Here is a 144,179-nt window from a genome sequence, read left to right as displayed (position 1 = left end):
AACACTTGATATACAATCAGTGGTGTTCACAATACAATACAATACAGACTCTAGACTTTGAATTTCTAAGATGTATCAAATCAGTGCAGAAATTCAGTGTGCTTTGTAGAATCAAATTGACAGAGTTTTGGCGCTTTTTAACTTATGTATCTCTTTCTTTAATCTTCAAGTCTTCACACCTTTATATAGAGGCGTGAAAGAGACGTTGAGATAATCAGCACGTCTAAAGAGTCGTTTGAAATCCTTTGATCATCCACCAGTAATCCTTTGCCTGATTTGGGTGTAGTCCTTTGAAGAATAAGCTTCAAATTCATTCACATCTTGAACGTACAACTTCTGCAGGCATGGCTGTTGTTTTGTCTTGTAGCGTAGACAGAAAACAGAGTAGTGGAGGTAGTGGTTGTACACTTGTACTTTGTCAACTCTATTAACGAGAGACAAGTGCTCAGTGCTATCCATATATCCGTTGATACCTCCCTTTCAATTCTTCGTTCTTCTTGAATAAGACTGAATTGAGAATCAGCTACTTTGAATCTTCAGTTTGATTAAAGGATCAAACGTAGCTTCTGGTGAAGATATTGCTTCTGATGAAAACTTTTGCTTCTGATGACCTTCTGCTTCTGATGACGTCATCACTTCAGAAGCACTTCAGCTTCAGGAGCAGTTTTCTTCAGATGCTCAGAATTTCTTTTTCTTTCCATTGTTCTTCCAAGACCTATTGAAATAACTTGAGTAGCCTTTGGTCCTGTACACTTGAACAATTATTAGTTATAACCAATTGACAATTTTTAATACCTTGTTATCATCAAAACTTAATAAGGTTCATTTTGAAACACATTTTGTTCCAACACTCTCATCCAAAATCTGCACAAGAACACTTAAATACTAGTCTTCCACTGATAAAATCGTGTCACGATTTCCAAGTCGTGTCACGATTGGTACGTACGTCACAAGGTACGACCTGTCCTTATCCTGGAAACTTAACGAGCAAGTTTGAGAATCGTGTCACGATTTGGCACCCTGCAAACCAGCTCACGGCACCACGAAATCGTGTCACGATGCCAAATTCGTGTCACGATTTCTCTATTCTTCCAGACCACAAATTTGAAGTCAAATCTCAACAGATGTGTTCTAGCAAACCCCTATATATATATATATATATATATATATATATATATATATATATATATATGGTGAGAATTGATAGAATATGTTAAGACACATGTGAGTCTTTTTAATCTGAACCATTTAGTATTCTCACCATTCTCATATAACTAAGTCATTCTCACTAGATATGTCCTCTATATATATATATATATATATATATATATATATATCAAATCGGAAAAATGGAAGTCTCTAAAATTTTCCAAAGCTTAATAACCCAAAAGAAATTATATATCAAATTTAAATAAAACTATTTTTTCTAAAATTGTGATTAAAGTTATTCATGTTTTCCTTCTTCTTAACTTGGTACACGACTTCTCTATATGAACTTCATTTAATTAATCCAAGTAATATTTTTTAAGGGAAGTAGATAAATATGATTATGGGATGCCATTGTTGTACTGTGTATCTTCTAAAAGCAAATAAAGGTGAGAACCCTTCCAATATATAATCATGTGTAGTTTGTTATGTGCTTTGTGCTCATTTGCAAATGAGTGAATTACCGTTTGAATTTTGTAGCCAATATTGTTTAAACTTTAAACTAATGTCTTCTTTGACTGGTCTGATTTCTTCTCCGAAAATGACAGTACCTAGAAAGAAAAAAAATTCAAACAAACCACCAAATCTTGAGCAATCATAAACTAACCTTTTGTCTAGTGGTGGAAAATGTCTCAAATGCGATAGATTTAAGCAATTTGACTTTAAAAATGGTAAAATGTAGCAAAATTCAGATTTTAGGGCAAATTTCATAATTGACGAAATGGGGGAAGGAGGATTGGCATGGTTCGGATTTTATAAATCGTTGCGTGTTTTGATGTTTCAAATATAGAATCCAAACTCGGGTAATATGAGGAAATTGGAGGAGGCGCATGTGGGGGTAAAAAAAAGCTATAATAACATTGTTTGCAACAAAATCTTGCTTGAACTCCCTTATCTTATTGTGTTGAAGATTGATTTCGACACGCATTTTCGACTCAAATGTTATTTATTTTTCACACCACAATGGTAGGAGAAATGACGGATAGGGTGCTACTTCTAGACGGTACAAAATGTCCGAAAATTATTATTTTTTCTCTTCGAGAATGTGTATATTTGAAGATATTTGTACTCATGATGAGGGTGAAGAAAGTAACGCGCATAAAAGTTATTAATACTAAAAAAGGAAAACATCAGTTTTTTTTTTTTTTTTTTTAACAAAAGTCAAATGGTTTGTTAAAATTTCCATCTTTTGCGTTTGTTCATATTAGAAACTGTATAGAAAGTTCTAAAAAAATAGATAGTTGTTCTATCGTCCAATTTTATTTTTTAACTTTGGGTTAAGAAAGTATATTTTGATTGGTGTTTTTATAAACAAATGTTACTAGTTAATCTGATTGGTGTTTTAATAGTAATGGTACCATTTCAATTTGGATAATGTCAAAACCCAAATTTTTCATTTCATGTATTGTAATAGTTTTAATGGACTGTCTTAGTATTCAAAGTTAATGAATAAACAAAAGAAAATAATTCAATGTCACTTATTATTATATTAGTAATTTATGACATATGTGACACAAATGATAAGATAAGACATAGTCCAATCTCCTATAAAAACTAAAAAAATAAAACCTAGTGTAATCAAATATATGTTAGTTTAGATTAAGGTTTCTTCCTCGTATATTCATACCTTGTGTAAGAGGAAGGCATATATATTCCTTTGACCTTTAATTAAATGAAATAAACTAGTACGTAGCAAAAATGATTGATACACATGGATACCAAATTCAATTCCTACTAAAAAAAAATCAAATAAAACATGACGTGTGAAACAAGAAATGTTCCTGTGGATGCTTATTTAAGAGCTATGAATATGCTCCATATATAATCTAATAAAATTACAACTTCAAACATGAACACAATGAATGATATTGATTACAAATTGAAGGTTGCAGCTCAAGAAGGTGATATAAACCTTCTCTATACACTAATTGAGGAGGATCCATATGTTTTGGAATATATAGATTTAATTCCATTTGTTGAAACTCCTCTGCATATAGCTGCATCTATGGGACATGTTCAATTTGCCACTGAAATTATGAGATTGAAACCTTCATTTGCATGGAAGCTAAATCAACAAGGGTTCAGTCCAATCCACCTTGCCTTGCAAAACAACCAAAAGAGTATGGTGCTTCGTTTCGTAGACATGAATAAGGAACTTGTTAGAATCAAAGGAAAGGAAGGTTTAACTCCTCTTCATCTTGCTTGCCAAAGTGGAGAAATTGACCTTTTAGCCAACTTTTTGTTTGTTTGTCCAAATTCGATCGAAGATGTTACTGTGAGGGGTGAGACTGCACTTCATATTGCTGTGAAAAATGAACATTATGAGTCTCTTCATGTCTTGGTTGGTTGGTTGAAGACGACTCGCCAGAGAGGTGCTAGGGAGTTTGAGAAATTAGTACTTAACTATAAGGATGAGAAAGGAAACACTGTTTTGCACATATCAGCACTGAACAATGACTTAAAGGTAAACTTCTATTTAGTACCTTTTAATTTTGTTTTTGATAAATAACAATGTAATGATTGAACCAAGATGGTGAAACGGGCCTATCCGCCATGTCTCATTTTTTTTTTTGTTGTTGAGGGAAACTATGTCTCGTTTGTTTAGCGGTTTAGGTGGGGAGAGCCTATCTGACAGATCAAATTCTCAACTCGCCCCGTCAAAAAACTAGGACTATATGCGTTGCCCATCAGGCTCAACCCATTTTGCCTAAGAAGATCCATTTTTCTAACATGTCCTCTTTATTTGTCCTATAATTTTTGTTGTTCATATGTCATAGTCTTTATTGGAAGCACATGGAAGAAAAGATATAACAGATATGTTAGTTCTAAATTGAGGCTGAGATGCTGTTACAGTCTTTTAAAACTATTACTTTCTTGCAAAGATTTAGTTATCGGTTAATGAAATGATCGATAAAAACTATTTTATCACAGGCGCTTCGACTGTTGGTAAAGACCAAGATAAATTTGAATGCGAAGAATTCAGAGAACTCAACAGCATTAGACATAGCAGCAAGTTCCGAGATCAAGGGTATATTACTAAGTGCTGGAGCAAAACCAAGCTCAAAAGTCAAAGATGTCTCTAAACTTGAAGATAAATTAAGATCAAATGTCACAATTTTGGATAAAATGTTAATTTACATACTGCGTATTAGAAAAGATATATCGGAGGAACAACGCAACGCTTTTCTAATAGTTGCTACTCTTATTGCAACTGCGACGTATCAATCAGCACTTAGTCCCCCTGGTGGAGTTTATCAAGGTAATGCAGGAGATTACAATAATAATGTGAAAAACAACACTTCTTTGAATTCTAAGGAAGTTGGTAAATCAGTTATTTCTGAAGGTGATTTTTTTACCTTATCAATTTTGAATACACTTTCACTTTTGTTATCAACCATGACAATATATCTTTTGACACCAAGTGGATTAATAGGTGGTTTATTGTTCACACCAATCTTTTGGTTTGCTTATTGTTATGTCTATAATATGAGGTTGATATCTCCTACCTCTACCACTTCAACTTTCAACTTAGTTATGGTGCATGTATTCAACTTCTTGCACTCTAGTGTGTATTGGTCAATTTTTATTGTGTACAAGAGACTTAAGGTTAATGGAAAGGATAGAGAAATCAAAATTAGGAATAGATTAGGAGGAAATAAATGGTAGCTATAGCAATGTTGCAAGGTGACTTATATAGGGTGGAAAAATGTCTCGTATGGTCTATGGTGGATCGTTGCTTTAAAATAGTTTGAAGAACAACCGATGTCGGTTCCTTGTAAGTAACAATTCATAATATTACTTGTCCTCGGAACCGAGAGAGTGACTCAATCACAACTAGTTCGGCAGAATCAACGGTCACAACCATAAGGACGTGGAGGATCTTAAACTTCTACTTAATTAAATGTGACGATGATCATTTGTTGTCGAAATTTTAAACGAGTTTCAAATGTCGGTCAACTTTAGACTTTGTGGAACACTTTTCCCACTCAAGCTGTTGCCTTGCTGCAAATTTACCAGTTTGTCGTGTAGATCATTGCTGCTACGAGACTGCAACTCACCCGCTGGCTGAGTTCAAGGGAAGCTTTTACTTTCATTGTATGATATTTTGCGAGTTTAAATCTTAGCAAATTATGATTTGGTTATTACATTATTTGTATTTTATTCAATTACAGATATTTTCTAGCGTATTTATTTTAATGTAGTGAGAATGATTTGTCTATGTTTTTTGTTTGCTTGATGAGAAATTTACAAATTTACATGCATCAATGATAAAACATCATGTTTAATTCATTCATGCTTCTTAAAAGAGATTGAGTTCATGTTTGGTTACATGTAAAGTGATTTAACTTAATTAGAAACGTTTCAGACATATACATTGATAATTAGTACAAATTTCTACCAAAGGAGAAGTACACAAATCATAACAATCTTCATCTTCAATACAGTACACAGGTGGTGCTGAAATGTATAACAAGAAGTAATCAATATTAGCAAAGGGGAAAGCAAAAAGTTTAAAACAATGTGAGAAATGGCATACCAGCGCTTACGTCCCTTACAGCAAAAAATAGAGAAATCAAAATGATCATACCATAAACAAACTTAAGAAACTTAATCATATTCTCTCTCTCTCTCTCTCTTAAATGTAAAAAAGATATCGAAAAAAATCATTTATCAGTTTATTTATATTGTCTTTTATTTAGACTTTATGGATAGCAATAAATCATTTGGTCTTTTACATATATTCATGTGTCATGTTTGTCCTTTTATATGGCTCAATAAACAGTCTAACATAAATCGTTTTATCAACCATTTATCATCTTTTTATTTCTTTTATAACTTTTTTTTTTTGGTACAATGTCTTTTATAAAATTTTCATGATAGATTGAGGAAACCCAAACACAACAATATAACAGTATTAGCCAATAAGATTAATGAAATCCACCCATTGAAGAGCAGACAACATATATGGATCCAAACAGGGTGTTTATGATTTTAGCGCAATTATTAATGATTGTACCTACTCTATATCATGTTAGTTTCAACATTTTATTAAAATTCCATCTTGTATCTCTACTATTATTTTGAATGAAATGCAGTAACTTTACTTCTGTCAACAAAAAAAAAAAGATAATGAACCTGTGTTTTTTAAACAAAAATTAGAAATACAATTTGCTGTTACCTAAAACAATATCAATTTGCAGCATCCTGATAAATATTTTTAAAATGGTAATAAGTACAAAGAGATGAGTGGGTACATACACCAAAACCCTCACTAAGATATTATTATTTGTAGAAACATAATACAAAAGAAATAGAAGCTAGTTTACTCAACAATGAAGAAGATGAGCACCATGTTCCTTAGTTACTTGTGCTACAAGTAATTGAAGCTTAGGCAGTTTTAGGGTTAGTTATTAGTAGTAACTAACTTAGCAGAATTGTACAAGTTTGTTATGATAGAGTGAAGTAGAGATAACAATAGCATATCATGATCCTTCACTAACAAACTATATACATGTAATAGCTTCAGTTACAAGTCAATGTGAAATTCTCTCATTCTTTCTCATGCTTTCTCTTATTTTCTCTCATTTTCTATTATGTTTTTGTTTACTCAATATGGTATCATGATCCTTTTGATCTGAAAGTGCTTCTTCTGCAAGCTTTCATCCATGGTGCCTCGTAACAACAATGCTTCTTCAACCTATGGAGCGGAGGTTCTCCTTGATCAATTAAGTCCCTATTTTGTTCATCCCAGTGATGGTCCTTCATCTATAACTGTTTCTCCGGTTCTCGATGGATCCTATTATCATTCTTGGGCTCGTTCTATGCGTAGAACCTTAGGGGGCAAAATGAAGTATGAATTTGTTGATGGAACAATTCATCCAGTTATTGACACCTTTGATCCTACCTTTCATGCGTGGAATCGCTGTGATATGTTAGTTTACTCTTGGATTGTGAATTCAGCCTCTCCTTCAATTACACAATCAATTGTTTTCATGGAAAATGCATGTGATGTTTGGAATGATTTGAAGGAGCGTTTTGCACAAGGTAATTTGGTACGAATTTCTGAATAAATGCTAGAAATTTACTCTTCGTAACAAGATTCTAAGTCTGTTACTTCTTTCTACCATGAGTTGAAGATTTTGTGGGAGGAACTTGAGATTTACATGCATTTACCTAACTGCACTTATAGGGTAGGTTGGTCTTGTGATTTTATGAGAAATGCTAGTCACAGTCACACTTTGATTTATGCAATCAGGTTTCTTGCTGGTTTGAATGAAAACTTTGCTATGGTAAAGTCTCGGATTTTGTTAATGGATCCTCTCCCACCTACAAAAGGCAGGGAAATTTTACTTCTGCTAGTGAAGATTTTGTTTTAATCAACTATGTTGATTCTAGAAAGTTCAAAAGCAATAACTCTGGAAAATCATACTCTCGAGGATCAAATTCCAAGAATGGTGTTTGTGTATGCACTTTTTTTGGTAGGAACAATCACACTGTTGAAACATGTTGGAAGAAACATGGAGTTCCACCACACCTTCAGAGGAATTATAACTCAGCATCTTCTAATCATATTGCAAAGGAGGATGCTAATCCTGTAGTAAACTCTCCAGCATGTGTTGATCATAAAGTTAGTGTACCGTCAATCACACATGAGCAATACTAGAAGCTAATGTCTTTGATTTAAGGTAATCAAAGTTCAGCCAATGTGCATGCTTCTAATCAGGTTTCTTCTTCCATGTCTGCTGGTCTTTCACCATCTGACAGACAAGGTACTAGTTCATATCTTCTTTAACTTGTCACAATTTTACTCTTAGTTCTTGGATCATAGATTAAGGATCTAGTGATCATAGATGTGGAAATCTAAGGTGGTTTCATTCATACAATGAAATTACTCCCATTTACATAAAATTATCTACATGTCATTTTACAATAGCTAAACAATCTAGAACCATTAAGTTTTCATCTGATTTTATCATTCACAATGTTCTTTTAGTTTCAATTTATTTTTTTCGTGAAAATTGAGTAATTCATTGAATTCCACAATAATTTTTAATGGTTTCCAATGTTTAATTCAGGACAGAAAAACTCTGAAGATGATTGGCTCTGGTCATAAGAGAGAAGAATTATACTACTTGAATCTTTCAAATAAGTTAGCTTGTTCTGCAGTAGCCATAAAGATTTCGGAGGAAGATCATGTTGCGAGTGTTGTGAATTCGTTAAAAATCACACCAATAAAATACTTGATGTGTGGAGGAAATTAGTCAAGCAACCAATATCAACGTGGGAACAATTAAAAACACAAGCAAAACTAGAAAACAGCGAGAGAAAGAAAGAGAGAACACACGAAATTTGTTTACCCAGTTCGGTCCAATACTGACCTATAGTCTGGGGGAGAGAGCAGCCCTCCGTTCCACTATAATGATGAGTAACTTTACAAAGAGATATCAAAGGGTTACAAGAATAAGTCTTCAAACCTAATTCTACCTAAAGTCTCAATCTCTTCCTGTGACCAAGAGACTCAATCATAACGGTGTTTCCCAAGGTGAATCAACCCCAACCATAGTGTTACTCAATCCTAATGGTGTTTCCCAAGGTGAATCAATCCCAACCCTAGTGTTTGTTGCCAAGAGCAAACTCTATACAAACCCTAGTTTTCTTGTTGACTTCTAAACCATTGTTTTCAGACTCTCTACCTCTCAAAGTTTACATCTGATACAAGGTCTATATTTATAGTAAAAATATCCTAAAAAATTGGAACAAATCTGAGCCCAAAAATACGATTCTGATTTATTTTCTGCTGGCAAAATCGGGCCCTAATTTTACCCCTTCGGCCCCCGATTTTGGCAGTTTCAGAAACCAATTTTGAGTCACTTTCCCAACAGCGAGTATCCATAGTTGCGAAAATTTCCTCCGTGGAAGAATTATATTAACGAAATGGGAATGATCTTCTCCAACAAATGGTTCCCTGCACACAAAGTTAAACGCTCTTTGAAATGTTCTTGGCAAATAGTCTCTTACACCTAATGGCAAGGGTTTCTTTGTTTTTTCATTTTCATCCATTGTAGCCCTTAGAAGGGTTTTGGTGGTAGGATCATTGAGTCTTTCTCTAGGTATTCTTTGCTTATCTTCTAGGACACAAGACTTCAATCCGGATTCGGTTAAAAATAATAATATTCAATGTTGGGTTATAATATGGTCTTCATATTATTATAGGTTACACATTCTTTTTGAAATCGCAAGAGGTATTGGGATCCCTCTCGCCCTAGATGAAGCAAAGCAACTAATACAAAAAATTTGAATATTTTTCTACAATCTTAGCAGATCTTGATATGTTAGAGTTCTTGCATGAATTCCCTTTTGTTGAAAGAGATGGCTTTGATTTTAATGTGGTCATGTGGATTATGAAATACTCCCATCCTTTTGTTCATTTTGTGATGCTATTGATCACTCAAGGGATAACTGTCGTGCACAAAAGAATACAAAGGCACCAAGGAAAGAAAATATGACAAAATATATCTTCATGTCCCTAGAATTTTTTTTAAGACTTACAGGATAAAAATGTAGTAGATGCACCACTGAATAAGGATCCAACAATGGAGAAAGACGCTGGGGTGAACGATGTCATGCAACAACTAGTACCAGAGGTTTCTATATATTCAGAGGTTGCGGGAACGAGTAGAAACTATGAAGATAGTTCTTTGGTTCCTTTACCAAGTCAAGAAAGTTATCAAGATGATCAAGAAGCATACTTCCATGATGTAGAAGATCGAGAGTTTGGTGATTCCAATATTAATCCTGCGAATAAAGACTCTGGAATGACCACTCTTGTTCATGACACAAGTATGATTTGCACAAGTTAAACCTTTTGGAATGCAAGTAATTCCTAATGATATCTTTGCACTTCTAATTTTTGCTTAAAAAATTCATCAGTTCATCATTAGTATAACTCTTTCTTGTTCAATACTATTATAGAACCATAGAACTACCCTTCAACCAATCTATCACATCCATATTAGAGTAGAAATTTGCATCATGCAAGCCAACATGTTGCCAAATGATTCAAGAGAAGTTACAATCATGAACACAATGGAGGAAAGTCTCATCATCAAGACCACAACGTGCAATATTTCTATGGTTGAGCAAAAAGAGAGTAGGGACAGAGTCGTGGTAGGCTAACCAAAAAAGAAACTTGAGTTTTTTCGGAAGCTTTAATTTCCAAATCCAAGACCAAGAGGAATTAGAATTAAAATGAGATATTGTGTCTGTGTGGGGCAGCAAACAAGTGTAGCCAGCCACTCTTGATAGTGTAGGTACCATTTTTGCTAGGAGTCCAAATGAAAGCATCTTCTACGGAGGGGTTAAACTTGATATGAATATTATTGATGAAATTGGCTACCAAATGAGGGAGGTGAGAGTACAAAACAGTGTAAGGACCATTGGTGGAAAGCACATCTTTAACTGTCAAGTTCAAGTCATGGATGTCTATGTAAGGAGGAAAAGACACTAAGAAACCAAAGGAGCTCCAAGGACAAAACCAAAAGGAAGAACTACCTGATCCCAAATGCCAAGAGAATCCGTCTTTGAGAGCATTTATTGAGTGATCTAAAGGGGTAAACATGACTCATGTATGTACATAAAAGACAAAATCATTTTTTGCATCTCCATTAGTTCTGAAAAAAATCATTATATATAAATTAATACACAAATTTATCTTTTTTACATCAAAAGAAGAAAAAATATGAGTAAGTTTCTCAAGTTTGTTTATTTTCTGATGAGCTTGATTTCCACATTTTTTGTTGTAAGGCACGGTAACTCAGGTATGACCTTTCTCTCATCCTTTTCAAATTTTTGCTTTACATTATACATGCATTTTTACCCCATATGTTAATATTGATTACTTCTTTGTTATACATTACAGCATCACCTAAATATTGTATGCACGGCGATGATTGTAATATTTTGTGTCCTAATCCTTTGATGGGAATTTGTACTGATTATCAATGTATATGTATATAACTGTTAAAGATAAGTTGAAAATTAATTATATTTACATGTTATAATTCAAAGGTGTTTCTACATTTCAATCTCTTTAATCGCTTTTTTGGTTTCATTTGGTCTTGGTCTAGTTCCTAAAAAAAAAAAATGAGAGATGATAAATGATATTTTCTTAGTTTTATTCAACGATATATATTTTCTTCGTTAACTCTATGAAATTCATCGATCTATTTCTATAAGGAACAATGTATTAGAAGATTTAAAAGTTAACCATGCCAATTGAGAATCAAAGTCAAGATATAGGTGATGCGAACTTTTCTAAAAGCACTTTCAGTATAAACAAACCATTGCGAGAAAGAGCTCTAAATGAGGACTAAGTCGAACCTAATTTATTTTCATTGGAAGTTGTTTTTCCAGATGATATAGATGGTGGATGATCATTTCCATCGTAGAATTTCTGAATCTTGGACCGATCCAGGATATAGTTGCTTCTAAGTTATCGTTTTGTAGTTCTGAGTGATTGTATTAAGATAGTTGGAAGTTATGTGGAGTTAGTTAAGGTAGTTAGACTTGAGTTAGTAATCAACTATAGTTAGTTGATAAGTAAACTAGGGTTAGTAGCTTGGTTAGAAGTTAGAGTTAGTTACTCAAACTAATCTCTATATATAGGAACATTACTACACTCATTCATGATCTTTTATCAATCTATTCATTCTATAATGAGTTTCTATGAGTATCTCCCACATGAGTACTCTTATGCTTGCTTTCTTGCTGATCACTATGATCTTTGTCCTTGGGATTCCTTTATTTCTGATAGATTGCTCTGTATTATATCGACACAAGGGGATGTGCCGAATAATTTATACTAAATTATGTGTTGAACATTCGTTAGGATTATTTATATTCGACGGTGAGTGTCGAAGATAGATTATATCCATATGGTTTTTTCACCGATGAGATGTATATCAAAGAGTATATCTTTGGACAACCTTGCCAGGAGACAAAACTCGTTGAGGCTGTTTTTACAGTTTTACATTCTGGGTAGTTTATCCCAATATATGTTCGGAGTTATTTTGCGAGCAGTTCGACGGTTCACATTCAAGTGAATGAGACAATTATATTGTAACCACTGAATTATAGTAATAACAACGGTTATGAGTTGTATAACCGAGATATACATTTTCGGTTCTTGTTGGCATATGGAGGTGAAAACGTTTACTCACCAACTACTTGTTTCACGCATCACAAGATATAAAATTTTCCATGCTTAAAATAAGACGACAAAAAAAAAACACTAAGAATTTGGACCGACGATGGCAGAGACGTCTGGTCTGTGCGACATGGCCCTTGTTGATAGCTTGTGTTTAAGTGGATTTTAATATACTTGGTTCAACGACGAGCAGAACTATTGATCACGTTAGAGAGGCTTGGTCATTGCGATGGAATGTCGTATAATAACAATGTTGGAACACTAGTTAAATCTAATGAGAAAATTGGATAAGAAAAACACATTATAAGAACTAGTGTGAGTGTGTGACTTAAAAATGTCTCACATTGGTGAGCCACACCAACTAGAAAGTATATATAAGGGTAGAGTGACCTCCAAGGATGTGCCCTTGGGGTACCCACTTTTGTGAACGTGAACGCTTACAAAAACATATATATCACACGTGCGACGACGCCGCCGACCGGTCGTGGGTGGAAAATAATATATTTTTTTTTTGTCACTTGAAAATGATAAATTAATTATTTAATTAATCTAATCATTATCCGAAAGCGCTACGCGTAACACGTGAGGTTGTTACGATCCAAAACGAGTATCCAGAAGTTTCCGGATATATCAAATTAAGAAACAAAAACGCGTTTGCTTAAGGATTAAGCAGACTTAATCCCTAAGTAACTCGTTTTTTGTTACGAACTCCTCCTATAAAAGGAGAGCTCGCCCCCCTCATTCTTTACACCGAATTCCATAGTCGATGATTCCTGTGCAATTCCTCTCTTCTCCCTTCGACTTGTGTTAACGAGTCATTCTTCTGCTTCTACTCCTTTCTGTCCCTTTCGGTTTCGAATAGAGCGGCTACGTACCGTATTGAATAGTTTCAATCGAACGATTAAACTATATTTCGAGGTGTATATCTACGAGCGATTGTATACTGTGCAGTATATAATCGTAACAGTGATCTGGGCTGTTTTATCCTGGAGACGGCGTGGTTGTTAGTCTACCTTGCATAATTTGGGTAGTGTCGCGAAACGTCTTAAAGAGAGCGACCTGGTCGTGACTCAACCCGATAATTCCTTTGACAGTATTAATTTAAAAAACAACAAACAATGAGGAAGTTATACCTTGTACCCCTACATATATACCCTCACCCCAACATTTGACATAAAAGTACCAAATTTACCTTTTATATAAAATAAAACTCAATCACTCTTTCATTTGTTCACCTCCTTGTGGAAACATTCCCAACGGTGAGCATTTCCATTACCATTACCGGAACTCTTCTTTCCTAAAATCCATTTGATTTGATTTTTTTCTTTTACCGGCATCGACTCTTGCAACTAGATTTTGATTTTACCATAATCGTTTCTCCATATGGTTGAGAACATAAATAAAAATCCATTTGATTTAGTTCCTCCTATCCTATGTTTTGTGTTTTAGACAAACCAAGACTTGCATGCATTTATTCTTGAAATGTGTTTTCACTAAGATTAGCTGGTGGAAATATTTTCAATGGACAAGGATTGATGCTTTGTGTGATGATGCGGATCTTCTCACTTCCTCTAGTTCAATAATCTGATTTTTGAAAAAGTAAAAGAAAAAGATTAAGGGCCTATTTGAATGTGTTTTGATCTTTAGTTTTCAAAATCTATTTTACAAAACAATTTTAAAAACTGTTTTTAAGAAGAAAATGAAAAATAAAAGTTGTTTGACAATCTTAATTTTGAAAACAGTTTTAAATACGAGAGAATGATAAAATTTGTTTGGTACTATTACATTTAAAATATCTTTTTTTTTTTAAAATTATCTTTCAAAATATATTTTGAAAACTATAAAATATTGTTGAATACATATTTCAGTTTTTGTATCTCATTTTAGTTCCTTAAATTGAATAACTCACTCAATTGAATTCCACGACTAGAAATAAAGGACCAAACTTTAATTATGTTTTTTTAGACGTGTAATTGAGTTATTATATTCTCAAAATATGAGATATTAATTAGTTTTTTTGTTAATTAAATAAATGGTTGCTGTAAACATCCTGAATTTCCTTTTTAATCCTTAAAAAATATCGTATTTTTTATTTCTTGTAACATTTTCTGTCAATTTCGTCAGCATTTTTGTTCCATAGAAATTTTAAAGAAAAATGTTACAGTGATTAAAAAATGCAATTTTTTGTGTGTAGTGATTGAAAATTAAATCATAGATATTTATAAGAATATTTTACTTAATTAATATAATTTTTTATTAGAAAGTTTAGATAAGTTAAACTACAGAGGCTCGCTAGAGATAATATAGGCCTCAGGACTCAAAAAAAATATTTACAGATCATCCATCAAAGAGGTCTTCACATAAACAGCGGAATTAAACCCACAATTTTACGGATGAGTCAAATATTTATCAACTAAGTCGCTCTTTGACGGTTTAAATTTTTAACCAAGAATGGAAAGTTATTTTTTTTAATGTAAATAAAAAAGTACAAGTTAGAAATAAATGTAAATAAAAAAGTTCAATCTAGAAATAGAAGAAGGAAAAAAAATTGCGTAAAAAAAAAAAGCAAAAATGGTTTGTAGTTGACTCATTGTACATAGCACGAGGGAGCTAGAACACAAATTACATAAATCAGTTTTTTCATTCATAGAGCAAATAAGCTTTTTCATCTTATGTTTTCAGGTTATACAATACTACACCGTTCCTTTTTAACGGTTACTTTTTGACATTTTATACAAACCAAGATAATCAATATATGTTATTATTTTAATACAATTGTTTTTACTTTTACTATAATGACCTTATTAATTTAATGTTTCATTTCATATGTTTCTCTCTCCGCAATAAACATCTAAGGGTAATATTGGTAAAACAACATTTAATGTTGCATTGAACTTTTAAAGTGACAGTTAAATAAAAACAAAAATTTTCCCTAAAAGTGACAATTATAAAGAAACGGAGAGAGTATTACAGAAATGCCATTAATAAAAATTGGATGCTTCTCTGTGTTTTTGCTTTTCAAAAACTGGAAAATTGAGAAGCAAAACACCTTTAACCTGTTTTGCTTTTTTAGTTTTAAAAACCAATAAATAAAAAACAGTTTCCAAAAACACTCTTCTAAAATTGGATTGCCAAACAAGCTTTTAAATTTTTTATTTTAAAAAACTAAAAAACTGTTTTTAAGAATGGAGTCAAACATGCCCTAAGAATTTCAACATCCTCTTTTGGTAGCTATTGTGTGTGTCTTATGGTCTATAAAAAATAAGAGGATCTTCTAGGTTTCTATCAAGAAGGTTAAATCAATTTTATTTAGTATATATATTTAAGTAATCATACGAGAGACAACATTATAATGTATATATTTAATTGAATCGTTAGATAACATAAGAATCATCACCGTATCAAACAAATACATTGATAATCAGTACAAATTCCTACAAAAGGAGGAAGACACAAACTATAACAAACGTTGTCCTCAACACAATACATAGGTAATGTTGTAATGTATAACAAAATGTTATCAGTATAAACATGGAGGATAAAAATGTACGTATAAGATAAAGCAAAAAAGGATTAGTGAAAGGTCATACCAGAGCTTTCATCCCTTACAACAAAAAATATGGAAATCAAGATGATCGTAGCATAAAAAAATTTGAGAAACTTAATCATATTTTTTTTTCTCCTTTTGATGTTAAAAAGATAAATGTTTATATCAATTTATTTATAATGGATTTTTTTAGAGCCAATCGAGATGCAAGAAATGATTTTGTCTTTTACATACATTCATTTGTCATGTTTGTCCCTTAATATCACTCAATAAAAAATCTAACATAAATATATTTTATCAACTTTTCATTACCTTTAATCTCTTTTATAACCTTTCATGATAGACAACAAATATCCAAAATCAACAACATCATAGTATTGCAAGATAACAAGTCATGAGAATAATGAACGTATGAAATTTTTTCTGTATATTTAGCATTTCACTTATATTCAAACTATGTTTGTCCTTGTAAAACAATAAACATCTACAACACTCCAATACAAATTATTAAAATGTAAAATGTAGAAATAATTCTCATATCATTAGCTTCATGCCATAATCTATGACAAGGTTGGATAGAACGTGACCTTTTCATGGATTTGTGTTTGAAAGTCTAAGCAACAGATTAGAGACAAACAATTAATTGTTCCAAAAATAATGTTAACGTAACATTTAATAATTTTTTGTAAAAGTAATCATAGGAGCGACATTATTATGATTTGTAAATAAAATCATACACTTGGTAAACAAATATAATTAACTTTCAACTTCAGTTGAAATGGTTATACATATACATTGACCACGAAGAGTACAATGATCTATCATAGGAGGAAGACACAAACCAAAACAAAAATAATCGTCATCAACGCAATAAAAAGGAGATGCTGTAATATATAACAAAAATTAGTTACTATTAAGGATAGAGAACAAAAATGTATGTATAAGTTAAAGAACAAATTTGAAAAGGATGAGAAGAAGAACATACCGGAGCTTACACCTCTTTCAACATAAAATAGGAAACTCAAAATGATAATAACATAAATAAACTTGAGAAATTTACTCATATTTTTTTCTCTCTTTGATGTCAAAAGATAAGTTTTTGTATAAATTTGTTTATAATGAATTAGTTTAGAATTTATGGAGATGGAATCAATGGTATTGTTTTTAAGTACATTCATGTGTTGTGTTTGTCCCATTTGATCATTCAATAGACAATATAACAAATAATTTTTATCAACCTTTTATTATCTTATAACCTTTCATGATAGACCAGGAAAACCTAAAAATAACAATATAATAGTATTACATAAATGATAATAATTCAAAAGAATAATGAATGAACCCATGAATTTTATAAGCAAAATTTAGAAAGGCAAAGACATGCACCAAGCCCCACAACTACCAATTTCTAAAGCGCCAAGAAACAATATATTACAAGACTTAAAAGTCTAGGGGAATGAGCACCACTAACAAAGTTGGTAAGCTCTAAGACGACTTACATAACCATAGAGAATGAACTCTATGAATCTCATTAAATAAAAATTGATTTATGAATCTCATTAAATACTAATGATAATACAAATAAAAACTGATTTATGAATCTTATCTTTAATAAATTAAATAAATGGCATTTTAGTTTTTAATTAAGTATTTATCCTAATATGAAGAAAAAAAAATACAAAAACGTAATCATGTTTACGGGGTGCATGGTCACAATATTTTCTATAAATGTGTATTCTGCATAAGTTTTTGTGTGGAAAATATGGGAATTTCAGTGTTACAAAAGTGATAACTATTACGGTTAAAATCTAGGAGCTTATAGTGCAATTTTAGGGTTGCTGGGAAACACTTTTATACACCTTGGGAATAAATCATTGAGTATCTTGACCACAATAAGAGATTTGGGAAAATGGTAGAAATCAGGGTTTACTTGTTGAAAGCTAATTTCTTGTAACTCTTATATATCTTTGTAGGAAACTCTTTGATAGTGAATTAGATAGATCACTCTCCTCCCAGACGTAAGTAAATTTGAACTAAACTGGCCAAAAATATATCGTTGTATCTTTTCTTATTCTTCTCATTTTAAATTACTTTCATTGTCTATGCTCACTTTAAATTTAGTTAATGTTATTTTGCTCACCACATTATAGTATGGTGGTAGTTTTTTTTTTTATCTGAATTCACAACATTTGATTCTCATTGTGGAGTGATCATAATGAATCATTAAGTGAGCATCATGGGTACCAAATGAGAAACAGACAAATTTATGGGAGACAACAGTTTTTAGTTATGTAAGATAAAGATGCAAGTCGTCTTGTTTCAACAAAGGTGTACAAAGGCACTGAAGAGTGAGGCTATGTTGTCGGCCTCCATGTCACAAGCAGACAAGGCTGTGATGGTGGACATAGCCAAAAGTGTCAATGTCTTGTGCCTCAGAGATAAAGGTTTGAGAGAAGTCTTGAACGAGACAATCACGACGAAGATGTTGTCAAAGTTGGATTCATTGTATATGAACAAATCCTGGCCTCATAGAAAAATCATGAAACAACAACCATGCTCATTTAGGATAATGGAGTCTAAAACTATCACGAATAATTGACGGAGTTCAACATAGTCCTGGATAATTTGTTAAACATTGACGATGAAGACAAGGCTCTACTCTGACTGTGTGTGTTACCTAAATCCTTTAATCACTTCAAGGATACCATATTTTATGCTAAAGAAGGCATTGCCTCCTTAGAAGAAGTACAAACGGCACTTCGATCAAGGAGTTAACCGAGTCCAAGGACTTAAAGTTTTATGATAGTGGTGAAGACTTGAATATATCACGAGGAATAGGTTGAAGTAGAGGGAATAGAGGAAAAAGGTGGTGCCAAGTCTAAGTACAAGTTCTTCAAGTGTCACAAGGTCGATCACTTCAACAAGGATTGTACGGAGTTAGGGAATAATGATCTCTGCGCAATTTGTAGTTGCCTTATAGTGGATTATTTTGGAAATGACGACACAGGCAAGTTGACCTTCATGTAGAAGGGGTGATCGTTTGGAGAGACGTTAATCACACAACATCATCTTGGAGAGGCGGTACTAGTGGAAACGAACCATGCTTTGAGTATAGACACCTAGTGGAAAAATGGGAGTCCCTAAAATTTCCAAAGGCTTAATAACCAAAAATAAATTATATATCATATTTAAATAAATATATTCTTAACTTGGTACATGTCTTCACTATATAAACTTCATTTAATTAATCCAAGTAAATAAATATATTTTTAGGGGGTGTAGATAAATATGATTATGGGATGTCATTTACATATCATAGTAGTTAATTCAATAAAAAAATGTAAATCTTATTGAATTTGGCCAAACCAAAAAAATAAAACCACAATCAAAAGTCAATAATGTTGAAGAGGGGACTTAGAGGGAAGGTTGCTTATTCCAACATCCACTTTTTCCGCACTAGATTAATTTTTGGTCTAGCTTAATTGGTAGTTAAATGGAGAATTGTAGACTTATAGTTCATGTTGCAAGTTTGATCCCAAAAATAGTTATTTTATTGGTTAGATCTATCTTAAATTCTTTCTTTCTTCATATTTCTATTGAAATTCTAGAAACACTCTTTTTTTTTTTTTTTTTTGGTCTGGTAGCCTAGTGGCTGGAGCTCACACATTTTAAATGTGGAGAAGTGGGGTGTCCGGGGTTCGAACCCCAGCCCCTGCGTATAAAATGAATTTGTCCCTACCAACTGAGCAAAGCTCACGGGGACCTAGGAACACTCTCTTTATATAACCCTCTCCAACACTCACTCATGTTGCCATGTTGGGTGGAAATTGAAACTCATGTGGGTCTCACCACTTTATGTGGGATTCATTTATAATGTGGGATTTTTAGGATGTAGAAAGTTGATTTTTTGGGTAGCAGAAGCCGGTAAATCTTAGTAATTAATGAATGTTTATTGATTAAAAATAATTAAACTTTATTTGACGTAATTAGAGATGATGTTGACATTTGATGATAGGTGTTTATGATGATGTGTTTGTTGTAAAATCATAATATGTCCATTTTCTGATGATAATGTGTTCATGTATGTCATGTCTTGTTGATGATAAAGTTAAATTGTTATCATTAAATAGTCCTAGCATGTATGAGAATGGTATGATCTACATGACAATTAAACTCTATCTTCTTTTAATATTGTTATTAAATATAGTGATCAAATTAACAATTCTCAAATTAAATCTAATAGGAATAAGCATCGGTGGATAAACCACCAGAAGTACTCACATTAGCATTAAAAAATATTCATTTCTCTTAGCTTTGAGACCTCATGGAGGAGGAAAACAAAAAGACTTGCCTTGGATGAATGTCATATACACACAAATTTCTGTCATATATCTATGGATGAACAAAAATTCTTTGCTAATTTACATATCATAGTAGTTAATCCAATAAAAAAATGTAAATCTTATTGAATTTAGCCAAACCAACGAAATAAAACCACAATCAAAAGTCAATAATGTTGAAGAGGGGACTTAGAGAGTGATTCTCAAATTTCTATCTCCCCTTCACTTTCCCACCTTGATTTTAAGGTTGCTTATTCCAACATCCACTTTTTCCACACTAGATTCATTTCTCATTTCATCAGGAACAGAGTCCTTTTCCATGAGCCAAGGGTGTTGCAGGCACTGTTCCGCAGTTGGTCGCTTCTCGGGTGCAAAATCAAGAAGAGGTAAGAGAAACTCTGAAAATTCATGAGCATCACTCTCTGATAATTTGTATCTTTCAATCAATAGTTTGTTAAGAGGCCAAAATTTTAGCCTCCGAATCCTTTTGAGATCCCCGTGTCTGTCGAAGAAATCCTTGGATTTCATTCCTGCAGTAGCAACCTGCAACATGCAAGTATTAAATTTGCCACAGTTAGTTTCGGTGTTGTCAATCATGGATTGCAGAAAATATCAATTTGTTAAATTTTGCTACGCTGCAAAGCTATGGCGCTGCTAAAGCTACTATTTGAGAACACTTCGTATTAAATAGTGTAACATGGAACAATAACATTTGGTTCAACTGCCGCTACATTAAGCGTAATAGTGCCGCGGTAGCCGCTATTTGGCAACACTACTTAGTTGTATAAAAATAACATGCGGAGATGGTGAGAGTACACTACCTTCCGGGGCATCTTTCCAAGGAGTTCCATCATCAGGGCAAGGTGATCCTGCAAACGACAAAATGCAAAGATTGGTTATCCTGACATGCTATCTGAGGTGTAGAGCCTTGTGGTTCACAAAGAATCACAAACAAGCAAAAGAAGAAACATATAATGGTTTTGAGACTATATTATGTAAAGTCCAATCAAAGATTCAAAACTATATTCTGAAGTCAAATGAAAAGAACTTTAGTGTTAGATAGAATTCATAGATATATGTCAGCTTGACATTAAATGGCCGGTAACACAGGTATCTTCAATGAATTCCATTATTGAGTGCCTCCTTGAATTTTTTGAAAAAAGAGTGCCTCGTTGAATTGATTTCTCATTAACATCATTCACATATTCCTCAATAAAGTACCAAACAACTATTGTAAATGCATCTGCGATAGTTTTTTTTTTTTTTTTAGCAATCATCTATGATAGTTAAAAATATTAAAGTTCATATTTGACAGCTCAGCTTTTTTGTTGACAGAAATGTGATCTAATAAAATCTATTATATCATGTATAGTTAGGAATTCTTAGATGACAGTTTCCAACTGTTCCAGATGCTTTCCTTTCATATAAACATATGACCCTACAATATCCGAACACTCATTTTGGACGTTAAATGTGTTAGGTAGTGTCACTAATGTTCTTAAACATATTGAAATTACAAAAACATCTTTGTGTATATCTTCTGTTAGTAATTCGATGGACCAAACTAACAGACAGATGACACATTCGATGACCAAACTATCTCATGAAAAACATATTTGAGGACCAAACTAACGAGACATTGGAGGATGTTTTTTGTAATTTTGGCTAATTCGAGGACTATAACGTTAGCACCTAAGTCCTAACACATTCAAGGACCAAAATGATTGTTTATTCAATAACATTTAAATAGCAATAGCATACAAACTAACAATCATACCTCGTCCTCGCTAAAACCTTGTCCGACTTTGGGAGTAAATAACATATCCCCAGTGGCAAGCTCGAAAGCAATACAAGCAAAAGACCACATATCGACGGAGAAGGAATAACCAGCCTGCAGTATAACTTCAGGAGCTCTATACTGTCGTGTCTGAATTTCTTCCGCAAATGGCTTATCAGCCCAACATGCATTTCCAAAATCAACCACTTTGCATCTAACATCAATCCCATCAATATTTCTATCAGAATTTGGAGCTTCTCCCATAGAACCTCTTTGTCCAGAAATTTTAGCTACCGCCCTCCTTGCTCTCCTTTTCAACTTTTTCTCAATAAGACTAGTAACCGCGCCGTTTATGTTTCCCTCGGGCCTCTCTAAAATCGGGGAGACTCCCGATCTAACAGGGTCTTTCGCCGGATCGATAGTAGAAACCAAAAGAACATTTTCAAGTTTTAGGTCTGTGTGTATAATACCATGTTCCCTATGCAAGTAATCCAAACCAATCAAAATGCATTGACAAATCTCCCTGACTTTATTCATCGGAAGACCTTTGTAACGGTTGTATCTGACTAGACGTAGCAAGCTATCTCCAAGAAACTCGAGTACCATGCATTGGTGCTGGCCATTAGGACCTGTGTGCTTAAAGTGGTCGATCAATTGGACAACAAATTTTGAATTTGAAGGGGCGCCATCAGCAATGGATGAAAGAACATCTATCTCGTGAAGAGCAGCCTGAACAAACTGTGCTGCACTTTTCTGGATTTTGAGAGCAACATATGTCTGATAATCACAAACATAAAATCAGAAAGATATTTGACAAGAATTAAAAGGAAAACAAAAATTCCACACAAGACCACTAAATGTTAACATTTAACTATGCCAAATTAAAATCAAAACTCAGAACCATGGTGTTTCCATATGCAGCTCACTATAAACTGTCCAACAAAATTAACACCTATTTATAGATGCACAATTGCACACACAAACCGCACCAAGTGTTACCATTAAAAAGGAGCATAACACACGAGATTACCCAATCAACATCAACCTATAATAACAGAGAGGCGCAAAAACAAATTTATTACTCCTCAAGTCTTCTGCAAAGAGACAAATCTATGCAATCAAGAAATTCAAATTCCACACATATTCTAAATTCTCCACCATTATACATCTCAGACCATCCAATCAAGATCAGACAACTCACATTTTCAAATCGATAAATACGGTACAAAGTACTGAATTAAAACATAGATCCAACAACTCGAGATGCAAAACGATATGAAATGTAGGATTTTTTCCAAATGCAGGAAATCCAAATCCACATTCACATTTCTAGTGACCATTCACCAATTTCACCATTCCAACATCACATATATCAAATTCAAATCATACCAATCCGATCCATTCAAAATTACATAAAAAATACATCGTGCAATCACTATTATAAACAAAAAAATTAATTTTTTTTAGTTTACTGTATAATTGATGTATCTGATCTATAATATTGACAAAATACATACGTTAATAAGTTATAACCTAAAAAGTGGTTTTTTGCGACCACATGGTGCATTTAAAGCATACAAAACAAACCAAGATTCAAAACAGATTGCAATAACACAAAAAGGGTATTCAAAACAAATCTTTATCTTTAGGATTGAGAACATACATCGTTGGTAGTATCAAAAGCAAGCCAAACGGTGGAAAACTGACCCCAGCCCAATTTCCTCTGAGCTATATATCTTCCACCGGCGAACTGATCACCGACCCGGACGGCGTGATATCCACCTTTCCGGTAGGAATCAAAGCCTTCATCATCATCTTCAGACCCAGATGAAGAAGAACAAGACATGTATGAAGAATTGAATAAAAACTGAAACTTTAAGGAAACAAAACAGAACAAGAACAGAGTAAGTTTGTGTTTGAGAAATGAAATGAAATTGTGAGATTATTAAGGTTAAAAGAGATTGTTGTTGTTCTATTTGTGGTGTGGTCTTTTTTATCACAAGCCTCTCTCTTCAACAATGCTCCACTTTTTTCTCTCTTTCTCTTTCTCTTTTCCTTTCAATGCTTTTTCAACTGTTTCTGTTTTTTTTTTCCTCACATTTTCATAATGTTTTTTTTTTTTGTAATATTAGTTAATTTTTATTAAAGACTGTTCTTTGTTTGTTTACGGTTATACCCTTGTGCCAAGCACGGGTAATTATTGTTATTTGCAATTCTTATTGTTTTCTAAAATTAATTAAAATTAACTATTGTAATAAAATGTTAAAATAAAAATACAATGTATTTTGTGAAGTATTTAAACAATGGAAAATATTTCAGGGTTATCTGAGCTATATTGATAGCGAAATTGTGTGTGAAATCAATGAAACTCAAATATTATTTCAACAACAAAACATGGTCGTATATCCGACCCAAATATAATTTAATGATGACAACAAAGTTTGTGTTAATTGTTTAAAATTGAAGGTATGGATATGTAACAAAGTAATAATTTGGATTGTTTTCTGATATTAGGTAACTTGAGAGTTGTGGGTAAATACATGCAAGTATGTTGCATAATTGTATATCATGTATGAAATTGATAGAATACACATTTGAGTGCATGTTGTAGAATTTACATTTGGACGTATAATAAAATGTTGTAGAACTTGCATCTGGACGTTCAATAAAATATCTAATAAAGTTCTTGGATCAAATCATTGACTATTGCCCTTGTATAACATAATTGTCTGATCAATATTTTTCATCAACATTGCAAGTCATCATTTTTCAGCCTCAACTTGTGGTTTGGAATACCCGGGCCATTTATGTCATTTAAAAAATCATTAGGATAGACATCTTTTTCTAAACCTCAACTTGTGGTTTGGAATACTAGACACTTTATCCCATTCAAAAACTAATTATTATAAAGCATCCTTTTTTAAGCGTTTCATTATCACCATGCCAAGACAAAACAATAGCGGAATTACATTAGAATTTGGAGATTTAAGAAAATGATCATAGGTGGTCAAAAGTACAACATTGAAACATCCATAATGGTAGTAAACTAAAGAGTCTTACATATACACATCATTTATTTATACTCTTTTTTTGAAAATACCGAATAAGGAATCAATGACTCGAATGATAATAAACTAAAAAGAGTCCTTAAATTGGTCCCACTAACATGTATTTTAATGCCTATTCCCACGCATTAATACTTTTTTTGTATTTTAATGTATGCGTTTAGAAAATAAATTGTAAGAAATTGAAAAGAGTCAAAATAACATGAAATTGAGATGGTGGAACCGACCCTTAAAATATTTTTAATCCCATATAACATCACATAACACCGGCCCTTAAATTGTGATAGGGTATACATACATGGGCGGAGGGTATTGTCACGTTTGGGTGGCCTTGGCTACTCAATTCTCTTTAGTTTATTTACTTTTTTTTTTTTATAAGTTAGTGTATTTTTATATTTAGCTACACGATGCAACTTTAGTTACCCAAATAGTTTGTTTGTGAAAAGTAGTAGTAGATATATGAAAGACAAAATTAATTAAATTTATTTTGATTGTTTTGACACTTTTAATCTCTGCAGTAACTACACACATATTTTGATACATTGAAAAATGTAAAGAGAAAATTTGCAAAAATAGTTTTTTTATTTCTATATATTTGTTCCCCTCGTAAAATTTTGGTTAGATTTATCATTGACAGAATAACGAATAACATATGATAGCCATTTTTGCAAAGATTAAAAACAGAGTACAAAGTAAATATTAATAATCAAAAATAGAAAAATACATAAAAAAGAAATAGAGGCCGTCATACCTAATAATTAAAGATTCTAGAAAGCAATACAATTTAGAACGTAAAAAGGGTTCGAATTGACATGTATATCCTTAAAAAAAGACCATGGTTTTAAGAAAAATAATTTGAGAAATTTTGCCATGAAACCCTCAAAAACCACTATTGTTGACGGCAGATTGTAGGCCAAAAGAATCGCGCCTGAACCCTGCCAGAACTACGTTATTCTATTGAAGTGACGCTAATGACGACATTGCTCCCATGAACCTTCACTTACTTTGACATGTAGTTCATTTAGCAGTGCGAATATATTGGTACACTAACATAGTAACGTGTATGTCAGTCCAATATTTGAACTAACTCGTCGATTAAGTTCAAAATAATCACTTATTTTAATTAAGCACTTATGCATAGAATTAGGGTAGAAGTTACAACTAAGAGTTCGAGAAATCATCGATTAAATGATAAGACCGACTCTTGAATCATTCAATAGTTTGAGACATCGACGATTGAATGATACAATTGAACTCACAATATTTTTTGGACACGAATGGTGTTGTCGAGGGATACGTGATAATATCAAAGAAAAATTAGAATCCATGTATATGGTCATTAGGTTACATGTGACGCTTGATTAAAGAACTCTAATCCTAACTAGTTTCACGCCTTATTATTCGCAACTTTGTTACTAAAACAAACAACAAATTATCTTTTAACTTAAAATGATATTTGGTGTCGAACGGTCTATGATATCGCACTAGTCCATAAAGAGACGATATAAATACTTACTATTGTTTGATACAAAAATACTACATCAAAACATTAAATTGATTTGTATAGTGTGCTCCTTGCTTATGCATGAGGTGTAGCATTTGTTAGGGAGTAGCCCCCTTTTGTTTTTGTTTTTTTTTTTCTCTATTGTAACAAAAAAAACATTCCAAATCAAAGAGATTGCCAAAATCAAAGTCAATTAGAATAGATGAGGCTGAAATGGAGGAACATGTTTAATACTTTATTGTTAATATACATTTTAAAATTTTGAAAATGTATATTCATAAGTAGATAAGAATGAATGTCACATGTACAACAACTGAAATAGAAACTTGTTATTAATATTTAATTATGCATTGATTAAATTTCATTTTCATTTTATGGTACCATTAATGCATCATACCAGAATAAAAGCATGTAGAAGTCAAAATGCTAAATGTGCGATTACATGACTAAATTGTATATTTTGTTTTAAAACAACATTAATTGATAAATGCACCACAATCATTCATAATTATTAGTAAAACACAGTTATAATTAAATTAAATATAAATTAAATAATTGAAGATAATCATAAAAAAAAAAAAAAATCTTTTTTTTTGTTTTGTTTTGCTTTTAGCCTAGTGGGTTAACATCACGTAATTAACCGGGAAGAGAAATAAGTGTACGCACTCACACTAATGTTCCAAAAATGTTGTTAAATATTGGAAATTCAAATTAATTTCAATACCATTTGAGTGGATTAAATTTCATAATAAAAAATAAAATAACAAATAGTAATTCATTAATTAATCACTTGCACATTTTGATTTAGCAATATTTATGTCAAGGAAGTCATTTTAAATTATTTAATTTCCATGTGATAAATTAAAAAAACAATGCAAAATTCTCTAAGTTAAATTATTTTTTAGGTATACTTTAATTGACATTGACAAATAATTTTTTAAAATTGATTTCTTTTAACACTTAATCTTCTTTCCTAAAAAAATTAAAACTTTTAACAATTAATTTGTTTATTCCTCCTTCTCGATTGTTTCTTTTTATTGTTCTTAAATGTAATTCATAAAACAAAGTCATAAGTGAATTTAAATAGTGTCAAGTGTATTTTTATGTCTTAGTATAAAAAAAAAAGTGCATGTTCACCAAAATAAAGTATGAGAAGTTCTTGACTCTTTTTGATACAATCTTCAACTTATTGGATGAAAATGTGTCTAGTATAAAATGGTGGGACTCATTCAACAAAATTAGCATTTCTCTGTCCTGTAATATGTGTCACTATATTGAAATTAGATAGATATAAATGTTTGATGAAAATATTTTTGAAGCATAAATCTTAACATGTGTCGAACTAAAAATTCAGATTATACTCATGCCTAGTGATCCAGTATGAACCATTATTTGAAGAAATCACATAGTTAGATATTGAGTACACATTACTCTCTTTAGTGTTTCTCTCCAAAAAAATAAAAAATACTCTCTTTTGTGTCTTTATCAAAACTTATATATGAAAGTACAACGCACAATAATGTGAAATTTGTTGCCCTGGAAAATGTGACAAACACTTAAAGGGTTCAATCCAAAAATCAATACATGTTGTCCTATAATATATATCACTAACATTCACCTAAAAATTAATACATATATGGTTCAATCCATGGTGATTATATCCAAAGAAAAAGGGTGGTTGTCGGAAAGCACAACTCGGACAAATCACACAAATAATGAAAACAAAAACATCATGTAAAAAAAATATCAACAATATGTGTACAAAAAATATGAAACAACAACATCCCTTGTTAGTTTGGTTAATTTCATAGATGAATTCGATTTGAGGAGGTATTTTTAGTTGATTTAGAAAAAAAGATAAAAAAAAATATGCAGAAAAAAATAAAAGATTAAAGGGTCTGTGAAACGACATTAAAATTGTGCACAAAACTATCAACGATACATGCTTTATATAGCCGAAAATTTTGTATGTTTAAAATGCATTTGGGGTTGAAAATTATGGTCTTGAAGGGGAACGAGCAATTTCACATTGAGTAATTTGAAATTGTCAACTCTTGCATGTTTTTAGGCTCGAATTCAAAACACTTTCCTTCATTATTCATGGGCATCCAGGGAAAAACAACATTTTGTTGTATTCTGGCAGCGGGTTTGGAGAAAAAGTCCAATTTTTAAGTCCAAACGCACGGGGAAATCAGCCTATAAATAAAACTTTTATTGTTCACAATTATTCTTCTCATTCAAAATTATTCATTCAGAACGAAGCGGTTCAAGAGGAAGGCAAACGCTAGGAGCATCAAATGAGGAGTCTCTTCTAAACCTTAGTCTCTAGAGTATGTTTTATTTTATTGCAATTTTATCTTTAGTTACAATGAGTAACTAAACCCTAATTAGGTAGGATTCTATATGACCATTTATTTGTTTGTTGTATCTTTTTAATTCAGGTCTTCTATTCAGTTATTTTATGAGATCTATTTAGTTTTCATATGCAAAGGTTTTAATGCTTGTGTTGTCCCTAGAGAGTGTGACATAACTAGGAATCCACCCTAACTTAGAAACATGAGGCTTTAGAAGATACGTCTAGTCATACGTTTTTTAACGTTGCATATTGAATTGTATTCTTTTTTCTTCGTAAGGTAAACGAGATAGGGTTGTTTGTACATAGAACTATTAATGTAAGAAAAGGTATGTGATGAACTTCTAAGAATGAAGTTTGAGCCTTTAGATGACAATTTAGAAATTTCAATTCTTTTATGTTTCAATTACGTCTGAGAGGGTAAGGCCCCACTCTAATACTTTGTACGTAGACATATTGACCATTGTAGGATTGACAACCTTCCACTCCTTAGAGCGCGTATAACCTTCTAGCGATCAACAGGTGGAGGGACATAATGTCCTACGAACTCATCACTTAAATAGAACTCATGTCTACACACACACATACGCGCACACACCCCCCCACCACCCCCCCCCCCCCCCCCCCACACACACACACACACACACACACCAAATTACTCGCATGCATTTATTTATTTGTTTTTATTTTCTGTTTTAATAAGTAACGTTAGTTGTCGAGTTGAAACAACATCTTTGTTGAGACAATCTTACTTATCACTTTATTACTTGAAAACAGTTTGATGTTGTTGCCAAATTTAGTCATCATGGTGCCAATATATATTTTTGAAATATTTAATTGATACTCTTTATGTATTTTTATGTGTGCACGCATTCAAATAATTTATATTTGGAGTTGTGATCAAACAAGTGTTGTTCATAATTGATTTTGAATGAATTCATTCAGCTTAAAGTTTAAAAGTGAGCAGAATGTAAAAATAGTTTGTGTTTGGGTAAATAATGTAAAATTAAGTTGAACAATAAATTTGAGTTTTAAATCAATTCTAGAGTCGCACTTCATAGTCGGCCCTAGTTTTCTAGTGAGAGAAACTCCAACTTCTCTCTAAACTTTCTTTCTCCTTCGTTCATCGAGGAGGGGTGGTTTTAGGTCATTTTTTGACCTAGAATCACCCCTCTACATCTTTTTCCCCCTTTTCTTTCAATCTAAATAAGTGGTTTTCACATCTATCTAGTTTTTTTTTTGTGATTTCGTCGTCTAAGTGCGGCGTTTGATTTCGCATCTTGTCGCGGTGTTTGTTCAGTTCCTATTGAAATATCTACATCAGTCAATTAAAAATTCAATCAATGATTTGGACGTCAACGTTGCAGATTCGGAAGCATGTGTATTTCAGTGACTTAAGTTTTATCATATTATTTGTAGGCATTTTGCCGTTGTATGCTATTAACTTGGGTGTTGTGAGTTTGTTCGCAGATTCACCCTTTACGTTTTTAGCAATGTTTGTATCTGATGTACTTTATCGATATGAATGAATGACTATCGTTTTGTTTTTGTCAAAAAAAAAATCAATTCTATAGTCAAAAGTAAAAATCACAACTTCAAATATAATAAATTCTAGAGACAAAAAGATTATACTGAAAAGCAACTAAACATCTCAAAATCAATTTTACCTTTAGAACCAATGTTCGATCCTCCGTGTTCGAATTATATTAACCATCAACACAAATTTTATATCAAAATTTGATGGTTAATATAATTGAAACATGAGAAGCGACCATTGATTCTTTTCTCCTTAAAAAAAAAACACAATTCTTTTCAAAAAGGGAAGGAAATGATTTTCTAGATTGTTTTGGTCCAAATAACTTATCCCACAAATAACTACTCTTTTAGTCATTAATTTTCATTTTTACATAAACAGGATATTTATTTATGTTAAAATTTTAAACTTTTATACTTATTGCGTCTCTCAGCCTTCACGAGACCATCTTTTAGCAAATTCTTTAAGATATTTTAATTTGACAAATTAGTTCTTCAAGATAAAAAATAATGCAATACTATATTTATATTATTTCTACTTTTAATATTATTACATTTAGTAAAAAGAGTAGCTATAAAAAACATATTACTAAATTATTTTTTTATAAACTCCATAAACATTAAATTAGTAAAAATATATAACCAAAACTGGCATTGTACAATAGTCATCAAAATAACCACAATAGACGGGGTAAAGATTCTCTCCATTTTATAAAAAAAAATTGAAGTTGTAATTTGAAAAGAGATAGACATAAAAAATAAGTGGTATGTCCTATCATTAAGTAGGTACTATCGTTATTAATTATTTTTTTTATTTTTTTATGTATCTTTTTCTCTCTAAATGAAACGAATGAAAAATGTTATAAATGGAGAGGATCTTATCCCCAATAGACATGACGTGACCACAAACTATAACTATGATTAACTTCTCCTTGTTGATGTTCCGCCTCCTCTATATTATATGTGGTAAATAATAGTAGAAGTTATGATTTCTATGACTCAAAAAATTATAATTTTCTAAAAAATAATGAATGACATAATTAGTTTTGTGAGTTTAGCTTATGCAGTAAGATATTGAATTATACATGTAGGAGTTGGGTTTGAACGGTTGAGGGTTAATTTGAAGATGTGAATTTCTATCCATTAAACTATTTGGAGGAAAAAAAAAAGACAAAATTATAAATAAAATAGCCTTATTGAATGATACATTTGAAAGAAAGAAAAAAACGACAAAATTTGATATCTCATTTATTTGTAGGTATATACTATAATCTTAAAATTGTATGAAACTCAACTTAGTTATTAAAATTAATAAATTTCACATCAATGTCTAATTTTTTTAAAAATAATTGCATTAATCGCTATCTAATAAGATTAATTGGGTAATTAATTAAATCGAGAATACGACTTTCAATTTTTTTTTTTTTGACAGGGTATAATTTCCAATTTTAACATATTTTTTAAATATTGATAATTTTATAGACTAAATTATTATTAATAATATACTACAATTTTAAGGAGTACTTTTATTTTCTTTCACAAGAAGAGTAATTTGATAATCCACTCCATTATTTTGCATGTTAAATGGGCATTTTGGGAAATGATTTGTGTTAAATTAGGTGAGGAGATGTAGTCAGGATTTTGAAAAAAAAGGTAGGGAGTTGCTACCCTTTCCTGTGTCACCCCACCTGCTTCCTATCTTTATTATACTTTTTGCTTGCTTTTCCTTCTTCCTTCTCACTCTCTCTTCTCACTTTTACCACGTTGGGCCAAGGTTATATGGTTCTTATCGAAATAATAATAACTTGTTTTTTGAAGTGGACATTTTAGATTAAAAAGATCTCAAATTGTCATTATTAGAATATAATGACATGCCTCTTCCCTCAACTTTCATGTCTAAAAGATCCATGACAAAAGTGAGTTGCGGTAATTGTCTTAACTTGTCAAACAACTTGTAGAAATGAATGAAGGATTATAAGATTAATGAAACAAATATTTAGAAATATTATGTTCTCTTAAAAAAAATTATGTTGAAAGGTGGTGAGTTTGTCTTTTTAGAAGTTTAAAAATTGTCGTTTCTTATACAAAGCTTTTTTACTTCTTTAAGAAAGTGTTTAAATGCATTTGTTAACATGATCCTAATCATAATCAATTGTAAGAGTTTTTTCTTTTTTTTCTTAGTGTTTTAAGTGCAATTGTAAGAGTTTGAGTCTTGATGGACTGAGAAGTTTCTTTTTCATTTTAGTGTTTCTCCGACTTTGAAATTGCTACATTTAGAACTCTAAAAATTCTCCCACCATCATGCATTGTTTTTTCTGTTATTGATATCTATATTGTTGACAAAGGTGAGAATTCCAAAGAAGCTTGAAAAAAGGGACCAAAAAATAGTTTATTTTGTTGTTTGGTTATATTATAGAGTCAGCAAAATGTGTCACTATCACATGGTGCAATAAGAAAAGGTAGTAACTAAAGCAATAATAAAGTTCAAACAGATCAACCATCTTTTTCTTTTAACATTTTCTCATCACAAATACTAAAAATATTTTGCACCTGTTACAAAAACAACATAATGCAACAAAAGAAACTATAGGTTGGTTTGTTGTTGTGGACCATCTTAGATTCTAACACCGACACTTCAGATTGATGACATGTCTGATGTACATGTTACAATCAAATTTCTTAAATTTGTATTTCAGCAACATGTCTGGTGAAATCTAATCAATAACCCAAGTAATAAATCCTTCTCGGCAAGAGCTTCGGGCAAGATCTACCTCAAAGGATGATCAAGTTATTATGGTAACATAACAATCAACCCAAATAAATACCTCAACTAATAGCTCCATCAAAAAATCCTCAACCTTATAACCAGACCATGGTTTTAAATTACGGTTTCGATAAACATTGCAGTTGTGATGTCATTGTAGAGACCTCAATATCCTTTATATTGCGGCCGCAAACAATTTAAAACCATGATTAAGAGATTTTATTGTTTAATCAAGCCTGAGGGTAAAAAATATCCATTAGGCAAGACCAAGTTCCCAACACTGCAATAACAATCCCAAACACCATAATTGCTCCATCAAAAACCAAACATTTCCAACCCAATTCATCTCTAAAAACCAAGAAGTGAAACAAAGCAGGAAACACAAAGCTAAGAATAACACAAACACTGCTCCCAACTAGTGACAAAAAATCAGCAAAGTTAGGTACCAAAAATGCGACTAAACTTACCACCAAAACCAACAACCACCTAAGCCACAAACAATACTTAGATTTACAAAATCTTCTCTCAACAATTTCATAAACAGGATTCATCATCAAAGGAAAGGTGAAAAAGAGATTGACACAAAGACCTAATTGTACCAAAGCAGTAATCATTCCTTGCCCTAGATTTGTAGTAATAATCCCTTGAGTTGCTTCACCAAAAGCAAAGTAACCTAAAGTAGCAAAACCTCCATACAATAGAAAAATTAGGAACATTCCCAAACCCAAAACTCCACCAAATTTATCTTTATCTTTTGCTTCTGATTCCAAAGGCAAAACCATTCCTATTCCTTCAAAAGAATAAACAGCCACACCTAAACCATATAGAAAAACAGATAAACCACCAAAAGTCTTCAAAGGTGGCCTATTTTCCAAAAAGACAAAAACATCCTCAACCATTACAACTCCCATAGCTCCAAGATCAACAACATCAGCAAATATACTCAAAGGAGCCAAATGTGTCAAACTTGGAATTGCATTCAAACCCAATTGAAAAGGGAAACAAGCCCAAATAAAAAAAACCTTTGGTGAAAAACCCAATAAAGATGATGAGTTTGTATTGTGACTAAGATGTATCAAAGTAGTGGAAATAAAAATAAGGTAGCTAACACAAAAACCACATTGCATAAGAAAAACCATGATATCAACGCACAATCTTCCAAAATGGCCACTTGTTGCATAGCCTAAATCACCAAAAGAATTTATTTTGGGGAACCCTACGACGGATTCAAGCCTACGACGAGTGTATATAAGGAGCATCATGCAGTGGTAAATGAGAAATGAAACAGAGAAAAGCATAAGCAACCCCATGATCCAACCTGTTTTCGTGAAAGTATAAGGGAGACCAAGAACACCTGCACCTACAATTGCAATGAAGAGGTTTGCAAAGGTTTTGGATTTTGAGGACAGAGGGGGTTGGTCAGAAAGAAGAGGGGTGTGTAGTTGTGATGAGGTTGTTTCTACATACCCCATTTTTGTGTTGTGTGCTTCTTCTGCAGATGTAGATTGATTGTTGATTGCAGAAGAAGCAACAACAAAATTCAGATGGAGCCAAATTGAGGTAAATATTTGTATGTTATGTTTTGTTTGTGGCAATTATAAGAGGATGTGGTGTGACCTAAGTTAAGGTTTTGAAAATGCTAATATAGTAAGTAAATAATAAAGGGTTATTATATTCCCCTCAAAAACAACAAAGGGCTATTATAAGCAATAAGATTAATCATTGTCTTAAAATTAGAAATGAGTAATTTTTCATTATAGAATAGATTAAAAAATACTCTATAGAGTAGTGGTAAAATAAGATTAAACTGTTTACATATGAAGTTGAAAGTACTTACTGCCATTAAAAAAAGCATGCCTCCTGTATATAAGAATAGGAATAAAATATAATAGGAATAATTGTATATAACAATAAGATAAACTTTTGAAGCCAACAACATGCATTTAACTTCCATGAAATTAAAAATACATAAAATATGAACTAATAAAATATTGACAAACATAAAGATACAACCATAGTTTTAAAATTCGGTTCGGTCATCGACTCGGCGGGGGTACTGAGTCAATGGGTCAATGGTCGAACCAGTGAGTCATTGGTCGAACCGCATGATTGAATCGGAACCACTCGGATGACTCGGTTAGATAACTCAGTCCTTAGATTAAATTTATATAGTTATTTAACCGGATTAACTCGTGTTGAATCGGTGACTCGGTCACTTTAGAAACTAAAATAATTAATGAGTGTTGTAATTTAAAAAAGGTTTACATTTAAGGACAAAAATAAAATCAAATGGGTGTTTAAATATATGGACGAAGAGAGTAATACATATTCAAATAAATATAGTAAAATAAAACTATTCTTTCAAAAAAAAATATTGTAAAAAAAATATTTATTAAAATATTTGAGATGTCGGACAATAATATTTAAATGATAAGAGTGAGCTTGATTCCTTAAAATAAAAAAGAGTGCTTGGTTTCCTTTAAAAAAATAGAAACATTTACTTGTATAATATATTATGAAGATAGAATAAAAAATAAAAAGAGAATACATGTTTTTTTTTTTTTTTAAGAAAGACAAAATACAAGTTATTCAAAAAAAAAATGACGAAAATACAAATTATGCAAAAAAAAAAAAAAAAGACAATACAGGTTCAAATGTGAATGGAAAATCAATATGGTATTTTAAATTAATATATAATCAATATGAATCAATATTTTATCACAACAAACAAAAGTGGTGCAGTGGTTCTTAGTGAATGCATGCGCGCCTGTTCGATTCCCAATTGCATAGCAATGTTGATTTGTAAAAATGATCCCTTATTTGAAGGGTCAAGATCCTCTCCATTTATAACCTTTTCCATTTGGCAAGTCAGAGCATAACAGACAAGTTGGAACGTAAAGGTGGCCCAAGTTAAATTAGTTACCGAGTCAATTTGGATCACATATGGCATATCTTTGGCCCAAGATTATTATACCGGTCCACGACCTAATAATAATTTATATAAAAATTCCTTCAAAAGAATAATAATTTATTTAAATAATTATTAACCTAATTATGAAATATAAAAATATATATAGTTCTAAAATTTAATTAAATATTTTTTTTAAGCTCAACCATTTATTGATTACATCATTTTCCTTAGTAGCTAGTACTAGTTTCCATATTTTTATTTTCCTTTTTTTTTTTTGGTACAAAAAAAAAGGAAAATAATTTTATTTTTTTTGTAAGCAATTGGAATTAGAAAGAAAAAAAAAACATGGGTTGCAGCTTGACTGAGTTTGCAGTAGCTTTAGGGATTTGTTTCATCCCCAGTAAAAGACGATGAGGGAAAAAAAGAAAATAATTCACCATGTTCCTCTCTATTAAAATTTTAGAAGATCACAAACCATTGAATTAGTTAGATTGAATGGTTAAAATTTAGTATAAATTTTTTGATCTACACACGGATTCTAACTCTAAACAGATATTATTTTCAAATTACCAACAATAACAATCAACTTTTTTCTCTCATTAATGACAATGATTAAATTGATCTTTTGTGATTCCAATTTTAATCAAACCATTTACTTTTAAATATTTGATTTATTGCTTTTGTTGGTTGTTTTGTCAATCTAAAATACCTTTCATGTCCTGCAATGGGTCAACCCTAATAAACTACTTATGTTTTTTATACATGTGCAAGCTAATTAAGACTAGACTTGTTCGTCTTTTTAACAAGTATTTTAAAGACAATTGTTGAGAAATTAATAAGTAGAAAATTTGCATTGATATCAACAATTTTTAAACATTAAAAAAAGTTGAATATACATTTCCTGACACTTTCCAAAGACAATATTTCTATTTTAACTTTCTTAACTATTTTCCTAAGGACACTCTTTAACCTTTATCTTCTAAGAATCATCTCAACTTTTTCTCTAATAATTACATTTAAAACTACCACTTATTTCACACAAATAATAAATAATAAGTTCATAGAGCTTCGTCCTTTTCTTCTCCTTCTTCCTCTACTTTGGTGGGAATTTTCACTTTCTCTTTACCTAGAGATAAGTTTTGAGAACAAGTTAGCAGGCGGTAGACTAAAATCAAAGAAGTATGAATTTGAAAATTTTCTTTTTTGTTGACAAATGGTTGCACCACCTTAGCAGGAGGGATGGCAAAAAAATCCGCACCCATGGATATCTGTGGATAAAATCCGCCACGGACATGGAGCGGATATCTTAATGGATATCCATGGATAAAATAAACGGATATTTTAACTATCCGCTAATTAATGGACACGAACACGGATTTAACGGTATCTGCACCCACAAATATCCATATCAGCTATTAAACCGAGTGAATTATATAAATAACTTTAATACCATTCAAATTCCTAAGCAAAAAATATCGGTACTCTGAGTTGTTATTATTTATTACATGACTGTTCAATTATGTATTATGTTCCTTTAAAAGAAAGTGAAAGTGGCCGGAATTGTTGAAGCAAGAAACTTTGTTTTTGTTGAATATGATAATCTTTATTTATGCTTTTATCAAATCAAATAACTTTATTTTTAGTAAACGGAAGGAACTTTACTTATATTTTTGTTGAGTCAATGATTATTTTTTTGTTATCGTAATGTGTGAATATTATGTTTTGCTAAAAAGAATAGAAAATGCATGTAATGAACTTTTGTTTTTAAATTTCAGCTAAAAAAATTAGCAATTTTTTTTAATAAATGTTATCCATAGAGATCTTTATAAATCCGCAGATACCTCAAAATCCGTGGATTATCCGCTAAACGGATATCCGCGCGAATATGGATAGGGCACGGATTTCATATTTGTCCAACGGAGCGGACACGGATATCACACTATCTGCATCCATGGATATACATTTACATCCCTACTTGGCAGGTTTGATTTTATGGGCATAGAAGATCTGACCGGCTTTTTCTGTAGTAGAATGCTTCAATGATGTGATGCTTCCAAGTTCAATAATCAACTTATCTTTAACAAAAGCCACCAGTTGGTGCAGACAGTCGTTAGTGCATGTTGTTTTCCAAATAATGCCATCTTGAGAACCTGTGTTATCTCTCAGTCAAGGCGAGCTAATCGCCCCACGTTCTGGCTGTCTAAGGCACTCTGCGACAAAGACGAAACCATGGATTCATAGCCGTCAGTAATGTGTTGGAGGAGCCCAAATTGCATTGCTACACAATGAAGGTTGTATGATTAAACTGAGGTCTCGTTCCTAAATACCAGATTTAAGCCACAAAACAAATCTCTGGTCATCAAAACGCTAGAGGTTAGGTAGCCTAGGAATAGAGGTCAGCACCCGTCGTCTAAAGAGTCCAAATTGGGACAAAATTCTTGGACAATATTGGAGCCCATTCGATTGGGGTTAGACGAATATAGCCGCTAGGATACTTCAAAGGCGTTGGTCAAGTTAATTGGGTAGCCATCTAGAGATTCATATAAAACTTGATTGGTCTCAACTTTGAGTGGTCTGAAGTTCTTGTGAAGGAACTCAAGGAAGTAAATTTTGATCCATAACTGCAGGAACCAAATGAGACCACTCATAGTTTGAACAATATCTTTCTTGTGTAGCTGATCCAAAATAGTAAAGAGGGGACGTTAAAGAAAAGAAAGGAAGAGAGAACCCCACGACATTATGGTTCTCTTCGAATTTGTTAGCAGTTAAACATATAGCTGCAATTCTTGGACCATGTATATAGAATCGGTGCTTACAAAGAAGTTGTTAAACCAATAATGCATGAACGAGTTATGTTTTGAAATTTTGTGACCTACTTCCTGACTCGCATTGCAGGCTATAAGCCCCGCATCGCGAGAATGCGATGGAATTCATTATGATTGCTACTGTATATCTCAGATCATGGGCTTTGAGCCCTGCATCATGAGGTAGAGCGATTCGGTCAAAAGGATAAGCTCACTTCATACCTCGCATCGTGAGGTATATGCACGCATCACGAACCAATTTCGATAAAACTTTGGGAAATCGACGACTATAGATATTGAACCCCTAGATCGGTAGAAAAACACCTTTTGACGAGCACATGGAGGGAGAAACACGATTTCTAGAGGATTAGAGTGAATGGAGCCATTCAGAAGTCAAGTAATCATCAATCGTTGATCATTTTATCATGTTCTTTTATTCATGCTCGCTTCATACCTCACATCGTGAGGTATATGCACGCATCACGAACCAATTTCGATAAAACTTTGGGAAATCGACGACTATAGATATTGAACCCCTAGATCGGTAGAAAAACACCTTTTGACGAGCACATGGAGGGAGAAACACGATTTCTAGAGGATTAGAGTGAATGGAGCCATTCAGAAGTCAAGTAATCATCAATCGTTGATCATTTTATCATGTTCTTTTATTCATGTACAATTATATGTGTTTAGGAATCATGAGTAGCTAATTTCTCTCTAGGTTAGGTCATGAAAGAGGAACTTCCCTGTAACTATTAAATAATTCTATGAAAGAGGAACATGTAATACTTTCTATGTGTTCAATGAGTATTAACCCTAGCTTTGGTCCATAAATCGAATAATAAGTCACAATGATTACTAACCCTAACTTTGTAGGCTTGATCTAGTTTAATCATTCAATTATTGATTAGATTTAGACATAAAAATAATAATTGTTACTTACTTGGGTGTTCTTAAACCTTCAAATTGGTTAAGGCTCACCTAAGTCAGTAGGGAGTGTGACCAATTGAAGAGTGTTAGTGAGAAAGACATTGAACTAACTATTTTGATCAAATGTATTGAAAACAAGTAATAAGTAGCATTGTATTCATAGTTTGTTGTTACTCAATTAATTCAGGGAAGGAAATCTAAAATGACATAGTCGCTTTCTCTCTTTTTCGCTTAAGGAAATTAAAACCAATCATTTGCCATGTGCAAAAACGCCCATTACTATTAACCTAATCATAATTGCATAATTACATTCAAGTTAGGCAATCCCTATGGAAACAAACTCTTTCATAGAAATATTACTACTTGACGACACACTAATACATTTGCTAGTTTTTGTTCATCAGATGGACTTGTATAAAATCTAGAAGAAATAAATAGTAAGGTAAAGAGGTGTGAATTTTGACTGAGGCTATTTATAAAGAAGTTTAACATAATGAGTAGGAGAGAATATCTCTTAGTTAGCTGAGAAAAACAAGATTACCATTAGGGCAAGTGAATTGGCAAGGATTATTAACTTCAGACCAATCCCAAGCTGAATAAAAGGTTCATAACATATAGTTCAGTGTTTTTACGGTGCAATGATGACATTGTTCATGTGCAATCGGTTCAATGTATGCCATATCATCTCATCACTCAAGACAATCAATAATGTAACGTATGTAGTATTTGTTTACACATAAAAATAACTATCAAGTTAGCCAAAATCGGCATATATGGGATTAAAGATTAGTCGATGTCATACCCCAATTTTGGACCGTTTAAAATCTCTTGTCCGTATTTTAAAGTTGTTCACGTTCCCATTTTTTCGTTGTTTTTACCATTTAAAGTTCGTGTTTCTTGTCTTTAGTCATTCAAAAAAAGTTTTATTTTTACGTTAAATAAACGTTCGCATTTCACGACGATTAAATCCGTCTCACTTTCATTTTTATGTCGCATAGTCTTTTTTTTAAATCGTAACGATCACGTCAAAAAGAGAAGGACTAATCGCATTTTAAAAGGCGTTTTTTTTAAAATCATTTCAACCGAAATTCCGGCAGGGAGGATACTTTGAAGTACCTCATGTCGGATTCCGAAGGGACTTTTTATTTTTTTTTCTTTCTTTTTTTTTTTTTTAAGCTAGTTTTGTTTTTTATTATTTATTTTTATAAAAGTCACTCACGTGACTTCTTTTTCTTTCCTTCTCTTTTCTTTCCTTTTTATTTTTTTATTTTATTTTACTCATTTTGTTTTTTATTTATTTATTTATCCTTTTTTGTCAAATCTTTTTCTCCAAGTCTCAGCTGCAGGGGCATTTTGGTCTTTGTTTTGTACCAGAGCCAACCCTAGTTTGTCACTATAAAATACACTGTCAATCATTGGGAAATGGGTCAGGAAAAATCACTGTACAGACAGTCCCCCAATCAGTTCTGCAGTCACCAATCACCATCAGAAACACCTTTCATTTTCTCTTTTTTTCCTTTTTCAAATCAAATACACAAAATTCACAAAGTTCATCATGAACATCATATGAACATGAAGAACAGATAAATTCCAGAAGCTCAAATTCGAAGCTGTTCATCACTAACAGCAACAAATCCAAACCTCACATAACCTCAAACAACAATCACGAAATCAGTTCCAAGCAAACCGAATCAAAACCAAACAGAACCGGAGCAACAACACGAACCGGATCTGTGAAGAACAACACGAACCGGAGCTGTGAAGGACAAAACGAACCGGACCAGAGGGAGAGAGCGCCGAACCGGACCGGAAAAGAGGTAAAAATTTCGCATTTTTCATTTGTAGATCTAGGATTTTTGGTGCATGTTTTCGAAATTTTAAGCTTGGATTCGAGTAGAGGAAGGGAAGAGGAGTATTTTGATGTAAAAAAATTTCAAAAAAAAGCAAAAAAAAAAACTCCGGCGCGGCGGCGCTCCGGCCGACCACCGCGCCGGAGCAGCTCCGGCCGCCCCTCTTCATCTTCTCCGGTCGCGTGTTCTTGAGGGAGGAGAGAGCTTCTCTCTCTAAGTTTAACTTAGAGAGAGAAGTGTTTTGGTTTTTGTTGTGTTTTTTTGTTAAAATTGCTTTTATAGTGCTTTTTCTTTTTGCTGGATCACACGTGCGCGTATTCATAATCTTATGATGTTCCATCGCGTTGGTAGCCATCAGATCTGGATCGTTCCTTGATCTGACGGCTACCGTATGATCTGTTTTTAAATCAATTGTGTGTTTTTTCTGCGTGAGTGTGGTGTGGTTTCTGTTTGGACCGTCAGATCGTTGATCTGACGGTCACTGTGTCTTCATTTTAATCCCTTTGTTTCTATGTTGTTTTTGTGACCCTTGGATCGTTGGATCCAATGGCTGTGATGAATCCAGTGAATGAATCTGGACTATTGATTTGATCCAATGGTCCAGAATTAATCCTGCTGAGCCAATGTTTTATTATTTCTTATTTTTGTTTATCTTTATTTTTAAATACTGTTTTTTACACTTTTTGACATTTTTGTGTTTAGAAAAATTCTAAAAAAATACTTTTCTCACTATTTTAATTTTCTCTAATTTTAAAAGTCCATCCTATTTATTTTTATTTTTTTTCTTAATTTTCTTTGTTTATTTCTTATATGATGATCTTAATTATTATTTGTCTTAATTCTTGCTTATCATTTCTTATGTCTTATTCATCATGATATTTCTTGTGATTACTAACCATTTAATTTTTGTCTTGAATCATAGCATGCACATTTAATTTTCTCATCATTTTATCTTGTCATTGATTTAGTATGTATAAATAGGGAATTGATGTAATTTTATTTCTCGCATTTTATTTTGGCATAAAGGCCTTAGGGTTGTATTTCGGAATTGATGTAATAATGTAGGTAACACAAGCACCGACACATGCACCGACACTACCACATTTTATTTACCGCTTTCCGTTATTTTTTTTACGACGTTACGTTAGTTTCCACCGTTAGTTTAGAAAAAAACCTTTTTATCAAAAAAATCAAATATGTCAAATTCAAAAAAATCATTTTCTTAATAACTTTTTTCTTTTATTTTCTTAATCAAATTCTCAATCAATTTTAATTCAACTTCAATCATTTTCAAAATTTAAAATCAATCAACCTCACTTGTTTTCTTTATCTCATGCCTTGAGGCCTCTTTCTCTTCTTAAAACCCATTTTCGAAAAATCTTAAAATCAACCTAACCCACCAAATAAATTCTTGAGTGGAACTACGTCAGTTTTGATCCCTTTCCCAAAAAGGGTACGTAGGCAGAGGACTCGTCCTTCCAAATCAAATAAAAATAACCAAAAACATACTTCTTCTCCCTCCATTCTTTCACTTAGATTTTAGGTAATAATTTTTCAAGTAAGCCAAATGAATTTAGCACAAGATAATTTAGGTAAGCGGTTCCTTCGGAGTACCGAAGTCGTTTAGGGTGCTTAACACCTTCCCTATTCGAAACCAACCCCCGAATCCAAAGTCTCGAAAAGGGTTTTTACTCATTTTTTCCCTTCCCAAGAATAAAAATCGAGAGTTCAAAGATTGACGATTCAAATCAATTAATGGTTTGATATCCAAAAATCGCGAGCACAGAAATGGCGACTTCACTGGGGACACTTAGGTCCTATGCGGGTTAAACCCACCTTACTTTCTTTATTTTGTGCTTTATTATTTGTTTATATCTTGTAAATATTTGCTTACATGTTTACCTTATTACGTGAGGGGTGAGAAAATAAGCTCTACACCCGAGCTTGAGGGAAACTTAAGATAGGACGGCGGTATAATCATAGTTCCATGCCAAGAGTACTCTTCGGTATTGGCACATGTGATAACCCCACTCAACGGAGGGATCTTGGAAGTACATGTCGTCAACGTGAGTACTCATGTTTGGCATGCTATTTTCAAGTGACCTTTGAAGTTGAGGACCTTTAGTCACCTTTAACCCCTCTTGGCCTTTTAGGACGTAGTGCGGTGGCTAATCGAGAGTACTCTTGAATTAGTTGATACGCGATACTACACCCAAATGAGACTTTCCGACGAATATAATTGGAATGGGAGTACTCCTGTCACCCGATAAATATTCGGAAGTGGTTAAAGACTTTGGGAACTTGGTAGAACCCGTGATACAGGTACATTTGAAACCATAGTCCTTACCAAATGGCGTTGTTACCATTGACTCCAACGTTGTGGAACTTACCCTCACCATGTATTCTATCCACTTAGCATAACCATGCATACATGCATTCATTCATAAACAACCTTTTTCATCAAAAAAAAATTTTTTTGAAGGACTTAGACAAGTTTTTGTAAACATCACGGATATGGACCTTGTAAGAATGAACACCGAGAAATACAACTTCCAAAATCTTAACTAAGCTTTTAGCTTATGTTAAAGAACTTCTTCCTTGGTTTCGTTCTTACCTTTGGAAAAAGAAACCTATTGTAAATATCTTAACAATTTTCAAATGAAACCATGTTCCTCTGCCATGTTTACATTTCACTTTAACAAGTCCTTCAAAAAAAAAAAATAAAAAAAAAAAAAAAAAATCTATTTTTGCATAAGCATATCATGCATCATTTTGCATTCATAGTTTCTAGTCTGTATCTCACACTGTGTCTTCTCCATAAAAGGGTCAATTCATTAGTAAAGTGGTCAGATGTCTTCATCCAAGTTCGGCTCACATATGCAGACACTCGTGCAAACACAAAAGATGGATCAACTTGAGCAAGAGGTCCACGAGCTTCGTGGAGAAATAACAACACTTCGGGCTGAGGTAGAGAAGTTAACTAGCCTTGTATCTTCATTGATGGCTACAAAGGATCCACCGCTTGTCCAACAAAGGCCTCAGGCACTATGTCAGCCAATATGCATGAAACGGTCTCGACAACAGGGTTCTCAGCGGTTTATCCCTCAAAATCAGTCTCCTCAACCGCTTATACCTCAAAATCAGGCCCAAAAAGCATCGCAGTGCGACCCGTTTCCTGTTAAATATGCAAAGTTGCTTCCCTATTTGCTTGAGAGGAACCTTGTCCAAACCAGGCCACCTCCTCCGATACCGAAAATATTGCCGGCTCGATGGAGACCTGATCTCTTTTGTGTTTTCCATCAAGGGGCACAAGGTCATGATGTCGAGCGCTGTTTTTCTTTGAAGATTGCGGTCCAGAAACTGATTGAAGACGATCTCATACCTTTCGAAGAGTTTGGATCTGAATGTGCAAGTTAATCCTCTATCGGATCTTTGGACCTTGTGGTGGCATGTGGAGTGTTTAGTTGCAATTTGGTATTTGTTGATGTTTATTTCTACTACTCTTTTGTTCAATTAATATGTTTGTTTGTTGCTTTATGTTTTTCCAAAAAAATCCTTTCGTCCCACCCGAGGCGAGAGTGAATTTGTTTAGGGATTTTTGCTTTATGTATTTTCATCATTAGTGAAAGGTCGTCTTGATCCCGACTTTGTTTTATTTTGTGCTTTTTCTGGAAAAATGGTAATACAAAAAACCAAAAAAAAACTGTTTCTTTAATCATTTCCACATATCTGCATAATCATAATGTTTATATCAATAATCAAATCATGCATTAATAAACCCGTTGAACACTTAAACCATGTACTCTCTCTCGACTTTGAGTTCCTTGTATCCGAGATTGAAGAAGAGGATGATGAAGAAGCTTCCACTGATATTTCTCGCCTACTGGGGCATCTTGGCCGTCGAAGCTGCAAATATCAAGAGAGATTGTCCAGAAGAGGACTTTCATGTACAAAGACCGGCACGAGATGCCACCATTTTCCTTGCAAGGATATTGTACTTCAAGTAAACACTTCAGCAGGGGCAACCCCCCTCCATCCCTCAGTATACAACATAAAGGCAATGCCTCACATGAAGGTCAAAGTCCCATCAACGGGAGTTCCAATGAAAGCTAAGCTTGATTGAATTTAAAAGTGTTATTGCCGTATGGCGTGAACAATTGTATCAAAAGCATGTTTTCAACAAGAGAAGGCTCGTCCCCATGAATGTCAAGAGAGTGGCATTGTGCTCAAAAGTTATGCTATCTGATTTAAACAAACTCCAGGAGCAATGAATGCCTAATACAAAGCATGAGGTTAAACTTGTATGTCCTGTGTATACCGATGCAGTCAAGAAATACTTTGTTAAAATGAAAAAGCTCGATAAGTCGCAAACCGGAAAAGGCGGCTTAGGCAAAAAAAGAGCGTCTCGATGGACTGAAAACCCGAAAGGGCGGTCCATGCAAAAGTTAGAGACATATAAAAAAAAAAAAAAAATGAAAAATGATTATCCTGATAGGTTGAAACCCGCAAGGGCGATCTATGCAAAAGTTAAGAATCATGACAAAGTAACTGCATCTGGTCGGACATGACTCATATGGGGCATTTCAGCCGTCAAAAGACCTCCGACTCATGGCAAGGTAATTGCATCAAATCAGATATGATTCATCTGGGGCATCTTAGCCGTTAAAGGGCTTCCGATCTGAAGCGTCTGCAAATCAAAGACTCAGGACAGTGAGATTCAAAGTTGGTAGAGGAAACAATGGTTATTGTGTTCAATGTACCTTTTCCATATAATTACCATTTTTCTAAACTTTTAAAATCTGTGGAACCACGCCTTTGGCAGGCCACCATTCCATTTACTTTAACTTGAGCTTGTGCCCATTTATTTGAAATTCTCATTTATTCTGCTTGCAAATTTTTCTTCTATTTTTGATGTTAATACCTAAAGCAAAAAAAATTCAAAAAAATCTTTTTAAACAAAAAAAAAAAAAAAAAACTGTTATCATGTCTTCTGAAAAGCATAAACAACAAGTACATTTTCTTTGAATTTATGAGTGGGTGAAACATACATCAACATCCGTCTCAAGGACAATTAAACTCTGCAAGGTTGGCATGACCAAAGGCCGAGAGATGACCTCTGTCCAAAAAAAAAAAAAAAAAAAGAAACTCATTAAGTCGAAAACCCGAAAGGGCGGCTTAAGCCAAAAATGAGCGTCCCGTTGGACTGAAAACCCGAAAGGGCGGTCCAGGCAAAAATTAGGGGCATACAAGCAAAAAGAGTATATTCCCGGTGGATTGAAAACCCGAAAGGGCGGTCCAGGCAAAAGTTAGGGATGCAAACAAATGAAAAAAAAACAAAGACAGAGACATCACAGTGCAAGAGGGTCAAATGGAAGAATGCACTCGGTATTGGTTTACAAATGGCAACTTCTGCCTATGGTTTGATGTATGGCGACTTCTACCAAAACATGGGTTGGTACCTCTCTAGTGGTTTGATTAAAGGCGATTTCTGCATGTGGGTTGATTAATGGCAACTTCTGCTTGTGGTTTGATTAATGGGTCATTATCCCTTCAAGTGGTTTGATTATGGGGCATTCTCCCTTCAGTGGTCTGATTAATGGTTTGTTTCCCCTGCCAGTGGTTTGATATCGTGCTTTACCCCAACATTAATTTGATTCATCGCCAGTGATTTTATTTCCAATGAAGATTGCTGAGTGTTTGTACTGCGATGTCATTCAACCTCCTATCTTACCTATCCAGTCTTGTTTGTCAGTTTCACCTGTTAGATACAGTCATACGGTCCTACAAGTTTCATGCGTATATTCATACATTCATTCATATACATATACATGCATATAACTTTCATGCACATTTAACATGCATACAAATATCATTTATACATAAATTGCATTACCATCCAGTGTCTTATTCCAATTGTATCTCATTCAAAGCGTCATCACTAGTGTGGCTGATCCAGAGATGTCACCAATCCACAATATTTCAGATGGCACGTTCTTCTTTGAACAGTTTGGAAATCCATTTTACCTCGCTTCCTCAGTATTTCAAACGACATGTTCTCCATCGAACAGTTTGAAAATACAGAAGTATGTGTCAACAGTTGGTCCGAAACTAACAGGTTCAACGAAGAAGCAGTAGTCATTGCAAAAAAAAAAAAAAAAAAAAAAAAACAAAAAAAATGAGCGCCCTGGTGGATCAAAAACCCGAAAGGGCGGTCCAGGCAAAAAATTAGGGGCACACGAAAAAATACCTCCCCGGTGGATCCAAAATCCGAAAGGACGATCCAGGCAAAAGTTAGGGATTTCAAAATATATACAAAAAGCAATGACTATTCAGACAAGACAGTACGACATTGTGTTTGTGGAATGGCGACTTCTACCCCAGCTTTTGACCATTGGGTCTTACCCCAGCAGTGGCTTGATTGCATCTCCAGTGACTTTATCCCCAATGAAAGTTTCGAGCGTTCGCACAGTGATGCCGGACTATTCTCCTTGTGGACATGCCCAATCTGGTCTCAACCAATCTTACCATTGCATTGTTATACAAATCTCATACATACTCATTCATTCATGCATACATAGCACGCATATAAAGATCATTCATACATAGTTGCATTTTTACCCAATGACTTATTTCAATATCCTTAGATATCACCCCCAGTGTGTCTAACTCCAAAATGTCATCAAATCAAACATGTTCCAAAGGGGCAGGTCTCACCAGTAATCAGTCTATACAATTCCCGTTGTCTTCAGACAAATTCCTTGTTCCCCTCAACTTTATCTTTATCAAGTCACTCCCCTGATACCAAGCTTTACATTGTCTTTACTTTCACCGGAGGCTTTGCTTTTAGCAAATGCCAATGGTCTGTCTTGCCTTTATTTTTTACCGTGTGTGCGCTATCCCACAATGTTAGCAAACCCTGTCGGTCCATCATGTCTTTACTTTCGCCACTCGTCGGCTAAATCATGTCTTTACTTTCGCCACTCGTCGGCTAAATCATGTCTTTACTTTCGCCACTCGTCGGCCAATCATGTCTTTACCTTCGCCACTTGTCGGCTAAATCATGTCTTTACTTTCGCCACTCGTCGGCTAAATCATGTCTTTACTTTCGCCACTCGTCGGCTAAATCATGTCTTTACTTTCGCCACTCGTCGGCCAATCATGTCTTTACTTTCGCCACTTGTCGGCTAAATCATGTCTTTACTTTCGCCACTTGTCGGCTAAATCATGTCTTTACTTTCGCCACTCGTCGGCTAAATCATGTCTTTACTTTCGCCACTCGTCGGCTAAATCATGTCTTTACTTTCGCCACTCGTCGGCTAAATCATGTCTTTACTTTCGCCACTTGTCGGCTAATCATGTCTTTACTTTCGCCACTCGTCGGCTAAATCATGTCTTTACTTTCGCCACTCGTCGGCTAAATCATGTCTTTACTTTCGCCACTGGTCGGCTAATCACGCCTTTACTTTCGCCACTCGTCGGCAAATCATGTCTTTACATTCGCCACTCGTCGGCAAATCACGCCTTTACTTTCGCCACTCGTCGGCCAATCATGTCTTTACTTTCGCCTTGAAACAATGTCATTTATACTTACCTATCATTTCCTTCCCCAGTGATACCTATCCATTTGTCTCCCAGTCAGTCTCTGCATCATCTTTTACCTTCATACTTACATCATATTTAGTCGTATTGTCACACTCATCAGCATCACACCTCTGGCATTTCAAATGGTCCAAAATTGGCGTTTTTATATATTTAAGTCTCTCCGACCCTTTGGTTTAAAAAGTTCTCTTTTAAAACCTTTGTGACGAAGAAACTTAAATAGGGGCATCTGTCATACCCCAATTTTGGACCGTTTAAAATCTCTTGTCCGTATTTTAAAGTTGTTCACGTTCCCATTTTTTCGTTGTTTTTACCATTTAAAGTTCGTGTTTCTTGTCTTTAGTCATTCAAAAAAAGTTTTATTTTTACGTTAAATAAACGTTCGCATTTCACGACGATTAAATCCGTCTCACTTTCATTTTTATGTCGCATAGTCTTTTTTTTAAATCGTAACGATCACGTCAAAAAGAGAAGGACTAATCGCATTTTAAAAGGCGTTTTTTTTAAAATCATTTCAACCGAAATTCCGACAGGGAGGATACTTTGAAGTACCTCATGTCGGATTCCGAAGGGACTTTTTATTTTTTTTTCTATCTTTTTTTTTTTTTTAAGCTAGTTTTGTTTTTTATTATTTATTTTTATAAAAGTCACTCACGTGACTTCTTTTTCTTTCCTTCTCTTTTCTTTCCTTTTTATTTTTTATTTTATTTTACTCATTTTGTTTTTTATTTATTTATTTATCCTTTTTTGTCAAATCTTTTTCTCCAAGTCTCAGCTGCAGGGGCATTTTGGTCTTTGTTTTGTACCAGAGCCAACCCTAGTTTGTCACTATAAAATACACTGTCAATCATTGGGAAATGGGTCAGGAAAAATCACTGTACAGACAGTCCCCCAATCAGTTCTGCAGTCACCAATCACCATCAGAAACACCTTTCATTTTCTCTTTTTTTCCTTTTTCAAATCAAATACACAAAATTCACAAAGTTCATCATGAACATCATATGAACATGAAGAACAGATAAATTCCAGAAGCTCAAATTCGAAGCTGTTCATCACTAACAGCAACAAATCCAAACCTCACATAACCTCAAACAACAATCACGAAATCAGTTCCAAGCAAACCGAATCAAAACCAAACAGAACCGGAGCAACAACACGAACCGGATCTGTGAAGAACAACACGAACCGGAGCTGTGAAGGACAAAACGAACCGGACCAGAGGGAGAGAGCGCCGAACCGGACCGGAAAAGAGGTAAAAATTTCGCATTTTTCATTTGTAGATCTAGGATTTTTGGTGCATGTTTTCGAAATTTTAAGCTTGGATTCGAGTAGAGGAAGGGAAGAGGAGTATTTTGATGTAAAAAAATTTCAAAAAAAAGCAAAAAAAAAAACTCCGGCGCGGCGGCGCTCCGGCCGACCACCGCGCCGGAGCAGCTCCGGCCGCCCCTCTTCATCTTCTCCGGTCGCGTGTTCTTGAGGGAGGAGAGAGCTTCTCTCTCTAAGTTTAACTTAGAGAGAGAAGTGTTTTGGTTTTTGTTGTGTTTTTTTGTTAAAATTGCTTTTATAGTGCTTTTTCTTTTTGCTGGATCACACGTGCGCGTATTCATAATCTTATGATGTTCCATCGCGTTGGTAGCCATCAGATCTGGATCGTTCCTTGATCTGACGGCTACCGTATGATCTGTTTTTAAATCAATTGTGTGTTTTTTCTGCGTGAGTGTGGTGTGGTTTCTGTTTGGACCGTCAGATCGTTGATCTGACGGTCACTGTGTCTTCATTTTAATCCCTTTGTTTCTATGTTGTTTTTGTGACCCTTGGATCGTTGGATCCAATGGCTGTGATGAATCCAGTGAATGAATCTGGACTATTGATTTGATCCAATGGTCCAGAATTAATCCTGCTGAGCCAATGTTTTATTATTTCTTATTTTTGTTTATCTTTATTTTTAAATACTGTTTTTTACACTTTTTGACATTTTTGTGTTTAGAAAAATTCTAAAAAAATACTTTTCTCACTATTTTAATTTTCTCTAATTTTAAAAGTCCATCCTATTTATTTTTATTTTTTTTCTTAATTTTCTTTGTTTATTTCTTATATGATGATCTTAATTATTATTTGTCTTAATTCTTGCTTATCATTTCTTATGTCTTATTCATCATGATATTTCTTGTGATTACTAACCATTTAATTTTTGTCTTGAATCATAGCATGCACATTTAATTTTCTCATCATTTTATCTTGTCATTGATTTAGTATGTATAAATAGGGAATTGATGTAATTTTATTTCTCGCATTTTATTTTGGCATAAAGGCCTTAGGGTTGTATTTCGGAATTGATGTAATAATGTAGGTAACACAAGCACCGACACATGCACCGACACTACCACATTTTATTTACCGCTTTCCGTTATTTTTTTTACGACGTTACGTTAGTTTCCACCGTTAGTTTAGAAAAAAACCTTTTTATCAAAAAAATCAAATATGTCAAATTCAAAAAAATCATTTTCTTAATAACTTTTTTCTTTTATTTTCTTAATCAAATTCTCAATCAATTTTAATTCAACTTCAATCATTTTCAAAATTTAAAATCAATCAACCTCACTTGTTTTCTTTATCTCATGCCTTGAGGCCTCTTTCTCTTCTTAAAACCCATTTTCGAAAAATCTTAAAATCAACCTAACCCACCAAATAAATTCTTGAGTGGAACTACGTCAGTTTTGATCCCTTTCCCAAAAAGGGTACGTAGGCAGAGGACTCGTCCTTCCAAATCAAATAAAAATAACCAAAAACATACTTCTTCTCCCTCCATTCTTTCACTTAGATTTTAGGTAATAATTTTTCAAGTAAGCCAAATGAATTTAGCACAAGATAATTTAGGTAAGCGGTTCCTTCGGAGTACCGAAGTCGTTTAGGGTGCTTAACACCTTCCCTATTCGAAACCAACCCCCGAATCCAAAGTCTCGAAAAGGGTTTTTACTCATTTTTTCCCTTCCCAAGAATAAAAATCGAGAGTTCAAAGATTGACGATTCAAATCAATTAATGGTTTGATATCCAAAAATCGCGAGCACAGTCGAGTATCCCCCATCCGATGGGAAGTTATGCGAATGTTATTTTAGATGAACACGGGTTAGTTGATTCTTTCTCAAGTTTGCTGACTAGCACGTGGGTCTTGAAGACTTCGGACATAGTCAAAGCTGAGTAGAACTTAACAATGAGACATTAAACTCACGCTCCCTATTTATAGCACCATCATTAACCACATCGAGTGATGAGTAATTAAGGAGGCATGTTTTGAAGAAGGTTGTGCACGGTAAAGTGGTAAGTTGTTCGTATAATGGAAAGTTGTTAGTTGAACGTGGGACACCACAAACTCCTCAACGAGAGAAAACTAACGCACTACTTGCATAAGTATTCGATCAAGGCTAAACACTAGTCAATTTCGGAGGACTATAGTGATGAAAAATCCATATGCTCTTGTGCCATACCTATTCATTATAGTACTACTATAATGATTATGCCATTAAAATCCGAGGACGTGTACTCGTAGTTGTGATCATTTGGATTATGTACTCATGCCTGCCAAAAATGATATATGTGGGAGCCCTATTTGGGAATAATATTTCAGAGAGAGAACTTTCACAAACTGGTTTCATAATTATTTGACATTCCTAAGAAATTTAGAGGATTTTCTCATTGAATGGTTTAATATTTCTTTTGCAAATGAAACAACAAATTTTTGGGAACTATGGACATCTTGTCACAACATTCTTTATAGTCATATTGTCGTTGTGAACTTTTCCAAAAGAAATTACAACTCCATTGTTATAATAATCAAACAGTTCATGTGAAGAAAAAAAAAATCAAACAGGAAAACATACTCGATCCGTTTCAAAATACATGTCAATTTTGGAGAAATTGCACTAACCAAGAAACCAAATAAATTTTGTTATTTTTGATGAAAATATGTGTGTTTTCTATAATACCCTTAATCATTTATTATTTCATTTTATTTTTTCTCTCTCTACAATAAATATGCAAGGGTATTATTGACAAGACAATAATTAATGTTGCATTGAAACTTGAAAGTAACAAGTATTGTGAAACAAAATTATTCTCTAAAATGGACAAGTATTATGAAACGGAGGGAGTATTTAGCAAACAAAATTATTTTAAAAATGTCAGCAAAAACAATCAATTTTTTCTCATTAATGAGAGTATGATTACACTGATCTTTCAGCATTCCAATTTTAAACAAACAATTTATTTTTAAATATTTGACTTATAATTTTTGTTGGGTTTTTTTGTCTATCTTAAGTACCTTTCATCTCCTCCAATGGGTCAATTCTCATAACTAATGTTTTTTCGTACATGCAAGTCAATTAAAGTGTAGACTTGATCGTCATCTCTAATAATTACATTTCTAATTCTAACTTTTTCACATAAATCCTCTCAAAAGAATTTCGTATAAATAATAAGTCCATATAATAACAATATAATATTTCTGAGGAAATAATATTTCAGGTATAGTGTATTTTAACAAATATTGTTTTAAAGTCTAATATTTCTCAGAGGTGGTTTTGCCATTTACATGCTTCCAAAAAATACAATGTTACAAGTGCTTATAACTACACAATATCGTCACTTAACGTCTTGACAGCGGAGCACTCTAATGCAATTTGGAAGTTCCTATTAAGATCAGTCTCTTAACCTGGCGCCTGTTGCGTAACCGTTTGCCTACAAGAGAAAACTTAATTTGGGGAAATATTATCCAACCTAATATTTAGCTTTGTGCGGATGGTTGTGGCAAGATGGAGGATATTGATCATCTATTCCTTTCCTACGACTTTTTTAGGAATCTTTGGCATGGTATCTCTAATTGGCTTGATTTCATCACGGTGCCTCCCGAACATGTCTCATATCATTTTCTTTGGTTTGAAAATTTAGACGGTTTTTCTAAAAATATTCGTTTCAATCTCATTTGGCTGACTTGTGTGTGGGTAATTTAGAGTGAAAGAAATGCTCGGGTGTTTCATCAAAAAGAGACCTCTTTTACAAATTCTTCTTGACAAAATTAAGTTTCAATCATATTGATGTCTGAAAGCGAATCGGCTTAATTTTGCTTTTACTTATCACATGTGGTAGCTTAACCCTTTAGCTTGCTTGTGAATCATTTTGTAGTGGGGTTGCTTTAGCCTCTTTTTCGTTTCGCTTTTACTTTGGTTACTTGATGTAATTGTTACTTTCTTTGCCGGTTTTTGGGCAACCCTTGTATCGGAATTTTCTGGCTTTTGAGTTAATATATTCTATTTTACCTTCTTAAAAAAAAATCTGAGGAAATAATAATAATTATAAAATAAAAGGAAATAATAATAAAATAACTTTTGTGTGTTTATTTAGTTTTAAATGAAATGTTTGTATTTTAAAAGCCAAACGAATCAAACTAAATCGCTAGTTTTTGTATCTTACGGTTATGATGACTTTTAACTTCAAAATCAAACCAATCTGCATCGCGAACACCCATACTAATAGCATACCTCAAAAAGAAAGATAAAACACTAATAGCACTAAACGCATCCTTCAATATCCTCTTGCTATAAAAGGATTTCACGCCATTCATCTGTGCATACAAAGTTAAGCAACACAAGTAGAAGTAGTTGTCTCAGTGTTCTTCAATCTCAATCAAAACATTTAGCATCTTTTTCATATATAAGATACACATTACAAGGATTTTGTTTTTTTGTCCTACCTTTGTTCTGTTCTTGCAGAACAACACAACATGAATAAAGTTTGGCTTCTTGTACTAATGATGTTCTACAATAGCCTTCCTATAAAAACAATCAGCAATGTTTCTGCAAGACCAAGTACTATCAATATTGGTGCAATTTTATCTTTCAATTCAACCATTGGAAGAGTGGCTAAAGTTGCCATAGAAGCAGCAGTGGATGATATAAATTCCAATCCAAAGGTTCTCAGTGGAACTAAGCTTAATATTTCAATGCTTGACACTAAATCTTCCCCTGGATTTCTAGGAATCGTTGATTGTAAGTCCTTATCAAACACACATCACATTTTTGTTTCCACTCTACACTTTTTCCTTCAAAAGCATGTATATTACTTGCAAAGTCTAAAAATCGAACCAGAGATTTGGATCATGGTTCAATCAGTTCAATTGATTCAACCATGGTAGAATTGGCTGAAAATAATTCAATAAATAGAGTATTAAAAAAAGAGTAAAAATGAAAACCTACTGAACCAGTCTGGTTCAATTAGACTCAATGTATCGGGATCAAACCAACAGACGAATTTTATGTTATCAGTTCAACCAACAGTTCGGATTTTAAAACATTGATTCTATAGAAAAGGTTTCGATATATTTCAATGATCTGAATAATGTGCAAGAGTTCTAAATCTAATTGACTAATGAGTCAAACATAAAATTACTACTAAAATTACTGGACCGTTAATATATTCCTAAGGGCTCGAATGCCCTCTAGAAAGGCTTTGGCGCCCTCCAGAAGGGCTCATGAGATCTAGGTGCGCCCTTCCAGAGGCGCCGCCTCTATTAAGCTTCTAGAAGCATCTAGAGCTTAGTAAAAAGACTTAAGACCCAGCGGGGCTTAAGTCACGTAAAAACAAGCCAATGAAGGGCTATAAATACCCCTCTTTAGATCATTCTCAAAGCATCACAAAAACAAACTAAACCCTAGTTTCTAATATTGTACTTACTGCAAGTACAATTACATTATTTACAACACTTCCTCTCAAGCTGGTGAATGGATATCTATCATTCTCAACTTGAAAGTAATTTTGCTGAATCTTTTGGTTGGTAAGCCCTTTGTTAACACATCTGTAAGTTGATACTGAGAATGAATGTAGGTCGTAGTTATCAATCAATCCATTATCTAACTTCTCTTTGATGAAATGTTGGTCAATCTCAATTTGTCTAGTCATGTCATATTAAACATGATTATGTGCAATATTAATGGTAATTTATCGTCACACAACAACTCCATAGGGCCTTCATGTTGTATCTTCAAATCTTCTAGCATTTGTTTCATCTATAATAGTTCACAAATTCCTAGTGTCATAGATCTGAATTTTGCTTCAATTCTTGATTGGGCAACTACTGTTTGCTTCTTACTCCTCAAAGCAACAAGGTTGCTACACAAGAAAATACAATATTCTCAAGTAGATCTTTTATCACTCATTGAACCTGTATAATCAACATTAGTGTAAGCCTCTATAGTTAGACTTCCACCTCTTGTAACAAGAGTCATATCCCTGGAGTGACTTTGAGATATTGAAGAACACGGTCTACAGCTTTCATATGCCTCACCCTCGGATCATGCATGAATTGGCTTAACACACTCACTGATATGCCAAATCTAGCCTATTTTGTACCAAATAAATCAACTTTCCCATTAATCTTTGATACTGGCCTTGGTCATTCTGTGATTTTGCTCAATGAAAACACTTGTAGGTTCACATCCAAGTTTGTCTGTTTCCTGCAAAATATCAGGCACATACTTTCCCTTAGAGATAAAAATGTCTTGCTTTGAGTTGACTACCTCAATTCACAAGAAATGCTTTAGTTATCCAAGATCTTTCATCTCAAACACTGATGATAATTTCTCTTTAAGCAATTGTCTCTCAATCAAATCATCTTTTGTAACAATAGTATCATCAACATGAACATGAAGTCCAATCAATTTTCCTCCATGTGATTGTCTTAAAAACAAAGTGTGATCTTATTCACTTTGATTATATCTCAAGCATACCATTGTATGTGTGAATTTTCCAAACTATGCCTGAGGGGAGCTGGTTAATATATAAATTTCGTTTTAAACATTGTGCCAATTCATTTCTCAAAGAGTTGAAACTTAATTTTTTTTTCAATAAATATTTACTATTTATTGAATCCTTAAAATGTTCCATAAGGACACATGACCATGCGGCCATAATTGGTCCAGAGTTGATGCAGAAAGAAACTAATTGATTTTTCTTTCCTTTTGCAGCATTACTGTTGATGGAGAAAGAGACTGTGGCCATAATTGGTCCACAGTTTTCAGTGATGGCTCATGTGATTTCACATATTGCAAATGAGATGCAAGTACCTATACTATCATTTGCAGCAACAGATCCAACACTAACTTCACTAGAGTTCCCATATTTTGTTAGGACAACACAGAGTGATCTGAATCAAATGGCTGCTGTGGCAGACATTGTTGACCATTTTCAATGGAGAGATGTGATAGCAATTTTCATAGATGATGATCATGGAAGAAATGGGATAGCTGCATTAGGTGATAAGCTAGCAGAGAAACATAGTAAAATATCATATAAAGCAGCTCTTAGACCTGATCAACTCACCACTGATGAAATAAACAATGCATTATTTAAGGTAGCTTTGATGGAGTCTAGAGTAATTGTCCTTCATGTAACCCTTCATTTTGGTCTACAAGTACTTCACTTGGCTCAATCACATGAAATGATGGGAAGTGGTTATGTATGGATAGCCACTGATTGGCTTTCTACGATACTAGATTCCGATCCTTCGTTGTCCACATCTGCAACAATGAATGACATGCAAGGTGTTATCACCTTGAGGATGTACACACCAGAATCAAAAAATAAAAGAAATTTCACTTCTAGATGGAACAGAAACCTGAGCCATAACATAGGTTCTGATCATGACCATAATCATGGGCCTTCTTTTGGTTTAAACATGTTTGGTTTATACGCCTATGACACTGTTTATGTTCTTGCTTCTGCACTAGATGCATTTTTTAACAGTGGAGGAACTTTGTCATTTTCAAATGATTCAAATCTAAACATGTTAAGAGGAGACACCCTTCATTTGGATAATATGAAGGTCTTTGTTAATGGTAGTATGTTGCTTCAAAAAATCTTAGAGGTCAACATAACTGGTTTAACAGGCAATATTATGTTTGATTCAAATGGAAACTTAATGAATCCATCATATGAAATCATTAATGTCATAGGTAGTGGAATTAGAAGGATTGGTTTTTGGTCTGAATCTTATGGACTCCACACTGGTGTGGAATCTCCTAATCATTCAAATTTAAGAAAAGGATTATATGGTGTCATATGGCCTGGTCAAACAACTCATACCCCGCGTGGTTGGGTTTTCGCTAGCAATGGAAGACGCTTGAAAGTTGGTGTGCCGCTTAAAATTAGTTACCATGAACTTGTGTCAAGAATTAAGGGTTCTGATATGTTTGCTGGTTATTGCATAGATGTTTTTACTGCTGCAGTTGAATTATTGCCTTATTCAGTTCCATGCAAATATATTCCAGTTGGTGATGGTAAAACCAACCCAACTTACACAGACATTCTCCATAAGATGACAGAGGGTGTGAGTGTTATATACCTTCTTAATAGATAGGTAAATTGGTCCTCTAAATTATAAGTATCGATCAGAATAGTCCTTGATTTTTGCGAATCGGGAAACACATCCCAGAAATTGTTAAATGCAAGTCAACATAGTCTATATGTTAACTTTCAACGTAGGGACTAACTCAATTAGTCTCTGGTGAGATGATATTCATATAGGATGAACGTGCAATGTGATATGTCCATATTTTGACCGATACTTACAATTTCGAGCACCAATTTGCCTATTTACTCATCCTTTTTCATATCAACTTCCTTTGTTTTGTTTTACATTCTTGTATTGCAATACTCTTCTTATATATGCAGGACTTTGATGCTGTGGTTGGGGACATTACAATTACCACAAACAGAACTAAGATAGTGGATTTTACACAACCATATTCTGAGTCAGGGCTAGTTGTTGTGGCACCTATCATGAAGTTGAAAGCAAGCCCATGGGCTTTCCTAAGACCATTTGCACCAATGATGTGGCTTGTCACAGGAGTGTTTTTCTTTGTTGTAGGATCTGTTGTTTGGATTGTAGAACGTCGCTTCAATGATGACTTTAGAGGCCCGGCTAAAAAGCAATTTGTAACCATTCTATGGTAATTTTCTGCCAAAACAGATTACACAAGAAAAAAGCACCTTATCTTAGGTCTTTGATTGTTTTATAATGTCATATATATACCAACTTTAACAATTGCTAACATATGAAACTACTTCTTTATGCAGGTTTAGTTTTTCAACCATGTTTTCTACACATAGTAAGTGGTTCGACCTTAAAAGATTTTCCTTAGACATTGCCTAGTTGTTTTTCTTTAAAATCTTATAAATTATGTCTATCCAACGCGTATATGACTCCTCTTGAATCATTGTATGCAGGAGAGAAAACTGTGAGCACACTTGGTCGCTTATTGCTAATCATTTGGCTATTTGTGGTTATGATACTAAACTCTAGTTATACCTCAAGTCTTACCTCTATCCTAACGGTGGAGCAGCTATCTTCCTCAGTTAAGGGACTTGAAAGCTTAGCAACAAGCAATGATCGCATCGGTTACTTAAGAGGCTCATTCTCTGAAAATTATCTGACTCAGGAGCTCAACATACACAGATCAAGGCTTGTTCCTTTGAACTCTCCTTCAGAATATGAAAAGGCCTTGAAAGATGGACCAACTAATGGTGGTGTTGCCGCAATAGTAGATGAACGTGCATACATGGAAATCTTCTTAGAAATGAGATGTGAATTTGGTATCATTGGTCAAGAATTCACCAAGATGGGATGGGGCTTTGTAAGTATATATATTCATTTTCTTTTCTGTGAAATCTCAGTTTCATATATACCAATAATTCATTTTTCAAAGAACTAAAATTTACGAAGCACTGACGAAAACTGGAAAAATGAAAGTGATTAAGTATAACTACATGTGTAAGTGTTATGCCAGACACAACTTCAATCTGAAGTGTCGGTGCTACATACTTGAAGATAGGTGTTTGATTCACAAATCATAATTAAGTAATTCATATTCCTTTTTGTTGTATTTGTATATATACTTCTATTATCATGTTTCATTCATTCTCTTGTTGATCACAAAACTTAATTATCAAGTAAATATAATTGATTGACCACGTAAAAAAATGTTTGCACGACGATGCATAACAATTAAATTCTTAGCTCATATAAACATGTTTAAAATCCTATTACAGGCCTTTCCACGGGATTCTCCCCTAGCAATTGACATGTCAACTGCAATTCTAAAACTATCAGAGAATGGAGGTCTCCAGAGAATTCATGACAAATGGCTGACAAGAAGTTCTTGCAGATCAGAAGAAGAAAAACAAGGCATGGACAGACTTGACCTACAAAGTTTTTGGGGCTTATTTCTTATAACTGGAATAGCATGCTTTGTTTCCCTATTTTGTTACGTTTTTCAAATGGCCTACAGCTATCGGAAGCATTACTCGAAGAACAATAACAACAACGTTCAATTCTCATCGCGTTCTGCTCGTCTTAGATCATTCCTTTCCTTTGTGAAAGAAAAAGAAGAGGAAGACAAATGCAGTGAAAATAGAATAAAAAAGGAAAAGTCGTCTAGCAGACGGGTAGCACATGAAGATGGACCGTTGGACTTGGATGACTCGAATGTTGGTGTCCATGTTGAAAATGATGCCTAATAAGTGTTTGTACTAGATCTTTCACTTTAATAATATTCTACCTAGTGAGTATCAATGAGTTGCAAGTCTTCCAAAAAACTTCATATTTGTATGGAGTTCAGAAAGGTATCATTGAATTTGTTAGAGAAGATAGCTATGATGATTATCTGAATAATATCTTCATTTAACTTAGACAAAATATTGTTGTCATCTTTAACCAACATGGTGTCATACAGTGGTACATAGGTAGATAAATGCGTCCTTTAATCATTTGATCAGTGGTTCGATACTTGACCAGTGCACGTGGAGAAACCTTTGTTGATAATTGTTAACCTCTTAAATAGATCTCAGTTATTTTAAAAGATTAATTTGTTCAGTTGCACACGTAAATGATATCTAATTTATCCAAAGAAATATTGTTTTAATCTCTAATACCGACTCTAATCTCCATCTATAATTCCTTATTTTCATCTCTAAGTGGGAGGTTGGATACTTGGTTGAACTAGGGGATTAAAGAAGAGTTAAAGATGAGGAGTTTTAATCCTAAAATTTGGGAAAATAATGTAGAGATCTTAACCATTGACCTCTACAATATCAATGGTTAAAATCATCCTATAAAATATATTGTTTGTGTGTATCGTTTGAATATTGATTTCCTCCATAGTTTAATTATCATTATTTCTTTTATTATTCACTCCCGTCTCCTAAGAGAAGCTTGAATTACATTCCCCTCCTCTCTTATGTTAAAATCTACACTTTACTCCCTCAATAATTTTTTTATTTCTAATAATCTAGCAAAAAAATAATAATCTAACACACTTCGAAGACAAATAGTATTGCGGGTCTATTTTAATATAACCAAAATTTGAGTACATATTTTTTTACTATTTTTTTTCACAATTTCATTAACATATAATTTTAAACTCTATTATAAAATATGAAACAATTCAAAATAAATATTAAATATGTTAAAAATTACTAAAGATAATAAAATATGGTTATTTAAAAGTTAATTTTATACTCTAAATTATAAAATTGATAGCAAAATATTTAAATTTAATTATCATTGACATTTAAACTCTAAATAAATGAATTTATTTTTCTAAAATGGTGGTTCAAAATTAGTATATATCATAAAAAAAAAATGTTAATGTTAAAATAGATTAAAATGTAGTGCATATTTAATTATTAAGGGAGGGGGTTGTAATTTAAGCATCTTATAGGGGAGGGGAGTAAAACTTTTATTTTTCAAAAGAGAGGAATGTATATTTTAACATAAGAGGAGATGGGAGTGTAATTCAAGCTTCTTTGAAAGGATGGGAGTGTAATTTACTCTAATTATAACCAATAATAAAGTAGAAAATGTAACACTAATTATTCATATAATTTAAGACGATAAAATATAAATGCATACCGTACCAAAAAATATATAAATACATAAATTATTATTTTTTTCTCTCTCTAAAATTGACCCTCAACTCCTCAAGTACAAGTGAGGGATTCACAGCAATTGAATTTCCTCGTCAGACCTCAACTGTATGCGTACTGAACAAAAAGCAAAATAGATGAAAGTGAAAACATGCAACACTAACAACTTGACTTCTTGTAAGTCAAGAAGTCAAAGTCAATTTGCTCCGGCAAAACAAAAGTTATTTTCAAGGAAAAAATATTTATTATTTGTGATACTTACTTTAAATTTTATTTGTTATTAAATTGTAATTCACTAAATTTGAAAATTTTCCAAATGATCTCTTGAACTTTTAAATAACAATTGGTTTCATTTTGGTTTATTTATTTAAATTTCTTCTCCCGTATGTTAATGTATTTTAATAAGATTTCAAAGAAAATAAAATTTGTTAGAAATTTTTACTTTTTAACAGCCAAATATGTACTATTAGAGCACTTTTTTTTATAGTGATAGGGTTTGAACCTCATACCTTACATATATTATACAATGTATTTATCTACCGAGTTAAGCTCACAAGAACGGATTGAGCGCTGATATAGCACAATAGATGCTAAGATTAGGCAAGAACGGTGGTAGAAGTTTACACAACAGCAAACATTCCAAATATATTTTAAATTACCTGAAATCAACATCTGAATTCTGAACCAATAAAAATTGGACTTGATTTGGTTCAATTTGTATCCGCATAAAATTGAAAAAAGAAAAAAAAAACTGAACTAGTTTAATTAGTTTTAAGTTAAATCTTCAGATTTATTAGACCGCTAATTTGGTTTTAGTGGTCCCCGTTGGCCAATAGTGGCCATATTTGAAAGAAAAATTAGCCACAGTTTTATTGAAGGAGTCCCACATTTTTTGAGTTTTTTTTTCTTTTGTTAACATTTTTCGACTAATTGAGATGACTTTTGAAAGTGAGATTAAAGTATATTCAATATGATATCTTAATCGGGTTACAAATGACAAAATGAGAATTAGACCAATGATACATGTTTGCCATGAATAATGATAATTTGTGTTCTTTTTCTTCAAAAAAAAAGATAATTTGTGCCCTTAAAACATAAGTTAAGAAGTTAAATGTAAAATTATTTTTTAGAAACTGTATATTCAATAAAGTATTATAAAAGTTTAAATATTTATATTTTCAATACAAAATTTATTATTTATTTTATAGATCCTTAACTTGCATTTTTAGGGTACAAGTTAACATAACCTTAATATACATGGTACATGTGTTTTGCCGACTCATTTAATATGTTTAACTAAACATATGAACCACGGTTGAAATAAAATAAAAACCATGATTAAGACCTGTCAGAAGATCCAACCATACATGAACCTTAGATTTTTGTGTCATTATTATTATAAGAACAAAAATTGTTTAGCCATCAAAATTCTTTATCCACTCAAAAGTTCAGCTTCAGCAATTAACACCAACTTCATGGCAACAACTCCATGTGTTTTTCTCGTTTTCCACACAAGACAAGTGGGTAAAGAACATAGCATAACACAAGTTCACATCATATTATTCAACATATGTTTGTAAATCCAACCCCTAAGATATTATATTTGATACCAAGGGTGAAAGGGTCCCTCATTATTAGCCTTTTGATAATAATAATAAGCAAAAGTTAAAGAAATAATAACATTCCACCATTCATTTTCATACATATTTTATTTTCCACACAAACCAACTTTTACATTTCCTTTTTTAAGATCTACCCTTTTCTTACTGTCCAAAAATATAGTCCAATCATTCAACTTCATTTCTGATTTTGCCTCCTTCTTCCAGTTAAAGTTTGAAATGAATATGAAGTTTTCTGCTAAATATTGGCATCAGCTAATCAAACTTTAGGTATATTAATCTTTTTGAGTAAAGTCATATTCTTATTCACATGCTGTTAATTGTTATAATAATGAGAAGCACTTTACTGCTTTATTCTTTCCCTGGTTGGTTTTGAGTATGATATGTGTTTTGCATCTGTGTTCTCTGTTCATGTTATTATCTTCCAAATATAGAGAGAAAAATAAGGTTACTGTAAAAATAGGCCATGAAAAAATTAGTGTTTTTTTTTTATGTTTAAGTTTCTGTGCAATATATGTATCCTTTCTGAGATGAATGGTTAATTTCTTTACTTATTTGTTTAGCAGGGTGATTGTTAAGAAATTGCAACCATGATTAGAGTTTGGTTTGTGGTGTTGATGGTTCTCTACAATTTGATGTTCTCTTCAACTGTGGCTGGCTTGGATAATTCCACAGTACCTCCATTTGTAAATATTGGAGTACTCTACTCTTTCAATACTAGTGTTGGTAGAATGGTGAAAATTGCGGTAGAAGCTGCGGTTGCAGATATAAATTCTGATCCTACTATTCTTGGTAATACTAAGTTGAACCTCTCACTGCAAGAAGATTCAAAATACAGAGGCTTTTTGAGCATTGCTGAGGGTAATTCCATCATAATACTCCTAGCTTTTCTGTTTGTTTAAATGTTAAATTTCTTCCTGTTTGGATAAGTAGTTTAGTTAAGCTTATCATATAAGTTTTTTTGTATAATTTATTTCAATAACAAGATATAAAATAAAATCAAACTGCTTTTAAATAAGTTATAAGCTGTTTTTGTAAGCTATCTTTGAGGGCTTATGGAACTAAACTGAAAAATAGCTTATGGACATGTCATAAGTTGTTTCCATAAGCTCTCTCAAACAGACTCACAAATACGTATAGCGGTAGATAAGATCAAATAAGTCAATGAAAATTCAAAACAGACCTCAAGTCTGATATGTTATGATTATTGTATTAAATGCATTGTAATTGTAAACAGCGTTGCAGCTCATGGCGACACAGACTGTGGCGATTATTGGTCCTCAGACGTCTACAACAGCTCATGTCATATCTCATATAGCAAATGAGCTCCAGGTTCCTTTGCTATCATTTACAGCCACTGATCCTACTCTTTCTTCGCTTCAATTCCCGTTCTTTTTGAGAACTTCTTTCAATGACATTTTTCAAATGACTGCAATAGCAGACATTGTTAGCCACTATGGTTGGAGAGAGGTTATCACAGTCTATGGTGATGACGACCATGGGAGGAATGGAATTAGTGCGTTGGGGGATAAGCTTGCTGAGAGGCGTTGCAAGATCTCGTTTAAAGCAGCAATGACTCCTGACGCAACGAGTGAGGAGATTACTGATGTGCTAGTTCAGGTTGCCCTGGCAGAATCTCGGATTATTGTTCTGCACACAAGTACTGCTTGGGGTCCAAAGGTGTTGAGTGTGGCGAAGTCTCTTGGAATGTTGCAAAATGGTTATGTCTGGATAGCTACTACTTTTCTCACATCTTATATTGACATAGATAGTCCTCTCTCTTCAGATGAAATGGATAACATTCAAGGAGTTCTAACACTAAGAATGTACATACCGGATTCTAAGCTCAAAAGATCGTTCATTTCTCGGTGGACCAATTTGACTAGTGGAAAGACGGCAAATGGTCCTCTTGGTTTAAGTACTTATGGTATCTTTGCATATGATACTATTTATGTGCTTGCCCGTGCCCTTGATACATTTCTGAAACAAGGAAACCAAATTACGTTTTCGAGCGATCCAAAGTTAAATCAACCACGTGGAGACAGCTTGCATCTTGACGCTGTGAAAATTTTCAATGAGGGAAATCTGTTACGTAAAAGTATATATGAGGTTAACATGACTGGTGTAACAGGTCCATTCAGGTATACACCTGATGGAAACCTTGCAAATCCAGCATATGAGATCATCAATGTGATCGGAACAGGGACTCGCAGGGTCGGTTATTGGTCTAATTACTCTGGATTATCAGTTATTCCTCCAGAAACACTTTATTCAAAACCGCCTAATCGTTCCATTGATAATCAAAAGCTACTCACGGTCTTTTGGCCAGGAGAAACAACCCAGAGACCACGCGGTTGGGTTTTTCCGAACAATGGAAAGCTATTAAAAATCGGAGTACCTAGAAGGACTAGTTACCGTGAATTTGTTTCTCAGGTACAATCCACTGACACGTTCAAGGGATTCTGCATTGATGTATTTCTTTCTGCAGTAAACTTGTTACCTTATGCTGTCCCCTATAAGTTTGTTCCATATGGTGATGGTCAAAACAACCCTAGTAATACTGAGCTTGTGCGTCTGATCACTGCCGGTGTGAGTATCGTTCCAATAATTTTCACGTAAGTTTGGATGTTTTATATTACTTTTCTGAGACTACATTTTGTCTTTACTATACAGGTCTTTGATGCTGCAGTAGGTGACATCACAATTACTACAGAGAGAACAAAGATGGTGGATTTTACTCAGCCATTTATTGAGTCTGGCCTAGTGGTAGTAGCATCGGTTAAGAAGACGGATTCAAATGCTTGGGCATTTTTGACACCATTTACACCAATGATGTGGACTGTAACTGCTATCTTTTTCCTACTAGTGGGAGCTGTTGTTTGGATTCTAGAGCATAGACTGAATGATGATTTTAGAGGACCTCCTAAAAAACAAGTAGCCACAATTTTGTGGTAATCAAATCGGGTCTCTCTCTATTTTATCATATTGAACCTTTTTGGAATTGGAACCCAAGCTATGTTGCTGATGCATGCAATAATTATGTATCAATGTTACAGTTTGTCAACTGAAATTACTTACAGCTACATGTTTGTAACTTATTTGTGTTTTACTTTGCAGGTTTAGCTTTTCAACTATGTTCTTCGCTCACAGTAAGTGCCATTTCTCTGTCTTCTGTGACACTAATGGTCCGTATATCAGTGCTAGCAACTTCGAGTAAATATATTTTCTCTTTTTTCCATACAATGTAGGGGAAAATACCGTGAGCACTCTTGGTCGTTTTGTCGTGCTTATATGGCTATTTGTAGTTCTAATAATTAACTCGAGTTACACAGCAAGCCTGACTTCAATCCTCACAGTGCAACAACTTTCTTCACCTATTAAAGGCATTGAAAGTTTAGTAAATAGCAAAGAGCCTGTTGGTTACTTGCAGGGTTCCTTTTCCCGGTCTTATTTGATTGACGAAATCGGTATTCATGAATCGAGATTAGTTCCTATGAAAACACCTGAAGAAACTATGAAGGCACTGGAGAAAGGTCACCAGAACGGTGGTATTGCTGCATATGTTGATGAGCGTGCTTACATAGAGCTCTTCCTTTCTAGCCGGTGTGATTTTAGTATTGTCGGTCAAGAGTTTACCAGAAATGGTTGGGGATTTGTAAGTATCTCCATACACAGACTCCTAATTGTCTTTTCAGTGCTTGGTCTTTGCAATTTATTTTGGAATCAGGGCATGCTTTTTTCTTTTACCTTTCTGTTTTCCTAAAGAAAGAGTACATGCACTTTTCGCTTGAAATTTTAATCGATGCAGCAATTCATTTTTTTTTTCAGGCCTTTCCACCAGACTCACCATTAGCAGTTGACCTGTCAACTGCCATTTTGGAGTTGGCAGAAAGTGGAGATTTACAAAGGATCCATGACAAATGGCTTTTAAGCAGTGCTTGTAGATCACAAGGTGCAAAGCTTGAAGTGGACAGACTCAATCTCAGAAGCTTTTGGGGCCTTTATCTAGTTTGTGGTTTGGCATGTTTCCTTGCTCTCCTAATATATTTTATTCAGACCTTGAGGCAGTACAAGAAACACAGTCCAGACGAAATAGATTCTTCTGGCCAAGGTTCAGGATCTTCGCGTCTGCGGACGTTTCTTTCATTCGTAGATGAAAAAGAAGCGATAGTTAAAAACCGCTCAAAGAGAAGGCAAATGGAAAGGATATCATATAGAAGCACAAGTGAGGTTGGATCAAACATCACCTCCAATAAAGATTTTTCTCGGTCATCAACATCGTTAAACAGAATTGATTCTCCTAATATAGTCTGACCAACTTTGCCCAGAATTGATTCTCTTAATATAGTCTGACCAACTGCTGCCCATTTTTATGTACCTTAATGAATTTGGATCCACTGCAGTCAAACCTGCATCACTATTGCAGCTGCTGGGTTCATACTACATTTCTTTTACTTTTTCAGTAAATATATTTGTAAGATATATCATCTGTGTCTGACTGTAGGTTAATGTACGGGTGTAGAACAAGATCCCTTTCTAATTTTTATTCTTACTTGTAGTTACTGTAGTATATATAGCCTCTGTTTGGTTTGGCTTTTGCAAAGCCAGAATCAATTCTGGAGCATTTCAAAAGCAATTCTGCAATATTTAACATGTTTGGTTTGGCTTTTCAAAATAGCTTTTATCCTCCAAAAGCAATTCTAGTTGAAGCTACAATTCCTAGCTTCTTACTTTCCTAGAATCAATTCTACACCCTCAATTCTATTAATTCCATCCCTGCCCTCATTAATTTTTCTAACCCTTCTCCAACCGAATTTTTTCTTTCTGCAGTCTTATTAAAATAAATGTTGGTGAAGAGAATAACATTTATTTTCTGCAGTCTTAACTCTCAATTCTATTAATTCCATTCCCCCTTCACAGTCCACTTTTCTCAACCATAATTCAACCACCCTTCCCAAATTTAATCCAAAAATTTATTACCATCAGCTTATATAACAACATCATCTCCTACAAGGAAAAATTGTGGTGAAGAGAACAACAAGAAGAAAAAATTCTGCTCAAAAGATAACAACAACAACAAGGTAATTTGTCATTTTTGAGTGATTTTAACTTTTATTTGCTTACTTGTTGTACCAAAATCACACTTTTTTCTTTGTTGCAATGCTTATAAAATTTGTTTGGTTCCATAAATTAGTACCTCTTATTAATTTATACAAAGGAAAAATATTGCTGCATTGTATGTGTTTGATAAAATGTCTCTTAGAAATTAGTGTTTTTTTGTGGGTAATTTGGTACTGGTTTACTTGTTTTTTGCTGTTTTTCTGTATTTTAGCATGAAGTTTGTATCAGATTGTTTGTTCAATGCGAAACTAATTAACAATATGTGTGTATAAATAACAAAGTGTGATCAATAAAGTGTAAAAGTGTTTTTTGAGATTATTTTCTTCTCACATACGAATACTCTTGATTTTTTACCCTCAAGGTATGTGTGATCAATAAAGGGTAAAAGTGTTTTTTGAAACATATCACAAACAATATCCAGCAACTCAACAACAAAACCCTCATCATGTTCTTCAATATGCATCTATAGATAGGTAGTGTTGGCTCATTTTATCTTTTATTTTTCCTATCATACTTTGTGTACATAGCATTATGGCTACGCAAAGGAAAGTTTCCGCGGATCCTCCTTCAAGTAATGATAAGGGTACATTGGTCCATATAGATGTGAACGATATCATCTTCCTGAATTTAGGCGTTCTAACGGATTCGCAAATCATAATGAAGTATTTAATTATTATCACTCTAGTTTAAGGTGCACAATAGAAAGAACTTTTGGGGTATGGAAGAACAGATTTGCAATCCTACGTCGAATGCCTAAGTTTAAATTTGAGACTCAAGTTCAAATAGTTGTCGCAACAATGGCTATACACAACTTTATCCGAAGGAAGGCAGAAAATGATATGGATTTTAATGTTTATGAAGATGAAAGCACAGTCATTCATCATGATGATAGCTCATCTAACTTGGATCAATCACAAGTTTTAAATGTAGTTTCGTCGTCAGAGATGGATCGCGTTCGAAACATAATCCGCAATGAAATTATTGAGCACAGGCAAAATAATTAGTATTGTACTTTAAATTATTATATCAATATTTTAGTACTATAATACACATTATGTTAGTTTTGTAATAATATTTTAATACTCTATTGCACTTTAAATTCTATTATCTATTTGTAATTTTTATTTTCATGATGTTAGTATTGTAATACCTTATATTTTAGGACTATATTGCACTTAATTATCTTAATTTAGTAATTTCTATTTATTTGTATTTAACTATGTCTATTTTGGTAATTATACATTCAAAAGTAATTTTGATCAAAACTATCCAAACAACAATCATTCTGTTTAATTAATTCTGCATTATTGCATCCAAACATAAATCAATTCTGTCAGAATCAATTCTGTCAAAATCAATTCTTTCAGAATCAATTCTGTCAGAATCAATTCTACACACCTCAGAACCAAACACACACATAATTTAAAACGGCGTCATCCAATCCAATTACTATTGAAAATGTAATATACCAATTGGGGATTCCATCTCTTAGATTGTAGCATAACAGTTGATATTTACTCGACACAGTAGATCTTTAGGTATCTGACATAACTGATATCACAATGTAAGTGTTTGTGCTATATATAATTAATTATAAATAGAGGAAATTTATTTACTTAACTGTTATTTTTTTAGTTCTGAGACGGTAAAAAGCAAATTAAAAACATTCGCTCAAGTGTCTTAACTTGGCCATGCATGATAAATTGACCTACTCAGTCGAAATATTAAAACCCTCAATGCTAGAATCAAGAGTTAACGGTAGCATGCATTTCTACACATTTGTAGCAAATTGGTGGAAAAAGTGAAAGTTAAAAAGGCGCGGCTTAGATTGATCAGTGACAATATAAACACATTTACACATAAATCATTGCTTTTAATAAAATATATACATAATCTGCTTCATGCTGCAACCAGTTTTCCCCATATGATCTATTTTCATATGGGGAAAACACCTTTGAAAACAGTCTTCCTTGCATAATCATCATTTTAAAAATACCTTTGAAAACACTCTTCCTCCTTGCAATGCTTGCATATAACATTATACACTTCAATCAAGAGTCTTGGGTATCGGTTTGCAAAGTAGTCATCGTATCCTTCAGGAACAGGTCCAACTAGTTCCTGAAAAGCCAATAAGAAATTAGAAGCCCATATATGTTGATGGATAGCTTTCACGACCTAGAGTAAAGATGTCCAACTTATGCATGAGTTATCAGTATTAATTTTTCATGCGAAACACATCTGTAACAAGAATAATTCTAGTTTTAGGTACACGTACTTTTCTGGGTCCTCACATGTTAGTTCTTGAGGTATTTACATACCTCTGATTATTCTTTGAAAGCATTTGAATGAAAGATAAGCCGAAAAAAACTTACAGATATAACATAAACTATTTTCATCAACTTTTCCAAACATCTGTAGTAAGATAATCCCAAATACACTCTTCCAAACACCCACATTAAAATGCTAATAAAGAGGATTTGTTGTGTTTAGTTGAAGGAATAAGAGGATGACTTGAAAGGGGGAATCAGATAATTGGTTGTATAGACAACCATGGCGGGTAAGTTAATAAGCCGCTGAAACATCAATCGCTAATAAATGTTACACCGTTATTAGCAAATCTCATCGGCTAGGAAACTTGAAGCTGAATCCACCCCATGGGTTTTGAAGTCGTTTAGCGTTATTTATCCCCGTGTACACAGGTTGGGTGCTGAGTTAAGGCCTTAAGGGCCAATCCAGCCCACACACCACATAGATGTAAAACCTATAACTGAATTTCATAATTGGTTGTTTATATTTTAGTTTTCAAGATGTCTTTATTCACTTCATTAAACTCTATATACAGGTAGAAGAAACTAACATGATTTTAAATTATGGTAGTCTGCATTATGATTATGATATATAAACACATACATATATATTTATCATCTATCATGGGAATGAAAAAAATAAATCTATTAAATGCTACTAGTCCAAGAAAGTACCTGGATTTGTGGTGGCAATTCTCCATAATGATTTAGTTTGTTTCTCATAACCCGCAACAAGTCTCGAACACTGTTGAAGTTATAACGCCGGTAACGACCAATGTTAACAATGAAAGCTGGTTCCATCTTTTCATCCCACTTACCACCTAAGGCCGTTGCGGCAATGCTTTCTAAGTCCCTCAAAAGATCAGAACTATGAAGATATCTATCTTCCAGTTCCACCCTGTCACTGGTGTCACGTAAAAATGAAAGTCTCGTCTCGGAATTCCAGAAAAAAGGATGCTGCAACACTTCAGTCGCTTTCGGTCTGGAAATAAAGGAAATAATTTCTTAAATGAAATTTCTAGCTTGCAATCAGAATTATAAATAAAAAAGATAGAGATATAACACAATTCACGGACTTCTACCCTAAGGCTAAGGTTTTTAGGAGAGTTGATCTTTGGCAACAATATAGATTCAGTCCCTCATTATTGGAGCTATCATACAGTCTCTCTAATCTTAATTTAAGCAATCAAATGTTTCTATTTGTCAAGTTTTTTCAATCATGTGAAAGTGATAGCATCTGTGACTCTTTATAACAGAAGCAGCAGAAACGATAGAGTTCGGTGGCTGACAATACCTATATTGTTGAATGCCCTAAAGTGCCAACCATAAAAATTAACACCTTTGCTTTATGATTGTTGAAGTTAATGAGATTTAGAAAAAAGAAGAGAAATAATGACTTTGAATATGATAATAATGTAATATGATTGATTTACTTTATACCAATACTAATTTGATACAAAAAACTAAACACAAACTCCTATTTATAGAAATACAAAGCTCCTGCTCCTAAATAAATTGGGAAAACAGGAAACAAACCATGATAATAACCATGTAATACAACAACAACCAAGCCTCATCCCACTAAGTGGGATCGGCTAATAACTATGTAATATGAAAACTAGTTTTAAGTTATAATCTAAGATACTACATGATCATAAACTGATCCTGGGAGATAAACTAGGATACACAGACATAATATCAAAGATATTGTAACATATTTTTTTATATTCTAACATTACCCTTCAATCTAAAGCTTAAAGAACTTTAAACTTTTTACAAATATACCCTTCAAAAGAGAAAATATAACAACCAAGAAATATAAACCATGAAGACTGCCAGAAATATAACCAATAAGGTTTATGCCAAAAAACACGAAACCAATCAACCAACTGAAGAAACAGTTGAAAATTTCGACAAAAACCAATAAGTCAAAATGAAATGACATTGAGTAAGATTTTGTCCTTAGCCTAAAAAAAACCAACATAAGTGTGGAACAGGTATTGATATTTTCTGTGACCGGTGTTTGCAGCGCAGCGTTGGCCATGGTCGGACTACATAGTGATTTGGCTTAAGACGAGACTCAGACAGCAAAAAACAACAAAGAAGCAAAATATCATACCAGACAGAAATACACAGTAGCAATCTAGAGACTGAAATTATAATGAAATAGCATAGTTTCAATTTAACCTATTCTGATAAATCCTAGTCTTGGCTTAAAATAGGACCTCCCGAAATCAGCAGACCAATAAAAAAAACTACAATAGATTAATGTTATCAAAATAGGGCATCACTCTTGCATCTTAAATTATTATACATAATATTAATAGGTATATTCGTATGAACTTTTAGCCTTAAGTTATTACTCATAATATTAATTGATATGTTCGTATGAACTCTGAGCAAATCATAGCAGATGCAACACTGTGAAGGTATGAGAAGATATATTTCCATCCTCCAAACACACAATGAATGACAATGCTTTACCTTAGATTAGGGTCAGGGTTTAATAAACAGCTAATAAGATCCTCAGCTTCCGGAATGAACTGCACTAAGAAAAGATTTTTTCGGTTGTTCACGATATTGATATCACGCTCAAGATGCTGTCCAAATGGATGTTTTCCCCCAGTCATACAGAAAAAAAGAATACAACCTAAATTGAATATATCCACAGCTCGTGTTTGGCGTCCTTGAACAAGCTGCTCTGGGGCTTGCCAACCTGAACTGCCCCCACCTGCAATTAAGCCATTAAACCTTAATGCAAGAAGAATAAACTTATTAAAGTACAATATAAAGAGAAAAGGTCAATGAATTTGGAAAGAGAAAGAAGAGAAACAACTCTGAAGAACATTAGATTGGATCGATAATTATTACTGAAAAGAAGGAATGAGAATTTTGTCAAACCAAACAGCATAAGTCCACTAATAAAATTAGACTACCAAAATTAATTAAATAAGTAAACATACAAGGAAGGGAAATAAAATTAGAAACCAACTAGTTAGACTATTTCTTTAGTTAGATGGCTAGTTGCGTCCACAATAAATTATAGTAAAAGCAAAGTATTATCTTAGGTGGTTCGGTTCAAGCATGGGTGGCAGAGACCCGTTGAGGCACCGATAAGGAGGGTAGAAAAACAAGGCCAAATCATTAAGAGAAATTTCATATCAATAGCATATCATTAAATAGGATCCATGATAGGACATTATGTCATCATTTAATAGATATAGTCAACCCCACCTAGTTTGGAAAAAGTTTTGGCTGTTAATGTTCCAAGACATGTTTAAGATAAACCGAGACAATTAAAGTACTCTGAAGATATTAAGAGATATCTAACAATCACTGTATTGTAATTTACAGATGCTAATCTCATGCTAGACATAATTGAACATTCACGTGGTAAATGCTAGGAAATGCAAACAATTTTTAAATTCTCCCTAGTGCTTACCAGTAGCACTATGACCCAAAGAGGACATGTTATCAAGAAGACGTTTGCTAATGCCCATGTCAGAAAGCTTTGCACATAAGGATCTTTCCTTGATTAATAGAACATTTTGGGGTTTCAAATCTCGATGTATAATTCCTAGTTCATGCAAATGAACAACCCCGGCAACAATATCCCTAAGTTGCAAAACAAAAATAGAAGTTAGTTTATAATAAAAATGTGTAAAATAAACTACACTTACAATGTGAGCATCCAACTAAAGTAAGAACTTTCATTAAATGAAGGTTTATCTTAAATTTCAACTTCAAATAACTTAGATCAACTGCAAGAATCCATATGGAATCTAAATAGGTTTTTCCTTAGTCATCCTTTTTATTCACTATTATGCTTTCCTCCAACCTTGGACTATCATATTTTATTACCTTCATTTTATGTCATCCATGGTCCCCTCTATCCCCTTGGATTCTCCTACCATTACATTGTACAGCGAAATTGTTATCGTAAATTTTGCATCATCTTCTACTTACTCAATTTACCTCAACCTTATATGTTAAATCCAATATCCTCATTTACAACACAACCTTTTCTTTTACAGTCATCTTTCCTTAGTTGCAGCAATTCTCCAGCACATCAACACCAACAAGGTGCATTTGTTAAGCCTAAAACCAAGCTACACTATAAAACCATTACTTCTAATCTCAAACTATATTTATTAGCTGTTCCCTAAAACTTCACTGTTAAAAATTTCAAACTTAAATTGAAACATTAAGTGCATGTGAATTCTAAGCAGACACCACCCCAGTTTCCCACAATGGAGCATATCACTCCTCCAAGCATCAGATATCTCACTAGTCAGCAAAATCTAGTAGGATAATTTGGTAAGGTTTTGCCAACTAATATAATGTGTTCTTCACCTAGGAATTTCCAGAATTCAACCTGGTCCAATATCATTCACTAAATATGTCCTTAAATAAATCATCAAATCAAGAAGAAATAATACAAACCTCATCAATTTCAGTAGTAGAGGTGATGGATAGCCATTTTCTTTCCAAAGATATTGTGTAGTATCATTCCCTGTCTCCATTTGGCTCTTTATCAAACATATGAATGCTTGGTCCTTCCTAAAACCAGAATTTTCTGATGTATCTGAATAAATTTGAATCAAATCGTCTAAGTTGCAAATACAACGTTCCAGTGCAAGGTAAATAAAATCTTGATCATGCTCCACCCCATGCCATCGGACAATGTTTGGATGATAGTCAGACACAATGAGGTTTTGGATTTCTTTAGAGGCTACACTATGATGAGCTTTGACAAGCCGCTTGACTGCAACTGATCGGCCTTCATATCTTCCATCAAAGATAATGGTACCATTACTTCCTATAGCAATCTCTTTATTTGAAACGAATAATTTGCCGATTCTTCGTCCATCAATACCTTCATCAACTTGATTAAAGTTCGGCCATACTTCTCTATCATTCTTAAACACCTTCACAAAAATAAAGTAGATGATGACTGAAATGCCCAAAACCAGACCAAAAACCTTAAACAATACATTAGGTAATGGAGTTGACCATCCACTCTTCTTGTTCAAATTTAAAGCAATCTCAACGAGAGGCTGAAAGAGTTCATCTGTTGTATCATTATTTTGTTGCAGAAAAGGCATAGGAAGCATCATCATATTATCATCATGACCATCGAAAAATCTATCAATATTAGGCTGCAAAGGAATCATCATATCTGAAGTAGGCATTAAGAGTATATCATTTCCATGATAAGCTCCATGTGAACTTTCAGTGATTAAAGGTTCTAGTAGAAAATTCTTTTTCAGGCGAAAGACTTTTTGCATCTCTTGACATGGGTAAGGCATCGTAAAATTGAGACCGCTGACCGAAGGATTTTCATCCTCTACCTCAAATGTAGTATGTTGGCATAATAATACAGCCTCAAATTCAGCTACTCTCAAATTCCATAATACTATTCCTGAGTTGGGGCAAACAGACTTCAGAAAATAATCTGTTCTAAAAATCTTGAGCACCGGCTCTGATGAATTTAGCTTTTCAGGATCAGCAAGAACTTTATTATCTGCATTGGCGATGCTTCTAGCGGTCTTCCTATCATCACTCAAAGGTGCGGAAGCATTATCAGGATCAGGCTTGGCATGGATTCGAATGATCGACCCAGTTTTAGCTTCAACTTCAAACAAAGTGATTTCTCTATATCCAAGTATAATTGCTCCATCATGTGAGATGGTAGGTGTACGAGGTACAAATTCTGCAATAGATTCTGAGATTCTCTGCAAACATGATAAACAATCAACAGAATCACAGATCTCCTCAGAAGAAGAAGAAAAACATCAATCACAAATCTCCTCAGGAAAAAAAAAAAAGAATAAACAACACTTAGATAGTTAGATATACATAACACTGGAACAAATTGGCAATGAAAATATTATACATTTTTTCTACTAACAAAAGGAACCTACTATGTTTTTTATCGATCAGGAGACATTTTAGCATAAGTTATTGTCGGCTACATATATTTGAATAGTGTAGGATAAGAATGAAATTATCTGCTTGTTTTCTCCAGGTATATGTATTAGGACGAAATAAAGAAAGAATAAAAGGTTGACTCAAAACCAACGTGCCACATGAACAACATGAGACCTATTACTCTCACTCACCAAACCGTCCAACGAATTCTCCAGCATCTCTTGTCAACTTCAAAGCATGAAGTTCAATCTAAGACATTGATAGGGTTTCAAATAAGAAGGACCACACAATTAGCCGAATTTCCGTCACAAGGCAAGTATTGCTCCTAAATTTAGATATTGCCAAGTCACAAAAGGATTTTTTTTATTTCTTTTGAGCTTTGACAGAAGTGAGGATTAAATGCAAACCATCGCGATTCTCATATGCACTTAGTAAGTCATGCATTCACCAAAGCCTCCAACTCAAAACCGAAACACAAATCAATTGTGAGAATACACTACAAGATTGAAGATATTTTTTTATGTTTTTCATCAAATAAAAATGAACAATTATTCCAATGTGGATATAAGAATTCTTCAAATATGGTGAGAGGGCCGGAAGTTGGGGCAGCAACAAAAAGGGCCCACATTAAAGAGGGCACATTCTAGGAAGAATTAAGAAGGTCTTGGAGTTAGTTAGTTGCTTAGTTTGTTTGTTAGTTAACGGAGGGAGGTTGCAAGAGGATAGTGGAAAAATGGGGGTTTTAGGAGGCAGAGAGAGAATTATGATAATTATGGTTTATTTAGAAGCTTACTGGGAAGAACGTGTTTAGTCCACTGGGAAGCTTATCTTTCATCGTTTTAATATCTCTTGGAGCTCATTTTTTAATTCAACAATAATAGCAATATATCAAACCAGAATTCTGTTATGGGATTCCTACCACTTTCTATGGTATTCTAATTAAATGCAAAAGACAGATTTCAAATTTTTTATCCACATTCAATCAAGAACAAGGGTAACTTCCTAATGTAACAGTTAAATTCATGATAGTTGTCTTAAACCATTGCAAAAATGCCATAAATACACCAATTACAATTTTGTAACAGATATAAATCAAGATAAATACCATTTTACCGTAGTGCTCGTCGTGCATGTACAATGACCAATCATCCCCACATTCCATAAACCCACTAACTGGCACTGCAGATGCATTTTCTTTACCTTTACCGCGACCCTTATTGATAGGAGCTTGATACGAACTGTAGATCGGCGATCCTGAGCAGAATGACCATATCATCCTCATGGGACCATTCTCATGGTTGGCCACCAAATACATGGTCCCATCTAGTGTGGCAATCAGTGATGTTGCTTGCTTACTGTCAATAAAAAACATTTCACAGCAATAAAAAAGAAGAGTTTTGCTTGTAATTAAGAGCTGATCAAAACAGAAATTATAAGAAGAGAAAGAAAAAAATCCTTTAAAAATCAAACTTAGCAGCACATCGCCAAAAAGATACAAGCCTACAACAATTATGAAAGGTTTTCAGATAAACCAACATTAAACATTTAGAATGTTTAGATCATAGGGCCTGTTTGGATTGTGCTTATGAAAAAGAGCTTATGCAAATAAATAAGCTTTTATGCTAATTCATAAGATCTTACTAACGAAAATTGTAAATTCATAAGTTGTTTTTTCATAAACTGCCTTAACAAATTTATAAATAATACATTAATGCTTCTTTATTTACATAAGCTGCTTTGCATAAGCTCTAAAATAAGCCAATCCAAACGGACAGATGATTGAAAGAGCTTATTTGGTCTTATTTTATGGCATAAGCGCTTAGATAAATATTTGGAAAAACTCGTAAAAACATCATATGATATGGCAATAAATGATTTTTAGCTAGTTTTATTAACCTCGTAAGATAAAGGCAGGCAATCCTCTTTTATTCCCATCCACCCCTAAATAGCTTATCGTATATGAGTGAAGCTCAAATTAAAAACATCACTTATTGAATAAGCACTTAATTAACTTGTCCATCCAAAATTATCCTTAAAAGCTATGCTTACAGTATATGTTGAAACAACCTTATGCTTCTTCACAGCTAACATCATTTGTTTAGAGCATGAATATATGTTTCCCGCCATTTTAAGTTGTGACATACAACATAGCAATCTTGCATGCATGGCAATATATAGTTCGTGTCGTGTCATGTGTGTGATAACTCAACATGTTAAAATGTAAATAAAGAAATAAATAAAAAAAGAAAGGAAAGGAGTATTAGGGAACTGACGGAGGAGGAGGAAGAGAGAGAATGGAGCGTGCTGTTGGAGAGCGAGAAAGGGCATGGATGCAACAACAGTGTTGATTGTAAAGCGAGAAGAAGAAGAAAAGGAACAGAAACCGGAGGAAGAGGAAAAGTTTCATCGGAATGGAATGGAATGGAGAGTAATAAGATAAGGGTTTGTTTATTTATTGGATTGAGAGAAGGAGAACAGCAACAGAGATCATCCAAAGATTCCAACCTTCTTCTGTTCTATTCGTATTCGGCTTGTACATCAAAACTCACGTTACTTAACAATGTTGCTTTTCCTAACCCTCCTCCCAATATACCTTTATTTTTAATATTCAATTATTTTAAAAGAAAATACCAAACACGGCTATTGGGATCATATGAATACTTTTGAATATTTTCAAAATACAATGAGTGAAATATTAACAATAATTAATTTAAATATCCCATTAAAAAAAATATCAAAGAAACCAAGTGTGTGTTTGGTTGTGCAGAAAATAATTGATTTTGATAAAATTTATTTTGGTTAAAAGTAATTCTCATTAGAAATGATATGTGTTTATCCCCGTGAGCTTAGCTCAGTTGGTAGGGATATTGCATATTATATGCCGGAGCCGGGTTCGAATCCCGGACACTCCACTTCTCCACAATTAAATTGTGTGAGCTCTAGGCATTTTCAGAGGCAATACAACTCATACATCATTTATACTCAGTCATAAACAAGAAAAATACATTATCTTTTACGGTTGTCGATAATTAAATCAATTCAACATTTCGTTAAAATTACACGAATGTTTGAAATTCATCAAAACATTACAGAGTATACATAATTAAACAACACATTACACATCATTACATAAAATATCTATCGACATTCTACGCATGTGCAAATGGAACAAACACACATATATAATATATTATCTTCAACCATATGTCTAAACATAAGTGAAACGTCACTATCATCACGGATAAGCCATGGCTCATAAATCGCCGTTTTCCACATGTCTTCATCTTTTTCTCCTCCTAGGTCCATGCAAGTCATTTGAGCAAATAAGTGACGTGCATATTGATTTTCACTAAGATACTCAAAATATGTGCTAAGTTGCGCCTTCAAATCATCAAGAGTGTCGGTCGGGGTTATCATAACCTTAATTATCTTTTTAAAAGCGGAGTATCAAACACGACTTTCAATTTTTGCAACCTCTTACATGTTGACTTACAAAAGCTTTATGAAAAAAAAAAATCATACATTAGAATGAAACGTAATAACCAAGAAAAAAAGTATATCAAATGCGTAAATATTGATAACGAATAAAAAAGTAGTGCACTAGTTCCACTATATAAAAGTCATATTTTCATATATTTATATAAAGGGGTTTGCTACAATAGACCCACTCAATTTCATGAAGGTCTATTTTAGCAACCAACACCTTTTCATTTGGACACAAAAACCCTTGTTTTTTTTTTGGAAAAACTAAAATTAAAGGGCTCAAATGTCATTTTAATTAAAAGGTTAAATTTCTTTTATTTTCTATTTATTTTTATGAGAATTCTTTAGACGCATTCTCTTTCTTCCTTCTGTTTTCTTTACACTTTCTTCCTTCTGTGTTTTTTTTACAGAACTTTCTTCAGTAAACAACCCCCTGTGTGATAATATTGACATTTTTGCATCATTCTCCACAAAGTTTTTCATCATAAGTGGAACTTGCAGCTTATGTATCATGATGAGGGTCAAAGAATAAACACCATAAACATAACAAAGTAAGAATTATGTGACCCATCCAGAATTGTTATGTGGAAGATACGTTGAAGGGAGACTAATATAAATTGGAAATCGATTAGTTTTCTTGTTTCCAATGAAGAGAATCTGTGGTAGATTCATATGATGGTTCTTCTTCATATCCTAATTGAATGTTGGATTCATATGATGAGAGAAGAAAGAAAGTCACGTAAAAAAAAACAATGGACGAAGAAAGATAATGGACTAGAAGATTCTCGTAAAAATAAATAGAAAATAAAAAGAATATTTGAACTTTTAATCAAAATGACATTTGTGCCCTTTAGTTTTTGTTTTCCCAAAAAAAAAGGGGTTTTTGTGTCCAAGTGAAAAAGTGATGGTTGCTAAAATAGACCTTCATGAAAATGAGTGGGTCTATTGTAGCAAATCAATGTTAGTTATATATTGGACACAAAAAATTGGCATTACAATATCGACCTATGTCGGTGTAATTTCTAAAAAAAAAAAAAAAAAAGATTAACACCGAGTGAACTTGAATCTTCTTCATCTTCCCCCAATAACTTCAAATTATTGCTTTGCTTTTTCGAAAGTGTCGCACAAAATAGCTTTAACTTCGTTTGACTCCTTTTTTGGTTGGGGCGGTTTCTCTCCCTTTTCAATAATCATAAGATCTCCGAACCTAGCTTGTTGATCCAAATACTCATCTTCTCAAGTCAATGCATCTTCATTCTTGTGATTGTTCCACTCCGTAGATTATGGAGGTAGTGGACAACCATCCTTCAAATAAATAAGCACAAAATGATTGGGAATTAAGCCAAAGCACATGATGGTTGCCCTCTTAGTGAGAAAAAAGGTTCTGAAATTCCAATTTCATGATTTGTCAACAAGACCACACACCTATTATAATAATTAGCAACAACATGTCTCAAGTCCGAAAAGGTCAACCACTTATTAACAAGTGCAATACCTCCACTGTTTGTGGGAGGATGTAAGCCATTTAAAATGTAGTTATAACGATCCTCATCCACATATACTCTCACATTAATCATTTTTATGATCTTTCAACTCTTGAATAAGATGTCTACGAATCATGGTATGACTTTCTTCGGTCAATCCCAAGAACTCGGCTATAGCCCGAAATCCACAATGTCCATCGCCTATAACATCCACCACTTTTTCAACAAATGGAACCATAAACTTTGGCATATAATCATTAGGGCTCAAAACTGGAATAGACGTTGGAATCGGAATATGCTTTGGAATGGAATAGGCTTTGGAAACCGAGTGGGTGGTGGATTATCAAATTAGTAGGTAATACCTCCTAGGATTGATGCTTCAATGATTTTGAAGCAAGATTTGATGAGAAAAATATTGGATTTTGGGGGTTTAGATGGAAAAGGAAGGAAAATTGATGATGAAATAGTCAGTAGGGGAGCATCTGTCTATTTCATCTGATGGAACAGTTCATCGACACTTAACTGCCGAGAAATTCAAAAAACCGGTGGCAGTTAAGTGTCGAGGAAATAGGAAACCGGCGGCAGTTAACTGCTGATGGGTATTCTGATCATTTAATGGTGTTTTTCAGCCTTATTAAGTCTTTGAACAACAAATTTCAAATCAATATTTGTAGCTTACGTGGTTAGTTCACCATGTAAGCATAAAATGTTGTGAGTGAGTCAGATGAACCAGGGAGCAAACCGAAAATGAACTATATTAGATGGGGTAAAACACTATTAACCCTATAAGAAACCTCACACTATTTAAAAAAGAAAAAAAAAGAAACCTCACACTATTTCACCATTTTATTGTCCTAAAATTCGAAACACCCAAAATCCGAACCTTCACATATTGTGTCATTCATGTTGTGAAGTTGCCCAATTATATCACATTTCAACCCTTTCCCCATTAAACAATAGGTTAGTTCGCTCCTAAAAAAAGGTTAGTTCACGTTTCTTTAGATCGTTCAGAAATTCAGATTATATAATAAAAAAATGGCTAAAATATGGTTTTGGTCCCTGCAAATATGCCTCTTAGTCCCTGTATTTTTTTTTGTTGTTTTTGGTCCCTGGCCCCACTTTTATGATGATTTGCACATATGACACATGATGATTGAACCCGTTTATTAGAAAAATAGTCGCTAAAAATCTTTTGATTTTTAAAAAGGTCCCTGCAAAATATTTTACTTTAGAAAATAGTCCCTGGAGGGACTATTTTCAAAAAATATTTTACAGGGATAAAAAACAACCAAAAAAATTTACAGGGACTAAAACCAAAACGAAACATATTTGTAAGGACCAAAACCATATTTTAGCATAAAAAAAAATAAAACATTAGGTGCATTGAATTGAATGTTGATTTGTTTCATAATTTTGTTTAATATATTGATTTCTATGTCTTTTTGTTTTCTTCCAGACATGGATGCACACCCCGACTATGTTATTAGAGGCAACAAAGTATTATAATTGTAGGATTAAATACATTTTTGGTCTTTATAAATAGGTTAATTTAGTAGATGATTTTTATAAATATTCAGAATTTTAGTTTTAGTCCTACAAAATAAAAGATACTTTTTAATTCCTCTAACATTCTTTTTTTACATTTTAAGGGCAAAAAATGTTACAAATTTTTTTGGGTCAAATATTTTTTTGTCCCTATAAAATTGAAAACTTCTAAGTTCAGTACTTACTTAATTTTAATAGTTTTTTTAGTCCCTACAAAAAAATTTACTTATAATTTTAGTCCCTCTTAAAACAAAGTTTGTTTAATTATCCTTAAACTCTTAAATTTTTAAACGGTTTTTTTTAGACAAGTTTAGAACAATATGAAATGTTCGTTTACTAAAATTTAGAATTTTTTAATATGTAATAAATTAAATATGAATTTTTTAAAACGACAAAAGTTAATGATAAAAAGCAACAAAATCTGAATGTAGAAATCATATTTTGCGATAATTTTTTGTAGAGAAACTTTTAGTAATGTTATAAACACGTATGCAAAATAATTGTTTAAAAACTTAAGAGTTTATGCATAAATTAAACAAAAAAAATTAAAAACTAAAAAAACTATTAAAACTATGTAAGATTAAACTTAATAGTCCCAATTTTACACGACTAAAATTTTATTTAGAAATTTTACATGACTAAAAATTGAGAAGCTGCCTTCAACAACTGAGGTCATAGAACGAGAACGAACCAGCAGCGCCGCGTCTCCTCGAACTCAGGTCATCACTTCCACTTCGAAGCTCAATTTCAACAACTAAGATATCTCGTTTGAATTCACCGTCAAAATGCTTCACAACAAGTCCTTCGTTAAGAAAACCAAAGGTGGCAAAGTCATAAGGGTGAGTACTTTCTTCTTCTTCTTCTTCCTCTTAAACCCTAACCCTTACCCCTTCCTTTTCAATTTCAATTTTGATTTTTTTTTTGTATATGTATGGTTGCAGCAAGTAAGGGAACACTACTTGCGTGATGATATATATTGCGGAGCTCCGTCTTGCACTATCTGTAACACTTCTGGTGCTAGACTCAGTGCTTCTCCTTCCACTATTCTTGTTCTCGACACTAATGTTGTTCTTAATCAGGTTTGTTTTTCTCCTTACTTTTGGTTTATATTGTTTGTTTTGGTGTAATTTTGTTTGTGGATTGGAATTTGTGTTGTTGTGACAGATTGATTTGCTGGAGAATCCCGCTATTGATGATGTTGTTGTACTGTCTATTGTGTTGGACGAGGTCAAGAACAAGAATTTGTCGGTTTATAATCGGTTAAGAGCTATTTGTAGTAATCCAATGAGGAAATTCTTTGTTTTTTCCAATGAGTACCACAGGTACCTTCTTTTACTTTTTATTTTCTGCAATTTATTGCTTTGTTGTTACGACGAAATTATATTGCAATAATAACAATATACAAGGAAATTAGGAAATGATAAGGGAACAAACGGCTAAAAATGTGACAAGGCTATTCAGTCTCGTTGTTGTAAAAACTCAACCTAATGCAATTTAGGGGACAGTGAATCAACCTTAGACATACGAGTATACGAGTATTCTGCTCTAACATCAAAATGAAAAAGACCACTGGACCATAGATGTTTTGTGTAGTTGTTTTACATTTCAATGTTTTTTTAAATGTATATTGCTATGCATGATGGGGTGTTGTTATTGGGTAACCTGCATTTGTGCACGCTTCATATGCCTATTCTTGGGCGTGGGTGGTTTTAGGATTTAGGCTAGGACTAGCTCGACCAAAAAGCTAACTTTAGGGGTGTGTATTGCCCAAACCTTATAAGAATTAATTTGACAATATCTCTATTCGATGTGGGTTCTCAGCTGTTGTTTTGGACTGTACTTCTAGATCATGGACAAATGCTCGTGGCCTGTTAAAAAGGGATGAACCAATAATAAATCTCGGATAGCTCTGATATTTCTTAGAATTTATGTTAGGATTAAACTCCAAAAGCTAGCTCAAGGGGTGCAGATTGTCCAGCTTTATAAGGACTACTTTGCCATATCTCTAGATGACGTGGGATCTCAACTTGGCTAAATTCAATTTAATTACCGTTGTCTATTGGAAAGACATCACTTCAGAAGAGATCTTTGGAAAGGGGTAACTTCAGGGCTTTGTTCGTTTTGTAGGGTTGATGTTGCGGTTCTTTTGAAAAGAATACAAGCAGAAAGGGAGTTTTATTCGTCCCTATAGTTTTATTGAATGAAAAAAAAAAAAAAAAACAGAGGAAAACACTCTCCTCACACTGGAAATTTTCCAGTCAAAGCTAAAATGTTCAAAGATCCCTCTAAGATAGAAAGAGTAGCCTTATATACTGACTCCCCTGCACAATAAAGCCGAAGAATCATCAAACAAAAAAATAACTAACTAGCAAACAGCCAAAATAACTATCAATTGACAAGGATGAATTCTAACATAAATCCTAATTATCCTTATCCCTATTCTTCCTCCTATGATAGACAAATAGGGGTTTTCCATAATATCATGAATTATTAATTCCTAACAGTTGATTGTTTTTTTTACTCATGTAAAGGTTTCATCGCTATGCTAATAATATATTTTGCTTACGGATGATAGCATGTATGCTACCTGTAGCTGTTTTGACTTTGATATTTGTGTATCTGTTGGCAGGGATACATATGTTAAGGAAATGAGTGGGGAAACTAAAAATGACAGGAATGATAGAGGTCACTTTTCTTATTAGTTTTGAATTTATTATTTTTTCAGTTATAACCTTTCTGGTTCACTAGGATACTTGTTTTTGAATTTCTGATGAAGATAAAATCCTTTTTTAAGTTGTAATTTTAATGAGTGGTATATTGGTAATGCAGCTATTCGAGTGGCTTCACAGTGGTATCAGAAACATCTAGGTGATGCAATAAAGGTTTTGCTTGTAACTAATGATAAAGAGAACAAACGGAAGGCGAGTGAAGAGGGCATTTGTGCAGAAACAGGTGATTGAGTTATATTTTTGGCAATTGAATAGTATGTTCAATAGATAGAGAACCAATGTACTTCACCTGTGTCTGTTAAGATTCCCACATTCGATGGGATATGACATGTCAATGTGTTTATAAGTGGGGGCAGTCCTCACCTTACAAGCCGGTTTTGTAAATTTGAGTTAGGCCCAACCCAAATTCTAATAGTGTTTGAGGAATTTGATAACTAGCCAACAACTTTGTTGAAAGTATTCACCCTGAAGCATGTTAATCAATTTGTTTTTTGTTTCAGTTGAGTCATATGTCAAGTCTTTGGACCGACCTGATTTACTTGACCTGCTTGTGCGGCCTTCATCTGAAGACGTGGAGATGGAAGATGTTGAAGATCATAGACCATCCAAGAGGAAAATAATTTACGCAGAGGTATTATTTCTATTCTATCTAGTAATTTGTTCTTGAAGCTTTGGTTAAAACTGAAATGATGGAGTATTTACATTCTGTTAATCTTCACAGCATAAACCAATGTCAGAAATCACATCTGGTTTGCATCGTGGAATATATCATCAAGGGAAACTTCGTGTAAACCGTTACAATCCATTCGAAGCATATGTCGGGAGTGAGAGCATTGGCGATGAGATAATTATTTATGGGCGATCTAACATGAACCGAGCTTTTGATGGTGATATTGTGGCAGTTGAACTTCTGCCTCAGGACCAATGGCAAGGGGAGAAGTCTATGTCTATAGCTAGTGAAGGTATGTTAATTAAGCTATCTGTACTCTGTCAAAAGGAAGATTTGCAACTTGTGAAAATTTATTCTTTCAAAGTTATCTCAAAAGCTAATTAATGAATTTCACTCGGAAAGCAAAGCAACACAAGCACATGTCATCAAAGTGTAAGTCTTATAATTTTATTCATAAATATGGACTATGAATTTCATTATTAAATGGAAGATGCACTAGTGCCGAAGTTGGAAAGTTTTATTGGAAATTGCAACTTATGCAATTGTTAATGCATTGAATACTGTAATCACCAATAAAAACTTTCAATTTATTGATTCCTTAACAAATGCTATTAGGGAATATTTGTTGAAACTTTAAGGCCTCCAATTTCTTGATTCAATTCATTAATTTTTAACCATGTGGACAGTAAATCTTCTCGTATATTTATATACTTGTATTATTATTTTGGACAAAGAAGAGGCTCTATCTTGGGAAAGAAGAAATACAAGGGAAAGAGAGACGGGATGTCTGACCAAAGAAAATACAATGACATTAATATGAAGTGTTTTCAATAGCTCTTCGTATTGATATACTTAAATTATTCAGAGATACATAAACCTCAACAATCAAGTATTCATGTTTGCCTTAATTTGAGCTGCAATAAACCTCAATAACTAAGTATTCATGTTTGCCTTAATTTGAGCTGGATAAGCAAGGAAACACACAGCTTTGTTTTATTCTCTTGACATTGCATTTAACACAAACATGCTTCTTCTTGAGGTTGAATTAGTTCAATCCTTTTTTTGGGACGGGCATGTCCTTTGAAGTGTGAATATGTTTTTCTATTTAAATTTCCCATCAGGTAATATTGTTTGCTTGCAGAAGATGAGGATGATGATGATGTTCATCTAGCCCCGAACAGCGCTGATGTTGCACCCCGAACTATTCCTCAGCAAAGTTCTACTGGAGAAATAAATGCTGGATCCGGTCGCCCTTCTGGTTGTATCGTTGGTATTATAAAGAGAAACTGGCAATCGTAAGTATCTTTTAATTACTTGGACCTTTTCTGTGTGACTTAACAAATTGCATTGAATTGATCTGAAAACCGATGTTGCTTTTTTTATCAGTAGAAACTAGTGTCACTTTTATATTCAGTAATAAAGCAATTTCTGCCACTGTCATTGTTTTTCAATCATTATATGTTTAGATTAAGTCCTAGTCTGCGGTTGTTGTGCGTTTTTCGGCGTTTGGTTTCAATTTCAAATACAATTTTTGAAGATTAATGCTAGGGACAAACACTCGGTCACTCGCCGTCTAACACACGCTCAAATAGAGTTCCACGTTACCCATTTATTTTTATCCACTCACCTGCTAATCACTTTTGTTTGTTAGCATATTTCTTTCTCTACTTTTTTTCCTGATAATTCAGTACCCATTCAAGCCACGTCGATGACACCCAACCCTTCTCCATCAATCTCAATTATCATGGTTTTAACTTTCAACACCACACTCAACCGCCATCTCTCTCATTTAGACATTTTTTGTTTTCCTATACTTACATCAACCAAAGCTTGTGAGAATCACCTCTCTCTCTCTCTCTCTAAAATTGTCACTTCTCTCTAACTATTCAACTGCCAAATGCACTGGTTACATGATCGAATACCAGATCCAAGTCCCTCTCAACGATTTTTTTCGATTACCATTGTTCTGTTCCGTGTTACCTTTGGTCTGACGACGGACATCGTCACTTTGCCATCTCTTGCAAGCCATTTTTCGATATCCGTTCTCACCATCGAAAGCCACAATTTCGACTCATTGAAACCAGATTTCAAAAGTAAACCATCCATGAAGAGCAAGGATTAGAAGTGATGGTAAGATGAGGGGTGATTTACTGCTTCAGTGGGACAATTGGCGGCTTCAAATGCCTGGTGAGAGGTTGAGGGAATGGGGATCTTAAAACCAACCTGTTGCGCTGGTTGCCTATTACACCGTTCAATGAAAAGATTGATGTGGTAGTCTATTAAAGGATTTGTTTGAAAATGTGACCCATAGCAGTCCTCATTTGAAAAAATGCTCTCAGCTAATATGGAGCTACATTGATATTTAACTCAATTTTGGGATACTTTTAGCTCTGTTTCTGAAATGCAAAACATGTTTCTGATTAGTTGTAGTTTTTAGTTTTAAAAAGCATACCAGATCTCCATTCCCACCATTTTTGTCTAGATTCTTTCTCTGCCTCAACTCCCACATGCTCAACTGCGATAGATGCGGTGGTGGTGAAGGGTACAAGGTGGCGGCTGGTGGTAAGTGTTGGGCAATGATTGCGACATAAGGTGTAGGGCAACAGCAGAGGTGGAGGGTGGTCCTGCAGTTGTGTGTGCAGGGTTCTAGTGGTGGAGGATAGAGGTGTCCAAGTGGATGGATTATGTGAACCAAATCAGCATGACTCAGTTTTTTTAATTTGGCCTGAAAAAACATAACCAGGCTCAACCTACCATGGGTTGGTAAGTTAAGGTTGATGTCAATTTAAAATGTATGGAGAAACAAAATAAAGACAAAAATAATATTTTTTATAGATAAAAAAAAAATCATAAAAAAAGGGGCGAGCCTTGGCGCAACGGAAAAGTTGTTGTCATGTGATTGAAAGGTCACGACTTCAAGTCCTGGAAACAGCCTCTTGTGTAAAAAATAGGGTTAGGCTGCGTGATGTGATTGAAAGGTCAAGGCTTCAAGTCTCGGACCCTGCGTATGCGGGAGATTTAGTGAACCGGGTTGCCCTTTATAAAAATCATAAAAATAAATACAAAATGGGTCAAAGTTAGCAAAACAGCATTGGATTCTGGGCTAAAAGAGTGGGGTCAAAACAGCATTGGATTATGTTAGCTCAATTAGGGAGTCTCATGGGGCACAATCTATATTTGCACTTGTACTAGAGGTGGTTAAATGGGTGTCGAGCGATGATGGTGGTGATGGAGAGTGTTTGTTGGAAAAACTGATGGAGGTTGACTGTTGGGTGCCATGTGGTGGCAAAGGGCATTGGGCTGTGGTGACAGTGGTTCACAGTGATTTGCAGTGGTAATAGCGCTGGCAATGATATTTTCTTTTGAGCATTTCTTATTTTATAAAATTTGTTTGATAAGATTATTTTCCATTAGGATGCAGTGCATATGAATGGACCAGTGCAAGAAAAAATTCACTAATATAAACACCAAAATAGGGGAAAGGAAATTAATCTTTCATTCTTTTGGTGTTTTTTCGTTATTTAAGTGCTATTTATTGGATGATAATACTTGCAAAATCGTTTATGCGTCCCTTAACTTAAATTTTAGGTAACGATTTAGTCCTTTATCTTCTTTTTCACGTCATTTGGTCCTTCACCCATGTTTAGATATGGATTTCAAGCTTCAAATCTATGGTTACCATTCCCTGTGAGCTCTCAGTCTTAAATATATGTCATTCCCCAAAAGAAAACCCTAGATTTGAAGCTTGAAAATTCATCTGCAAGCATGGGTGAAGGACCAAAATGACGTGAAAAAAGTTAATGACCAAATCATCACTTGAAATCAAGTTAAGGGACCACAAGAGTAATTTCACCTAATTTTATTTTGCCTTTTGAATAGCCAAAAATCTTTAACAGCTCAATATTGAACCAACCAATTCATTTCTGGGTTGATTTTATCATCTCAATCCTCAAACTTTGTTAAGTACAGAAATGAGTGGAACCCTCCTTCAAAATGTTCTTTAACTGCATAATATGGCTATCATGGCCCTTTTAGAAACACACAATGAGTGCAACAAGCATTGAAGCCTATATTCTTGACATGATTGATGTAAAATATGTAACATTTTTCTTTTCAGGTATTGTGGATCTTTGGAGCCAATGCCTATACCTGGAGGGAGTCGTGGTGTGGCCTATGCCTTATTTGTCTCCAAAGATCGTAGATTTCCCAAGATTCGTATCCAAACCCGCCAACTTGAGAACCTTTTGGACAAAAGGATTATTGTATCAGTTGATTCTTGGGATCGTCAATCTCGATATCCATCTGGCCATTATGTGCGGACTGTAGGAAAGATAGGTGATAAAGATACTGAAACTGAGGTATGGAATTGGAAGATAATAATTTTCTTGCACTTTTATGCTTGAATACTGTAATGTTCTTTATAAAGCTGATACATATAATCATATCTAAGTGATTTCTTTTTCCTTCTTAACCTCATTCTCTTCTTCTGGATTTATATGAATGTGATTTTAAATGTAAGCTATGAAAACTAACGTAATCATCAGTCACTTGGGAAAATCATTACCTACCTTTACCTGGCTACACACTAATGGTCTTACCAGTCACTTCACTCGCTCAGAGATTGTGGACGACTTCATTAAATAGTAGCAACACTGAATTGATAATCTGCACAAAATATATATGCAAGGAAACAGGGAATTGAAAATTCCCTTTCATACAGACAAGGAATCACATATACTTTTACTTTCATACAGACAAGGAAGCACATATACTTTTAATCGCTTCCCATACTTTTGTAGGGCGGTACTTGTCTGATACTCCATGTCTGCAAGACACCATTATATACTATTATCCTGCACTTATCCTATAATATTATGATGGTATTATTTTATTGCTGTTTCTTTTCCAACCCTCCTTTCTTCTCACGCGCCCTATTCGGATTATAAAAATCCAAAAAATGGAGGGTTTCTGAAGGTGTTCTAATGTGTTTTCGAGGGTTTGGAAGGCGTTTAACGCTGTTCGGATTATACAATCCGAAAACCGTAGGGCGCGTGAGAAACTAATAGGGTGGGAAAATAAGCTGTCTTGTTTTATATGTGTTGCCGATGTTGTTTTTCGTTATTTTATTGTATCTTTCTGTACCCAAATTCTTAATATTGATGCATGTCTTCATAATTATTTGTTATGTTTTTCAACCAACTAAACGATATTAATGCTATAACATATCTTTTCCTTATTAATTTAGGTGGTCTTGATAGAAAATGATATAAATTCAAGGCCATTCTCTGCACAAGTGCTAGCATGCCTGCCACCATTGCCATGGTCAGTCTCTTCTGAAGATTTGTCCATTCCATTTAGGCAAGATTTGCGTCACTTGCGTGTCTTCAGTGTGGACCCTCCAGGTTTGAGTCATTCTCTTAATTTTCCATTTCTATTCTTTTGCAAAGGGTGAAATACTACTGCATATTATGCTTGTAATTCTAATATTGGAAATGAAATATTTCATGTTTCAAAGATGATATAAGTTTAAAGCATTACTATGTTCCGTTGTCGGAACTTGTTTGTAGAAAGCTCATGGATTTAGTTATTATTATTAACAATTTCAGCATGCCTTAAGATGATACAACCTTTAAAGTTTAAGCACAATTGAGGCTTGTGGCATCCCTTGGGGCTACTTAACCCCTCCCCCTAAACTTTTGTCTACCTAAACAAAAAAAATTAGACATGAGATTTTTTTTTTGCTCAAAAAAAAAATAAAAATCTGTAATATTTTTAATTAAAAGATATTATGAAAGTTAGCTCAGCAAGTGGAATATAAAATCTGTAATGATGATAAGCGAAAAGCTTTTATATAAAGTATACAGAAAGGTTTTTAGGATTTAAATGAAATAAGTGAGTGCTGCGAATAATGATAGCTATTTTAAAGGAGCAAGAGATGTGAAATCTTGTGAGATGAGTTGGAGAAAGTAAATAGTTCTGCACTAAATTTTATTAGACAAGTGATGACAACAAATAATCTTTTAACTGATGCCTTTATAATGCTTGGAATTCTTTTAATCTTGGATGTCTCAACATGTCTTTCGTAATCATAACAGAAGTGCTTATATGTGCACTGATGCCATGTGTGTCATAATCTTTAGCTTTTCAATTACATAAGTTCTTATTTCATAAGATATGCTCAAACAACTTGTAAATAATCTCTTCCAAATGCACCCAAAACTTGATTTAGACGAGAACATGGTATGAGAATGTTATTGTATTTTTATCGCTTCTGGATGCAGGCTGCAAGGATATTGATGATGCACTCCACTGCATTGCTCTTCCAAATGGAAACTTTGATGTTGGAGTTCGTATCCTTAGTCTAAGGACATCTATATTACTGATGATACATGTATCAATAAGTTATACATTTTTCATTTCAAAAATAATATCATATGGGAATGACTATTTTATATGAGAATGATGAGAATAATTATCACCCTTTAGATTAACTTTAAATGGTTGTGATTAAAAAACAACACATGTGCATCCTCTTATTGTATTATTTTCTCTAACCCATTTATCTTTCCATCTTCATCACTCTCTATCATCTATACAAAAAATTGAAAAGACTGTCATCTACCATTTTCATCTAGCTCTGCCTCTCTGTTGTTTTGTTATTTTAATGCTATTTTGGATCATGTTATATCTGGATGTTATGTTTCTTATAAGGGTTTCTTTTCTAAAAAGAGTCTGCTTGTCTTTACTGTAGTAAGAAGTTATCAGATCATGTGCTTTAGAGCTTGCATGTCTGAATGATACGTTACTATCCACCCTCTATGGTCTATGGGGTTACTTGATCCTCTTCAACAGTCGGGCTTAATTAGTTTTTCTGCGCTTTTTTTGCTAGTCTTCTTTATCTTCCCATTTTATGCTATTTCATTTCTGTATGCAGTTCTTTAACTAGTTTCTATCAGATATTGCCGATGTTACAAATTTTGTGTTTCCTGGCACTCCTCTCGATGATGAGGCTTCTCAAAGGGGTACATCAGTTTACCTTGTTGAGAAGCGAATAGACATGCTTCCAAAACCTTTAACAGAGGGTAATATCATTTAACTTTGATTTATTGGGTGTTGTATGCCTGGAAAAAAAAGAAAAGAATGCGTGGTTATCGCAATTATCTGCCGTTATTGATAAACCTTTACCTGGCAGACGTATGTTCTCTTCGGTCTGATGTGGAGAGGCTAGCATTTTCTGTCATATGGGTATGTGCAACGTCATATTCTGGAAATTATTTAACTTATTGAAATATATGTATTTTGTATATGTGAACATGCATTACTATTGGATAGGAATTTTTTCAAAATATGTAACACGGGATCACAAACATCACCATAAGGTTTCAATTGAAAAGTTTTAGCAATAGCAGAAAGATAACAGCATTAGTGTAAGGAGTAGAACTACACATATTACAACATTTTCCCGATACCTTTTACACAAATCTCTTTATATCATTCACATACAACCAGTAAGAGCACCAACTTATGGAGTATAACATCTCTAACTTCAGGGAAAATACGCTCCTTTGAGCAAAAAATAGTTCCACGATAACATAGTGTAGATAAGTTCTTGGCCAAGCTGGGCATATGGTCTTAGATAAGCTAGTCCCATAACATAGTGGCCATCCCGCAATGTGCAACTGTGCTATCACAATTTTGGTGCTGGCAGCTATCCAGGATTGACAACCAAGTTTAAAACCACCATTTTCGCCATGCACTGTTATTTCTTTTAAAGACATATGTTGATAGGATCTAATATGTACACATAGGCCCACTTAGAGGGAGAGTTAGTTACATGAGAGAGAGAGAAAGTGAGTTGGTTATATAAAGGAATGAGAATAGAGAGTGAGGATTATCTTTGATCATTTTGTTCATCAGAACCTTAGGGTTTAGGCAGAGAGAGAAATGTCTCTTCTCTGAGGAGCTTTTGCTCTAGGGTTACAGAGATTATCTTCTGTAATACATCAATTTTCAATTCAATAGTACAATTGTTCCCTTTCTTTTAATTCGAGTTTCTATCAATTGGTCCGACCTACCGGATCAACTCTCACCACCGGAGATTTGTAGATGCACTAGAGATGATGGAAACTGTGACAACCACACTGCAAAGTCTTGCTTCTCAGATGCAGCAACTCTCTCAACAAATGCTTCAACAGAGTGTGATTATGACGGAATTGAGCAAAAAACTTGATTCCAAGAGGGTAACTCAGGAGCGCGAAACCTCTAGTAATGATTCAGTTCAAAGCGGAATTGAAGAAACAGAGAAGACGAAATTGAACTTGAATCTAAGCTCAGCAACAAAGGAGAAGGAAGAAGTGACGTTGACTGAGGCACTTGTTTCACGAAGGTTGATCAATTTGCAACCATCACCGGACATCATTCACGCAGAATCGATCACGGAGGTGAGACAAAGGAAACAAGAGATTACAGTCGACAAATCTTCGTCACCATCGCAGGATGCACGGCCACCGTCGTTGCCGGAACCGTCAGACGCAGTTGCATCATCTAAGGAGGTATCAGATCCGCCTTCGCCAGAACCACCACCGGACTCCGGTCAGCACGTGACAACAGTTCCACGGCGAGCACCACCGCCGAGACCACCGGATCTACAGGATTCCGTTGACGGGGTAGTCTATACGTTATTGAGTGCCAAGAAGATAGGGAAGGTTCAAAAGAGTCTTGGTGGACCGCCATTAAAGTCGTCAGAACCACCGTACTCCGGTTACAATTCCGTTCACGAGTGTGGCTTTGTTGCTGAAGGTGAAGGTGAGAATGTTCTAGAGAAGGCAGGGGCAAAAAGGGAAATTGGTGAGTTGTGTATCACTTTAAACCTAATGGGCCACATGCACAAATCTCTGCCTCCCATTTTTCACTTGTTACACGTGTCTTCATCAGGTCAACACTCAACCCCTCTTCTCTCTCATGGGTCACTAAATGCACATTTTTTATCTGTTATGTGTCATGCTGACACAATGCAATGTGAGTTGGGTCAATTTTATAACAAAAAGGGTGAGGCTCAAATTAATATTGGGTTACTGAAAAATGAGTTTAGATGGATGGTTATTAGTTCTAATGTATCACCTGCTGAAATTTGGAGTACAACAAAGACTGTGGCCATAGGTAATGACATGTATCAACTCCATGGATTACACTATTGTCTAGTGTTTGATCATGCAATTAGTGAAACCCCACACCACCGAAGGTCAACATGGCAAGAGGTGCACACACCTGATTTTTCAAACCTTATGATCTTGTTCACAAAACAAAAACAACTTGGTGTTGATAGATCCAAAGCTGCAAAATTCTTGTTTAAGCACAAACTGGCTGATTCACTAGTTTACTCATTGATACTAGAGAATTTTACTTGTCTTAGATATACCTTGGTGCCAAATGGTATGAGTATAGTGATAATGTTGACCACTGGAATATATGCAACTGTAATTAATGTTACTCACTTCTCAACTTTTGTTTTAGCTAATGCGGCTAATTCTTCTCTAGCAAAATATTCTAGAGGTTATAGCATAGACAAGAGTAGCAAGCTTATACAGTGGGTTAAAAGTCTACTTGATGGACCAAATAAGTTTTTATGTCCTTACTTGGTAATAAGATTAGCTATGCTTACTTTAATTCTTGTCATGAAACACAAAGGGAAAGATGGGAACCCCTTGATGAGTGAGATTACACAACAATGGATACTTATGAACATTTTTAAATACTTAAGGATAATGTTTGATGCTGTTGTGGTTTTAAGTTTGGAAATTCTCCCTAGTTTGTTATCATCATGTGATGATTCATTGGTGCTGCCAATTGGAGAAAAGATGCATGTATACATGGTGGGATTTTATGATGATGAGAGTGCTTTTAGGGAAACTAGATTGATTAAGAAAGATAAAAAACATGAGCATGTTTCTCTGACAAGAGCTTGTATTCAGATTGGAGCAAAATTACATGACCTTGTGTGGAATGCATTGTTGTGTGGGTATGAAATTAAAGTACACTCTGTACCTTCTTTCAACATGATATTCTGGTGTTCATCCTTTTTTATGAGCCAACAAGACTCAAGAGAATTCAGTTTTTCTATGGTAGTTGCTGTTCATGAAATTTGTTGGATAATGTTCTTCACTTTGAATGGATTGCTCAACTTTGTATTTGATAGAGGCAAGTTTTGGTGCAAAGGAAAGATGTTGCAGCAAGGGATGCATATTTCAGCCTTGAAGCTCTTAAATATTTTAGTGATCACATGCTCTTCCATTCCACATTATCGCAGTGATTATTTGCTCTTCATGCATGGACTAGACTTTTCATGGACTCCATTGAGTTCAACAGTATAAAGCAAGCAATTGGGAATTATTTTTTCTCTGCCTTGAGGACAAGGCAGATTTTAAGGGGGTGGCATTGATAGGATCTAATATGTACACATAGGCCCACTTAGAGGGAGAGTTAGTTACATGAGAGAGAGAGAAAGTGAGTTGGTTATATAAAGGAATGAGAATAGAGAGTGAGGATTATCTTTGATCATTTTGTTCATCAGAACCTTAGGGTTTAGGCAGAGAGAGAAATGTCTCTTCTCTGAGGAGCTTTTGCTCTAGGGTTACAGAGATTATCTTCTGTAATACATCAATTTTCAATTCAATAGTACAATTGTTCCCTTTCTTTTAATTCGAGTTTCTATCATATGTACTAAATTATTGAAGATGACTGCTAAGTTTCATGTTAATGTTCATCCAATTTTATTTATTTTTGTTTGCAAGAGGCTATACAGCTTGTGCACGTTATACCAAGTTGATTGCTGTTCGTTTTTAGTGGACTGATTAGTAATAATAGTGCTGCCTTAGTTCCCGGGTACCATCCCTAGGGTGTGGGGGTCTCTTCTATAGTGCACATGTGTATGATTATATGTTTGTTATTCTTTGAAGTTCTCCACATCTTTTCTGTGTTTTCAGTAATATGATTATGATCAAAATGTTACACAATTTGTATTTGGGTACACTATATTTTCTTCAGAGTTGGACTTAAGTTATTGATGTATGTTCAGGAAATGACACCTGAAGCAGATATCATTTCCACCAGATACACAAAAAGTGTCATAAAATCTGCTGCGGCATTGTCTTATGTTGAAGCACAAGCGAGGATGGATGATAGGTATGTTTTTATATATCTTTAGATCCTTTGTAATGATGTGTGGATGATAAGTATGCTTTTATTTCTCCTTAGAGTATCTCTAATGGGGAGTCCTTTACTTAATAAGGACCTCAACCTACTGAGAACCTCCATTGGAGGAAGAAAAAAAAAACCTATTAGTTACCGGCAACTATATAAGGACCCTCTCTCTCTCTCTTCAGAAACTAACGGGTCCCACAATTAAAATAAGAAAAAAGTAGATAAAAGTTGATCCACCATTTCAAACTCATGTGATTCTTGCTCTTTTTAATTTCTTTTTATTTATTTTTTAAAAGCACATATTAGTGGGCCTATTTAAGGACTCTCTTATTTTACTACCATTGGAGTTATTGGGTCCTTAATCGGTACTTCTGTTAAAAAAATTATAAATAAATGATGTGTACACATGAGACTCATATAAGGACCGTTTTTAGTTTACTACCATTGTGGATGCTCTTAGATTCTTTGTGATGATCTGGATCGGCTTGTCTTTAGTTTAACACTATTAGCTATAATTAGGGCTGAAGAAAAAAAGTAAATATGTTTCTATTCTGCAACTGTGTTATCCCATACCTTCTATAATTGGTTACAAAATTTCTGTACTGGCTTGAGTGGTTTTCGCATAATAAACAGGACTAGTCAAAGGGAGTGTATTCTGACTTTTATCAAACAAAAGCCTGTGCTGAATGACTGGTCTCATGTTCACGCTAATAACTCAAACCGAGTAGATTCATGCTTTTTTGATCTATATGTGCTTAAATAAAATGGCCATTTCTTTTGTTGTCCCCAGGGGTAGACATTTTTTCGACGATGACATCTAGCCTGTTACTTTGTTATGCAATTTCAGTTTCATAATATAATTTGGTCACTTTATCTTGCTTTTCTTTGCACAGTCGATTGATGGACCCAGTAACTACTGACTTGAGAAACATGAATAGTTTAGCCAAGGTATGGATTTACGGATGCAGGTTTATAGTTTTAAACATGCAAATCATAAGTATGCCTGTATACTACTTATACATGCTCTATAATGAAATTGTCTGAAAACTATACACATGTTTATGATCTATCAGAAAATGAGATTAAGGCGTATTGAGAACGGAGCTTTGACTCTTGCATCTGCAGAAGTCAAATTTCAAATTGACACAGAGACTCACAATCCCCTTGATATTGGTATAATCTTCTCGCCTTTTATTTCATTTGTATTCTTTGTGATGCCGTGCAATATGGAAAAATGTGTTGTTCTTATTGAATAAGAAGTTCTTCTGGCACCATTAACGTACAATCTCTAGGGGAATGAATCGGCCTAATCCATATGACTATCATTTTGGAAGTATGTAAAAGTTTGTTGACATCATTTAAGCCTTAATGGTTTGTCCATGAATATGCCCTCCTTTTGGATTAGACTTGTGCTGAACTTAGGTATATAAAGAGTGGTCTGTGTAACATTAATTTGTCTCAATTCATTATTGAAATTTAATTTTACTTTTCTATCTGTTAAAGAGTCCCACATCGAATAAAAATAGGCCTGAACATGTGTTTATAAGTGGGGGCAATCCTCACAAGCCGATTTTGTGGGGTGTGTTAGGCCCAACCATAATTTCTTAGACTATCTAATCTCTAAAAAATATTCAACAGTGTTCTGTCCAACAATTGTTCCGTTTCCTTATTGAAATATATTTTTCCTTTTTCTCTCCCATCTGATCCCTAAAGTTTCAACAGTAACTTTTTTTTGTTTTTGCTTAAGGATGTTTGGTAAAATTTTGTATTTTATAGGATAGAAAATTTAGCTTTTCCATGAATGGAGAAGCGAAAAGTACAGATCTCTTCCGTTTTCTGTTTTTGAGAATTTGGTTTCACCATTTGCTTTTATTTACAGGTATATACCAGATAAAGGAAGCCAATCAAATGGTGGAGGAGTTTATGCTTGCTGCTAATGTTTCTGTTGCGCAACAAATTCTTAAAAGTTTTCCTTTGTGCTCATTATTGAGGTTTTCTTTTCTAATCCCACCCTTTAATATTTAGCTTTGATACAGTGTTTTCTAGGAGGGTCTGTCTTTAGTTCTGTTCTGTCTACTAGTGGGTTTTCAGTGTGTACATAAACATACTATTTCATCTTCCTTAGTCTATTACTTTGCTTATTTATTTATTTATTTATTTTTTGTTATTCCATGGGAAGGAAAAACGTCAATTATTAGTGGGTTTCTAAGAATAAGTACAAGGTTTGAATCCCATGGAAAGCAAACACTCACCAGGGGAGATGAAAAGATCGAGTAACTGTTCTGGTCAGCCCAGCCCCGTGTGGTCAAATTTGAACCCAATGGGTGAGGCAGGCTGTTACATAAAGTGAAAAACTTAAACTAAATCATAATTAAATTTTAAAACTAGAACGAAAATAGGAATCTCATCTTAAGACAAACCGAAATACCGAAATCATCAGGTCTAATTATTAATGGTTTATATTTTTGTATGATTACTGCAGGCATCTACTAAGTGAAATGTTACTTTATGAATCATCTCCTTTCCAATCACCCGATACCATTGATCAGGGCATTAAATATTTTTACATGATAGAAACTACTAAAACAATTGTATGTGACAAGACCTTGTATTTGCTATTCTGGTAATTGTATTTGATTTTTGTGTAGGCGACATCCAACTCCAACTAAAGAGATGCTTGAACCCTTGCTACGTGTTTCTGCTGCGATTGGTCTAAACTTGGATGTCTCATCATCAAAAGCATTGGCTGACTCTCTTGACCATGCTGTGGTATATATTTTATTTGTACTATTTTGTATTTTGCATGTTCAGAGCATTCTTGTTTTCTACTGACAGTATATTATATACAGTTCATGTATAATTATTTTCTGTAATAAATGTTAATGATTTTGGTCACAAAATCTTTGATGTACTTTTTATGGCTCACATTGCTAGCTCAGAGTATTTATTTGAAGATATTATTTGGTCTCAACTCATGTGGAGTACCTTTTCAGGGTGATGATCCATATTTCAACAAGTTGATCCGCATTCTGACAACTAGGTGCATGAGTCAGGTAATTGAAATTTAAACGAGAAGCCCAATGTAACATTTACAAGAGAAAATTGATTATTTTTTCCTTCTTTCGTAGGCAGTTTATTTCTGTAGTGGGGATCTTAGCCCTCCAGAATATCATCATTACGGGCTTGCAACACCTTTATATACCCATTTCACATCACCTATAAGAAGATATGCTGGTATGTATGTTTGATTATGATAATATGTTTACTTGATCAATTATGCACAGTAACATGGAGATGAAACATTTTTTTTTTTTGCAGATGTCATTGTACACAGGCTACTTGCTGCTTCTATAGGAATATCCAAGTTACCGTCTGTATTTCAAGACAGACTGCAGCTCACCAGTATTGCAGACAGTATGAAATCTCTTTCATGATCTAATAGAACTCGATTATTTTACGTTTTTATCCAGCCTTAATGGAAGTTTTCTCAAGGATGAACACTATATTTGATTAGTCATGAATCAAATAGTAATATTTTCTCCATCAATCCTGTTCTTTTGGTGTGACATTTTAAATCTTCGTAATGATTTTTTTTCATATCTGGTGTAGATTTAAATTATAGGCACAGGAATGCTCAGATGGCAGGGCGGGCCTCTGTAGAGCTGAATACTCTCATTTATTTCCGAACTAGGTATGTGCCAGCTTTCTTCGCCCTCGTACTACTGTTTTCGCTTTGGACTTTGCACCTTATTCTGAAGTTTGTCTTTGTTCATGCAGGCCAACTGATACCGAGGCTAGGGTAGTCAAGATAAGATCTAATGGTTTTTTTGTGTTTGTTCCCAAGTAAAGTATCTTATCCCTCATCTCTTTTTTTTTTTTTTTTTTTTCGTATAACCCATGAAAAGTTAAAAAAAGATAAGAATATGTTCTGTGCTATTAATATTACGAGATAGTTACTAATTTCAGAAGGTGTTGAAAGCACTGAAACATCTATTAGACGTCTTTATTCTTTCATTGAGTTTTTTATTTGTAGTTACTGATCTTATTTCTTGTCACAGATTCGGCATAGAAGGACCTGTATATTTGACAACAAGAGCTGAAAAGGGTAGCGGAGAATGGTATGTAGATGAACAAGAGCAGAAGATTAAAAAGATGGATGGTAGCTTTTCATACAGCATTTTGCAGACTGTACAAATTCACTTGGAGGTTGTGGAGCCTCAACCTAACCGGCCAAAGCTTCAGCTTACTCTCATCTAGAGGTATACGAGACATCATGAGCATTGAACAAGAAGCAAGCTAGGAAATGTACCTCTTATTTATATTGCTCTCCACGCCTCCGCACTTGAAGTTTCTGGTATTAGAATTGACTGGCATGGATATTTTGTTGGAAGAATTGATTGGCATGGATATTTTGTTGGAAGAATTGACTGGCATGGATATTTTGTTGGAAGGATTGAAAACCATAGCTTGAGTAGTGTTGGCATAAATGATTGATGACAAGTCTTTTTACATTTATTTATTTACTGTTAGTTTCGTAAGTGTGAATGAGGAATTATCCATTTTGATATATAGAGTTAGTGTGAACAACTTTATCAAAATGATACACGTTGGCTTAAATATGGTAGCCATCTTGCACTTGAGAGATTTGCATAACTGTTTTAATTAATAGGAAATTTACAATTATTTAAGAAACATGAGAGTTTTGTTATAGATAATCATCCAGTTTTTGTTATTATTGTTGGTGTTGGATTACCAAGTTTGCTTACTATTATCATCAAAATATTTTCCCACCCCTATGTTCTTAAATCTCCAATTTTTATATCTTTTGACAAAATGACGCATCTCCAAAGCATATTTTTGGACGGGATCCGGACACTTCTTTCAAAATCCCATTCATGTATAAGTTAGACAAAATATACAGATTCTAAAGTATACTTACGGAGACATTGTGCACCATTTCGTGATTAGTTACAACTTGTCCAGTGATGAACGCAAAATGCACCATAATTTATCCGAATCAAAACCTATCTTTCCAAAACTAAATGAAACGATTATTAGCTATAAAGAGGTTAACAAGCAACATCAAACAGGTTTGACATTTCTTTTTTGAAACGACAAGTGAACATTGAAATCCTGCATCTAAAAGCAAAATTGTATACCACATGTATTTTAGGTCCCTTGACAACTATTGGTTCATAAGAAAAGTAAGACGCCTAAAGCAAAGGTTTACTATTCTTCCCGTTGAACTGGTCCGGGAAGAGGTGAAGGGAATTTGCTGTACACAACTATTACATTGGTGTTTCTGTACATTTGTTAGGACAACTTATTAGACAAAACCATCTTAAGATAATGACCATAGGAGGAATGTTGACCAAAGAGTGAGTGCTATAGCTGCAGCACCATAAGACCACAAAAGAATAACTGAAAACTCTTCTGTGCCTACATCAAACAGCTGAGTCATGGTACCTTCATAATCACATTGAAATGTAATATCAGTAAAAATGGTAACTATATATATTACAATGCCATTAAATAACTTAAACAAAAATATGCATGGAATCAACCACTTTTTATTACTCATGCAAAAAGGTAACTATGCCATTGTAAATTTGAAATAACTTGGTAAAAATATGTATGGAATCACTTACTAATATTCATTGCAGGTGGCAGGACATACTGTATTATCAACACATACTGAAACAAAGGGTCTAGTGGGAGGAAGCCTAAATTTGCAGCAGCTTTAACAACAAAAAATCCAATAACAGGTAGTAAGAAAAGTTTAACAATGATGATACTAATGAGGACCAATGGTTTGATACTTGATGATCGCATTCCTGCAATTTCAGGACATTAAAATAATAACATTAGTTATTCAGACTGTTTTTAAAGAATGTTGAGAAGAATGAGTTAAGTCTTTCAAAGTTAAATTTCATATACCTTGTGTAAGGTTGCCACCTAGCAAAAGGGTGATGCAAGGAATTGTCCCATCCCTACAAAGAATGAGTTCAGTCTAGCTTAAAAGTTTGATTATCTCTATAAGACTGAAACTTCAGATTGAAGACGACCATGTCGGTATCAGACACTGGCATGAAACCAACACACATGACTCTAGGTGAAAAGAAATGGATACAGATGAAAAGGAACATACCCTAGCAACTGAATGGAGTCTTGAATCACTTTTAGTGGAGCATCTTGTCCAATTATTAGGTTCCTTAGAGTTTTGACTCCACCAAAGAGGAAACCTAAATACTGATCATTAAATAAGGGGTGAAATTTCTCTTAACCATTTTATTTACTTTCACAAGTGAAATAAAAAACTAAACCAACAATCTAAGTCAAATAAAATGAATGGAACTCACAGTAGCAATTGTTGGAGGTGACATTATTTCTTTCAGAACATGGCTTGAAGTTTCCACCATTCTACACATAAAAGACTTGCTATTTGGTACAGTGGACAGAGCCTGGTCTACAAGCTGCACATTTAGATTCATTAGAAACAAATCCTTTTTGTTTCTGTCTATGAAAACATGATGATAATATACATTGCAAGGAGTCTTACTATTTGGTTCTCAGTGTCTCCAACATTGTCATTTCCCTTGAGAAGTTGAGTTTCTGCATTAGTATCAAGGTCTGTATTGGCAATCTTTAAGAGTTCAGCAGCCTTAAATGCCTTATATTTCACCGAACTTTGTCGAATCAGTTGGTAAGTGAAAGTCCAAATGTAAATACCACCAAGCTACAACAGTTAACAGAACATAACAATATTATGAGATAATGTATACAAGTTATGATGACTTAAGCAAATGTAATGTGAAATGAATTCCTTTTACCGCCAAAGAGAAAAAAGAGTACGAGAGTGCTCTAGTGCGGCAAGCATCGTGTGTACCAAATGGAGTAACTTTCTGGTTACAGATTGCAGGAATGATTACAACTGGAAGGTTCCCCATATTTCCTGATCACAGAAGCATCATGAAATGAGTATGAGAGGCCTTTTCCGTGTTTACATATTTTAGGTTCTGTTTGTCTATGTGTTTCTATAAGCTAATTTCGATAACAAAAGATAAGATCAAATAAAATCAAACCGTTTTCATAAGCTATCCTGGATGAATTATGAAAATAAGGTGTGAAAATAACTTTTGAACATGTCATAAACTGTTTTCATAAGCTCCCTCAAACAGACGCGTAAGTGCTATTGCTAGTAATTAACCTCAAATTAGCAAATCCAGACAGACCCTCAAATACATTCCATAAATTGTAAAATTTCTCTCCAAATGCTCCCTCCCTTAACTTTTACCTTTAACTTCGACTGTTAGAGTCTATGGCATGACACATTAACTAAACATGTCACATTACATATTGATCTCGCATCAATGTTAGCTCACTAGGGACTAATTTCCCTGTGAAATTTAGGCTATTTCAGAGGCAAATTTGCAAGAAATTGCAACTGCACAAGGGTAATAGTTACTGATAAAGTGGTCCATGAGAGACTCTAAATTTTATAGGAAAGTCATTTTCCGGAAGTATTTACGTGAGAGCATCATGAAGGGGTCGCATATTCAATTAACGTGTCTCCCTAACGTTAAAGGTTAGCTGAGTGTTTATTTTGACCTACACTTGCAACTTCAGGGAAGTATTTGTCGGTTTGCAAAAATCAGAGATTATTTTAACTGATACTTACAAATCCAAACCAATTTGCCAATTCACTCGGTAACAATTATCAAATGCATCAAAGCATGCATCCGTACCTGATGAACAAGAAGCAATAATAAGACCTTCCACTTTCATGTTTGGCTTTAGCAACTTAACAATTATCCATCCAAGGATCCCTCCAAATAAGAAGGTGAGTCCGATGTTAACTGGCATAAACCACCTGCATTGACGAGTAAACAATATATGGTTAACATAAACAAACAAAAAAGAAACATTATGATACTCTTTGTTTATTCTTGTGGTTCCATTCAACAAATATGCAAAGTTTCTAGGAGTTTAATTCCAAAAAATTTGTACCATGATATCATATCATCAAGAGAAACACTCTTTGCAAAACTGGCAAATATAAGTGCAGGAGTGAATGCAGTGAAAACAATCTGCACAAAGCATAAACAAAATCCAAGAATAAAATGTTAGGTTTATATTAATGAATAACTATACACTAACAACGCAAACAACTTTACTTGAACGTTCAAACATATCCGTAAAAAACTGTATATATCATCGGTGTATAGTTATTAAACTTATATTTGAATTGAAAAACACTGATATCTAAATCATTAAGCTACTTTACCTTGTTCAACGATTTTCGAAAGTCCGCTGCAAGAAGATTATTACCATGCTCAGTTGCCATATAAGCTCCAACTGCACTTATAAGTAGGACTTGAATAATTGGGGCAGATGCCACCTTCAATTGTTCCAGAAAACTCATCTAGCTTTTCTTCTCTTTGTTCTTATCTCCTTTTCTTGCTGCTCAATGCAACTCTTATAGTGAAAAAACCATATACCATATACCAATGATTAACAATAGTGAAAAAAGGTGATATAAAAGATACAAAAACCATATACCAATGATTAACAATAGTGAAAAAAGGTGATATAAAAGATACAAAAACCATATACCAATGATTAACAATAGTGAAAAAAAATCAAAGCATCACATCATTGAATGTTCAAGAAATTGTTGCCAAATTATGCAAACGTGTTTGTGAAGAAAAGAAGATAATACTTGAGATAATATACGTAAAGAATGCATGCATGTATCAACAAAATAAAAATAAATGGTAGCATGCATATTAATGAGAGAGTGATCATATGAAACCTGTGAAAATGATAAGAAAGTGATGACTGAAATCTGTGAAGAAAAGCAAGAACCAATGAGTTTGTGAAGAGAGAGAGAAAGAAAGAAAGAAGGGAGCTTCTTCACCATAGAATTTTCCAAGAAGGGAGCTTCTATGATGAAGTCAGGAAAATGACTTCTTCTTCGGTGAAGTCGTTTGAATGGGTCAATCAGATTTTAAATGATGACACGTCAGAAACCCTAATCATGTTCCAGTGTAGTGCGGTCTACGGTAGCGTAAGTGAATGAAAACTTTATTTCATGATCTTAATGGTTAGATTTACTTGATCTCTATTATTGTGGTACACCATCTACACATGATTTTTCTTCTAGTACAATTTTCTCTCCTCTTTATTTTTCTTTATTTATTTATTTATATTCTCTCTCTTCCTGATTTTTATTAAATCAACATCTTCATCTTTCCTTCATCTTCATGAGAGAAAAAAAACCCAAAAAATAAAAATAAAATGAAATTACATAATAAAAAAAAATGTAGATATAACATGCTTATATATATTATATATAATATATTTCGATTTTAGACATTAAAAGATAGATGATATGGTGGTTACAATTTTGATTTTGCACACCTACTTCCCTCTCAAAGCTCTGACCTCCCTCCCATTCAACACTTCTTTTTGAATTAAATTAAAAATAAAATATTTTATACTCAATATCTTAAATTGTTTTAAATTTTGCATAATTTTTTTTTAGAATATTATAGGTTTACACACAATATTATGGAAACTTAATAACAACTGCATCACTTGAATTACACGTTACACTATTACATAACACAAATTCATTTAAATTCAACATTACGGACACAAATTGAAAACATTACACTATTACACGTTCATAAATATTACACTTCAATGGATCAGACATAAAGATGCAAAATGTTATTTTCAACCATTAAATTAAACATGTAACCAACGTCTCTATCATCTTCTATAAGTGTTGGAAAATACATTGTCTTCTAAAAGTCCTCTTCCTTTCCTTATTCTCCGTCAAGTCCACACATGGCACATATGCTCCTACATGAGATGTTCTTTGATTTTCACCAATATCGACAAAGTATTTGTTGAGTTGTGCCTTCAACTCGTCCAACTTGTCGATGGGGGTTAAAAAGACCTTAATCTTCTTTCTTGCGGCTTCGTATCGGACATGAGCTTTAATTGGAACCTGTGCATCTTAAGAGATGTTTCACTTTGCAACATATAATGTAATAACAAGTACGAGAATAAAATCAAATGAAAGATAAAATAAATAGTTGAATAATTAGAAACCAAAAAATGCGAGCAATAATTGGCGTGACATAACCGGCCACAAAAAAAAAAATCACTTCATATATTTATATAATATTAGTTAGATATTGGCCACAAATATCCAAATTACATAACTGGCCACCAAAAAAATACGTCGGTGTAAATATCGACAAAAAATAGGACAAACACCGACCAAAAAGTCTCATAACCTATCTAAGTAGTATAGTGATGGCGTGTAATATTCGTCTTCTTCCATGACTTCAAATTCTTGTTTCTTTTTTATTATTTTTTTCCGAAGTGGGAGTATCACAAATAATTGAATTGTACTCATTTGTTGGGTTTGTTTAGCGGCTTCGGCTCCTTAGACACGAGGTCATTGAAGGCGGCTTGTCTATCCGTAAAAGCAAAATGTAATTTCTCCGTCTCACCAATCTTGTTGTTGTTCCATTCCCCATAAGGCGGTGGTAACGTACAACCTTCTTTAAAAAAAAAACATGAAGAAAGAATTTTATATATGATAAATGATATTTGTACAACAATTTTATATATTGAGACATTAACCACTCTATCTTCAATTTAGTTTTAGAAACAATTTTATATATGAGAAATGATATTTGTACAACCAATTTTTAACAACTTTTTGACAATTTTCTCTCTAATAATCACATCATGTTATTGTTCTCTCTCTTCTTTCTTCTCTCTCTATTGTTTTTGACCAATCAAATGAAAGAAAAACAAAGTTGTCAATAAAGTTGTTTGAAAGAGTTGTACAAATATCACTCCTCCCAAGAAAATTGTCCCTCTCCCATTAAAAATTGTTCACTCCCAACCAAACTTTCCAAAATCCCCACGTGACTTAATTCACGCATGTGTTAAACCCAGCGTGACTTAAGTCACGTTGGAATACAGCCTACATGATTCAAGTATGTTCGATCACGTTCCGAACACCAGCGTGAGTTAACTCACGCGGGTGAAAAAGGAATGTTTTGACACCAACGTGAGTTAACTCACGTTGATGTTCGAAACGTAACCGAACGTGACTTAAATCACGTAACTTGTATTCCAACGTGACTTAAGTCACACAAGGTTTAACACGTGTATGAGTTAAGTCATATGAAGAGTATTTTGAAAAGCTTAGTTGAAAGTGAGCAATTTTTTATGAGAGAAGAGCAATTTTCTAATACCAAAAGCCCTAATAAATCTGATTGTACTACAATAGCTACCGATACAAAGCCCATTAACAACTGTCGTTCCTGTTTTTCTTTTTAACCGTCTTAATTAATTAGATAGATTGTACTATTTAAACCTATCATCAATCAATACTTAAATTGACTGTGTCACATTTGATTCATACATTCTATTGTATAATTTTGATTTTAATATATCTGTTAGTAGAAATTATGAAAAAATTGTTATTTGGAAAATATTCGTTGAGACAAATCTAACATCTCATACAAAATAATTTGTCTTTATATACAAACCGCAATATAAAAAAAACACTAATTAAACATATGTCACCTAGAATAATATTTATAGAAACTCAATGAAAACTTTTATAAAATGACATATTTAGTTTCTTCTTTACTTATTATTTTAAAAATGTTTTTATGTGTTACTTGAAATTTTAGAGAATATCTTTATGTAAAATATGTATTTTTTTTGTTACATTACATATTATAAAAAAAATATGTATAAGTAATTTAAATATTTTAGTTCTTTAATTTGATTCTTATCCAAAAAACAAAAACAAGAACTTTATAAAAATTAAAAAAAGTCATTGCGTTTTGTTTCAGCTATCAGTGTTTAATTAGTTGTCATGTGAACATAACTCAATTGATAGGACAATGCATTATTATATGCAGGGGCCGGGGTTCGAACCCCGAACACCCCACTTATTTACCTTATAAGGTGAATTATAGCCATAGACTACCCGATTAAAATTAAAACTTATTAGTTAAATATGCATTCCATTAACAAAAAGGGTAGAAAGCGTTAAAGGGTGGAAGGAGTAAAAGGGTTTTCTTACAAGGAACAAACAAACTCATCCATTTTTGCAAAGGGTAGAAGGCATTGAAGGGTGGAAGTCTTACAGTTTTAAGCCATTTCTGTCCATCATGACAATCGGCTACTTGGCAAAACGATCGGAATTTTTCTTCAGGTACATATCCAAAATTGTGACTGTAACACCCCGTTTTCCCAACGTGAAAATTTCATTTATTTAATCAGAGTAATCCACCTAAACGGAATGTCACATTCTTTTCTTAAAATCATAAACTGTATAAATAACTATTTATCCTTTAAAATTCAATAACTAAAAAGTCTTTAATACTTCGCAGCGGAAATTATTCAATAATCAAAACAGTCTTTGGCACTAAAGCCTCTTTACAATTATGTCATAAAAATCCATTCTAAAAACATAGTCATAATTCTTCAAAAACAATACGTAAGGAATAGAAAGCAATAACAAAGTTCCCATCCCGTTACGTATCAAAGCACCTAGAGACACTTGAGCCACCAGTCCTACTAATCATTAATACCTGCAAGTTACTCATACGAAGAGCAACATTTTCAAGCAGAAGAGGTGAGATTTCACAAAACAATAATATCAAGCATATAATTCAATAATTATATTTAACAACATAAATAACTTCATCTATTAGTAATAATAATTCTTCATGTAATAATTCTTAATAGTTCAACCAACTTCTAATTATCATTTACTTCATATTCATCACATTATAAACATCATCATATAACACATAATAACCAAATCATAACCAACATAGATCATCACATCATAGTTCATATACAACATAACAACATCTTTAATTCGTAATAATACTTATTCATCAAACATCTCATTATCAATTTATGAATAAAAGACAACTTATCAATTTAACATAAACATCATCAAGTACACTTAACAACTCATAGATATCATCATCACTAATAACTTTAAAACAACACAATGTAATCAACATCTCACTATAATAATAATTATATATGACACAACATAATCATCGCTTAATAATAATAATCATATACAATACAACATAAATCATCATCTTATAACGACATGAACAACACATATTAATCATCTTAATTATATAATAACAACATATACATCATCTCGTCATAATATAATAATATAACAACAACATATTCATCTTCATATAATAATATAACAACAACAACATATTCATCATCTTATCAAAATATAATCAACACATACTAACACCATAATCAACATCATAAATCTTCAACATAAACATCTTAAATATAATCATCTTAAACAATATCATCTTAAACATCATAGCATCTTTGATAAACAATTACCAAGTAATCACAACATTCGATCATCATCAATAACATAACATAATATTCACTTAATAATATTAATCATATATAGAACAACATATTCATCACTTAATAATAACACTTATATACATCACAACATATAGCATCATAATAACATCATATAATCAACATCGTAAACAACATCATAACATTATAATCAGTATCATATACAACATCATAACAACATAACAATATAACAATATCATAATCAATATCTTAAACAACATAGCAACGTAACAATATCATAATCAATATCTTAAACAACGTAGCAACATAACAGTATCATAATCAACATGTTAAACAACATAGCAATATTTTAGTCAACATCATATAATTCACATCGTATAATCTTCGTAGGTACTTCTTTAACAACACATGGGTAGAAGACAACTCGACAACTCATAGATGATAATTCATCGACAACTTAACAACTCATGGATGATAATTCATCAACAACGACTTTGACTCGACAAATGCGACAATGCAACTTAGACACTTATATGCATGTGGTACCAATCGTCATCATAAGTATTAATATACTTTAATCGTGCGGAGGACAAAGCTCCTAATCGTGCGGAGGACAAAGCTCCTAATCGTGGTGAGGACAAAGCTCAATGAATGCTAATGCATGGACTCTATCGACAAGACACCTTAATCAACTTATCACTTATACATCCAATAATTTGGAGTTCATCATCAACTTATTCATACTAATAATCGTGCGGAGGACAAAGCTTAATAAAGTAGAAAGGAAGTAGGAACTGAAATTTTTCAGATCGGAATCTGATTGGCAAGTCGATGTGACAAATTATCCTTTCAGAAACCTAGTAAACATGAATGACATCGGAACCGTTAGTCGGCAATCAAGATAGATCTGAATTATTTTTAATTGGTGTAGTTCTTATAAATATGAATGAACGAAAATATCATTTTAGCAAGTTGTTTGATCAATAAAAATTTATTGATAAATGCCTGTTAGTTTGCACTATATATTGAATTCATGTTAAATGAATTTTTTTTAAGGAGGCTTAATATTTTTTTTTGACATACTTAATTTTGTTTTTTTAAAGACATACTTAATTAATTTTGTTAATGTGTTGGTTTATTTTTTATTTTTTTTAGTAGTTTAATGTACTTAAATTATTTCAGTTAATTATCTATGTTTAAATTAGTTTTTTTTAAGGAATGTTTAAATTAGTTTTATTGATCAAACAACTTGCTAAAATGATATTTTTGTTCATTCATATTTATAAGAACTACACCTGTGCTCGTGATTTTCGGATATCAAACCATTAATTGATTTGAATCGTCAATCTTTGAACTCTCGATTTTTATTCGTGGGAAGGGAAAAAATGAGTAAAAACTCTTATCGAGACTTTGGATTCGGGGGTTGGTTATGCGAAGGGAAGGTGCTAGCACCCTAAGCATCTACGGTATTCCGTAGGAACCTCTTACCTAATTTATCTTGTGCTAAATTGATTTGCTTATTTGAAAATTATTATCTAAAAATCTAAGTGAAAGAATGGAGGAAGAAGAAGTATGTTTTTGGTTATTTTTATTTGATTTGGAAGGATAAAAATCCTATGCCTACATACCCTTAAAGAAAAGGGATCAAAACCAATGTAGTTCACCTCAAAAATTTCTTTGGTGGGTTAGGTTGATTTTAAGATTTTTGAAAATGGGTTTTAAGAAAAGAAAGAGGCCTCAAGGCATGAGAGAAAAAATAAGGTGAGGTTGTTCACATTTTAATTACAAGAAAATCAAGTCTAATATGAATATTAATTCAATTAAGCATTTGATTAAGAAAATAAAAAGGAAAGACACTTGGGTTACAAACCAAGGTTTATTAAGAAAATATTTTTGGAGTTTTGCATGTTTTTGTTGTTTTTGAATAATAAATGAAAATTAAACTAACGGAGCAATAAAAATAAAAGCGCGTGGATTTTTGTAGTGACGTTGGATCACCACAAAATCCCTAATCTAATTTGTTTGCATTTTTTGGATATATCTAAGGCGGTAAGGAAATAAAAGGACACACACACCCACACACTTTTCTCATTTATATTTACATTGGACCTAAATACATTCTAATTGCTGGAAAATAAATAACAATAATTAAAGTGCTAAATAGAAATAAAATCAAATGTAAAAATGCTAAAAAGAAATAAAAATGCAAGAAAATAAAAGAAATGGACTACCGAAAGGATAAAATTCCGAAGGGACTTATTCCGAAGGGACAGAAAAAAAAAGGGAGAAGAAAAGAATAGCTCGTTAACACAAGCTAAATAGGGAGAAGAGAGAAAAGTTCTTTGACAACTCAAGAGAACTTTTTGGTGTGTGTAATTGTGTGGTATGAGGGCTCTATTTATAGGTGAGGAGGTTGATGAAAAAAGGAAAAATGGTTTAATGGAAATGATGGACAATTATGGTGAATTTTGGAAAAGGAATGTTAAAGTTGACACTTGAATTGAAATTTTTTTAGACCTTGTACATTTTATTTTGGACCTATTGACACTTTGTTTTTTTTCTTTTTACACTAATTAATTAAAAAGAAATAAAATAAAAATAAAATAAATCTAATACGAAATAAAATAAAACAAATTAAACTAAATCATGTAAAGAAAAATAAAATTAAAAGATGGAAAATAAAAATTATTAAATATAAAAAAAGTAACTAATCTTAAAATTAAAATTAATAAAAGATGGAAAGAAAATAAAAAGAGAAAAGAGGGTCCGACTCGGAATCAAAAATGAGGTACTTCAAAGTAACCTCCTTGCCAAAATTTCGTCTGAAACGACGAAAATTCCCGACTTTAAAAATACGAATAAAATGGGTAAGAATAGAGAAAAGTGGTCAAAATTTGGGGTATGACAACACCAATTAAAATTTCGTCTGTTTTGATATTTTAATTTTTGCTCCCTTACACCATTTAATCATTTTTGTTAGTTTAATTCAAAAAGTTAACTCCGGTGGCATTTTGACATCGGTTGAAAATTTAGTCATTTCCTTCATCTTCTCCATCACAATCCTTCATCTCCTTCGTGAAAAATATGAAGAACACAATTTTTGCTCCCTTACACCATTTAATCATTTTTGTTAGTTTAATTCAAAAAGTTAACTCCGGTGGCATTTTGACATCGGTTGAAAATTTAGTCATTTCCTTCATCTTCTCCATCACAATCCTTCATCTCCTTCGTGAAAAATATGAAGAACACAATTTCAATTTCATCATACCTTCAACATGAAAACCCAGCAAAAATTAATAATTAAAAAATCAATGTCAATCAATAATCAATTATTCCACTCAAAAACATCACTTGTTTCAAACAACACAAATTCTCAATATATCTTCATCTTCTTTGTTCCTCATATTCATAGATTTGCCCAGAGAAATTAAAACCCATATTATTTTTATACATACATCTCTCTACACTGTTTTCTTTCTCATCAAAACCATGTCCCCCATGTATATCAGAAGCCTTTTTTCCGTATCATTCTCTTCCAAGCGAAAATCCACTTCAAATCTCTTAAATCCCCAAAGATTAAATGTCAAAATAATCACACTCCATAACCACAATCGAAACCCCCTCCTGAATCATACCCATTAGAGAAAGCAAGCACCAATTTTCCATTTCTTTCTATTTTGGCTTAATTTACAAAAAAAAAAAAAAAAAAAAAAAAAAAGAAACAACTTTAATCTGTAATTCCTGTAATGGATACATACATGTAAAAATCAATGTATTCTTTTCTTTTTAATTTTGAATCTCCGTTCCAGCTGAAGGCCTCATGAAAGAACCCTATTTCACGCATATCAAGCGAATAGAAACCTTAATTTGAGCGAAAATTGGGTGAATTTTGATAAGGAATCGCAAATTCGGTGTGAAATTGAGAAATCCTAGAATAAAGAAAAGGGGGAATAAGAATAGAGAAATAAAAAACTCACAAAAAGAGAATAAACATTTTGGGGGTTTGGAGATTTTGGTTGTTGGGGGTTTGAAGAAAAGGGGGAATAAACATTCGGTGTGAAATTTGTGTTGTTAGATAGTAAATGAAAGTGATGTTTTTTTTGAGTGAAAAAATTGTTATTGTTATTGTTATTATGATTATGATTTTTGATTTTTTAATTTTATTTTCTGGATTTTTCTCTCTTTTGTTTTTTTAGTTTTGTTATGATAGTATTAATGTTATGATGAATATGAAGAAGAGAAATTGAGAAAGAATGAGTTGTTGAAATCAAGGAGAAGAAAGAAAAAAAGGAGAAAGGAAATAAATACAGTGTGAAAGGCAACACAATAACAACAGTGAGGTGCTTAATTTGATGGTTCAAAAAATCTAATAAAACTAGTTTATGGTGGAACATATTGAGCAAATTATAGAGATACACAGTAACCATCAGCTGACATGACATCATTTAAAAACGTGGCACATTATTATTGGATGTAGGATTAATTTTACCGAAAAAGTCAATTAAATAACTTCACCATAGAATTTTTCAAGAAAGAAAGAAAGGATCAAGATTATGATTTGTTAGAATGAGTATAGTTACATGTTTCGTTATTTGCGCATGGCCTCAAGGATAAAGTTTACACATGTAATTCTATTTGTATATAAAGAAAGAGCATTTATGCGCTATGAAAATTATATGCTTCTTTTTCTCCTTTATCATTTTAATATTTGCCAAAACTGACCATACAATCCATGAATTGCATTTTGTGGATACACATTACTAGCTCCTACCATGTTAGTGTAACAAAATACAAGTATTAAATATTTTAATAGTTAAATGTATTTATCTAAAATTAAAACCGATATGTGAATACGAAACAAACGAATACCAACAAAATAGAAAATCAAACAATGTTGCACTAATTTGATAAAAGAAAGCGTCAAGCTAGTGACGTAAAAGAAGCGTTTGTTGGGAGGCAACTCAATTTTCTGATCCTTAATTCTATATTGATGCATATTATATTATTCTTTTTTTTTTTGGTATAAACCGGGTAACATCCGCGCGCAACTGCGGAGACTAATCCCTCGAACATTGTCGGACCCAAATGGGCGGCAGGCTCTCCCTAAGAGTTTTAACGTTGCTGCATGCTTAAGGCTGGATTCGAACTCAGGACCTTGGTTAAGTTAGAAGAGACCCGTTCCATCTCATCTAAGTGCTCTTGGGTATATTATATTATTCATAACTTAAGTAACTTCTAAGCAACTATTACAAATTTTGCAGTAACATACATAATTTATAAAATTGATTAGTAAAATAAAAATGTTGATTTAAGCTATGTAAATTATGAATAAATACATAATTTATAATTCACACAACCAAACAACACATTTTAACCAAGCACTTTGAAGTTTATAAATAGTAAGATAATGCTTTTTAAGTCGATGTGGGACTATATCTAGTGCCCATTTTCTTCCTGCGTTTTAAGTTTTTAGAAAAAGAAACATAAATGAATAATTCAACGGCTCATAATCGTATATTGTAAGCAAGATTTATCCAATGCATCTTAGAAGTTGAACTCTTATATGACAATATTCTAGAAAATGTCATAATTATGCTAATTATGTTATATATATATATATATATGGGAGCCCCTAATATGGTCCCCAATTTTAAGGGTTCATCAATGGTCCTCTCTAAATGACCTTCCATAGCAGGTTTAAAACAAGAATTGTTTCATGATCCCACCCAACAAAAAAAATCGTTTTTAAAGTGCAGTCACAAAGATTACTTATGCGCCCCTCCATATAAAACCAAGTATCTAGGTAGAAAATCATTTCAGCTAGATTCCTTCTTCTTTTTCTAAAGTTAATATACAACCTGATTCCTTCTACACCAACTAGTAATGAGCATCCAGTCAAAAATAAAAAATCTAATGGACAAGCAAATGGGACTCATATTGGATCTTATCTTGTTTTGGTTTATCACCTTTTTTTTCTTTCCAGTGACAATACAGTTTATAATTCACCGTGAAAATGATTTTGAAATACAACATTTAAACATAGGGCTTGGGCGATTTGTCTTTAAGGGAACTAATTTCCCTCGTGAAAAATGTACTCTCAATGGGTAGTCACATAGGCTTACAATTTCTCTAATCTCACCTTTTTTTTTTTTTTACAAAAATCTAAATCTCACTTTTATACCACATATTTTTCATAGAAACAAAATTAACATTTCAGCACATTTTTGTTTATCACAGCAAGAAGGGGTTGGAATCTTGGATGTGAATTGACCAACGAACCAAGATAATTGCTCCAGGAGAAATTTATGGTTTAAATGGAGGGGTGAAGGTGAAGATGAGATAGAGGAAGAAGGAAGGAGCCTGTAGCGATTAACAAAGAGAAATGGAGAGAGGAGGAAAATGATTCTTAGCCTAGAGATTATACAGAAGTGCATAAATGTAATTACCTTGTATGGGGCCATGGACAAAAAAAAAAGAAGTGAAACCTGATGTAGAAGGTCAATTAGAGAGGACCATAGGTGAAACTTTAAAATTGATGACCATATTAGGAGCTCCCTTAAGAACTAATATCTTATATGAGAAACGAGAACTATATAAATAGGTGCTGGATGATAATGTTTATCTTCTAAAATTAAGTTGGATGTGTATTATCATTTTTCATATATATTGTAAATTTATCTTTTTTTCATCGTGCAAAAATTTATTTACTTTTAACAAAAGATGAATTGAATATGAACTTTTAAGTTTTTGACGTTTAAAAATTTATATTTAATTTATCTTTGTTAAAATGTATATAATTTGACTTAAAAGCAAAATAAACAATGTTGGCTGATAACATTAAAAAAAATTAAAAAAAATCACATTTTTCTTTTCACTTGTTTGTGAGTTTGAAAATTGAAAACGTATTACATAAATCAAAAATAAAATAATTTGTCCCCTAAAATAAAAAAAAATTGTCATTAGGCTCAAACAATTTGAAATCTACTCAAACTAATGTGAACCAAACATTTCGTGATTTGTACATGTGAACATTCCTTAATATATTTGGTCGAGATTTTTTTGCTGCATTCTTTGGTCGAGTGGAAACATTTTCCTTTAAAGCATTACTCCTAAAACAACTTAGACTATATTTTTTTTATTTTGACAAAAACTTAGACTATATTTGATAAGATATAAATTTGAGCTTATCATATTTTAGAGATTAATTTTTATGCGTTAACTGTGTAAACCATTTTTAGACATGCATTTGCAAATATTTAAATAGTATAATTTGATTGAATACATGTGAGAAAAGTTTTAAAATAGGGTGTATACTAGATAAATCTTTTATTTTTATATAAATATGAATATAAATTGGATTTGCCGGTGGATTATATACTATGAACATGTACAATATGTCAATATCCAATAAGAAAATAATCAAATCATTGATGGTATACTAGTTTATGTAGTTGGCTGTCTACTTTCGTCTTTGTCTTGTACGTTATGATTTATGAATCACAAAATGTATTTGTCCAAAAAAAAAATGTCAATGTCAATCACTGACTTTAATGCTTCACCATTTAACCTTATGATTTCTGGTAACCTTGCCTTTCAATCTCTCCATGTTTTTATTGCCTTTTAATTCAAATTGTACAATTGGAGTTGAACGCTTTTGGTTTAAGAATAATGGAAATGTTAACCGGTGTCTCTGGGGTACTGGTTAAACATATTAAAAAGGAAATTATATAGTAGTTATATAGTAATTAATGCATTGAAATTGTGTAATTAATTTATAAAAAGTTAAAAACATTTTTCTTTTACGATAATAATGCCCCTTTTTAATATGTTTAACCGACCCTAAGAATAAGAAGATTTCTAAAATCGGAAAGACCAAGTTCAACGGTTGAAAATTAATATTTTTTTAAAAATTTACTATGAAAAATTGGATTACACACAAACCTTCATTATGTTTGATTACAATAAAAGTGAAGGCTAACAAATGTCATTAGAGTATTGATTAAAGTACTAAGTGTGCTAAGATTGTATTAAAGAAAATGTGTAAATATTATATTGACAGAAGTAACAATTTATATTTTTAAGATAAAATTTTCTTTAATAAAATCCTTAAACAATGTTCTTAAAAGAGCGGTTAGATAAGACGACACATGTATCTTCTTGAACTTATCGTCCATTTGAGTTCCACAACACTTGAGAGATTGATCTCCTCAGTCACGCACGGAGGATACCTGTTAAAAAAAGACTCTAAGGTAAGTATAGTAAACACCTAATGAGGATTTGGCCAAAGCAAGTTAGTCACTAAATATACCTCCGTCAAAGTCTTTCACCAGTCAATTTCAGGAAGCAAATTATTCCGCACAAAATTATTGAATAGTTCCTATCTCATGCCAATTCCATGCAAAATTAATGCTCTTTGACTTCTAAGGAGTAACATATGCCCTGGTCTTCTTCAAGCGTTACAAAAAGAATTACAAAATTTAACCATATGAGATTGTTTTTATATTCTTTTTTCTTTAAAAAAGTATGATTACATTAATCGTAAAAAGGGGGTATGAACACACTTATAAGTTATAACTGAGTTTTATGATGAAAAAAATAAATAACTTAAGTATTTTGTTTTATTTCTTTTGTTATTGATATAGTGATCAACACATATTTAAATAAACATACAGATACGGAGAGGGGGAATGTGGTGACCCGAGTTTAAATTCAAAATTCCACATAAACTAAGTATTGTCTTTACCATGAGAGTCTAGGTTGATGCAAATAGTGTATGAGTATTATAAACATTGAAGTGTCAAGTTCAATTCCTACTCGCAGGAAAGAAAAATGTTACGTGAATTAAAATTCATTAAAAACTCGAATAACTTGTGGAACCTCTGTTGTTTCATGCATTGGTGCTGGGCGATTGCTTTCCTATGGAAAGGGTAGCTAAGGCTACTCCATAGTAAAAAAAATTATTGAATGAGATGGTATATTTTTATATTAAGCTGTCCCTAATAATATATGTTTGGCTATCCCAAGTTTGATTTTAGGTGAAATTATTCTAATTTTATTTATTTTTCAATCCAACTTCAGATTATTTGATCTTGTCTTTTAGAAAAGAAAAAAAAATATTTTTTAATTGATTGACAATGAAAATATGCAACAACAACAACAGCGATCTATCATTTCTTCATAAAATGAAAACCTATCGCTATTGGTCCAAACATAATTAACAGCACTTTATTATAAAAATAAACCCTTTATTAACACTTTGCTTATATATTTATACCTAAAAAATAAGTAACTAGTAAATTATAACCTCTAATAATTGTTTTAAGTGTATTTTATGAAGTAAGTACATTTTATACGCATAATAGTTATTATGAATTTTTTTTGTTTATTAGTTAAATTTACTATTCTCTTAATTTTTTTCTGGCCACCTCATAAACGCCGTTGTCCAGCACTATCATTTCAGATACAGTGACAAATTTTGAATGAATTTATTTGCATATAAAAAGTTGCAATTAGATACTTAGATAATGCAAAAATATAATATTGTAAAATCAGAGAAAATGCATTTGCTTTTTATTGATGTGGGTTTTTGCTTATATGATTGCCTCATAAATACAAAAATTAGTGGGACGACAGTGGTCCCTAAAACACAATGGTACTATGTAAAGTGACATGTTACATGTTACATGTGTCATTTGATGATTGCACAATGGCTAGGTATTACATCAACAGTTGAAGCCGTGAGGCGTGGATGATAAGTCTAGTCACCGTGAAGAATTGTACTATGTACAAACAAATATCACTATCAGCCAACAGGGTGACACAAATAAAGCAGTAGATATTTGGTAAGAGATGTCAACTCTTTAGTTATATCTCAATTATCTTAAAAGAAATTAGACTTTACAACTGTTCCTTGATGATATATACTCATAAATATTTTTTAAGAAAAATGTTGAGGAATGTATTCGAAACACTTTTAATAGGTATTACCAAATAATTAGCACTAACAGATAAAGTTTTTTTTTTTTCCGTAGTCTCTATTGTATAAACATATTTACTTATACGTGCGTGCACTCATGATTCGAGTCATTCTAATAGAGGGATTTGATCATCTCTTCCACTTACTCCCTCCTTTTACAATTTGTGCCTATCTCTAAATTTTAGAGAGAATATCAATAGTTGGTGGCATTTAGGGTGGGTCAATGGAATACTTTTCCACCATGGCCCAATTAGTATTTAACCATGAGATCAACTAAAGAGTATAGCTTTATCATAGACTCGCTACATTGGATAGTTTTTTCCACACTATCTTCAACAGCACACCCTTCATCTTCAACCTTTCACCATCGACACTGTGCCCTTCACCTGTTTCCGTCGTCTGCTTTATCACAGCTTACAACCACTTGTTGCCTCCCATCTAAACTTATTTCCTCTTTCTATGTGACTGTTGTGTTGTGTTTGCAGTTTAATGCGTAAAGTTCAATCTTAATCCTTAAAATTATTCTATTATAGTTTCTCATAATCTTCTGGTTTTGGGTCAACCAATTTTGAGTTTTTAATGGGTTAAACATGAATTGAGACATAAACAGACCAAATTTTATATGGGATAAACATACCCATTGACACCCACCTATGATATACCTAAGATAGAAGGCCAATCAGTGACGGTAACAAGAAAAGCCTTTGCACCCCTATGACGGCGAAACTATTATGAGTCGAAACAGCAACGGCGACATAAAGATAAGTAGAACAGTGTCGAAATCTAGATCTGAAAATCCCATTTCCCGTCTCTTTGCTTCTTTTTTCACACTATTATCTTTTGGGGATTACAATTTTGGATGGCAGAATTTCACGTTATTTTATTTTATTTTAAGAAAATTAAATCAACAATAAAGAAACACATACAATGGAAGAAGGATAGTTGGAAAAGTGGGTTTGATGTTGGTGGTGGTGATAGATGAGTGGGGTATGGAGGAGAGAGAATGGAGGTAGAAGATAGTGTAAAGAAAAATAGAGTGTAAGTGAGTCTATGATAAAACAATGTACTTTAGTTGATCCAATCGTTAAATATCATTGAACCATGGTGGAAAAGTATTCTATTGACCCATCCTAAATGCCACCTCAATAGATAGATAGACAGACAGACACAAAATCGTGGAAGGGGAGAGAATGAAAATGATTGAAAAGAGAGAATCCAATTTGATACACTCCAATCATCTTTCATTCTTGTGGGCATTACAACTAGCTAGGAAGGTCTTTGCTTCACTAAGTCTAGATATGATACGCTTGGCTCATGTTAGAGAAAATACATGAGCAATCATCCTAAGTTAATTTGGAGTAGAACTTCCCTTGGGTTAGTAAAAGTTTTTTTTTTTGTGTGAATGGGGTTGGCAAATGTAAATGCCTATGTACTCAATGTGCTATATTCCACTCTTCATCTAAGGAAAATTTAGATCTTTTAAATTTTTTTATAAAGTCTCATATCGTTTTATTTATTTTATACGATAAAAGTTGTTTTAGACTTCTAAATATATTGGGTCAACCTTGAATATGATTTCTTCAAATATTATTTTTAATGAATGGCTATGGTTTCAGAAGGGAGGATTGATTTTTCAAGCTTCACCCTTAAATTTAACCAATCACAATTGGCACATAGCCACATTGCAATGGTAAGAAAAGCAAAGGGTTAAAACTTAAAATAAAAAAACTGTTAAGTATGGTCTTAGGGACTAAATATATTTATTTTATTAGTTAATTAAAACAATTAAAAATTAATAAAAAAAGGAAAAAAAAGTTGGGACTAAAAATATAATGAAATTTAATTAGAGAATAATGTTGGAAGGTCGAATATTTATAGAGACTTTAAACATATTTAACCTAAACAAAAACTATTATTTATTCTAAAAAAATAAATATTTTTTTTTTGTCAAATTGTTCAACGACTTAAACACATCTCATATGTTAGAATCTACGACCCAACACATCAAATCAGTGGCGGAGCCACGTTAGCCACTGTGCAAGCAAGTGCCCCCACTAATTTTTTGAGATTTTAGCATCCATCCTACATAATGCTACTTCATAGACGCCTAGCACCAGCACATGCATATAGACATTATTAATTATTAATAGTGTATGATAACTAGATTACATATTATAAATAATACATGCATAACTCTATGTGTTTTCCTACTCTTTGTTTCTTTTATTTAGCTCCATTTTTCGAAAATAGTACTTCTATAAGGTTAATATTTATATGTGATTTATAAAAAATGTTAATTTGTGCTCTTAGGATACAAGATAAGGATTTTAAAATAGAATTTAAAAATAAATATTACATTAAAAATATAAGTTTTTAAGGTTATAAATGCACAATATCCAAAATTAAGTTTCTTATCTTGTGCCCTTAGCTAGATATTATTTGAAATAATAATAAATATTATAAAAGTTATTTCTTTCTCAAAAAAAAATGTTCTAGTCAATATATTTTTCAAACACTTATTTTATTCTATTTTCATTTCATAATAAAGAAAATGGCAAAATTACACAATTAGTCCCTTAACTTAATTTTAGGTAACACTTTCGTCCTTTATCTTTTTTTTTTTGTAACGATTTAGTCCTTTATGTTATAAAATGACACTATTTTATCATTTATGAGATTTTTTCAATGAAATTTGATTTTCTAGGCTGGTATGATGAAGATTTGCGTTTGTCTATGAGTTTGATGAATTATTTTTGGAATTTTTTATTATTTTTTTTCATAAAAAGGATAACTATGTTGGTATTTTATAACATAAAGGACAAAATCGTTACAAAAAAAATAATAAAGGACAAAAATGTTACCTAAAATTAAGTTAAGGGACTAATTGTGTAATTTTGTCTAAAGAAAATCCACAAAAAATATTTTAATATTATATATATATATATATATATATATATATATATATATATATATATATATAAATTTATATGTAAATATTACCCCACTACTTAAAATTTCTGGCTCCGCCACTGCATCAAATACTCCTACAACTATCAAGTTGTACTTACAAGACTCAAATTTATTTTATCGATCATTTTATGTTCTATTACCAAATTGTCTTTATGTTAATCTTGTTGCATATCTGAACAAAAACCAAGTTGTCAATCAAAAAGAAAACACGCACAAAGAAGGAAAAATATTTAGAGAAATGATATTTGTACAACCAATTTGTGACAATTTTTGTACAACTTTCTCTCTCATACTCATATGATGGTCTTATCCTCTCTCTTTCTTTTTCTCTCTCCATTGTTTTTGACCAATAAGAAGAGAGAAAAACAAGGTTGTCACTAAAGTTGTCATGAAATGGATGTACAAATATCATTGCTCAAATATTTAAGTGATAGGAAAGTTCTTTGATATCTTGTAGTTTTTGTTAGGTATACCAAAATCTATAAGCAAAATTAATTTAAAATTTAGACTAAAGTGTATTTTTCCCCCTTTAAGTTTAAAAAAGTTGCGATTTTAGCCCCTATTAAACAAAATGACAAGTTTAGTCCCTTATATTTCAGCCCCTTTGCAATAGTAGTCATTTTGTCCAATTTTGACTTTTCAACGTCTATGTGGCAGACCATGTGTGTAATTATTAAATTTTTAAAAAAAAAAATCCACATAATCATTTTCTAAATTAAATAAATTAAAAAAGAAATTGAAAAATTAAAAATATCACAAAAATTGTAAAAAGAGAAATTGAAAAATTAAAAATTAAATAAATTAAAAAAAGAAATTGAAAAATTAAAAATATCACAAAAATTGTAAAAAAAAAATAGAAAAAAACGTGAGCAGAACAACAACAATTGCAGCACTTCCAGGTTCCATTATCCTTCAAATTTCAATTTCAATTCCAACCCCAATTGCAGTACAACATCAACATCTTATTTTCTTCTTCTTTGCTTCCATTAAATAAGAAAAAAAATTCAGATATGCAATTCATTCATCCATGTTTCTTCTTCTTTCAAGCAACCGTCGGAAGAGCCGCAAGGTGACCTTCTTTCAAAGTCCGTCGTGTGTTGATGAGCGAACCTCTCTCCGGTGACCTTCTTTCAAAGTACAACGTGCATTCTCTTCCCGTTCGTAAGGAGGATGAAGTTCAGGTTGTGAAGGGAAAGGTTAATGGTCAAACTGTGAATGTTGGTGTTAATCCTTCAAAGGTTGTGATTACTAAGATTCGTTTGGATAATGATAGGAAAAGGGAGATGGTTGTTGGGTTTGATGAATGTGGACTGTAGAGAGAAAGAAGGTTTGAGGACACCGAATCAACATTATTGGAGGGCGTCTGATATGTGGCGGTGCGATATACCCTCTAATTGTATACCCTGTTGATGGATCCAGGATATCCACGTCCAGACATCGTCGATATCAACCTGCAGCACAACAAAGACCTACATTCCTCTATCATCTCCTCCTCCCACGCCCATAATCTCCGTCTCCACTTCCACGCCTCCCCACCCTAAATCAAACGTTTGTGCCCAAGTTAACTATTTATTTTCTGATAAATCAAACAAGCGACGAAATCTAACTCAAAAAGGGACATCACCAATCCACAATAAATATCTCCCTCCATCACGCCGACCCCTCCCTACCCGTAGCCTGTAACACCCACCCCCCCCCCCCCCCCCCCCCACACACACACACACACACACACACACACCACCACCACTCCCTCTATCCACCACCTGCCTCCAACACCATTTACCTAACAGTACAATGCCAAATTAAATTCTTTAATTCTCCTTACCCCCAAATCGTCAACATCCCTTTCCAAACAAATGGATTCTCAATCGATCCAAGAAATTAAAGTTACTTTCTAATAATTAAATATACAAAAATTTACAATTAAATGATTGAACGATATATACATATCTAACAAAACATCAGAGAATCAAAATTTTCACTCGAAGGATATATTTTCTAACACAAGAAAACTAAATATGATCTTTAATTATTTAAAGAGAACCATATAAATTTTCATTAATGAAAAGAGGAGTTTAAAATTGAGACATAAGTAAAACCTTTTTTGTTAAGTAGTCTAGTGACTAGAAATTCACCTCTTAGAATGGCTAAAAATCCAACTCTCAATCTCCAACCCATACATAGATAATGTAATATAACTACCAATTGAGTTAAATTCACGGAGACTAATTAAAACATTTTCTATTATCAAACAATCTCAACCAATTATATATGCAACTCTAAAAACAATTTTGATTAAATTCAAATATTTTAAATGATCCGACAATCATAATTCATTTTTTGAATGAAATTATAATTAATTGATTGTACAAAAAATAGTTACATTAAAATGCATACTGATTAAATCTAAAGAAATATATAAAAAATTTAACAAAATGCAATTTTGGCATCAATATTAAGTTAAAATTAGTGAAAGATGCTAGTCTCCTGCACCTAAAATTCAAATTTTAACTAAAAAATATGTCATATTTAGTGTTCGTGGTAGAGTACATTGACCAATTATAAGGTATACAAGTAAGATAGATCTTATATCTTGCATCTTTTGATGAAAGAGAAATGATATTTGGACAACCGATTTATGACAACTTTCTCTCTCATATTCACATTATCCTCTTATTTTCTCTCTTCCTTTTTCTCTCTCCATTGTTTTTAACCAATGAAAAGAGAGAAAAAAAAGTTGTCACCAAAAGTTGTATAAAATGGTTGTTCAAATATCACTACTCTTGATGAAATGCAAATATGATATGATTTTTTTGTTTTATTAATGAAATGCAATATGACGTTATTTTTTTCTTCAGAAAAGACCAAAATAAAATATATTAATCAAAACCCCGTAAATTTAGCTCAGTTGATAGGGATATTGAATATTATATGCAAGAGCCGAAGTTCGAACGCTGGACACTCCACTTCTCCACAATTAAATTATGTGAGCTCTAATTATTAGACTATTTGACAAAAAAAATATATTAATCAAAGCACAAAGTTCGACCCACACAAATTGTGCCAAAGAAGAACTCAAAAAGTTCGCTGCATCACAATTAAATAGCCAAGAAAACTAAATCGAAACAAGAAAGATAGCGAGCTAAATAACTACTTCCAAAATAAAATATGATTTATATAATCCAATAATATACTATAGAAAATGCTAACGAGTGTCTTAACAGCATTTTTAAAGGACTTTAGATAGTATTTCCCCCGATTCTATTTATAATGAATATTCGACTTTTTTGATTTATTACATAAAGGGTCTTGTTAACCAGTGTCCCAGGCACGCACTGGTTAAGGAATCAAAAAATAGAATTTTCTGTCATGGAACTTGGTTAAGGAATCCAAAAATAGAATTTTTTGTCATGGAACTATAATCCGTCACTTTTCATCAAGTAATAATTACATTACTTTCTAACAAAAACTTACTTCTTTTGGTGCTTAACCGATGCTTCTGGGACACGTTAACATTCTCCTTACATAAATAATATATTTGGTCTATATTCTAGATCAAATACATCAATTAATTAATAAATCTAAAAAGTCAATTTTTATTTTATAAATAATATCGGAGTACCTTGTAAAAAGTCAATTTATATTAATATTATTAATGAGCATGAGCCGTGTGGAAAAAGCAGGCTTGCAATCTGGCATCAATCAAGGAAAAAAGGAAGGTTCTGTTCTGCAAAGATTTTTATTAACAAATGAAAATAAAGAAGTTGTCACTCTCATTGGAACGTTTTAGTCATGTTGCCTCTTTCCATGTAATGCAAGGGGTTTTGTTTGACTTGCACAAATAAATTAATTGTACACCATTGACAAGTCAATATTTTATTGGTCTGGCTAACAGATACTCCTTCCGATTCAAAATATATGTCCAATTAAAAAACTATTAATTGAAAAAACTTATTTAAATTTATGATACATTAATTGCACAATTTTTTATAAAAACATATTTTATTTTATTTTATTGGAGACTGCTAAATAGTGTCCTCTAGGCATTGGTCAAACAACCAAAATAAGTAAATTTTTATAAAAAATAGTGTAATTATTACTTAATCAAAAGTAAAAACCATTAACAAAACCTTATTTTATTTTATACAATGTTCTTTTTAAATAAGTTGATACATTTGGGACCATGTTTGTTTTATCACCTCATAAATCATAGTCCACACAATAACACTTTATGAGATGATAACATATTAACATATACTACCTCCGGTCCTATTTATAAAAGACAATTTACTTTTTAGATACATTAAATAATTTATGTATTTGGTTTAGGTTCTTGATTAGATACATACATTATTCAATGTATCTAAAAAGTCAACTGTCTCTTGTAAATAGGACCGGAGGAAGTACATCTTACTACCACAGATCCTAAAATTACAATACTACTCAGGTCATATTTATAAACAAATTTTTACTTTTTATATTCATTCAGTAAATGTTGTAGACCACATACAACATTTATTAAATGAACCTAAAAATTCAAAATTTATTTATCATAGTGAGCAGAGGGAATTAAATAACTTTACTATCATCAGGTGTTATTATAGTCAAAATATTAATCTTTACATTTACGCGCAAATGACACTCATTTAAAACTAATTCATATTCATAATCTTATATGAAATGAAAACAGACAAAAAAATAAAATATTAAGAGAATCATTTTAATTTATAGTTTACTAAATCTACTTCAAATACAACATTTGGAGCAACATTTATATATCATCATCATATACAAGCCTGCCACCACTCTACCATAATCAGAAGCAAGAAACTTTTTCTTCTCTCTACCTAATATACATAACTTCATCAATTAATACAAACAAATTCACGCGCTTTTAAAGATACCATTTTCAATTTTCAAAACCAACCCATATCAGATTATGGCATAAAGTTGCCATCTTTATCTCATTCTCAACAAACCCATTTTGCATTTTCATTCTTAAGAGTAAAGACCGATTTTTTAAAATTTCATTTTTTCCACATTTTTCGGGGTTGTGTTTTGTTTCACCTATGTTTATGTCGAAGTACAAGCAAAGGTTGTTTTTATGTCTGGTTTTATTTGCATGGTTGTACAATGGAAGTGTGGCTATGGCGGCTTCAAGTGAAGACAGTGGAAGTTCTAAAGACCTTGATAAGACACCAACATGGGCTGTTGGTTGTGTTTGTACTGTTTTCATCTTGGTTTCTATAATTCTTGAGAAAAGTCTTCACAAAATTGGAACGGTATGAAACCAATTTGAAACTTCTTTTTTGTTTTTCAATTGTTATTTTGTGTTTATTTGATTTTGATTTTGAGTTTCTGTTGGTTTGTGATGTGATGTGCATTAATTTGTCTTTGTTTCGGTCGGAATATTTGTTTTTTATTTTGATTTTTGTTGAAATTGTTTCATAATAAATGAAATTTTGGAAGTTTTTGAAGTTGAGGGGTTGATTTGGTTTTTAAGTTTTTGAAAATCATTGTTCATGGCTGAATGATTTATGAGTGTTTTGTATTTTTTCAGTGGCTGGGAGATAGGCACAAGAAGGCTTTGCTTGAAGCTTTGGAGAAAGTCAAAGCTGGTAAGATTTTAGTCAAGGGATTATTAGTTGTGTAGAATTATGTAATACCAACACTTTAGATTAAAGACGAGTTTGGTGTCTAACGCGTGTTAGTGTTGGCCACCGACACGTGTTAGTGTTGGCCACCAGCACATGTAGTTACATTCAATTTATTGCATTTTTCTAATTATTATCATTGTCGATACGTGTCAGTGTGAGTGTTGTGTCCAGTGTCGGTGCTCATAATTCAAAGCAGTTTGACACTTTGACACTTTGACTCATGTTGAGTTAATTTTTTTGTTATGTCATTGTTTTCTTTTCAGATTCATGTGGAATACTAATGATGACGATAATTATAATTATTTCTCTGATGTTTCTTTAATCAATGTTAAATTTGTTTTTATTTTTGTTGCAGAATTGATGATTTTAGGTTTCCTTTCTTTGCTTTTGACGTTTGGACAGAGCTACATGGTTAAATTATGCATGCCTGCCAATGCGACAGACATAATGCTGCCATGTCAATCTAGAGCTACCCGCGATGCAAAAAATGATGAAGATGAACATCATAGGAAACTTCTCTATTATGAGCGCAGATATTTATCAGAAGATGGTGCCCCTTACAACTGCAAGGAGGTAACAATGTTGGTATACTTAAGATTTCTCTAATAAATAAATAAATAAAATCTAAATTATTTAAAGAAAATTTGGTGAAAGTGTAATCTAAGTTGGCTGATGTCAAATCAGTAACCGAGATCAATGAATGTGTATAGCGCGTGCATTTTCTATTGTAGGGAATCCGGATCCATTAGCACTCCCATTCTTTTATAGCACTTTGCAGGCTTACCTTTGAAGAACAATAACATTTTTATAGTCATATTTTGTAACATCGTTCTGTTTGTTAAAGAATAGCAATGAATTTATGCATGATGCAGAAAAGAATATATTTTACACCTATTATTATAATTTATAAATGTTAATTCCTATTATTGGTCAGGTTTCAATGCAAATCCTCTGCAACTTCTATTTCCTTTTGTCAGTTTCATTTATCTTATTTATTTCATCACAATATCAAAGGTTCCTTCTGCTTTCATTCTTAGCGGCAAATCTTTGTTGTAGGGACAAGAGCCCCTTATATCTGTCAATGGATTACACCAGTTACACATCCTCATATTTTTCTTAGCCGTCCTTCATGTGATATACAGTGCTGTCACAATGCTTCTCGGGAGACTAAAGGTTTGTGCGTCTTTCTTTTTGTGTTGTTTGTTGAATATTTAAGTTATTTAGCTCAATCTATGCATTTTGAGGATACTGATTTGGTATACTTTTGTTTTGTCTTTCCGCGGAAAAATGATGCATGGAAGATTTATACATTTATGGTCAATAAGTTATGTCTTTAGATGGTTGAAACTTCTTGTATTTGTTTGTTTGTAACGTTCTTATTTCTTCTATAACTTTGAGTTAATTCAAATTAAGACTTGGTTTAAATTAAGGAATATTGGCTCAAATCTGTGTCCTATTAGTATTTCCTCCACATGGAGGGGAGGAAGAGAGGAGGTGAAAAAGGGAGCCGAGTGCATTATTAGTAATTTTCTTACGAAGCACAGACACAAACACAGATGCTTGAAGGTGTGTCTGGTGTTTGATATGACACTGAGAACACACCAACACATGTGCTTACATTCAATCACTTTCATTTTTAAAATTATTAGCGGTGTCTACATGTTAATGTCAGTGTTGTTCCGGTGTGTGTCTGCCTCGGCTCTTGATAGTAGAAATACTGATATGCACTCTTAGTACAAGTATAAGTGGTAACTAGAACATGGAGAAGCTTGTCATGAAAAGTGGCGCAGAATTGTGTGTATAGGTTGTAGACTGTATATGAGACCATTTCACAGTAATTAGTATCCCAACCCAAGATCAAATTAAGGTACATTAACTTGAGTACTTGACATGGAGAAGTTTGTCGTGAACATTTACCACAAACGTTTAACTTGTTAGGTGAAAGCACATGAATGATTTTTATCAAGAGTTTGTAACTTAGTTGGTGATTGAGGATTTCTTTTATGTAGATACGAGGATGGAAGGCATGGGAGGCAGAGACTTCGTCTCACGGATATGAGTTTGCCACTGGTATGACATTGATCTTTAATTGCTTTTCTTCTTTGATTATGAAAGCTATTACTCTCTGCGGTCCTAAATATAAGAGAATATTGTTTTTTAAAGGTTCATTGAACAATTAATGTATCAAGACTATAATATAAACTAAATACATAATTTATTCAATGAACCTGAAAAAATAATCTTTTCTTATATCTAGGACTGGAGGGAGCAATTCCTTAGATTTACCATTAAATATACCAATTTTATTTTCAAATGCTGCTACATGCAATTTCATGCCTCTGTTGTGCATTTATCATGTAGATCCTTCAAGATTCCGTCTTACACATGAAACATCATTTGTTAGACAACATGCCACTTTTTGGACTAAAATTCCAATCTTCTTCTATATTGTAAGACCAACGTTACTAATACACATGCTGTTTCATAGGCTCAATTTATCTTGCTTCTTTGAGGAAACGTTTAACCATCTCTTCCGTTTATTGCAAATTTCAGAGTTGCTTCTTTAGACAGTTCTATAGGTCTGTCGAGAAATCTGACTACCTGACTCTGCGCAACGGATTTATCGCGGTGAGTCCTACTCTGTAAGATTTCTTTAAATGTTTGAATTCGCATCCGTTACTTGACCGTGCATCTTGTGCAGGTCCACCTCTCACCGGGAAGTAAATTTAACTTTCAAAAATATATCAAAAGATCCTTGGAGGATGACTTCAAGGTGGTTGTTGGAGTCAGGTAACATGTTTACACTATGCATATGAAGCATTATTTTTCTATGTTTTTTCCGCGCGGTAACTGTTTTGGAAATTGAAATACACGCTTACTAAGTGCACTATGTTGTTGCAGTCCTGTCCTTTGGGCATCATTCGTTGTTTTCCTTGTCCTAAATGTTGATGGTAAGCAGATTGTTAACTTTTTCCTCAATTATTTCCTATCGAATTTACCTTTCTGCAGTTGAATATTCAATTGGTTAATCTGTTTTATTTTCAGGATGGCATGCTATGTTTTGGGGATCCTTAATTCCTGTCATTGTAAGTATTCTGTTCTCTGTACAAAATTTGTAGATTGGTTGAGATGAAGGGTACCAATAGCATATGATACATGCGAGTTGTATCTCGGTTCGACACAAAACTGAACTCAATCAATACGAATCTTTAGTGTGCATCTATATTGGACATGAATCTCATCTTGAATTCTGGTTCAGTATTATGAATCACTGCCACCTAAACTGGGTGTAGCTAGCCACTTTTTCAGTCAACTTTGTTTAGTCAGCCACTTTTTTGCATCATTTGATTTATGAATTTATTTTTGAATTATTTAGAGATTGGTAGATGATATATTAGCTTATAAGTTTGGCACGTCACTTGTTTTTACATAAAAAAAGCATGCTTTGTGATTTTCTCAATTTGATAACCAGTGGTTGGGATTACAAGTATATAAATCATTTAATTGGTTGCACCGTTGCAGATAATTTTGGCTGTTGGAACAAAACTTCAAGTCACATTGTCAAAGATGGCCATTGAAATCACAGAAAGACATGCTGTGGTCCAAGGGATTCCCCTTGTTCAAGGCTCAGACAAATATTTTTGGTTTGGGAAGCCTCAGTTGCTTCTTCACCTTATCCATTTTGCTTTGTTCCAGGTATTCAATTTTGTAAATAGAGCTGAGAAGAAGATAAATCTTCGTGTGACATCGCTTACAACTTTTTGATTCGCTTTATATTATTTAAGATCCATGAAGGCATAACACAGACACAGCACTAACACCTACACATGATACCTGAAATAATAATTTTAGAAAGTTGAATAATTGAATGTAACCACATGTGTCGGTGTTCAATAAGGACACATGTCGGACACTGGACATGCCTTCAATTGGTGCTACATAGTTTAAAATATTTTGATAGACATGTAAGTAAACAAGTAGGAATTTTTTCCTAGTTTAGTCGTTGCACTAATGAGAGAAAATTACTTTGGAGGTGTTTTCAATTTTTGAGTTGTTAACGTTTGTAACTAACTGATACTCTTTTCTCTTGCAGAATGCGTTTCAAATAACATATTTCTTGTGGATATGGGTACAGTACAGAACCATCTTTACACCTTAAGTGTTGTCCTTTTGTAGATTATGGTGGATAATAGTTAATGATAATTTCATAATTTGCAGTATTCTTTCGGGTTCATAAATTGTTTCCATGCTGATTACAAGCTTGCAATAGTCAAAGTAGCTTTAGGGTAAGTTTGTAAATTTTCTTTTACAATTAAATGGCATATGCCTCAATAACCATTTCATACTTAGGTTAACTTGTGTTTTCATATGGGCATGTAGTTGGTTGAGGCTGTATCGGTCCTTCTAGTCTCTAGTGCTTATTGTGATTTTTTTTTTAGCTTATTACATTGTGAGACTGTTTGAGAGAGCTTATGAAAACAACTTGTGACATTTCATAAGTTGTTTTCAGCTTATTTCCATAAGCTCTCCAAGAAAACTTATGAAAAGAACTTGGAACTTCTATGAGAACAGTTAGATATAATCGAAGCATTACCACCATAAAGTAATCTGATGAATTCTCATGTGGTTTTGAAGGCTCGTGGTGCTAGTCCTCTGCAGCTACATCACCCTTCCATTATATGCTCTTGTTACTCAGGTACTACATGCTTTCATTTTCCTGATTTTGTATTGTTTGATTATTAGAGGCATTTTTTTTCTTTGATTGAAGTATTTTTGGCAAAGTTAACCGAGATCAACACACGTCATGTTTATCCTAATAGGACAGAAGGACTAGTAGGACACATTTTAAAGTGAAAATCACTAAATTCAATATTATTCTCGATGACGCTAAGAATGTGTTGGATTTAGGCAGCCACTGATTCCATAATGCTTTGTTAGTCCTCATCTTACAACCTGGTTTATAGGATAGAGTTAGGCCAATTAAGTCCAAATTTTACGATGGTATTGATTATTCCTCAATGGTTGAGCATGTTTTGATTTTCATCGTACTATCCTCATTTACTATCATTTATACATGTAAGTTACTAAGGTTGGTAAAACTTTTGCAGATGGGATCAACAATGAAAAAATCAATATTTGATGACCAAACATCAAAGGCGTTAAAAAAATGGCACAATACTGTGAAAAAGAAGCATGGAGTGAAACTAGGAAAGTCGAGCGTGCGAACCAGGGACGGAAGCACCACCGATTCAACAGTGCACTCTATTGGTCCCACTCTACACCGTCACAAAACTACCGGTCACTCAACTCGCTACGAAAACGACCAAGATGATTACCAATCTGATATTGAATTGTCTCCCACATCACCAACATCAAACTTACTAGCAGTAAGAGTAGATAATCTTGAGCAAGATGCAAAAGAAAATGAACACCAAGCCATCTTAGAAACCATTGAACAACAACAAACCGTTCTACGTAGCTTGTCATTTGTCAAGCCTGATCATCCGGAAAGAAGCGCGAATTAAATAGGAATCACAACTTATTTCATGCAAATATTTTTTGCTAGCTTAGTCATATATATCTTTAGAGCTTTTAGATGTTAGTATACTGAAATTAGATACAGTGAGTTTTGTACATTATTTTTCTTAGAACACTTTCTACATTGGAAACTTTACCCTTTGCTCTAAAACAGGCTTATAGTTAAAGCCTTGTTATAATTAGGCTTAATTCTACTTTTACTTTTTCAAGCATTGTGGTTAAATGAAAATTAGAAAATGTAACATTGTCCAGTGACACTTATCTGCAATGGATATATCTTTAAGCATTGTATTTGATTTTATATTTGCAGATTTTATCATTAATATTTGTGATTGAAGCTGAAATTATGAGTTCCACTTCAAAAGAATTTATTGATGTCCACATAATGTAATAAACAAAGTTCTTACATTAAAAAATTATTACACTAATCAAGATTGATGAGCAAAATAGGTTTAATTAAGTAATAAGGTGATTAACAATAAAAATGACTAGCATGGTTATTATTGGATGTTATTTAAAATTTGCATTTTAAAAAATGGTGCATGTCTTACGCTAATATTGACTTTGACCTCTATGATTTTTAATATTTCTCAATTAATTGTATACTTATGAGAAAGCTAAAAGGTTATTTGTCAAAGGTGGCATGATAAAATAATCAATATTTATATGTAATAGATTGAAATTAGTTGGTTGGCTATCGATTAAAGTGGTTGGCATAACCACAACTTTTATTGAGTCTAATGTAAACATCTATAACTAATTTGTCATATTATATATTTTTATAATATTTAAGTTGAAATTTTTTAAAGATTTTCTTAGTCCAAAATTTTGAGGTTTAAAACCTTAGTTTGGGCTGTTTGGCTCTTAGGTCAGCAGTGAACATAGCTTAATGATTAAGCTTTTTTCATTGATAAAATGCTTAATGATTAAGCTCATACCATATTATGAACAATAATAAAATGCAAAAATTGATACATTGAACTGAGACAATGAATATCACATTGTTGATAATAGGTGGGAACCATTGAATTCTTAGTGTTGATTAAATCTTCCAAGCATGAATTGAAGGTTGAGACATTAATTACAAACTAAAATTATAGGTATTATTTGCTGCTGGTTGTCCTTTTTTGTAGACACAATAATGAAATTTGGTCTTTATCATTGTCATAATTTTGTAACCAAATGGAATGTGTGTCACAGTGTCCACTTGTAAGAGGCAAATGCACGTGATGACTGATAAGGGATAAAGATAGTGGACCTCGTTAATCATGTATATTAGGGTACTCTTTCTTACATTTTCATGTATATCATTTGCTGCGGTAGAGCGGTTGAATTAAGATAGAAAACAACTTATATTTTCTTTTACTTAGTGTGTATTTGGTTGGGAGTTTGCATCACCAAACGTACGTTTATGTATGCTCTCTTCGTGATTTAAAAGAAGCTTCAAAAACAAACTTTTCCTCTAACATTGTTATTTGCCGCAAAAGTGATAAATCCACCGCTTAAAACAAATATATCATATTTTGATGAAGCATACGATCTTAACGAGGTTTGATGTGCGGCGAAGGCAGGCCCGGCCTTGCGGTGCGCAAGCAGCTCAATCAAGCCGGGTCTCCAAAACCTATGGGTCTGAAAAAATAAATTAAGTCTAGTAACACACCCCACAAATAAAAAAAATATATGTTACTTTTTTTTCTTTCTTCGGTATACATTTAAGTTTTTTTTTTTAGACTCTAATTCTCCTTTCTGGACATAGATCTGATGCTACCAAACCTCCTCCAATATGTATAATCACTTAATCAGTCAATTTGAAAAGCTATTTCATTAAAAAGAATCACAACAATCATTTCTTTTTCGCATAAATAATTTGTTTCCCCATTCCCACAACAGAGAAATGATAAATCCAAATAACACCGTCAGGAAAATTTCAACTCTCTTTCACTTAATTATTATTTTTTATTTCGTTTCATTTTTAGACGTTCTTCTGATTATGATTTTTTAATGAAACTTAACTACATAAAACAATTATGTTTTTATTTTATGGAGTCTATTTTAAAAAGAGAGCCGAACCTCCTATTTTATAAGAACGGCCCTGAACGAAGGTTGAGAAGAGAGGATTTCACAAAAAGAGAAAAAAACTACAATTCACTTTTTTACGCGAACAATTAAAACATAAATCATTTTATATTAAACCGACTTATAATTAAAAGTTTTTTTAAAATATTTATTATAGCTAAAAGTCAAAATTAATTTTTATCACCAGCATAATCAAACATTGCCCTAGTGTAACATCTCACTTATTATATTTGAGCGGTACCATTTTGTCACCTACACGATCTCATTGAAGGTTAGTGATCAAAGATTCAAATGGATAAGGCAATTATGTTTGGTAGAAGAAAAAAGAGAACTTTTCCACGAAAATAATTTAGTGAGTTCCACATGTTTCTATTTTTTCCTCCACCCAATGATGAAAAGATCAATTTTTTTTATTTACTCTCTTCATATATATTTTCTCCTCACTTTTTCATGTTCTCAAGTAAAGTGTAAAGGCATATGAACTTTTCACTTCATGCATCATATTTTGGTTAATATAAACAAGAAACACTTGAATCAAATTGCACCAAGACATTTTAGTAGCACAATTTTCGAATTTATCGATGATAGTGATAAAGTGAATGCTTGACTTTAGACTCAAACTATTAGAGGTGGATAAATTGGTGGATAAATTAGACGAGTTGATGACTTTATCTCTATTTATTAAATGTGCGTTTGGATGACAAACTTTTATGAAGTATCTTTTAATTTTTTTTTTTATGAAGTAATATAATTTTATAGGATAATTCAATATCTTCAATGTTAATTATATTGTTTGGATGATAATTGATAATTACATGCATAATATAGTACTAATACTAAATCTGGCGGGGAGCCAGGGCTACTTTGGGCTCCCAAGAAGATCCGCCCCTCGTATTATAAGGCTTTGAGTTAAAATTAAATTTAGGGAATTAAAAAGACCACATAAAAATTAATTTGAAATTATTTCCTTTTGTCTATGCAATGTGAATATTTAATTGGTCCTTATGATTTTATCAAATCATGCAATTTGCTTCTAATATGTTTTCAAATTTGCACATTAGTCCATTTTTTTTAGAAATTTGCAATTTGATTCCCTTTTTTGTGTGCATGTTTAACATATAGATTTTCAAAAATTAAAGATGAGTCTAAGTTCTACGGTAATGAGAATTGATTATGAAAAAAAGTAAGTTGAACGTAAAATGATTTATGTTTAAATATATTCAAATAAAAGTGATTCTTATCAATTTTATGTTGTTTGGACTTTGGATAGTCTAGATCAAATTTAATTTTGGATGTACAATTATAAAAATAAGTATTAATATTTATTTAAATTTGATTTCATTTCTATTTTACTTAACTATTTAAATTTATGTTGTATCATTAAATTTAATTATTTTATATATTGTTTGACATAGCAGATTGATATATTTGTTGCATGTATTTATATTTTCCTCTTATTTTTTATGAATTTTTTTAGGAAATTTTATGTTAATTTATAAAATAAAATATTGCCTAATGTTTTTTTTTGGTCCACAAACAAAGCAACAAACGGTAGCTAAAACTCACATAGACAACCGCAATACCCTAAGTTTGAATCCATATCAAAGTGCACAAAAATACAATATGGTTGTATATTTTTCTTTTCAGAACCAGAAGCCCGCACCTCTTATATTCCCTAACAACATGGAGATAAGAGCATTGTAGCACTCTTTAACGGTGTTTTTGGTAAATAAGATTGTTAGTTTTAAACGGTTGCTTGCATGATCAAACTAGAAATCCTAGAACATGTTGTGCAATATAATTTCCAAAAACTTTGAATGTTCATGGTGTTTATGAACTTTGTTATGATAAAAGATGAAGATAACCGTCCTTTTCGACAGAAATCAAGAAAGTAATTGCATTGCATTAATCAATAAATGGTTCATCAAATCACTGTTACATATATTATGCACTCGTTTCTCTCTACGCTGGTACTTTGAGTTTTTAGAACTTTTGATAAATGATTTGCGACCCCTTTTTCCTATGAAAAACTAATATATATACATAAAAAAAATAACTAAAAATGACCAATGATCTTAAACTGCATGTCTTTGACAATTTTGACCAGCTTCCATATGTCTAGACCTACCTTTGATCTTGCCTCTTGAAAGAAGAAGATTTGAATTTCTCTCTAGTCGAAGCCAAAGAACTTGTCTAATCTAAATCTTTTCTTTTAACCTTATCAATTTTCAATTGTACTCGACATATTCTTGAAGATTGCTTCTCTTCGACTCAACAAACTTTCTGTCTGAAAACAAGTATTAAAAAAATACAGGCTAACAAGCACCCACAATTTTTTTACTTTTTAGATGAAATAAGAGGAAGAAGTTTGAAACTATCATGATTTTTTTAGGAAAAATGTTACATGAACACCCTTTATTCCTACACCCCATTGTACACTTCATGTATTAGGGGTATTTTGGTAAGTTCATCTCACAACCGCACCTTATCTTCTATTTGTGTGGGGTCTAGGTTGCCACGTGTCAGAATTTTGTGTGGGTGTAAAGAGTGTATTGCCACATGGGGTGGTACATGTATCATCACTCTTTTTTTAGTGATCTATTTGATGATTATTATTCTTATTGAGGACAATAAAGGAATAGAGATAAGACGTGTATATGTCATCCAACTATAAATTTTTCACCTGCAAAAATCGATTTGCTATCTAGCTGTTGGCTTCGTTAGAAATCAATTTTGAGCTGTTGGAATTGATTTCGCTTCAACCACCAAAACTTGGGAGAATAGAAAAATCAGGTATGGTCTATTTTAACGCAAATTAAACAGTTTCAATGCGTAACCAAACATATGTTGTGCATGTTTGCATGGACGGCTGTAAATCACGGCAAAAAATCATTTTAATGTAGAAATTTCAATTCTCAACTTCTTAAAATCACGATAGATTTATGTTTAAAAGTGTAAGGACGTGTTTTTGCGTCATCAAACGCCGCTCCAAACAGACACTTAGGCGTAGATAATTCGTTGCGCCTATTTAGATCTGTTGAAATAAGAGAACTTATATTTTCTTTTACACGATCCTATTGATTAAGTTTGAATAAACATTTTAATTAAACACTTATATATTATATGAACATTATAAAGTTATTTCAGTCACAAAAGATAAAAAAAATATAAGCTATCAAATATATTCTACTCGTACCATTTTTTTCTCCTATACTCATAATTGAGAGTTAGTGATAAAAGGTTCAAAAGTGAGAATGGATAGAGTAATTATGTCGAATAGAGAAAAAAGAGCCTTTCCATGCCCTTTTTCATGAAAATAATTTAGTGAGTTCCACATGTTTGTTTTTTTTCGCCCCATCCAATGATGGAAGATCACATTTTTTATTCACTAATCTTCCATATAAATTTTCTTTTCACTTTTTCCTGTTCTCAAGCTAATTGTAAAGGCATACGAACTTTTTCACTTAAATCAAATTGCACCAAGACATTAAGTAGCAAAATATTGAGCTCTCTATTTCTTTTCAGTAATCATTGATTAATATGATAACATGGAATTTTAGGAGGATCAAAATATAGGTTATAAATCTTCATAAGAATCTATTTGGGGTTGGCCTAATGATTGATTTGAGATCTTGGAGTTTGCTCCTCTCAAGGTTTCATGTTTGATTTTCTATGGTGTCATACAAAGCTTATACTTGTGCTCAGCGGGAAAGCTAGCCAAAATTTAGCTAGAGGGCGAAATATATAGAAAAAATAAAAAATATTTTACGAATATTATATTGACAATTTTCTTTGTTAACAAAGTTATTCGTGTACTTATTATAGAGTCTGATAGTGCCAAAACAAGAAACGTCAAAACAAGAAAAGTATATTTATCTATCAAGGGATTATATGTTGTTTTTTATATTTCTAATAATAATTTTCACAAATAAATTTATTTAGGATAGCTAAATCTATATTACAAGAGAAACTATACATAAAAATACACAACTTTATAAAAAAAAACTAAATAAATAAAAAAAATTGCAAAGGCCACCCCAACTTAACACTATGCTTCGCCCAAGGTTGTGCTGAGATATGGTGTGATGTGTACACGATTTTGTATGATGTTCTGTTTGATTGAGTACATGTTTTATATTATCTCCTTTGAAAACTTTTTCGGAAACATAGTTTTGTTAACTTTATGGAAATTGAATGACTATATGAAAGTATGCACTAGTTTTGAATGATAACAAGATAATCAATGATAAAATGACAATTCAATTTAGAACGAGAAATTCACACTTGAATTGTTATTAACCAATCAAACTTTGATACACAATTTTGGCCACAAAACTAAGAAAAATGTCAAACCAAATCTAAACTTTTTTTTTGAAAGAAACCAAATCTAAACTTATGAAAATAAACTTTGCCATAAGAAACAAAAATATTTGATATATGATAGAATCAATCAAAAAGATAATTTTAACTATGTATAGCGATTGAACTATCAATTAGATTTTAAATTTAATTTTCAAGTAATTCAATCACTAATCATATGAATTAATTAATCTAATTCATCAATTAGCATGTATCAAAGTATAAGTTGCAAGAAAGAAGGGAGAAGAAAACACCGATTTATATAGGTTCCTCCAACTGTCCTCGCTACGAGGTGCATCCTCCCTACGGTCTTCCACTAGTGTGTTGAAAATGTTTATAAGAGTTAGATTAGAAAGATTCCTTCAAAACTCAGCTGAATTGTAAAACGAGGCAACTAACCCGTGTTCTATGTTTATAGTGCCATTTATTAAAAGGAGCGATAACTACAAACACATGTTTCAAGGGAGGATGCACACTTTAGACTTTGTCAACTGATCACGTCGCGTAATAGAGAGTTATCATCCGAATGTTGGGCTCCATGAACCCCTACAATGAAGGAAAACTTATGCACAACCCGCGCAAATAGTCGAGCATAGCTAAATACCATAGGCCGTATCATTTGGCCAATATAAATAAATTTTCTTATAAATACCCATCTTGTACAATTTCATAAGACATACAATCAACCAAACTTAATCTATTTACACAATTTTATTCTCTACCTTTCTGCCTTTATCTTTATTTTGCATGCATTTCCCAGTTCAATAGCTAAAACCCCTAAAACATTGTACACAACATTCTACTGAAGTATTCAAAAAACATATTGCTCAGGGACAAAGTTTATTCCTCCACGTGGTCATTTGATTTTATTTTTTATTTTTTATTTTTACAATTAGGGTCTATCAGTCGATACCTTGACTAAATCTCTATTTCGACATCAACACCTAACCAAGTTATTAATGTTGTTGTTGTGAATTCGTACTTCAAATTACACTAATAAACTTGGATGTTTGGAAAAAAATATCAATGACAACCAATAACGAAACTGTCTCAAGCAACAACAAATCTAGATCTAATCTAGCAATTAAGTGTAAAGCAAAATAATGATTAAAACAAGAACAACAAGATGAAGAGAGTAGAGAAACAACATACGAGGAATTTGATTACCCAAGTCAGCCTAAAAATGACCTACATATGGGGGAGATAACATCTCTCCAATTCACTATCAACGAGTCATTACAAAGAGATACAAAGAGTTACAAGAAATTAGTTTAAACAAGCTCTCCAAGAGTAAACCTAATTTCTACATTTATTTTCCACTCTCTTTCCTTGATCAAAAGAGTTGCAAAAAGGACCAACAAATTTAGGTTCCAATTTTCTCCCAGAATATCACCGAAGTTTCTTTCATTTACCCTCTTACAGCCGCTCAATGATTATCCCTCACCCAAAGTGTTTTTCAACCCAAATCTCCCTCCAAAAAGGCACCAACCCAAAACTTTCTAAATGATTATACATGTCGCACCCGTGTGCCTCGCACACAAAAAGGAGCAGCTTGCACCCCAAAATCTTCTGGGACAAGATTGTTTGGCTGTCCTATGCGCCTTGCACGTCAGTCTGAGCTCCTCGTGAACCACTCAGATTGCCTCGCGCATCAGCTTGCTCCCCGCGTGCCAAACAGAAAACTCAACATTTTTTTCCATCTCTCCAAAATCATCAATTTGAAGACATATAC

General features: G+C 33.0%; 9 protein-coding genes and 2 long non-coding RNA genes across 15 annotated transcripts; 6 read left to right on the top strand and 5 right to left on the bottom strand.

The window, feature by feature from the left end:
- The first annotated feature begins 3,053 nt into the window (after positions 1 to 3,053).
- Positions 3,054 to 5,397, top strand: LOC11444303 (ankyrin repeat-containing protein BDA1). The gene is made up of 2 exons (XM_003629061.4): positions 3,054 to 3,670; positions 4,138 to 5,397. Exons 1-2 carry the CDS (start codon positions 3,056 to 3,058, stop codon positions 4,870 to 4,872), a joined length of 1,350 nt encoding a protein of 449 aa, XP_003629109.2. The 5' UTR covers positions 3,054 to 3,055; the 3' UTR covers positions 4,873 to 5,397.
- Positions 5,398 to 13,540: 8,143 nt separating this feature from the next.
- On the bottom strand, positions 13,541 to 17,099 carry LOC11425271 (uncharacterized). The gene is made up of 3 exons (XR_003008173.2): positions 16,945 to 17,099; positions 16,003 to 16,843; positions 13,541 to 13,996 (listed from the first exon to the last, which is right to left on the bottom strand). It is a non-coding gene; the product is annotated as an uncharacterized lncRNA (long non-coding RNA).
- Positions 17,100 to 20,241: 3,142 nt separating this feature from the next.
- Positions 20,242 to 24,162, bottom strand: LOC11445329 (SRSF protein kinase 1). Its single transcript, XM_003629060.4, has 4 exons — positions 23,740 to 24,162; positions 22,077 to 22,853; positions 21,121 to 21,168; positions 20,242 to 20,842 (listed from the first exon to the last, which is right to left on the bottom strand). The coding sequence occupies exons 1-4, from the start codon at positions 23,920 to 23,922 to the stop codon at positions 20,522 to 20,524; spliced, it is 1,329 nt and encodes a 442-aa protein (XP_003629108.2). The 5' UTR covers positions 23,923 to 24,162; the 3' UTR covers positions 20,242 to 20,521.
- Positions 24,163 to 32,894: 8,732 nt separating this feature from the next.
- On the bottom strand, positions 32,895 to 35,042 carry LOC11443548 (amino acid transporter AVT3B). The gene has a single exon (XM_003629066.4). It carries the CDS (start codon positions 34,765 to 34,767, stop codon positions 33,526 to 33,528), a length of 1,242 nt encoding a protein of 413 aa, XP_003629114.2. The 5' UTR covers positions 34,768 to 35,042; the 3' UTR covers positions 32,895 to 33,525.
- Positions 35,043 to 48,111: 13,069 nt separating this feature from the next.
- LOC11423721 (glutamate receptor 3.6) lies at positions 48,112 to 61,091 on the top strand. The gene is made up of 7 exons (XM_039829142.1): positions 48,112 to 48,298; positions 55,156 to 55,431; positions 57,406 to 58,766; positions 59,111 to 59,388; positions 59,516 to 59,547; positions 59,666 to 60,072; positions 60,488 to 61,091. The coding sequence occupies exons 1-7, from the start codon at positions 48,112 to 48,114 to the stop codon at positions 60,953 to 60,955; spliced, it is 3,009 nt and encodes a 1,002-aa protein (XP_039685076.1). The 3' UTR covers positions 60,956 to 61,091.
- A 2,738-nt stretch (positions 61,092 to 63,829) lies between these two features.
- Positions 63,830 to 68,595, top strand: LOC11440528 (glutamate receptor 3.6). Of its 3 annotated transcripts, none has more exons than XM_003629057.4 (7): positions 63,830 to 64,251; positions 64,548 to 64,842; positions 65,219 to 66,570; positions 66,655 to 66,932; positions 67,099 to 67,130; positions 67,230 to 67,636; positions 67,810 to 68,595. In XM_003629057.4, the coding sequence occupies exons 2-7, from the start codon at positions 64,572 to 64,574 to the stop codon at positions 68,293 to 68,295; spliced, it is 2,826 nt and encodes a 941-aa protein (XP_003629105.2). In that variant the 5' UTR covers positions 63,830 to 64,251; positions 64,548 to 64,571; the 3' UTR covers positions 68,296 to 68,595. The 3 variants fall into 3 exon arrangements, with proteins under 3 accessions (XP_003629105.2, XP_024629374.1, XP_039684694.1); XM_024773606.2 differs by having other exon boundaries at positions 64,545 to 64,842; XM_039828760.1 differs by lacking the exon at positions 63,830 to 64,251 and having other exon boundaries at positions 64,701 to 64,842; positions 65,227 to 66,570.
- Positions 68,596 to 68,762: 167 nt separating this feature from the next.
- LOC120577414 (uncharacterized) lies at positions 68,763 to 70,209 on the top strand. The gene is made up of 2 exons (XR_005643482.1): positions 68,763 to 69,062; positions 69,464 to 70,209. It is a non-coding gene; the product is annotated as an uncharacterized lncRNA (long non-coding RNA).
- A 569-nt stretch (positions 70,210 to 70,778) lies between these two features.
- Positions 70,779 to 79,911, bottom strand: LOC11418562 (serine/threonine-protein kinase/endoribonuclease IRE1a). Of its 2 annotated transcripts, none has more exons than XM_039829601.1 (7): positions 79,609 to 79,911; positions 78,445 to 78,694; positions 75,852 to 77,143; positions 74,851 to 75,023; positions 73,893 to 74,139; positions 72,084 to 72,390; positions 70,779 to 71,220 (listed from the first exon to the last, which is right to left on the bottom strand). In XM_039829601.1, the coding sequence occupies exons 1-7, from the start codon at positions 79,665 to 79,667 to the stop codon at positions 71,089 to 71,091; spliced, it is 2,460 nt and encodes an 819-aa protein (XP_039685535.1). In that variant the 5' UTR covers positions 79,668 to 79,911; the 3' UTR covers positions 70,779 to 71,088. The 2 variants fall into 2 exon arrangements, with proteins under 2 accessions (XP_039685535.1, XP_003629104.2); XM_003629056.4 differs by having other exon boundaries at positions 79,613 to 79,911.
- A 4,565-nt stretch (positions 79,912 to 84,476) lies between these two features.
- Positions 84,477 to 103,159, top strand: LOC11424636 (exosome complex exonuclease RRP44 homolog A). 2 transcript variants are annotated; one of them, XM_024772296.2, is made up of 24 exons: positions 84,477 to 84,690; positions 84,793 to 84,930; positions 85,016 to 85,173; positions 86,481 to 86,536; positions 86,681 to 86,803; positions 87,081 to 87,211; positions 87,302 to 87,542; positions 88,395 to 88,545; positions 91,368 to 91,608; positions 92,496 to 92,652; positions 93,532 to 93,600; positions 94,207 to 94,332; positions 94,443 to 94,495; positions 98,325 to 98,431; positions 99,343 to 99,397; positions 99,523 to 99,622; positions 100,329 to 100,440; positions 101,098 to 101,218; positions 101,443 to 101,502; positions 101,578 to 101,683; positions 101,768 to 101,863; positions 102,059 to 102,140; positions 102,227 to 102,292; positions 102,508 to 103,159. In XM_024772296.2, the coding sequence occupies exons 1-24, from the start codon at positions 84,637 to 84,639 to the stop codon at positions 102,704 to 102,706; spliced, it is 2,802 nt and encodes a 933-aa protein (XP_024628064.1). In that variant the 5' UTR covers positions 84,477 to 84,636; the 3' UTR covers positions 102,707 to 103,159. The 2 variants fall into 2 exon arrangements, with proteins under 2 accessions (XP_024628064.1, XP_003629102.2); XM_003629054.4 differs by having other exon boundaries at positions 88,392 to 88,545.
- On the bottom strand, positions 103,000 to 106,949 carry LOC11421751 (protein PIN-LIKES 7). Its single transcript, XM_039829586.1, has 10 exons — positions 106,734 to 106,949; positions 106,457 to 106,536; positions 106,195 to 106,319; positions 105,280 to 105,401; positions 105,009 to 105,185; positions 104,809 to 104,922; positions 104,598 to 104,698; positions 104,387 to 104,439; positions 104,098 to 104,283; positions 103,000 to 103,915 (listed from the first exon to the last, which is right to left on the bottom strand). The coding sequence occupies exons 1-10, from the start codon at positions 106,869 to 106,871 to the stop codon at positions 103,791 to 103,793; spliced, it is 1,221 nt and encodes a 406-aa protein (XP_039685520.1). The 5' UTR covers positions 106,872 to 106,949; the 3' UTR covers positions 103,000 to 103,790.
- A 22,656-nt stretch (positions 106,950 to 129,605) lies between these two features.
- LOC11443547 (MLO-like protein 10) lies at positions 129,606 to 136,313 on the top strand. The gene is made up of 15 exons (XM_003629050.4): positions 129,606 to 130,099; positions 130,378 to 130,435; positions 130,830 to 131,047; positions 131,531 to 131,647; positions 132,484 to 132,544; positions 132,836 to 132,924; positions 133,028 to 133,102; positions 133,176 to 133,264; positions 133,376 to 133,425; positions 133,520 to 133,560; positions 133,997 to 134,170; positions 134,568 to 134,603; positions 134,693 to 134,760; positions 135,110 to 135,170; positions 135,583 to 136,313. Exons 1-15 carry the CDS (start codon positions 129,887 to 129,889, stop codon positions 135,997 to 135,999), a joined length of 1,767 nt encoding a protein of 588 aa, XP_003629098.2. The 5' UTR covers positions 129,606 to 129,886; the 3' UTR covers positions 136,000 to 136,313.
- The last annotated feature ends 7,866 nt before the right edge of the window (positions 136,314 to 144,179 follow it).

This window comes from Medicago truncatula, chromosome 8, assembly GCF_003473485.1.
Source record: "Medicago truncatula cultivar Jemalong A17 chromosome 8, MtrunA17r5.0-ANR, whole genome shotgun sequence".
Classification (NCBI taxonomy): Eukaryota; Viridiplantae; Streptophyta; class Magnoliopsida; order Fabales; family Fabaceae; genus Medicago; species Medicago truncatula.
This window is presented reverse-complemented; position numbering and strand designations above follow the sequence as displayed.

What these genes read in the sequence shown, in the direction of transcription:
- LOC11443547 (XM_003629050.4), top strand. Translation starts at nt 129,887, where the DNA reads ATGTTTATGTCGAAGTACAAGCAAAGGTTGTTTTTATGTCTGGTTTTA. An exon ending in CCCCTTACAACTGCAAGGAG is followed by an intron (nt 131,048 to 131,530) that starts GTAACAATGTTG and finishes TCTTTGTTGTAG; the next exon opens with GGACAAGAGCCCCTTATATC. An exon ending in AAGGTGGTTGTTGGAGTCAG is followed by an intron (nt 133,265 to 133,375) that starts GTAACATGTTTA and finishes ATGTTGTTGCAG; the next exon opens with TCCTGTCCTTTGGGCATCAT.
- LOC11445329 (XM_003629060.4), bottom strand. Translation starts at nt 23,922, where the DNA reads ATGTCTTGTTCTTCTTCATCTGGGTCTGAAGATGATGATGAAGGCTTT. An exon ending in CTTTTGATACTACCAACGAT is followed by an intron (nt 22,854 to 23,739) that starts GTATGTTCTCAA and finishes TGTGATTATCAG; the next exon opens with ACATATGTTGCTCTCAAAAT. An exon ending in AAGGTTTTAGCGAGGACGAG is followed by an intron (nt 21,169 to 22,076) that starts GTATGATTGTTA and finishes TGTCGTTTGCAG; the next exon opens with GATCACCTTGCCCTGATGAT.
- LOC11423721 (XM_039829142.1), top strand. Translation starts at nt 48,112, where the DNA reads ATGACTATTCAGACAAGACAGTACGACATTGTGTTTGTGGAATGGCGA. An exon ending in TCCATAAGATGACAGAGGGT is followed by an intron (nt 58,767 to 59,110) that starts GTGAGTGTTATA and finishes TTATATATGCAG; the next exon opens with GACTTTGATGCTGTGGTTGG. An exon ending in CAATTTGTAACCATTCTATG is followed by an intron (nt 59,389 to 59,515) that starts GTAATTTTCTGC and finishes TTCTTTATGCAG; the next exon opens with GTTTAGTTTTTCAACCATGT.
- LOC11444303 (XM_003629061.4), top strand. Translation starts at nt 3,056, where the DNA reads ATGAACACAATGAATGATATTGATTACAAATTGAAGGTTGCAGCTCAA. An exon ending in CACTGAACAATGACTTAAAG is followed by an intron (nt 3,671 to 4,137) that starts GTAAACTTCTAT and finishes ATTTTATCACAG; the next exon opens with GCGCTTCGACTGTTGGTAAA.
- LOC11421751 (XM_039829586.1), bottom strand. Translation starts at nt 106,871, where the DNA reads ATGAGTTTTCTGGAACAATTGAAGGTGGCATCTGCCCCAATTATTCAA. An exon ending in TATTGCTTCTTGTTCATCAG is followed by an intron (nt 105,402 to 106,194) that starts GTACGGATGCAT and finishes TTCTGTGATCAG; the next exon opens with GAAATATGGGGAACCTTCCA. An exon ending in GAGACACTGAGAACCAAATA is followed by an intron (nt 104,923 to 105,008) that starts GTAAGACTCCTT and finishes CTAAATGTGCAG; the next exon opens with CTTGTAGACCAGGCTCTGTC.
- LOC11418562 (XM_003629056.4), bottom strand. Translation starts at nt 79,746, where the DNA reads ATGAAACTTTTCCTCTTCCTCCGGTTTCTGTTCCTTTTCTTCTTCTTC. An exon ending in CTCTCTCTTCCTCCTCCTCC is followed by an intron (nt 78,695 to 79,612) that starts GTCAGTTCCCTA and finishes TTTTATTGACAG; the next exon opens with TAAGCAAGCAACATCACTGA. An exon ending in ACGAGCACTACGGTAAAATG is followed by an intron (nt 77,144 to 78,444) that starts GTATTTATCTTG and finishes TCATGTTTGCAG; the next exon opens with AGAATCTCAGAATCTATTGC.
- LOC11424636 (XM_003629054.4), top strand. Translation starts at nt 84,637, where the DNA reads ATGCTTCACAACAAGTCCTTCGTTAAGAAAACCAAAGGTGGCAAAGTC. An exon ending in AAACTTTGATGTTGGAGTTC is followed by an intron (nt 93,601 to 94,206) that starts GTATCCTTAGTC and finishes AGTTTCTATCAG; the next exon opens with ATATTGCCGATGTTACAAAT. An exon ending in TAGCATTTTCTGTCATATGG is followed by an intron (nt 94,496 to 98,324) that starts GTATGTGCAACG and finishes ATGTATGTTCAG; the next exon opens with GAAATGACACCTGAAGCAGA.
- LOC11440528 (XM_003629057.4), top strand. Translation starts at nt 64,572, where the DNA reads ATGATTAGAGTTTGGTTTGTGGTGTTGATGGTTCTCTACAATTTGATG. An exon ending in CAAGTAGCCACAATTTTGTG is followed by an intron (nt 66,933 to 67,098) that starts GTAATCAAATCG and finishes TTTACTTTGCAG; the next exon opens with GTTTAGCTTTTCAACTATGT. An exon ending in AACTATGTTCTTCGCTCACA is followed by an intron (nt 67,131 to 67,229) that starts GTAAGTGCCATT and finishes CATACAATGTAG; the next exon opens with GGGAAAATACCGTGAGCACT.
- LOC11443548 (XM_003629066.4), bottom strand. Translation starts at nt 34,767, where the DNA reads ATGGGGTATGTAGAAACAACCTCATCACAACTACACACCCCTCTTCTT.